Source organism: Plectropomus leopardus, chromosome 3 (assembly GCF_008729295.1).
Source record: "Plectropomus leopardus isolate mb chromosome 3, YSFRI_Pleo_2.0, whole genome shotgun sequence".
Taxonomy (NCBI): domain Eukaryota; kingdom Metazoa; phylum Chordata; class Actinopteri; order Perciformes; family Serranidae; genus Plectropomus; species Plectropomus leopardus.
In genome coordinates this window covers 26579780-26717957 of record NC_056465.1, presented here as the reverse complement: position 1 = coordinate 26717957, position 138178 = coordinate 26579780, and the positions used below count along the sequence as shown (strand labels likewise).

General features: G+C 40.0%; 5 protein-coding genes across 7 annotated transcripts; 3 read left to right on the top strand and 2 right to left on the bottom strand.

The window, feature by feature from the left end:
* Positions 1-14548: 14548 nt before the first annotated feature.
* Positions 14549-23078, bottom strand: sec22bb (SEC22 homolog B, vesicle trafficking protein b). 2 transcript variants are annotated; one of them, XM_042483948.1, is made up of 6 exons: positions 22882-23078; positions 21162-21173; positions 20525-20634; positions 20221-20381; positions 17345-17491; positions 14549-16696 (listed from the first exon to the last, which is right to left on the bottom strand). In XM_042483948.1, exons 1-6 carry the CDS (start codon positions 22954-22956, stop codon positions 16542-16544), a joined length of 660 nt encoding a protein of 219 aa, XP_042339882.1. In that variant the 5' UTR covers positions 22957-23078; the 3' UTR covers positions 14549-16541. The 2 variants fall into 2 exon arrangements, with proteins under 2 accessions (XP_042339882.1, XP_042339883.1); XM_042483949.1 differs by lacking the exon at positions 21162-21173.
* A 5008-nt stretch (positions 23079-28086) lies between these two features.
* On the bottom strand, positions 28087-35032 carry npl (N-acetylneuraminate pyruvate lyase (dihydrodipicolinate synthase)). Its single transcript, XM_042481844.1, has 12 exons — positions 34916-35032; positions 34551-34642; positions 33833-33906; positions 32265-32352; positions 32101-32158; positions 31709-31784; positions 31090-31182; positions 30833-30978; positions 30643-30689; positions 29452-29536; positions 29318-29357; positions 28087-29214 (listed from the first exon to the last, which is right to left on the bottom strand). The coding sequence occupies exons 2-12, from the start codon at positions 34628-34630 to the stop codon at positions 29048-29050; spliced, it is 954 nt and encodes a 317-aa protein (XP_042337778.1). The 5' UTR covers positions 34631-34642; positions 34916-35032; the 3' UTR covers positions 28087-29047.
* A 1734-nt stretch (positions 35033-36766) lies between these two features.
* Positions 36767-54230, top strand: edem3 (ER degradation enhancer, mannosidase alpha-like 3). The gene is made up of 21 exons (XM_042481836.1): positions 36767-38026; positions 38122-38167; positions 39161-39261; positions 39466-39505; positions 39696-39808; positions 39975-40128; positions 41039-41173; positions 42511-42616; positions 42913-43010; positions 43780-43905; positions 43999-44082; positions 44338-44421; positions 44783-44907; positions 46682-46853; positions 46959-47104; positions 47217-47361; positions 48390-48581; positions 48867-49032; positions 50632-50817; positions 51222-51269; positions 52960-54230. The coding sequence occupies exons 1-21, from the start codon at positions 37938-37940 to the stop codon at positions 53331-53333; spliced, it is 2730 nt and encodes a 909-aa protein (XP_042337770.1). The 5' UTR covers positions 36767-37937; the 3' UTR covers positions 53334-54230.
* Positions 54231-55939: 1709 nt separating this feature from the next.
* On the top strand, positions 55940-99483 carry zgc:92140 (uncharacterized protein LOC447854 homolog). Of its 2 annotated transcripts, XM_042483930.1 has the most exons (7): positions 55940-56105; positions 76069-76198; positions 89774-89859; positions 92078-92145; positions 93724-93784; positions 95451-95541; positions 99469-99483. In XM_042483930.1, exons 2-6 carry the CDS (start codon positions 76108-76110, stop codon positions 95493-95495), a joined length of 351 nt encoding a protein of 116 aa, XP_042339864.1. In that variant the 5' UTR covers positions 55940-56105; positions 76069-76107; the 3' UTR covers positions 95496-95541; positions 99469-99483. The 2 variants fall into 2 exon arrangements, with proteins under 2 accessions (XP_042339864.1, XP_042339863.1); XM_042483929.1 differs by lacking the exon at positions 99469-99483 and having other exon boundaries at positions 95451-96943.
* Positions 99484-101599: 2116 nt separating this feature from the next.
* colgalt2b (collagen beta(1-O)galactosyltransferase 2b) lies at positions 101600-137499 on the top strand. Its single transcript, XM_042483995.1, is given in 14 exon segments — positions 101600-101671; positions 107219-107513; positions 125381-125491; positions 125614-125731; positions 127115-127249; positions 127335-127539; positions 129225-129344; positions 129757-129830; positions 130142-130248; positions 130784-130916; positions 131955-132082; positions 132189-132379; positions 132382-132394; positions 136212-137499. Coding segments are annotated over 13 exon segments (1845 nt in total). The 5' UTR covers positions 101600-101671; positions 107219-107277; the 3' UTR covers positions 136486-137499.
* Positions 137500-138178: the final 679 nt, after the last annotated feature.

The window sequence follows — 138178 nt, the reverse complement described above, 5'->3', positions numbered from 1 at the left end:
TTTTTTCGGTTTCATAAGAATCAATGCCAGGCTTTGTGCCAGGGTTCATGTCTAAAGTGTTTTCAGGTAATTTATGGTCAAAAGGTGCGTAAATAATGAATTTTAGTGATCTCCAAAACCAGCCAACTGTACATGTTTGTTGTGGTTGGGGCACCTTACATCATGATTTTGGTGTATTATAAATGAAAGAATGGTTGGACAAAGACAGATGAGTAAATCAAGTTACCCTTGTTCCAGATTTTTAATCAGTGCTGATGCATGTTGATGTTAACCTGCAGGTTTCAGATGAGTCACCACCTTCTCAGGTGCACATCAAGTTCTGCAATAGTTTCAGTGCACAAGTTAAATGTTGCTATTTTGGTGGGGAGATCTTTAAAAGTCGTGTTATTGACACTAAAATCTTAATAATGTCATGATTGTGTGAAAAATGCAGTTTTCAAAGACGAATAATAGCCAAGTCATTTATTTCCAAAAGAAAAGGATTACCATAACTATCATTTTAAATGGGTTGTTTTTTCAGTCATTCTGTTATCATAATAGCAGAAACAATTACTCAATTAACTGATTAATGGATCAGTAGAAAAATAACTGACAACAATTTTGATGATCAGTGAGTCATTTAAGTATTTTTTCCACCAAAACATTGCCAAATGTAAAAATAGGCTGGGTTTTTTTGGGTTGTTGTTGTTGTTTTGTAGTTGTAGATCATTTTTAAGATGTCATGCTGCAGTCAGGGAAAATTTGACCTTATTTGATTAATTGACTGGTTGATCAACAGAAAAAATAATAAACAATTTTGATAATTAATTAGTCATCTAAGTATTTTTTAAGCAAAAATGCCAAATATTCTCAAATGTGAAATGTAGCTGTTTTTTAAAATTTGTTTTTTATGTATTTATTGATCAGTGTAAATTGATTTTAAAGTCGTTATGCTGCGCTCTAGAAAAGGATTACGTTATTTAATTACTTGATTAGTTGATCAACAGAAAAATAACTGACAACAATTTTGATAAATTATACCATCAGTAATTTTTCAAGAAAAAATTCTAAACATTTCTAAATATGGAAATTAGTTTGTTTCTATTTATTTATTTATTTATTTATTTTGGCCATTGTAAATTTATTTTAAAATGTCAAGTTTTACTCAGATAAATTATGACAGGCATCTTTCACAATTTTTTCCTCGATCAGTTGAGAAAATAATCATCTGATTAATCAATAAAGTTACAGCCCCAGTCTTCATACAGGTTAGATTTTTAATGCTGAGGTCTTAAGTAGCTAATTTAATGACACATTTCCTTCATTGCTCACCAGAAGTTAAGTATTTTGCAATGATTTATCATTTTTTAAATCACATTATTATTTTATTTTTCTGGAGACTGAGGTTGTCTTTAATACTAACATGTAAAACACAAAACGGCCCCAAAGCTGCCCTTTAAACTCCCTCACTCATGCACAGACAGACACACTCACACTGGCTTTATAAACTGTTAGTGACCACAGTAATCCCAAACTAATTATCCCTTATCAGCCTGAATGATCCAGGTGTAAATCACAGGCTCATCACAATAACAAGACTACGTCTCATCCCAGTGATTTGTTTGTCTTTACACCCCATTAGAGAAACATTGCTGAGCCTCCTGCTGCTGCGACCGGCCCTCTGTCCTCTATTCAACCCTGCTGAAAGGCCTGGAACCAGGGGGGAGCAAATTGATCTCCTCAGGGGTCCGTACTGACAATGCTTTTGTTGCTGTGGCCAATGTCAAGCTCTTGCTCTCCATGCGTGGTTGGGTGTCAGGTGCTGGCACCACAACAAACGCTGCTCAGGCATTTGGTCAGATGCTGTTTTTGTTGATAAACCATGTCTTATGTTTGCTTTTTCTTCTTATCTTGCACCAAAACATATAAGTCCACCAACACAGATGTGTCACTTTCTGAGTTGTATTTTTTTTTTTTTTTGTCACTAGATTTTACATCTGTAAATAAAATTCAGAACTACACTTTGATGCTTTTCATATTTCACGGTAAAGCCATTGGTCTTGTGAGCCAATAGTAATGTGATATAAATCACATCAGAGGATCACTTTGTCTGTACTGTTTTCCTCATGATGTCACACCAGATGTGGGCCTCTACAGTTTGGGGAAGATGGGGTGAGAAAGGGTGTGGATCTGCCTCGTGAGCAGAAAACGCTGATTAGTTCCTCCTTGCAATTGCGCTGATGAAAGGCTTCTACCACAGAAGTCTGACATGGTTTCAAAGAGTAAAATAAACAAGATGTTGGGAAAACTCAGTCTCACTGATGCTATTAATCCCTTTGAACCACCTTCGTATTAAATGCATCAACAACCCCAACTTCAAATCTCTTGTTTGAGATGAAAAAACACCTCAGCTTTATCAGGTAATAAAAGTAGATTAGATAATTACAGTTTTGTTTGTACTGAACACATTAGCAAACCACATTTAAAAAATATTTCTTGTTAGCAGTAAACTATCAGGAATCAAAGAAATCAATGGGTGGGTCATCAGAACTTTAATTAAGCACATTTTGCATCCACTGCATGAACATTAGTTTTTTTGTATTTCAGGTCATTGGCACCCCCAAGGGTGGGCTGGGGGTGGCCATGTCTCCCCAGTACAGTTGCTGAACCCTTTGCAAAAATATTCACTCACTTTTCAAGACAGCACCTAGTGGTATGTTGTCAAACTAGACATCTTAAGGCATTCATTGGTTTTAACCAACCTTAGCTTGTCAGAGAGGGGGTTAAATAACTTCAAATTTAGTGAAATGGTTTAATGAAATCATGCACACTTAAAAAATCCATTTGTATTATATTTGATAGATGACTTACTGTACCCTTTATGCCATCCACATTATCCGTACTTTCCTAAAACATCTGTTGTATGCATTCTGATACTGTTGGACTATTCATGCACTGAAGACAGTAGTGGTCCTTTGAATACAAGATTTTTTGCACGGAAGTCTTTGCTAATTTTGAAATGGTAAGATTATCCTTCCTTCTGTTATTAATATGCCATTTTTAATATTTACATGATTAAAGCAACTTATGATTACACAATATTTTGTTGCTTATTTTACAGTAAAAGCGATCTGAAAACATATATATGAAAAGTGATACTGCACTTATAGAAACCAGCAGGACCAATGGCGTTCTCAGCCAACGTTACTGTATTAAAGAGGCTTATTATTACAAGCTAGCAAGAAGGCAGTGGTATCTTGTGAAACTAGACACCGCCACATTTGTGCAACCATATTGGCATAGCTTGCCAGAAAGGGAGCTAAATACCATTCCAAATTTGGATTTCAAATTTAGATTAAATTTCCAAATTTTCAACAAGGGTACAACTGGTATGGCCATTTTCAAAGAGGTCCCTTGAACTCTCACCTCAAGATATTTGAATGAAAATGGCTTCTAATAAATTTATCTTCTACCTTCTCAGGGTACCCACAAGCCTCTCCTAAACCTGAGAAGGTTTGTTCCCAGTGAATGTTTTGTTCCTTACAATCAATGTACTCCTTTAAATTAAAGCTGAGTATTTGTATTTTTAATGACTCATGAGTGCATTGTCTCATGAGTCTCTTTTTTTTTTAATGCCAACCAACCTGTTCTAGGAACAACATATATACCTAACATGTGAAGATACATAACACATTAAAACAGGATAGTTTTGGAACTTAAAATCCTATTTGTACTAGTTTTATCCTATACACATCAGATAAACTGTAACTGTACAATAAAAAAACAAAGTATATCAGCCTTAACTCTCATATTGGCATATTTTGCAAATACTTCAACAGTATATTCCAATTCCTGAAATTCAGTTATGGCTTTTGGATTTGGATTTGCCACCCCAAGATTTTCTGTCGCCCCATTTCGGCACCTCTATGAAAATTCTCTGGGGCCGCCCCTGTTTCAAGTAATACTAAAGAGAAGTAATAAAACTTGGCCTGGCTGAGAGCCATCAGCCTCTGCCATGCTGCTGAGAGAGCTGCTTTCATCAACGCTGGGGCTCTTCACACTGATTTGGAGCTCATCAGTCAGGGCGACTCCAGCTGTCAGCCAGCAGATTTATACTGCAGAACATGGCGTTCACAGGGGCAGATAGTAAATGAGTGATTGCACTGGACAGAGTGTGTGTGCGTGATCTCGTGCACTCCCCTTAACCATAAACACATCATCTTCCCCCAACGTGATAGCCATGGGAAACCAAATCAGTGCCTGTAATTCAAGAAGAAGTCACCCGGCCTTTACGTTCCAAGATGGCAGGCAGGAGAGGCAGTATGAAGTGTGTATATGATGCCTTTCTATAATTAGTAGTGGCAGGGACTGATTCACTTTTCCCAGCTGTGGCAACTGATTTGCTTGCATGAACAGTTGCACATAACTGACGCAGGTCTTGTTCTTGGTTCTCGATGCTTTTATGTGCTTCCGAGACACTTAATACTCATTATCAAGCTTTTTGCACCATTTTGCAAACTGTACACCTTTAAAGCAGCTATGCATGCAACACTCAGATCAGGTTTACTTAACACAAGTGTTGACTGGCAGGCATTTTGTGCTGGCTTTGCTGAGATGAGCATGCATGAATCTTGGTGTGAAGTTTTGATGCCCTCTGTGCCCGCGTCAAGACTTTTGCACATGTTGTACCGGAAGCATCGTCTATCTAATGTCGTCTTTACTGTGTAATCAGATCTGGGGGGGACAGGAAGCTAAAGAGGGTATATTTAGGCTTGATTATCACCTCCTTTCTCACTGACCTGTTTTTACTGATGCAGGGGGAAAAAGTCTAAAGACAGCTTCACATTTGTGTTATATGTGCCCCATTATTCTGTAAGATGTGCATGTACTGAGTTAAAGGTTTGAATAAAATCAGCTGGAATGGAAGGCGGAGTTCTGCTCTGTGGCTGTGAAGTCATGTTAACCTGCGTATCATATCAGTTAAGATCCTAACACAAGAATCAGTGGGGACGTTTGGCCACTAGAGCAGAGTAATCAAGATAAGAGGCCACATGGTGTCTAATTTACAGGGAAATCCACAGCTGATTCAAGTGTTCCCAAGCATTTAATCACAGTAAATAATTTTCCTGAGGGAGGTTATAGGAGTGAAATGTAAACATCAGGGCAGATAATGAGCACATAATTTTAAAAAGCACACAAATTGACACTAAGTCAGTGTAATCATTTACTTGGTGTGAAGTACGTGCAATTTTTTTTTTACTGGCCTCAGTTTTATTGTGAAGTGTCAAGATAAAAGGTGTGTGCTTGTGGCTGTAAAATGTAATCGCTCAAACCTGATTTACCATGCTGTCCATTCAGATTACGTTGTGTAATTATTTGATCAATTGTCAGTCTCACTTTGTAAATCCCCAATACTTTGCCAACAGGAGCACAGTGCAAAATGCAAAACAAACACATTTTTAACACCATCTCCAGCAGATATCATTAGTTGTTACAGTGTATGTAATGCATTGGTTATTAAGTTTGGTTCTTTTTCAACAATTTTCCAAGACAAATGTACATAATAACATCAAGGCATTAAGTCAAAAGGAATTCCAAAAACAAACTATGCTTAGGCAGAAGTTGAAGCTTATTAAACCGCATGAGTGACTAATTTACTACCAATTAAAAAAAAAAAAAAGTGTGAGAAACCAAGACAGTGTGTGTGGGTGAATGTGTGCGTCATGGCGTTCCACAGTGGTCAAAGGTGGAAAGTCAGCGAGTGTGAGGGCCCAATGTGACCGGGCGTGATGTGGGCCAAGACCTCAGCCAAGGGGTCTCTGACGAGGAAAGAGGGGGAGCTGGCCGAGAGGTGAGGAAACAGGTGATGAAAAAAAGGTGTGAGGAGGAGGAGGGATATGCGAGGATGTGTGTGTATGAGCACATCCTGTAAGTGACCTGTGTGTGTGGATGGGATCTCTCCTCGAGCGCCCTTGCCTGCCCACCGTCACCCCACACTAGCAGGCTATTTATATTGCACTGTGGGAAAAGAACGGCCCCGGCAGTGTCATCTGGGTTCTGCAAGGTTTATACTCCCCACACACACCCATACACACCCATATACACATATACATAACAGCGCGCTTCCCGACTCGCTCAGTCACAAACAACTTCAAGACAAATGAAATGTAATTGGCACATTAGCCTTATGCATCACTGCTGATGCTCTCAGTTATCCCAGAGACACCCTGAAAACAGGAATCAGATGTTTTAGGATGGCTTAGATTTATGCAGAGGAGTAAGTCACTTAGCTCCAAACACAAAAGGCGACGCAATAATTTAAAATGCCTTTGGGTAAAACTGAGGTAATGACTAGGAAACTGATTTTAAATACATTGACAGGATTTTGAGCACACAAACACACACACACACACACACACACACACACACACACACACACACACACAAAATGTACATGCAGTCATGCATGCAAGATTCTCATCCGAGGAGTGCAAACATCCCTCAGTCCTCTAAACCGTGCTTTGGGATGAATATAGTTTTACTGTCTGCTGCAGGAAGCAAATATGGGGCTACAAATAAGACTAAGGTGTAAATGTCCAAATATCCAAGCACGTAAACACGCAGCAACTTAATGGATATAACACTTTTCCCAATCATAAAAAAATGGTATCTTTCCTTATAAGTGGAATCATGATTTGAGTTATGCAATTTGGTACCTTCTGTACTTTGATTCAGTGAGGAAGTCACAGATATATGATTAACTTAATTTAACGTGGAAATTATGGTCAGATTAAACCCACATCACCATATGACTCTTATGTAACTTAAACCCTGAACTATGTTCCAACAAATGACAGGACAGCAAACAGCCTTGTCATTTGTTACAGATGAAACTGTGACTTTTTAGAATGACTTTCTGAGAAAATACAAATTGTACTGAACACTTGTGGTTAACTGCCTGAGGGTTGAGGGTGGGTGTTAGGGTGGTGGGAGTTGGTGGGACTGATTTAGTAGAGGGAGTTATAGTAGAGGACCTGATGTTAACACCATGACCTCTGCATGTAATCTACTGATAGTGATATTTGGATTTGAGAAAAGGTCTTCAAGAGGGCAAATTCAGTCAACCGCTACTCAAGGTCGTCTCAACATAAATACATTCAGGGAGGCACATTTAAGCGCAGATGTATGTGCACGAGCACCCATGTACATGCATCAACGCCAGAGCATAAACACACAAAAATACTGACACGCACATTTGGACCTATGCCCTGCTCCCTGAGGCCCAAGGGGGGGCAGCAGGTCAAACTAATCTGCCACAGTGCATGATGTTTACCCCTCAAACTGATGAGAACAGCAGAAATGGGACAGAGAGGAGAAACTATACTGTGTAAAGATGTGATAGGGACAAAGTTATTGTTTTGCAAGACAGAAGTGAGTCTCAAGTTTTTGCACCACTCAAGTCCTAAACTTTGAGCTTTGAGTCTTAAACAAGTCATAATGCCATCTTCACCAAATGTAATGCCATTTTAACAACAGAGCAATAACATTTTAAATTAACTAAAATAATTTATGTTTTTTAAAGCTGTATTTATTTGTTAAATCAAGTTCATTGGAAAATGCCATCTGTAATTTTTGACCAACACATTTTGCATACTTAAATTTTTGTTTTGTTGACCACCGTGCAGTTTTTGTATGCAAAGCAAATTATCTTTGGTATCATGTTTTTTTAGCTGCTAATAAGTAAAGTTAGTTCTCCGAGGTTCATTTAATCTGACAGCATTTTTGATTGGATGCTGTCAGATTGCTTTAAAATGGATCCGGGTTATTATGAGTGGCCGGCTGAGAATAAATAGGAGGAAGGTTTTTTCAAGTAAAGACTCAAGTAATGCTACAAGTGTTGGCGGTAAAGTCTAAGTCTAGTTGTCTGTTTTGATTTTGTTAAGTCTAAAGTCATCACATTTGTGACTAAAGTCTGACTTAAGTCCAATGTGACTCGAAACTAAAAGATAAACAGGATTGAAACACAGTAGGTGGGTTGAAGTAATCAAGTGCATGGACGATAATTTTGGTTTAAAGCTGCCACAAAAGAACACCTTTATAACATACTTTTCCAAATATAGACAAACTAGAGATGACGTGTGGAAAAAAACAACATGGACATATGAAACATGAACATGAAAGGGAAAAACCAGAAACAATATGTTCTGAATCTGAAGCGTGACAAAGGATAAACATCTCTACCTGTTTAAGCCTTTTCCAGAACTTTTTTATCATTTTCTCCATGCTCAATTCATAACATGTGTTCAGACCATATTTCTCTGCATGTTTGTGTGTTTAACTCGCATGCTGAAAGTTGTAGAGAGTGTAAAATGAGTGAGCTCGGCATATCTTCCAGGGTTAATTGTATCATAAATTCACAAGCTGTTAAAAGACAGGCACGGCTGGAATTCACACTTGAGCCCTCACTTTCTCACAGGCACAACTCTGCATTGTGTGTGTGCTCATGTGTCAGATATGGCACTATTAATAAACCAACAATGTCGTCTGTTTAAAGACATGGAGGGATAAATGACAAATGCTGGTAAATGACAGATTTGGAGAAAATATTTTACCGTACATTTGACAATTCAGTATTGCAGAGGTGTGTTTTCAATCAGTCATTTACCCATAACTTGATACAAAGTGTCGCCTCCAGTGTGACATACATTCAGGTATTTTAATTTCTTTTGTTCTTCCTCTTTCTCACTTTCTCTCACCCCACTTTATATCCTGTTTTGGGCATATTCTTACATACCTAAAGGGCAATCCTCAGTATGAGTTGTGGGTGTATGTAGCAGGCATCTGCTTTGAAGGGGAGGCAGTAAGAGAAGTTGGTGGGAAGTATAAGAGTTATTGTTTAGGCGTGTACGCTGAACGGTTTTATGTTTTTATCCAATGCTTCTGATAACCAAACTCAGTGCTGTGCCTTTTTATACTCTGGCAGTGATACTCAACCCACCAACAACAGGCCAAATCTGACCCCTCATAGGGTGCCTGGTGGCCCCCCAACCATTTTCTAATTCACAATAAAAATAAAGTGATTCACACTGGGAATTGTTTTTGTGCTGCTAATGTGCATAAGGTGCCACAGTGCATAAAACAGCATCAAAATAGAGCTTGTTTATACAACAAGAAGTGCCAGTGGAGGATACTTCACATCCCCCAACAGAGGTCCCCAATCATGAAAATGTCCTTAAGTCCAGGAAACGTCCTAAAATATGAGAAATGTCCCAAAATACAAGAACTATTCTAAAATACTAGAAACTTCCTAAAATAGGAGAAATGTCCTAAATCACTAGAAACATGTTGAGTATCATTGCTTTAGTGACAATAAACGCTCAAAGTGAGAATTTTTTGGGGCTAAAGATGCCTGTAGTTGGCGTAACTGGGACAGGCCCGGGGGGGCATTGTCCCCCCGTGCCCATGACTAGAACCAGCCTCGATATATTTATTGCTGGGAAAAAGGATCATTTATTACATTAGTTTTATTACAGAGTTAAAGGTTTGCTCTTTTTTAAATAGACCCATGCAGTAATATGACGGCAAGGTGTGAGGGGTCATTGTCGGTCTGTGACAAGGTGATAAACATACAGAGTGCAGAGCAGGTCTAGGCCGGTGGAAAACACTCCCCCCTGTGAGAAGTTCCCGGTTCCCAGGACCCGGTGTGTACGTTTGGGGGTAATAACTCACCAGGTCCCTTGACTTCCTCTTTCGGCCTTCTGCGTTTTATGACCCTCTCCTCTGCCGTACAGCTGCTGTCTCTGCAGCTTCCCTCTGCTCTGATTGGTCCAGCCTGGAGTTGGATGAAAGAAGATGAAGGGGAAGAGACGGGGAAGCAGCTGGGATGAGGTGGGAAGTTGGTTTGATATGGGATGGAGCATATTTAATCATGGTCATTATAGATTGCTAGATGGACACAACTTCCCTTGTTGTGGTCCACCGTTACTGTACCTTCCCACCACTCTACACATGTGCAGTGGGAAACCACTAGCCTGATAATCACACTGAAAAATCATTTTGCTTTCACCCCATTAGACATTTCTATTATATATATATATGTATATACACACACACACACACACATGCACACATACATACATACTTATACGGAACTAATCAGGACAACAACACACAGCTGAGGTAGGTGGACATGGAGAAAGGGACTAGCTAACAAATGAAGGTGTGGCAGGAACACAATGGTGTAGCAAATGAGACTAAAACACAACAGGTGTGAGACTAACAAGGGTCAAATGAGTAATAAAAGACAAGTGAAACCAATCAGAGAAACACACAAAGGCAGGAAGTAAAACCAGACGTGAAAGATGGAGTTATAGTGCAACATAAAACAGGAAACAGAATATGAGTAACAAGAAACAAGGAAAACGCAAACAGAAAACCCCCCAAACAAAGCTGAAAATTTACCTCAAAACCTAAGATCACGACTCTTCTGATCTTCTTACTTTTTGATCTTCTTTGAAGCTGACATTTGTTGTTTTGATTTAAATTTCTCTCAACAACTATTGGAGAGATTGCCAGTAAATATGCTATAGATATTCAAAGTCCCAAGAGGATAACGACTGATGACTTTGGAGATCTTCTGAAATTTTTCACTTGCACCACCCGCAGGTCAAACTTTTCAGAAAATCTGAAATAGTGTATATCTTTTTAAATAGCATGTCACTGTAACGGGGTATGGTAGGACCCAGTCGCAGCACAACAGAGCAGGCAAGTAGTTGGTAATGACCTCTATTTAATCTTTCGGCGGGGTTGAATGGAGCAAAGGTGAGTATAATCAGGTTGCAGGTAAGTAGGGACAGTTATCAATTCAGGGGTGGAGCAGACTTCATGGGTCGAGCAGAGTTCATAGAGGGACTGGGGTGAGCTCATGTTCACAAGTGACTTACAGCAGGGTTGGCATCAGGCAGGCAGGCAGCAGAGCAGACGAATCCAGGAGGAGGAGGCAGCGGGCTCAACCAGGACAGGCAGGGAATCGATCATCATCAGAGCATCATCAGAGCAATAAACTCACACGGAGATGTTGTGCTTGGCGAGAGGCTCTGAAGACTGAAGAATGGCAGTTTCTCTCGATGGAGCTGAAGCAACAGAACACTGCACAGAGACACATGCAGACGAGAATCAGGGAGTGCACAGGCAAAACCCGTGGTCGGAGACAAAAGCCTGTTAGGTTTACCGGGGCAGAGACAAGGATAGGTGGTCAGAGGTGAGGAAACCTTTCCGAAAGTGAGTGTGGTCTGGCATGGAAGTGAAGACAATCTGGAAAAGAGTGAGTGAGGCTGCTAAAAAACTGGCTTAATTGGAGATGAAGAGAAGCTGGGAGCACCAGGTGGAGGTGATGAGGTTGATAAAGGCGAGTGGCTAGGTGGAGAGAGAGGTTGGGGTAGAGTATGTGGAAAAAATCCCTCAGCAGCAGGAAAAAGGCAGAGCAGACTGTGACATGATACTATTTGTTGTTGATTGGTAATAATTTGTGTATCCTTTGCACAACTAAATTTGAATTCATGACATTCCGTTTTTAACACAGTGATTTTTTTTAGCATGCTAATTAAATTTCTTTTTTTGTCACATCCTGTCAGAGATGTCTGTACTCAGAAGGTGGAGTGCAGAGGGACAGACCCCTTACAAATACATCTACAAATAAAGAGATCAGAAGTTTAGTCTACATGAGGCATAATTGAGCACATTGTTTTCATGTTTGTACCAGAAAAAAAGCTAAAAGCTGAATTTGCATGCTAGACTGTTGCACTGACTTTGAGACAAAGTGGCTGAGGGTGAATGTCAAGGTCAAGGTCACATTGTTTTAATGTCCTGTTTCTTTAAGATTACATAAGACTCAAGAGAAGACGAGTGTGGGTGGACGGTCTTGTGGTTCTGTTTCTTTGACAGGAAATTTAATCAAGATAGGGTAATATGAGTTGGCAAGAGTAGCCTATTCAGCACACAAGTTGTTCTTTAAAACTGACAAATAGTTTGAAGAATAAGCTCTCTACTTGTCTTGGTTTGTGAGTTAGTGACTGTGTGTGTTTAAATCAGGCTATGTGTGTTTAGTACATGCGCCGTATTCCTGACCCTTGATCACACAAAGTATTTTAATCCAATCAGCTTCGTTTTCACATGACTGTCACACACTCGCTGCTGCTATGGTAACCTGCAGAGGAAGGGGAGAAAGTGCAGGAGAGAGCGAGAGAGGTATGTTGTCCGCTCTTTAATCACTGACATTTACACACACATATATGTATGTCAAGTTTTTTTTCTCTTCCTTCTTTCTGATTTCAAAAAACACAAACCCTGGTTTTTGAAGGAAGTATAATGCCCTCTGAATGACTGGAGAGTGACGATAGACAACAAGAAATCTATCGGTCATCATATTATTTTAACCCTTTTAAACTTGTGCAAATTGACTTGATACCTTTCAAAAACATGAAAAAAAAGAAATTACCTAAAAATGAGCAAGATATTTGTAAAAAGCAGAGAATTATCTGAAGATTAGTAAAAAACAAAAAATGAATGAAAGAAAGAAAGGAGAAAGAAGAAAGAAAGAAAATGACACGGAAAAAGTGCTTAAAAATATAATAATTGTAGAACATAATTGTAAATATTTAATTATAATAATTTTAAATATAGTTTTTCCCTAGACATGTATTTCTTACTTAATAAATAAAATAAAATCTACTAATTTCTTTCAATTTGTGGAACATTTCATACAAAGCTGGTCAGTGCCTTTTTATCCTTTTTTTATTGCATCAGTATGCTTGAGGTTCAGAGTTTTAAATATTTGTGAAAGGCATCTGAAAGCAGTGCAACAAAACTGATGTGTCTCCAGGTTTCAAAGGGTTCAAATATGTCATCGGAAATTCAAGGGCTGTCAGCTCATTGTGTCTGGAGACTGGAGAGTCAGATTTAAAGGTAAAGATGGCTGAGCAAATGACAGGACAAAAAGACACAAATATGTCACACAGGACAGCACACACTTTACAGAAACGAAATTACAAACAAATCTACAAAAGAGCATCTTAATTAAAAAAAAAAAAGAAAAAAGGGAAAGTTTGCACAAAGCATCTTTCATTTAATAAGAAGTGTTTTGGTGTTAGATTACAAAGAAAGATTACTTTTTGATCATGACTGAGGCCAAACACACAAATACCCACTTCCCTTGAGGGGTGAAAAGGTTAGCTGTGCCCTGTGGTTTGCTTTTGGCACGCTACCCCTCTGCTGCTTCTCATTTTTTCTCTGACATTTCCTGTTCCACCTCAAGCAGAAGAGTCAACCCGCGGCTCTGTGAGCTTACTGTGCAAGTAGCCGCATTTGTTGTGTTCTAGAAACTTACATCTGCAACTTTTTTTTTTTTAACTTGTTCTCTTACCCCAGGAGCTGCAGCCTATACTTTTCCAACTTTAAAGCTAACCTATGATTTTCGAGCTCAGCGAGCAGAAGGCCACTGTCAGCAGCAGAAGTTGCAAATCAGGGAGATTTTAGACCTCATTTTATCAACTGCGTGCAACTATAAGCAAAGTACTCCACCTGCTGGTCAATAGTGGTACAATGAATGAAAGAGCATGAGGGATGCAGTCAAAGTATTTCTGTAAAATAGATGTTTTAAAAGCAAAGTTGTGGAAGCAGTGGTACAATTTCACTAAGTTCATTCAAGTATTGTCCTAAAATATGAATATAAGGTACCTGTACTTGAGTCTTTTCTTTTCATGCCACCACATTTCAGAGGTAAATATTGTAATGTACCGCACTACATTTATCTGAAAACTTGACTTACTAATTACTTCACAAATTATGATTTTTGCATAAAAAAAAAGGAGTTTACAAAATATAATGGTTTTTTAAAAAAATAAATAAGTAAAATAATAATAAAATAAAAATAGATGACATCACATAAGCAAGCCTATAAAAACTGTTTTTAAGAAGTGATTTAAAAGAAGTCACTGATTCTCAAGACTTTTATGTGTAACAGAGTGTTTATACGGTGTGATATCAGTACTTGTTAAGTTAAGAATCTGAATACTTCCGCCATCAATGTGTGAAAATGAAACCCGCAGCGTTTGGTGCCCTTGAAGTGCCCTCTGAGTCACTGAGTTTCCTGCTCAGAAGTTGGGTTAATTTATGTTTTTCCCCCATTTTATACAGAGAAATGTTTTCCTGGCAGTATTTTGCATACTGTTTATTACTCAGACATTAATAGGAAACCTGTCTTTAAAGGTTAAATGTCACGCTGCTTAAATGACAAAGCAAATTGAGAGACTAACTGCTATGTCGAAACAGCAAGTTCCTGTCAGACAACCCTGATCAAATAACCTACTTTTGCATTTCAATAGTCTGAGAACAGGATCATTTGAATTTAAACTGGTGGTAATTCATTGTCCTGTTTGTGTGTTTCTGTATAGATGGCTTAATCGACAGTGAGACAACTTTATAATGCGGGAAGTTCTATAGAAAATTCACTTTAAAAAGATAATCATCTCATGATAATCAACTCGAGTTCCTCTGACAGAAAGGAAGCGCATTTTGTGCAAAGGATTTTATTCATAGACTGCAGACAGAACAGAAAAAGAGAAGGTGTCCTTTCTAGCCATGAGCACCTGCGTCTCTCAGCCTGAATCCACCTTGAAACCGAGTCTGAACGTGTAAACTTTATACAAAATAAAAAGGACCCAACCAGACTTCTATTTTTTTTTAAATGCCTGCTTACAGAAAGGTGCTGGTCCACAGTCACGGTGCAAGAGAGCTAAAGGGAGTATGGATACACTATTGAGGTCAGGTTAGGGACTGTACAAAAATTATTCAGCGTTTTCATACAAAAAAAGCAAAGCCCTCCCCAGGATCATTAATACTTTCTTTGGGCTCTTGCTGTGAATATTCTAGCCAGTCACTACTTTAAGAGTAAAGACATACTAATAAAAGGCTAAACTTGGTTATAATCAGTCCCTCTGGGGTTTCATGGGCTGATTGTTGCAGCTTGAAATGCCTGATTTCACTGCAGCTTTTTGAGAAACGCTCTCCGACCATCAGCTGTTGATACTATTCACCGCAGTTCTTAAGAACCGTCCCCTGTGAGCTGCTCTGCTCCTGCTCTCTCTGCACAGTTTCCATGAGCTAAAACAACACACCGTGATCTCATCCTTACTTGTTACACTTTGCAGCTTTGGCGGAAGTCTCGCAACAGTGGTTAACATCCAACATTTAGCTGCTAATCTCACACTTACAAGGAAACAGCTCGACTTTGTTTTTAAATCTGTTAATAACTGTTGGGTGACGTTAGCATGTGATGCTAAAAGTTTGCCCTGAGAGGGGCTGAGCGAATCAAAACAGTGAGTGCAGCTATACAATGAAGTGAGATTTTACCCGTTTTAAAAAGTCAACTTGTGATGATTTGACAAAATTACAAGATCAAGCAGAACTCACAGGAATCAGCTGAATTTACATTAATTGTTGCAACATCCTGGAGGAACTGTATAATAGGATAACTTGACATTAGCGAAACTTTTTTGTCGTGATGAAGACTAAAGTTAAGGAGGCTGTGAAAGGATTGTTGCCCGCTGCATATGATAAAGCACTTTTACGACCCACTGTGCACACTAAAAACAATGTTTTTTGACTATTTGATCCTTAAAAAAACTATATACATTATCTCATAAGGGCAAATATAAATCTGAGGTTAGTAAAATTAAGTGACCCCCCACTGCTTTCCCAAAATAGACTACCCTCCTTTTCAGCAAAAAGAAAAATACATTACCCTCCTTCTTTTTTTGACTCCCTAATAATTTTTGTACAGTCCCTTAAAGGATCACTGACATCCCATATTGGCAAAGAAAGTTTGCTAAATTAGACACAGTTGAAATAGCATTTTGCAAGGCTTTCATACAGCATTAAAAACAAAAACAGTAATCTTAAATTATTTTTCCTATTTTGTTGCTGAACTGATTTAACTAAAGAAATCAATGCCATGTTTTCTACATATATCTAACTGTGGTGCATATTGTATGTTGTTGTATCACTTCTATAATCATAATGTTAATGAGCACAGATACCCATATAATGTGCACAGGATAAATAAGGTGTTCGTGTTTTCTTTTTGCTCTCTCCTGTATTATTAGACAATATACAAGATTAAATCAGTCCTGTTACAGTACAGTACAGCTTTGGAAACTCTTCATTTTCCCTCCACATTTCAAAAGCAATCACCTACAAAAACAGAGCAATCAACCCACACACACACTCACACACGCATTCACTCAGTTCATCTTAACCTATCTCCAGGGCAACTACTAGCGCATTACTGTCTAATTGTTAATAATAAAACTATGTATTATGACATCATTTATATTCAGATCACACATCCATGGACAGGCGAGAACAAAATGGGCGGTGGTATGTCTGCAAAGTCTTATTAAGAGCAGGGATCCTGTTTTTAGTCAAAGGTGACAGCTTTTCGTCGTGTCTGCAGACTCTGTGCAGCTCGTTTTCCACTTCGGCGCCTCCTTCTTCTCTTTTCTCTCTCAGAGCCACCAGAAGCGTACGTAGACAATGAGCATGATGAAAAAGACACCACCGGCTGCCAGCTTGGCATAGGTGGAGCGGGTATTCAGATACTTGGCGTCGCTCCTGTACTTCTTTGACAGGCTGGACAAGTTGCTGGCCTTGGAGTCCAGCGCTGCAGGCAGGAGACACAGGAGGGAGAGGGAACAGGAGTTCAAAACAAAGGAGGAAGGAGGAGATTTGGATAAAGGAGGAGAGAGAAACACATGAGGAGGACAAAAAGAGAATCACAGTGTGAACACGAGGAGCAGACTTCCACACTTGTATTTAGGGGTCAACAGATTATTGTCCCAGCTGATTATTGGGGCCGATATTTGGCATTTTGCTGATTATCTATATCAGCGTTTAACTTTAATGATTGCTGATAAAATTAAGAAATTAAAATGTGCAAAGAAAGCGTCAGCATGAGGGGAACTTTTACTTTGTAAAACCCCAGGGAGATATTTTTAAATTTTACTTTAAAAAGTTGCTGGGAACTTGCTGGATGAATGTTGAAAGTTTCAGTTTTGATTAAACATTTGTTAAAGAAATTTACACAAAGTTTTCTGTTGGAGTTTGTTAAATTCCAAACACTATATATTGACGGAAATATTTTCCTTTTTATTGTAAACACATATCAGTTTCAATATCAGGTATCGGTCTAGTTAACTATTAATAATTGATATCGGCCTTGAAAAAACAAAATCGGTCAACCCGCACTTTTATTATTAGGCGTAAGAAGGATGCACTGCATCAGTTTGAATTAAAAAGACCTGAAACTTACCAGAGAGCGCCTCTCCTCTCTGCAGCACCTCCTCTATGTTAGCCACCATGATCCTCTGTACATCCTGGAGCTCTGTGTTGATGCTGCCCAGATTCCTCCTCGCTCTGCTGTCAATGTACGACTTCTTGGTTTTTTGGATGTAGGTGTCTGGAGAGGGAGTGGCACAAATAAAACAAGCAGTTAATAGAAGCCTGAGGAGTGTTTTCTCAAACATTTTTAAGGTGCTTAAAAATTAAAACTTTGCAAGTATACTATGCGACCCGGCCTAGGATAAGCGGACGACAATGGATGGATGGATAAACTATGCAGGAATGTTGGTTACTGTTTGTAAACGTAAAAGCGAACCCCAGAATCACCTTTGGTTGCCTTGCTATATTTGCATTTATTTTTCATCGCTATGTCTCCTGGATGCCTGCTGCTTGTGGTCTGGCAGCTGGTGGCTACCTTTTCAGGAAGCTCTGACAAACATCCCAATCACAAAAAATTAGAAGAACATAAGAGGATGCAGAGTTTCTGCAGAAAAATACACCACACACCTCATACCTTTAACTGCAAAATCAGTTGTGCAGAAGACTGCCAGCTTTTTGATCGTGATAAACTACAGAGGTGGCATTTGAATTCACTCAGCAAAACCAGCCCAGAGGATCTGCTGCGATTTGCCAAAAACTGCCAAAGAGGAAGTGGTGCAGTGGTGGGTCAGTGAGTTGTTGCCAACAGCGACGAGCCAGCAGTGATGGAGGCAATGTTGCATGATTTCTCCACTTTCAGTGTGTTTTCTTCATAAAGACCTTTCTTACAGTTTGCAAGAATTTTGAGCCTGAGAACTTGCAAAACAGACAAAACTGGAACAGCTCGTGCAGGGCAGGCTGTGTGTCCAGTATGTATGCATGGCAGTAGTGGGATGAAGGGGAGACGATATGCAAGTTACATCATCAAGGTGAAACCAGGGCAGACAGACCTCAGACATAATGTCAATAAATACAACACTCCCTACTTTCCTCTTCCTTTCCCAAACAAAGAGGTTAATCTCACTCAAGTGTCCCCCTCAGCTCCCTTACAGTCAAAATGTGGACGAAAATAACAAAAAAAGGATTTATTTGTCTCATATCATGTCTAAGTAGAGTGGATTATAACATATCTGGTATATAATTAACCTGAAGATGCTTCGGTTCAAAATTATACCAAATTTTTCTATGGATGTCTGGCTGAATTTGGTAAAATTTGGACCCCATTTATGTCCTACTTCACTAATGTCACTGGAATCAGGTGGAATAAGTCACAGGGAAATATGTATACGGGCATGTCAAGTGGGAGTGTGGAGAAACAAGCATATTTCTTTTTTTGTCTTTCTTTTTATTTTTTTATTTATATCTCTTGAAATTCTTAGAATTTGTTTTCTCTCATTCATATATTTGGTTGTGCATTGCTTGTGTAATCTTGTTTGTTAGCATTGCTATCACTGCTTTATTTTATTTTTGACAATAGTAGCCTGTCAGAAGGGGGGTGAGTAGGGAAAATTAGTGTGTTAGGGAAAAAGTGGGTGGTTTTCTTTCTTTCCACATATGCTGTTTTTGTATATCATTTTGTACAATTATATATTTTAAGAACTCAATACAGAGAGACAAAAAAAAAAAACATTGCTATGGATATCAGTATATGAGCCACAACAAAAGCCAAAATGTGGCCTGTAACAGATGAGGTAGACTAATTTTAAGTCCAGCTGCCAGAAATGTTTTTTGCTTAGTAATTTTGTTGATGACTTGCAGCCCCTCTCAGCCAGTTTAGATCAGTTTAGATAGTTCAGTCAATAACTGTTTTTTTTTTAAATTGTCAATCACCAGAATCTTGAGAGGTCCTTGAGCTTTGTCATAAACAGCGCAGGTGAGTGACTAGTTACATGTAGGAGAGTTATGTTATTAAATTGCAGAATAAATGCAGCTGTAATCACTTAGAGTTGATTAAAAAATATAGAATTAAATTTCATTTACTAATCCAAATGTACAAGATAATATTTATTATGTTGCTTTGCATCTTTTTGCAGTGCAAGAACGCCGTCTTTTGGCATATTTCTGAACGACGCAGGTCAGCATAGCCGTTGATAAAAATGTGAGTGCAACACTTATGAACTTTTAGGATTTTTCAACTTTGATGTCCAGTTCAAAACATCCTTAAGAAAAGTAATCAAACGTAATAAAGTACATTACATTGATAATAAATTGCCAAGTTACTGAAATGGTTGATTATTATTATTATTGATTACTAGTTATCTGAAACCGAATACATTTTTAGAAAGGTATCCTTCCCAAAAATGTGCACAAAAAATAAAAGGCTGATTGGTTCAGTGGTATGCGAGATTCACTGCAGAACACCTTGTGGAGATATCCCTATATCATTTATTTTAAACTTTTTTTAAATAATGAACAGATCTATGACACTGGTGTCCTGATCAAAACTGAACTCATTCAGCATTGATTATAGGCCAGATTTAACCAATCAACTCCGATACTGTTTCTTCTTCAATGCTGTTATATAATAAATGTTTCAGCTACCAGTTTCCTTCATAAAGTCGCGCCCACTTGGTTTTTAGTGTCATCTTTATGAAACTTTACATAAGAATCATTCCAATGAGTTCTACACAATGTAGTAAGCAGATTTTAAATTTGGGAAAAACAAAGTGATGGTATCTGACTGGGAGTCATTACAGCACATTGCCCTAGAAGTGAAGAGAAAAACTGGATGGTTTTTTTTTCCCTAATCTAACGTTTCATCAACATATTTATGGTTACTTACTAATGGATTTGAAATAAACGGCAAGATTTAACTTTCCAGCCAACAGAGTGGTAATTCAGTTGTCCCTGGCTTTCTTTTCTTCTTACCGAATTCGATGAAGGAGTAGGGCCGGGAGACTGTGGGGACCTTCTTTCCATGCTGCTCATGAAACTCTGCCTGCAGGTCTTCAAGGTAAGCAAAGGCCAACTTTTTAGGAAAACTGGCTTCACACAGCACCAGGTAGCACACTCCTTTCTCTATAAAATAGCTGCAAGGTGAACAGGAAAAATGTTAAAATACAAAGAAACCACTGCAGAAATTATTTGTATTCTGGAGGTATTTTAGTGCTTTATGCAACTGTGCATTTAATATGAAAAATTGTGTTTTAATGCGTTTTTCTTGTCGACTTACTGAAATGACATGGAGCCAGCCTCTAAAGTGCAGCGTGAGGGACTCTGATCGTTGAGTTTCCTGAAGAGCTGCTTAGCTTGACTCTGATACTGCTGAAGGTCCCGACCCAACTAAACAGACAAAAAAAATAACATCAGTTACCACGCAACTCACTCACATCTCAACCACAAAATATGGTGTTAAATCAGGACAAGAAATGGACTTTTGTATGCCACATTTGCAAGCAGAGATCACAAGCAAAAATTTAGCCACTGTAGCACCAGAGGAGACATAAATGACAAAAAATATACTCGCAAAAAAAGGCAACCACCTACAGTGCAGATTTCACACTCTTTTCTTTGATTGTGTTAATTTCTTGTCCTGGAAAGTGTGCTGAAAATAAACAGCTGGTACAAAAGACTACAGACAGCAGTGTGATGCTACAACAGAGACTGATCTGATCTGCAATGCTTTTTTTAAAAAAAGAAAAAAGAAATAAGAGCCATTCCCGCTGTTTGTGGTGAATTGTTAATGGTCAGCATTTGGGTGGTGGATGGTGTTTGTTTCCCGAGTGATTACTCGAGTAAATGAAGACGCTGTAGCATCACAGACACACGTACAGTATGATGTCGAAGCACAGAGCAGAAACAAAACAAACCTTTTCACTTCCCTTTTTGAAAGCAAATGAGAGAGTGAAGGAAAGATGTTAGACTCCTGGTCAGTTAAACATAATAAAACAAGCTTCACATGTCACATCCATTTAAACATTTTTCATATGTTATGTTTGTGTGTACCAGTTTTGAGGCAAATATTAAGATTTTTTGCCATTATTACACAGCTGACAGGGCAAAGACATGCTTTAAAAATCTACCAACAGCATATCAGCCAGGACTCTTATTTTTTAACATATATTTTTGATTAGAATCCCCTAAATGTTGTTATTCAAATAATGCAAGCAAGATATCGACTGAAAACATTGTTTTACAGTTTAAAAAAAAGGAACATGTTCGTGCCCTCTGGTGGAGAAATTATGTAACACTGTTTTTATTTTTTTAAAATATCAAATATATCTTAACAATTTCTTGGTACTTATCAACCAACACACACACACACACACACACATATATGTATATATATATATACAGTACGTGTCCAAAATGTTGGTTGGACTAAAGAAGACAATTGATGACATCACTTTAAGTTCTACAATATTGTAACAGATGTTTTTCAGAAACCACCACAGCCCAGTATTGCATTATATTTGCCATATTCGTTTTTTTTTTAAGATATTTATCAACAAAAATACAAATACAAATTTAACTTTTGCTAGCCTACTAAGACAATAAAATAAATTGCATTTCAGTCTAACGGATATAATTTGGTGCAATAAAAATGATTTAAATAAGATGAACAGACTTAAAACTATATCTTAGTAGATAACGCAGATGTGTACAATTTTTCCTTAGGGACATTTTAATTTGCAGTTGAAAAAAAGGTAATAAATAGCAATATATGCTATAGTAATACTCAGCACATTGCAACATGTTTAAAATGGCAATAATTTTGTATCATGACTTAAGTATGATGATAATACTGTATCGCGGGGCCTTGATAAAAAGATAATTTAAAAAAGGTTGGAGGGAACTTGCTGTGTATGATGTTGAAAGTTTCAATTTTGATCACAGATTCGAAAAAGGCATTTAAACAAAGTTTAGTGTTGGAGTTTGCTATATTTCAGATTCGAAATTCGAACAGGAATATTTTCATTTTAATTGTAAATCAACTACTAACTAATAGTAGAGGTTAAGTCAAGACAGCTGCTAGTCGGCTCATTGCAAAACAACTTCAAATTTTGTAGCTCTTCTCTGAGACATAAAAGGAAACTAAATGACCAGCCTCTGAATAATTTGAATCCTACAATCAGATGCCTTTACAAAGTTATGAAATAAGAAAAAAATAATTAATAATCGGTATCGGCCCTGAAAAAAACAATATCTGTCGCACTCTACTTTTTGTTTTTGATACAACATGTAAAAATGTCTTTTAACATGTTTTTAAAAACCTAAATTGGACTGTGTGAAGCCTCACAGAAGTTGTGCAATGCTCAGGTGATATGAAGCAGCCTGTGAATGAGGTCAGGGTTAAAACACAGGGAGCTGTCTGTGAGCTTTCTGAGCAATGACTCAGTTAATTTTAGGTAAATAAAAGACTGTAAACAGACACAACGGCCTGCAGAGGCTGACTGATGCTAGCTAACGTGTCACTGTAGCATTTGAGCTCCCAGGAGGCGTTAACAGCAGCAGCCTGGACTGATAACACACACACACACACACACACACCACACACAGCTAGCCAAAAAAAAAAGCTGATATTTTAACCTGCTCGTCCTCCTGCATCGAAGCGGCTAACGGCAGCCCGTCAGCCAGCCGAGCGATCATCGTTAGCAGCACCATGTCTCCGCGATGTCCCGGTGTTTGTCCTCTGCCCGCTGAAATGTCTCAGGTAACTGGGACCAGTTTGTTTGACAGGCTGTGAACTGACAACACCACAGAGCTGACGCTGAGCTGGCCGGAAACGCAAGAGCTTTGTGTGTCACGACTAAATAATTCCGTCGTGTCTTTACGTGGAAGCACCGTAACCACAAATACAGTTCCGCATCAGTCAGGTTTCACATACACGGAATTCGCATTCTGGTGCATAGACAATAAATATAAATATAAATTTAAAAAAAAAACCCAAAAAAACCAACTAAATTTGCTTTGGTGTTCTGGTGCATATACAATAAATATAAATGTAAAATAGAATAAAATAAAATAACTGTTTAAAATGGCAGTGATAGGCAGGACTGAAATTGCTTTGGTGTTCTGGTGCATTTTCCATAAATATAAATATAAAATAGAATAAAATAAAATAACTGTTTAAAATGACAGCGCTAGGCAGGACTAAATTTGCCTTGGTGTTCTGGTGCATATACAATAAATATAAATGTAAAATAAAATGAAATAAAATTGCTTAGGTCTGCTAACTTATTAATCCTGTAACATGAAAAATTTATATTCATATTTAATATTTATCAACCTATGAGCTTTGAATGATGTATGAACTCTCACAAATGGTTTATTATTGTGCATTTTTATGAATTTATTTTTTCTCTGTCTGTTGTTATTCACGTGTCTATAAATATTACCTTTGCAAATCTTTTTTTGTTATTGGTTTTGTTCATTTAATTTAAAATGCTAAAAAAAAGAATATATCACAACACTTTCACCATTTTCTACAATTACTGAATGTTTGTTGTGTTTATTGTGACAATTCACACTTTATTTCATCTCGTAGTGTTATTGTTATTGTTATTATCATCCTCAAAGATCATGTGTTCTTTTGTATAATTTACACATGATCATCTCAAATTAAACATAAACGAAATACTTTGCTCGATGTGTACATACTACCTCTCTTCAAAAGCTTTAAACCATCTTATTTCATCTCTCCATCCACTGAGGAAGACCATGAGGTGCGACTGAAGGCACCAGGAAATATAAATGGGCCTAGAGTTAAGATTATTTTCAACTGATGATTATTTACACCCAAGAATGTTTTTTTAGGATTAAAAAATAGTTGATAACACTTATCAATATTTAGACTTTTGAGTTTTTAAACAATAAAATGCATATGTCTCCTATATAAACAGTTCAAACATGTGTTCTTATCCTAAAATATTTTACAAAGTGTTTATTTGATAAGGATCTTTTAAGAAAAAAAAAACAAGTCTGTCTGTGCTGACCAATTTGATAACCTGTTTATGAATACGTTAAAGTGCAGTGCTGTATGTAGTTTAAAGAGTGATATCGCAGATGATTTTCAATTTCATTATTTCTGCAAAAGTGTAAATATTTCACAGAAAATGTGGCCAGTTACTTCAAGAGAGTATGATTTGCAAGATGGCCATTAAAAAGCTTTGATATAAGTGAGTAAAGTATGGTGACAGAAGCCCTTGAATGCAGACAGCCGAGGAAACTTTGCCATGTCCGCAAAACGGGACATCCTGCTTGAGTTAAATCATTGCATAAGCCACCTTTATATTTCCATTCGGCTCATTGCACAGGATGATATCACTCTTACACCACTAATCCTTTATTGACCTTTAAACTGTGCAGCAACCAAACATCAAAATGAGTCACTGTATCAATTACATGTAGGTGCAAAACATATACAGCTGAGGGCAGCATCGGTCACTTTTAGGGAAACGCCTCAGCATTCAAACAGAAAGTGAAGTGAAGTGATGAGTATTGAACATATTTCATTCAAACTGCAGTGTTTTGTCATCTTTTGAAGAGAAGAGGCTGGCTCAAGGCATTGCTCAGGATTTGTGACTTAGTTTACCCATGATACTCTGATAGACCTATATATAAAAACAGCTGATTTTGAAATGTTAGATGGAGCTCAGCACCATAAAGCAAATCATTTGAACTCCAGGTACAAAGACTATCAAAAATCCACAAGATTTTGTATGAGATGTCAATATAATGTGGCAGCCCTTGTCCAAACACATGCACACACACATTTTATAATTATCATACAACTAATACACGATCTGCACTCAAATCCAAGCTGTAAGACAACATCAACTAGAAGCTGATACTTTGTAACCACAGTGAGAGTCTCCTCCTCCAAGCCGTGTGCAGAAGAGACGAACAGAGAGCAAAACACTTCACCAGACCTTTCACAACCTCTCACTCTTGTCAGTTGTGAGTGAGCCAGGTGGCGTGTCCGTGGGGAGTTCCTGTCACCAGCTGCAGCCCTGACACAGCAGACCCCCACCAAGTGACCCCCGGCGTCTGCCACACAGCATGTCTGCTGCCTGTCTGACATTTTGTGGAGGTGAGAGCATGAGCTGAGAGAAATGAGCTGAAGAATAGAAGTGTGTATCATTTCACAGGATATTTAATAGAAAACAAACTGAGCAGAGGAGAATGACTGATGGAAAATTACAGACGAAGATGAGAGTGGCACAAGAATGCATGCATAACAAGTTTAATGCACTGAAAGTTTGATTGGCAGGGGAAGGTCCCACCTCACTACTCCACCTCCCACTATGGGAATGGATAAAACAAGTGCTACTCTGTTTTATCCAAAAATAGGGGTGTCAGACTCATTTGAGTTCATGAGCCACATACAGCCCAATTTGATCGCAAATGGGCTGGACCAGTAAAACCACTGCATAGTGAACAACACCTCATTTTTTTCACCTATTTTAAGATTTAAATGCATTCTGTGAAAACATTCATGCATTTACAAAATAGATGATGAACAGCTGATGATGTCTCGAGAAAAATAAGTGCAGTTATAAAATATGTCTGGGTTTTTTTAACATTCAGTCATCTCACTGTCATTACACGTGGGTTTTTTCCATACAATTTGAACCCTGTGGAAGCTATGTTATTTCTATGAAGCAGGTAAAGTTGTCTTTCAGTCTGTTACCGACGCACAGCTATCTCTGCACTACTGTAATATGAAGTGTGAGAAAATTTGTAATGGGCTGGCAGAAGGGGATCTGTCATGTGATTCGACATGATGTAATTACAGTATGCCAAGCCCTGATGTTTTTTTTCTGAACCTAACCACATGCTTTTGTTGCCTAAATTTAATCAGGGACTTTTACTGCTTAAACCTAAGGAAATAAATTGCTGACAAAGCAGCAGAGCTGGGGTAAGAACAGGATGTTTTTTCAGAGAACTGTATTCTGGTTAGTGCAAGAAAGTCGCTGAAGCATCATTTTAACTTGCACTTACAAGTGCATCAATATTGGGTTTTTCAAGTCATCCAGTGGGCAAGATTGGACCTTCTGTTGGCCCATGGGCCATATATTTGACATCCCTGATCTAAACACTGGAATTCATCATTTAGAGTTTAATAGTTTTGACCATATATTTAACAGTTACACCTCAGTTTAGCATCTTTGCATCATTTAATCACATTTTCTCCATTTTGTTGCTCAGTTATTTTATTTTTTCTGCTCCAGCAGCCCTGTGGGTTCATGAGGATTATCAAAAATTTCATCCTTTATCATCTTTCCTCTCTATTTGCTCCATCTGTTAACATGACACCAGTCCTGAACCAATGCAGCTGCAGGTTCATACAAGCATAACAGAGAGCCACACTAAAGCAACAACCATGTGACTCTCATGGAAAACTGTAAAATATTTACACACAGGTGATTACCTTAGTACTAACAGTGATGCCAAAGTGTACTGTAATGTGTTTTTTTTATGTTGCAGAGGTGCTGCTGTGCTAGCTGAGGACAGCCTTGAGGTAAAAGCAAGTTTTATGGGCATGAATGCTTTGCTCTACATGCTTTTTTGAGCTGTGCTCACTGTGATAGTGTCCAGTGGTGCTCATTTTTAACCATTAAATCTACGGGACAGCAGTAGCAAAAGGAGTAGCACTATACTGGCCTTGACATCATGGGCTCACTGTAGTCCACCAACACACAAACAAAGTCCTCACAGAGGGCTAGTGCAGGTCCCAACAAGACATGCCAAGTTTGCAGAATGCGCTCAGATTACTCACTGTTATTCTTTTGAAACCACATGTTATGTAAAATAACGAACTTGTTACAAAACATAGCTGAAGCAAGCTGAGGATGAGTTAACAAAATCACACAGAAGTAAGAGCTGCAGACACCTTTAACTTTGGCATTTTTCAAGCTGTATCCCTATATTCCCATGCTTTTGTGTCTAAGTGATGATGGGAGCATTTAAAAGGAAAAAAGCTGGTCCAGTATCTGCTGTCTGCTGCATCAAAAAAGGCTGCAATGTAATCTCTTGGGGCATTTGTACACCATCAATGTACAGTCACTGGAAGTGTTTGATTTTGCCACTGACAAGCTTAAATTGTTATTCTAACTGTATAGAAAAGATCCCTACATAGATGGACATTTTTCTTAAAGAGAAAGATCCTTTTTCTTTGACCAGAAACAGCTCCCAACATCTGTATTTTTATCATAGTAAAACACGCTTCATTCAGGGTTGACGGAAACAAAATCAAATTCACAAAAGCCAGCTTTGTTAATCATTCCACTGTTTCAACAATCACCATCTCTGGTTTGGTTGAAATAAACCCTTAAGTTACCCAGTTGGATGTGAGAAAATGCTGGCTCTATACACACTAAAATTACTGTTGATTTTAATGGAGTCTGGTGATGCAATTTATGAGCTGTTTCTGGTTTAACAAAAAGACTTATCTCTGTTGGGATCCTCTCCATGATGTTGGCAGACACTTAGAATAACAATCTGAGCCTGTCAGTGGCAAAAATGAGAGAATAGGTTTCGAATTTAGTATAAAACTGGGGGCTACTTTTGGGTAAAGCACACTTTTTATCTAGGTTTTAAGTTAATAACCACTTGATAGAATCCATCTATTGATAAGGTTAATCAATAATAGGCAAAATATTATGTCAATCTGCAAACGTGTGTAGTTTGAGAAGTGCAAACAGGCAATTACTTGCTCTAAGAGGATTTCCTGAAGGTTCCCCAAATTATTTCTCAACAAAATATAACCAGCAAAAAAATATCCACCAGAGATTTTCTTTTCAGTTTTATTGTCAACTAATACAAATAATAGTGCAAGTACAAAAAATCAAAAAACAAGTAACAGACAACATAAAATTCCCAGCCGATTACACGCCACAGGCATGAGACATTCTCACTTTCTCCTCCACGGTTTTTCTCTTACACATAATCAGAACATGTGATTTTAAAATCTTTTCAGCAACAGTACATAAAAAAGAGACATAAATCAGTGTGAACAATTTCAATGCATAATAGTAAAAACATTTTTTAACAATAAAACATAAAGATTCTTCTTTTCATATTATGTTTCCATTTAAAACATCATTAAGAAATTTGTAATCACAGTATTAACAGTATAAAATTTACCTTCAAAAAAAGGCTGAATCCCATTTGCGAGAGTTATATGTTCCCTTTTAACATCTCAGATGTTTTTAAACCTTTTCTCTTTACTGGAGTGTTATTTTTTTATGAAACAGTGTTCATTTCAATAATGCCCCTCTTGTATGTCATCTTAAAGTCCAAAAACAATTCACTGGTGGTAATTATGGCTGAAAGCAAAACATTTGACAACCTGAGCCATAAAAACAATGATTTAGTGAAGTTGTGGCAATTCTAATTCCTATTTTTGATCACTCTGGTCACTTTTAATTTTTTTATGAATGTAATGACTCATGTCTTGAAAACAATGCTTACGTACTTAAACTCCTAAAATGAGATTCAGCTCAAACAGTATAAGATAACTATGCAAATTTGTGAAATTTGTAAAAGTAGTATAGCAAAATTGCCAAAGTCCTCTGAACATTTTGAGTTAGTCATTTTATGAGTTTTGTGAAATTATAAAAACTGATTCGAAAAAAATAAAAATATTAATTAAAAGATTAGATTTTTAAAGTATTACTTATTTAACGGTAAGGTTTGATTTAATGTCTAAACGTCTCAATCAGACTTGCTGTGCTGAGTCACTGAAGGATTTCTACAATCCAGTCTGACCAGGACATTCTTCAGGAAAAACGCTGCGATATTTCTCCACGATGGGCGTAACGTCAGCAGGAGGACACGTCTTCACAGGGAGTCGAGGGGGCCCGAGACTCAAACCCGACAGCTCTATCATCAGCTGCTTGAACATTCCCAGATCAACGCCTATCAAGAACAATAAGGCAGTTTCAAAAAAGACTCAACAGTACCAGAACATTTGTTATTCTATAATTTGGTAGAAAAACATCAGGACAAAAGTGTTGCTCACCACGTTGTATGGCAAAACTGATCAGGTCTTGCACCTTGAACTGCTCATGGAAATTAGACAAAGATGTCAGTAACCAAAATTGATGTCAAATATCAAAGATAAGTTGGGAGCACACGCAGGTAAATGGACAGTACCTGTATTTTCCTGGCTTCCACGAGGTTGCCTTTCCCAAATTCTGATATGAGCTTGTTGACCTGACAGCCCATGTAGTTATATGTGCTGCAGGCAGAGAAACAAAAACCAATTAACATGAAAATAACCGTTATGCAGAGAGAGAATAGCCCCTTTTACACTGCCTGTTCAAGGTGGGAATATGATGCCGTTATGCCGCCTCGCTGTTGTGTTTATAAGATTGCAGAATTGGGGAACAGTGGTCTCGCTTTAAGCCACCACAGGAGGTACAAACAGTGCCACAATGATGTCTGCATAAACAGGACAGCCAGTGTTACAGGACCACGGGCAGGACTACAGCCCAACCGATACACTGATCAGCCGATTTTATTGGATGATATTGGTCCATCAAAGATACAACAGCAAGTTTGTTTTTAACATTACGTAATGCAGAAGATGCTTGAGTAATTCATAATGATGAAATTCCCAATGAAGTTTACAGTTTCAGTGCAGTGATCAAGGTTAATATTAAACTGTAAATCATCCTGCCTCCATAACATGTCTTTGTTGCAAGTGCTTCATATCCACATCTGAGGAATTAACCGCATTGCATATACAGTATTTGTAATATCTGCCAATTTTTCTTAATACTGGAATTTTTTACTCTCCAATATCGGCATCAGCATCAGGCCCCCAAAATCGAGGAAGGGTTGTGCTCTAGGCAGGATGGGTGTGATGTTTCGATGGTGTTTTATGTGTGGGACCCACCACTGGAGATTTAAAAAGCAGCTCATAGCAGTTATGGATAACTCAAAGAAGAACAGCGGCTGTAAATGGCTGCATATGGGGAAAACAATGAGATTCGGGAGCTCCTTACCCTTACAGCAGAGAACGTGATCAGCCGCCATAAAATCGAGAAAAGATAAATGTCATGCCATTGTTAGATTATAAAGCGTTGCCGAAGTATATTTTATATGTCATACAAGAGGTAGAAGATGTTGTGTTGAGCATCATGCCCATCACACCTCTTCTGCGATGCCGACATGCTATCTTAAATCACACACTTGAGCAGAATGATGCCATCATTGTTTGATTCTTTGTAAAAATATAAAGGAGCTATAAAGAAGGGACTTAGAAGCTGCCCTACAGCACGATCTCAGTGTAAAAGGGGCTAAAGGAAGGAGACAAAGAATAACGCAGGTTCACACACTGACCTGCCAACTGCACCATCTGCTCCAAGAGCCAGAGCTGCAAGCAGTTGCTATGGCAAAAATAAAATTAAAAAAAAACAACACATAGGTTTAGGCTCATTCTGGGGTGGAGGTCAGAGTCACAAAATGTCACCCTGCAATATCAGCACAAAACAGGTGGGCCAAAGAAGATGATGAGGGAGAAAAAGCTTACCTCGTCCACACCGTAGAGGAAGGACCAGTCAGAATGACTTTGGCTGACGCATTGGCCAAAATCCATCAGGTCTGTCCCACTGAACTTCACACCTCTGAACGAGGGAATACGCTCCTTAATCCCTACCAACAAATCTCTCACTGGCACTGAAGAAAAGAAAAAAAAAAGACCATCTCATATTCAGTAAAGATGACATTCATTATGCTTTTACAATGGATGCAAAGTCTCTTTATTTCTAAATGGTATGCGGCACTAACCATTAACACCTGTGACAGCTGGAAGGTGGTAATAATAGAAGGGTAGCGTTGGGGCAACTGAAGCCACTTCCTGAAGGTATGACCTCAACACATCTGAAGCAGGATGAGAGAGAAAGAAATTTTACATATTTTGTTTTGGTCGTACTTTCCAAATGAGTCTGATAAGTACTGAGTAATGGCACATGAGAATTGATGTTTGATTATTCAGCTCAACTCAAATTCAGCTTTATTAACCTGTAAGAAATTTAATGTAAAGCAGACATCAAGACACAAAACGTACGTAAAGGACAACACTGGAAATAAATATAGAAATTCCCCAAACAAAGTGAAAACAAAGATACTCCTACCACACTGAACCAAAATTTAAAATAATTTGAAAACAGCACAGTAAATGTGTCGCCAAGTCAAGTGCTGTGCAGTGGCAATAAATAAAATACATAGTAATAATCAATAAATAAAATCTAGAAACTTTTTAATTCAGATACACATAAAAGAAAGCAAGTTAGGTTAACAAATTAACCTTGTCAGTGGCAACAGGGATAAAAAAACTCTGACACACATTGATTATGCATTTGAAAATGTGGAAATAAATGATTTTCTCACTAAAACCATCACATACCTGCATTGCTGGGCTTGTAGTAGGAGGGGGAAATGACCGCAATGGCATCAGCCTTGATTGTTACTGCATGGCGAGCCTGGAGTAAACATGGACATCCAGAGAAAGAACAACGAAAACTACTTACTGCTGTAGTCGATGCTTTATATATTTATACTATGACTGTAGTGCTTTGATCTATGATTTATGTCATAGATCAAATGGTTAAACCCTTACATACTATTTCGGTCAAATTTGACCAGTTTTGTCATTTGAGCAGCTCTAGACTTAATACTTGTTGACATCACAAGTTTGAGACTTTTTGTCTTTGGTGTCTGGCTTTGGGGGGAGAGTGTGTTCTGGTGTTCTCCTTTAATGTTCACATCATTATAGGCAACATAAAATCAGTAACTCACCAGTTCTTGGGAATCTTTCAGACTCATGCAGCCGACATGCACAATCACGTGATCCATTCTGTAGAGACGTGCACACACACATATGCACACAAAAGAAATTTCACAAACTGTCGATTTTTTTTCCTGCTGCATTAGACTTATATTACTGACGTGTGATGACTTACTTGCCCTTGGCTTTCTGACACCACTCCTGAGCCAAGGTCTTCCTCTCCTCCACACTGAGAGACATGCCCTCTCCAGTGGAGCCATTTACTGTAAGAGAGTCAAGTCTTATTCACATTCTGTAACATACTGTTATTTACATACAAATCACAAACATGTTACAGACAAAACGATTAACTGAGGACATAATTAGCAGTTTAATGGATAGTTAATAATCCTTAGTCACAGTATATTTTAATGTCTTCACTCCCCAGTGTTTATACAATACAGACCTGTTTAGAATGACACTGTGATATGGATATCGGACACAATGATGGATTTAAAGCATTATCTAATTCTTTATATGGCTTTGTAAACATTTTAAAAGGGAGGTAATTCATGTATATTGATAAAGATATATCTTATTTTTTGAGAAACATATACCCATAACACCAAAAAGGCACCATTAATTTGGAATATACTAAAATGTAATTAAGATCATTGTTTTTTAAATGACATAATTTCATTAAAATAATTGAACTGAAGGTAGAGTTGTCTTTTAATGTAGGAACAAACACACTAAAATTTAAAAAATAGACATTAAAAATGATAGCAGATCAAAATTTTGTATAAATCATATTTATTTTACATAAACTTTCAAACATCCTTTGAAAATGATGTTTCATCCCAGACACGGAATTAGTGTGTTGATAAATTATAATTTTGAGGTTTTGTTTTGTTGGTAGGACATCATTTTTCCCAGTTCTCATAAATGTGTGATTTTTTTTCAAATAACATCCAATAACATCCCACGTCTCTGTTTTTGCCATTAAGACATGGAAGCTGATGTAGAAATCATCATGTGAATCACACACTATGAAGCAATAGATTTAACGGACAGTTCAACACAGTTGGGTGTTAACTCATTACATTTAATAAGGATTATGTGACTAAAAGTTAATTAGAATTATTTTGAAATAATTGGTAGTTTTGTTACAGTTACAGGTGACAATATTGCATTTTAACGCAGACACAAGTGCATTAAAAATGTAAACTATCATGGCCTTAAATAAAAAGACACTTAAGCTTGCAGTCTTTAGATAAATTCTTCTCTTACTTTTTGATTTTTTTGTGAAATTACCTGACAGATCATTTCACTTTAAATGTAGAATTGCTGTCAGGGTGTAAGTAATTTAAAATTATGATATGTTTTAAACCCCGCCTGACTCCTTTTCAAGGTAAACTGACCCAACCTGTCCCCTTATTTGACCCGAGGGGAGGGCTAGCATGAGGGAAACACACGAACAATTCCACAAACAAACAAGGGGAAACATGCAATATCAGGATTGATTCAGATGGGAACACAGACAAAAGATCCTTTTCATGGCAACATTTAAAGGTGTTTCAGGTGTTTTAACAGCAATAATGATAGCTGTATTATAGCTGTATTACAGCTTACAAGCACACTTAATGGAACTGAGCCATTGTTAACAGTTTGTCCTGTGCTTTTCCTACTGTGACAAGTAAAAATGTCTGCTGTGGCAAAGCTTCATGACAAACAGAAAAAAGAAGAATCCACTTGTAAACTTACCAAAAATGCTCTTTACGCCTTGCTTGTCTTTCAAGTAGTCAATATAAGGTCCAATCACTGACAGGTTGAGTTCGCTGTTTGGGAAAAATAATGGAAAAATTAACCATCAAATTTTGCAAAAAGAATGTCAGACATGCTGTAATGCTTAATCTACAAGAGAGTGACACTATTTAACACTTTAATATGTAAACCTTCTAATCCTGGGCAAATTCGTTTGCTTTCTTCTGAAAACATGGGGGCAAGAAATGTCCAACAAATTGCACAAAATTTTGTAGATTTGAAAATATTTTTTTAAAAAACTAGAATAAAATGTAACAAAAATACCTGTATTTTTTATCATCATAATTCTATATTTAAAATATTTTGCAGATTTTTTGTTATTTTTTAAGCACCCCTTTCCCAGATAATTTACTTGTTTGTTTGCTTTTCTTTTTGGCTTTTTTTTTTTTTTGTCTGTTAGCTTGGGCTTTTTTCTGATTTTGAGGTAATTTCCTTATATTTTGTTTTGACAATTGTTTTGCACATTTTGGGGTAATCTCTTCTTAAGTTGCTCACTGCATGTTTTTAGAAATAAATAAAGCCAATTTTGACACTTTCTCACTCACCAAACACAATACTCAGTGCTTAATTTATGAGGGTAAAACAAAAAACAAAATACAAACAAAAACAAACAAAGAAACAAGCAGACATAGAGAAGTGGTTTCTAAAAGACACTTACCCTTCTGTGGTAAATGGTGCAAACGTTGCTGCAACTAGTCCTGTCAGCTTCTGGTCAGCAGAAGAGGCCGTGGCTGACATAATTAACGCTATCTGACATTCAAACAGACATGTTGGTTAAGTGGGTTGGTGGAAAAAAAAAAACAAATAAAAAAAGAAGGTTCAGCTGAAAAACAGAAAAAAAGATAATAGGAAACAAAGAATAATGTACAAAAGAAAGAGTTAAAAGCCAAATTTACCCAAATACTGCACCATGCACCAAAATTATACACGATGTGTACATTTTACAGCGGTGTTTATAAAGAGGAAATTAAAATATACTGTTGAAAAGTATTAAATTAATGTCAAATATCAGTTTCATCCTACCTGTAAGAGCACTTTGACCTCTGAGCGATGTTAACATCAATTCTATTATGGGAGACACCGGTTACCGGTTTTAACTTGTTTTATAAGGCAGTTGTTGTCGACCCTGTCATGTGAAGCGCTAACGCTGCATCAAGTGACGCCGCAAAGCTTCATGGGAAATGTAGTTATTGAACGAAAAAGTGAAAATTCGACTAGATAAACACGAACTATCACTAATTAAGAGTTTGAATATATACAAAGCTCACATTCAAACACGAACACTGTGTTTATAATCGCTTTAAAGCGTTTTTGGAGGTCTGAATAGTTATTCTTTCACTTACAAAACATTGTTGCTGCCTTCAAGTGTTGTGAGGAAATTTTAGAATTACAGGCTTTCACGCTAATACAAAGTGGTAGACAAGGTTAGCTGAAATCCCCTGTAACTCTACAAAATAAATGTTGTTTTAATGATGAAGTTAAATAGGTTTCTTTTAAAATCTTGCATTAAAAATACACCCCCAAAAAGTCATCTGCAAGATTTAGGCTTGACATTGAGTGTTCTTGTACTCTAGGTGATTTAGAGGTAGAAACAATTTACCATTTGTTTCATAACTATGTGTATACCAGAAGATTTTGGGTGGATGTTCATTATTTTTGTATGATTTTTTTCATTATTTATGTTTTTTTCTTCTCTCTAATTTCTTATCTGTTTACATATACCAGCATGTCCAGTTTGTTGTGTAATGTAAATAATGTAAATCTCAAAATAATGTAGGCCTATGTTTGTCAAAAAGAGTAATCATTTTTCCGAGCCTTTATTATTAGTACTTAAAGGCAACACAATGGGTTCTCCCGTTATACTGACTTTCAGTTTACTCCTCCAGCTACCGATGTAAACCATGTCAAATCCAAAAAACAAAAAGAAATGTGTTTAATCACATTTAATAATCCCATATCCAGAGAAATCCATTTTAAAATATTAAACAGGATATATCCAACCAGTGACTTGTTGCGACACGATTTGGAAATGAAACCAATAATTGTGTATTTTGTGATGGTACTGAAACTAGTGATCATTCATTTTTTCAGCGTATGTATTCTGATGCCCTGATTTTAATTTCCCCAAAGGTTTTTCAATTTGAAAACGTTTCTCAAAAGGACATTGTTTGTGGACAAACGCAAGGATGACTTTCTGGTTAATTACATTTTTGGAAAGTTTTTTCTACACAAATCCATGTATATGAAGATGAAACCTACATTTAGTGTGTCGTGACGTTTCGTTTTTTTCTGTTCGAAAGCCCTTAAATTCATGAAACATAAAAATGCAATGAAACTGTTAAGCATAATAGATTAATATGATTTACAACAAAAAGTGCTTAACAATGCAGCTACATCCATATCTATATGGAGCCAGATCATAGCCAAAACTATTAAACTTAAATACGATCTGAAAGTGAAAAGAAGATTTGAAAGTGGAAAAAAAAAATGAAACAAAAAAAGATATTTAATTGCGAAATAATAAGATCAGAATCTGAAAGCATAAGATCTGCAAATGAAAAAAATGACACCTCAAATAAAACAATATTCATAAGTCAAAATTTAAAAAATAAATAATTAATTCAAAGAATATCAGAATTAAGTCAAAATTAGATTTAAATTGAAACCTTTCCTACATTTTTTTTTAACTTTCAGTTTAAAATTTTATTTTATCATCCAATTAACAAATATTCTGACCTTGATCTGGCTCCATATATCCGGAGCTACGTCTGAAAACCCCAGCGAAGGTGTTTTGTTTCTTTGCCTGTTGCCTGAAAAACCAAACCGAGGGCACAATCCTCCAAAAATCCAGGAAGCGGATGTTGTTGACGTTTTCATCGTAACAGCATCCGGTTTTAAGACAAGCTAGCTTGGCGAAACAGCAGCTCACGGGCGACACTATCCACTTTATAACTCGAAGGCCAAAAAAGACAGCTCGGTCCGGTCCGATCCGTAACGATGGACGCGGTTTTTGTCGACTCGTCGTGTATTGTCGGTGTCTCCTCTGTCGCGAGCTCGGCTAGTTAGCACAGCCGGCTAACTGCCTAATTAAAGCCTGACAAGTGCTCGGCAGCTTGTCTGACTGCTGGACGAAAGAGATCTGCCAAGAAGGGGGAAATTATTAACTTACAGCTTAAAAGGTTTACAGTTGACACAACAGAGAGATATCAGGCGCTGGTATGAACAGGGTTTTTCAAGTGCTTTTGGTTTGACTTCTGTTTTTTGGCTCATAAACACACAAAAAGGACTGGTAATTATCGTTATTTGCTTTGGTTTAGTCTGAAATATGATAATCTGTCATAACTGTGAAGGCGTGGAGTTTTCTTGATTGCTGTTGTGTGAAAACTAAATTGAAAAAAACAAAACAGTATTGTCATTTTCATACTCGGATCGCTGGATTAATGTGAGTGCTTTAGGGCAGAGCTAATTGTGATGATAGTCTTTTGCACGTCAACGTGTCACACCTGTCTGCAGTAGGTCCGGGTGTCAGTTAGGAAAAATAAACACGTGTGATTCACCATCCTGTTCACAGGACTTGGAGAAACTTTGCACTACAATTAATGCCTGGTACATCTCTATCAGTTACATCTCATAACTAATTACTTGAAATAACAACATTCCTGCAAACTTTTGAATTTGCAGCTTTGGCTGAAAATGTGCATATTAAATCGCACATTGCACATAGTCACTCTTTGATTTTTTGTGGTGTTGTGTGGCATGTAAGAGGCTAAGATTTATGTCATGTTTGCCAAGATTCAGCAACGGACAAGCCTATTGTCATGATGCTTTCTGTCCTTTTTGATGATTAAACGGTACATCTTAGGCTTTAACATGATCTCAGAGGTATAACATTAATAGGATGGTGTAGGTTTATGTGTCTTAGATGTTTTGTTAGTTTGAGCTGTTTGGTTAGGGGAGTGGTAATGACTAGGTGTTTGCTCTGTGACTGACCAAGAGCCAAACTGTAGTTGTATGTACATTGCTGCGATCTTGACCATCTACCACAATGCCGGCTGTACTGTTATGCTTGACGTTGCTGGGAGCATTATGCAGCCTCGGACAGGCCATGTCACGGGAGGAGAAGCACAAGTTGAGGTGAGTTGAGGAGAAACACACAGCCTCCTCAGGACAAGAAAAACAGTTTCATGTTACGCATGCTGACTTGTGTCTATGTTTTCCCCTCGCTGAAGGAACCAAGTGATTGAGATGTTTGACCATGCATATCAGAATTATATGGTAAGTATCTATTTTCACTGGATTCATTCAAAGAAATGGGATTTTCTAGTTTAAAACTTTTTACTGCAGCCTTAATGTTTTGGATATGATTCAGGACAGTTGAGCAGCTTCATATGGACAAGTCCTTTTTGCAACCCTGCCCAAACTAGGCCGTACTAGTGTAGAATAATTACTGAATCAGTAAAATTGTATTTATGTTGCACCTTTCAAAGAAATCAAATGCAATTCAAAGTGTTTTGCAGTTTGATTGAAGAAACAACAGACATGAACAAGAACACCATATACCATACCATGTGAAATAAGCAAAAATAGATCTTAAAAAATGGACCTGGAGATTCAATTAAAAAAAAAAAGTATAAACCATAAAATAGTGATATTAGACACTACATAAAAGCCAGACTAAAAAGATGGGTTTTTAGTTTATGTTTAGAAGTATCAATATTTTTTGCTCCTCTCTGGTATCAGGCTGTAGAGTAGTAGATATCGGTTGTTAAATAATATATAAATATGGAAATATAATAACACTTTTTATAATAATGTAATTATGGAAATATAATTACACATTTTTTCATCTTCTTATATTATTTCTTACATTAAAAAAACCCTTAATCCATTTAGTACTGAAACTGCTTCTTGAAATCTGCCTATTTTACTATTTTTATTCCTTTTATTAGCTTTTTTTTCCTGTTGACCATATGTGTTCGCATGTTGTTCTTGTCCTTTTGTTTGACTTCTCTAGACCTTTCTCTGTTTGGCATGTTTGTTTATGTCTATTTTGTAACTCCCTGAGGTCATGCCTTGCTTTGTGTGTCAGAGCACTTTGTAAACATCTGTTTTTAAGGGCGCTATATAGATAAAGTTTTCTTGCAACTTCTTTCTTGTGTGGTAATGTGACATATCATGTGCATTTTAAGAAACTGAGCTGGCCACCTAAGGAAAAAAAAAAACAGTAGAGGGTCAAAGCGTTGTGTTAAAAGTGTCCTTGTTTCTCAGGACCATGCGTACCCAGCAGATGAGCTGATGCCACTAACATGCAGAGGAAGAGTTCGTGGGCTTGAACCAAGTCGAGGTGACGTTGACGACGCTCTGGGAAAGTGAGTAGCATACTGCCTTTGCTCCTTGAGATCTAACACATTAACAGAACAATGATGAGCACTTGCCCGAGGTGGACATTTTACTAATATATGCAAAATAACATGATTATGTTAATACATGTGGAGTAATTATAATAATTGCATTAATTAGTGTGGTGGGCAATAGACAACCTTTGCTAAACCGTTTCTTTCTCCCTCTGGTAGGTTCTCTCTGACCCTCATTGACACTCTGGATACTCTGGTGGTAGGTATTGGTTTTGTGTCTTTTTCAGATTAATTTTTTTGGAGTGTCATTTTTTGGGTAATACAGGGCATAACACAGTGGAGGTTCTGATGAAAAGGATATTCTGAGTCTTTTAATCTTAATTTAAACCATGAAAAAAGTCTATTATTAAGCCTGATTTTTGTAGTCACGTATAATTTGTCATTGCCAGCTTCTGAACAAGACGACAGAGTTTGAGGCTGCAGTGAGGAGAGTGCTGTCAGATGTGCGGCTGGACAACGACATTGTGGTGTCCGTCTTCGAAACCAACATTCGAGTCCTCGGGTGAGATTTGATTAGACTATCAACATACATTAATAGTGAAACATTTTACACAAAGTGTAGCTTTTGACGAGCAGCAAACAGAGCAGCTTTGCAAAAACACATCAGTGATAAGAAATCACTGATTTCTTCTGTTCTTAATTGTGTGTGTGTGTGTGTGTGTGTTCAGAGGTCTGTTGGGAGGACACTCCATGGCTGTGATGCTGAAGGATGGAGGTCAACACATGCAGTGGTACCAGGATGAGCTCCTGCATATGGCCAAAGACCTGGGCCTCCGACTGCTGCCAGCCTTCAACACCAGCAGCGGCCTGCCTTATCCCAGGGTGAGACAGCTGCTCACAGGCAGAACTACATCAAATCAGCTCCATAAAGGAATACCAAACTCCCCAAATGATTACTTATATGTCAATTACTCACCTCTTGTTACAGAATGATTTCTGAAAGAAACACAAAACATCCATTTACAAACTTTAACACAACTTGTGCGGGATAATCAAAGTCTCATTTATCCAGTTGTATGCTCAGTACTTCCCAAACAAATTCATTTTCACTAAAATATCCTATTTAAAACACCTCCAGAAAAACAATGTGCCTTCTTGTGATTGGTAGTCCAATATTATCAAATGTTCAAGTTAAAAAATCAAATAAAATCAAATAAAAATAAAATCAAATAAAATAAAATAATTAATTAATTAATAACAATAATAATAATAAAACATGTCTTCATGTAATTTTGCAATTAAATTAGTTATTAGAGGATATTATTAGAGTATTGTTTCATGAAGACTATGTCTGGAGCGTGATTGGAAAATAATTTCTATTCCTTTACCTGAGATGAGGTGAACCTGTTGAGTTACAGCAGCTGTTTAGTGAGCAGTCAGTAATTTGTGAAGCATCTATTGGAGTCAATTGAAAAAATATATGTTATAAAATAAAATATCTCTTAATTAAAATGCTTTAACAATATCTATATCAAACATACTTGATGGTATAGATACTACAGAAGTATATATTTTACTTTCACACACTTCGGGGGTTGCAATATGTTAAATTGACATTTGTAACCTTTCAGATAATGGCTACATATTTCCATTTTCTGCTTCACTGCTCGCAGCTGTCACAGCCTTTGAACGCAGATATTTTCATGTGTGACTAGCTGTCCTGCATAGGCTGTTGCAAACCAAATGTGACTTCAAAAACAGATTCAATAATTTGTTTTTTTCTGCCTGACAGGTGAATTTGAAGCACGGTGTCAGGGGTCCTGAGACAAGAACAGGCACTGAAACAGACACCTGCACTGCGTGTGCCGGAACCATCATCCTGGAGTTTGCTGCCTTAAGTCGCTTCACCGGGGATCCCGTGTTTGAGGTATCACATTTACATCAGATAATAAGATATGCAGATGACATGTTATAATTTATATATTTGTTCCGCTTTTTACAAAACAGATGTCAAAAATGTTAATTTCTGACTTGAACAGATTGTGACGGAGGAAACCATTTATAATATTAGTCAGCAGTGTGAAGTGATTAATACTTTGGTTCAGTGAAGTATTATAAATAAGGAAGTAATTAATTTTACTCTTCCGTAAACAGAAAAAAATGTTATTTTGAGTATGTTCATCATTTGACTAAAATCTAATTTCTGTATCAGCAAAACAGTTTTAAGACACAAAACTAAATTTGTTGGTCTACCGTGATGTCCCCCGTGCTGATGTATGTTCCTGTCCCCACAACCAAATTAGTTTGACAGAAAATTTGACTGTATGCATGAATTGCATATGTGCATTGTAGCATTACAAATAAGTAAATATTAAGCTTGTCTGAACATTTGTGAGTTATGTAGTGATGTAGTTATCAAAAAAGTAAATAGACTATTTTTTCTATGCAAGGGAACCATACCACAGAAATACAGTATTTCTATGAAACATAAATTTATAGCTGTGCTCATCGCACATCCATCGACAAATTAAATAAACAAGACTGCACAGAATTGATGAAAATTCAAATTCAAAATTCAAATTCAATTTTTTTGTTATTTTTAGCTCATTTTTTTTGGTTCTCATATATAAAAGAGACTTAAAAACAAAGGAGGGGACAATAAGATAATATCTTTTATTCAATATTATTCAGTGTTAAGTGAGCTAAAGTACCTAACCTATCTGCCGACATAATACCATACATAGTCATAATATAATGTACATATACATCTTAATAGTTTGATTTTAAAACTTTTTATTTGCATAATAAACAGCCACTATTTGTATTTAGATGTCAAATATGGTCTGAAAATTCCACCAAGAATTTTGTAAAAGTAAGAATATTTTTGTTATTAAATGTTCAGGGACCCTTACAGCATCTGTCCCCCGCATTCAGTGAGATCCGATTCTCTTTTTGCTCCTTGATCAACCTGCCTCTTGCAGAAAAAAATCAGAATTTAGTCTACTTTATAGAAAGGCTTTGAATCAGATGATGGGGGGCGGGCGCTCTGTAGCTGCAGTGTTATAGTGACATAATTCAGAGTTTGATATTTTACCCTGTGCCAACGATATTAGAGCCCAGGCCTGGTTCACCTCCTGGCAACAGCAGCCTGCTGATCAAGCACAAAGTCAATCACTGTAATCTTTTTAACAGCTTACAGCTACTGCAGATTGATTTTTAACTGTTTTCAATCAATAATGCGCCCTTCCTCACATACGCACACAGGCCCACGCCCGGAGAGCCCTGGACTTTCTGTGGGAGAAGAGACAGAGAAACAGCAATCTGGTGGGAACCACCATCAACATCCACTCTGGAGAGTGGGTCCGCAGGGGTGAGAGGACCTCGGGGGGTTAAAGAGAAGGGCAGGATGACGAGACTGAGTGACGGGGCGGAGGAGGGCTTGAAAGATGAAGAGGGTGAAGTGTTGAGAGGAGTGGGAGTGGAGGAGGCTGTGGCAGATATGACGTGATGAGGAGACAAAAACGAGAAAATGAAGTACAGGGGTGCAATCTTTGTCTGGGCGAGAGGGGACTTGGTTGCACAGACGGTTGACAGGAAAAAATAGAATATTTGTTTTTCATCTGATCTTTTTGTCTCATAAAGTGATTTGCGATTGTGTGTCCCCAGACAGTGGAGTGGGAGCGGGAATTGACTCATACTATGAATATCTGCTAAAGGCTTACATCCTCTTGGGAGATGACCTGTTTCTGCAGCGGTTCAATATCGTGAGGACACAAACACACACACACACACACACACACACACACACACACACACACACACTTGTACAGAGTAATTTGATTCCTCTGTGTCTGCATACTGGCATTTTGTCACTGTGGCATCTCCAACATGAACCAGCATTATACGTTTTTTGAACACTTTACATTTTTTTTACAAAAGTGTTATAAAAGGACAGTGGAGACAAAAATACAGTATAAAAATACAAACACACAAAAAGAAAACAAAAAGATTGTCATTGCCTCACAACAAATTCTGTGGTTTAGTCTTTCATCATGTCGTTGACATGTAAATATTGTCCATTTCTCCCTTTTATCTCGACAACGCTCTTTTTGAGCTCTTATCCTTTGTCTCAACAGTTTCATATCATACACCTCATCCACAGTTGTCATCCATTCATGTTTTGTTGGTGGTTCAGTACTTGTACCACCTCAAGCTGCCAAAAAGATTTTCAGTAGATATTCTTATTTTAACACAGTGCCTCTTGTCTTATCATCAAAATACACAACTATATCATAACCCAGGACTTTGATGATATTCATATAAATATTTATCCGAACCTGTACAATTTCAGGACAAAGCCAGAATACACGGCAAGTAATGATATACTTTTACACTTCTGTTTCACTCTCCAGCACAGAAGTTAAAATAATGCACAGTGCAAGTCCTCAGGCTCCCTTTGGTCTACTTGTGTCTATCACTGAGCACCATAAAACTGTTATTATATCGTCAATCCACTTTGCATATCCCATTTAGCACTATGCATCTATAATGAAGTACATTAGCCAGCCTCCGCTGCTGCTGGATGTCCACATCCACAAACCTCTGCTTCCTGCTCGCACCTGGATGGACTCTCTGCTGGCCTTCTTCCCTGGACTGCAGGTCAGATCAGATCATGTGAATTTAAGATGTCACTCTTCCTGCATTGGCTTGTGGCATTTCAGTAAGATTCTCTTCGTATTATCCGTGTCCCAGGTGTTGAAGGGAGATATCCGTCCTGCCATCGAGACTCATGAGATGTTGTATCAAGTTACAAAGAAACACAACTTCCTCCCAGAGGTAATCTGTCTCTCTGTGTATCCAACTGGAAAAACCACTTCTTAGTCTTTAACAGTGCCACAAAAATTGACACACTGTCATTTGACCGTGGGATCAAGTGACCCCATATGGCTTGTGTTGCCAGCCATAACTGTTTGGAAGTGAACAAGCTTGCATTTCACGCCACTCGGCTGCATTTTAGCTTTGTCTGTCTGTTCTAATTACAATACTCTGGATGGTGCACTGACCCCTTCGTCCTTCTCCGTCCCTCCCCAGGCCTTCACTACTGATTTCAGGGTACACTGGGCCCAACATCCCCTGAGGCCTGAGTTTGCAGAGAGCACCTATTTCCTTTACAAGGTAATTTATCAAAGAAGCCTGACATAACGCAGAAAGTTCTCTTTTTCCAGCCACAGTAAAGAAGTAAATGTCTCTTATCATGCACCAGGTTTTGTTAAATTAAGTTGCAATTACACCAGAGCTAATTTGCAACGTTTTTAGCCACACTATCTCCATTTCTGCATTTATGAAGCAGCCTTCGATACTTTGCCTTTGGCAGTCTTGTAAAAAATGTATAAAGGCACTTAATATGATAAAACACTGTCTCCGGAGTGGAAGTTACATCTTTGTGTCTGACCAGATTTCACTGGAGCCTTCGTTTTTCACAGTGGATGTACTGTCCTCTGTTATGATCGCCTTTATCATCCTCTCATCCTCCCAGGCCACAGGAGACCCTTACTACCTGGAGGCAGGTCGCACTATCCTAGACAACCTCAACCGCTTTGCTCGTGTTCCCTGCGGCTTCGCTGCAATGAAGGACGTGCGCACAGGGAGCCACGAGGACAGGTGAGAGTACAAAGGCTCAGTATCTGTAAGATGATTTGTATGATGTTAGACTACTAAAAGGCAACTGTAGATGCCATTTACAAAGCTTTATATACTGTACCATCAGATTTACAAACCATGAGAAGGTGGTATGTAAAACACAGTATGAGGTACAGCAGGTGACAGGAAGATTGTTAACTAGTGGTGTAGAATATGTATAGAAAATAAGATCTTTGAATGAGGCTAGTATTGATTTAGTAGATTAAAATATGATAGATGCTGTCAGTCAGTCGATAATTTGATTTTTAGTTTAACACGTAAGATAGAGTAGCAGATTTTAACTTTATTTGTAAGGTGACATTAAAGAGAGAGTTCGGATTCGTATGGGGCACTAATCCGTAGTCAGTGTATTACCTACAGTAGATGTCTGTCGGCACAACCTCAGTTTGGAAAAGTAGCAGCAGCATTGATGGAAGCCTGGACACAGCCATGGGGGCGGGGCCACGTTCATTCATATGAGAGCTGCTCATTGGTGCTTAAAGCAAAAAAAGCTCTTTTGTGGGTGCAGAATCATTGTAGAAAACCCGGATCTACAGGCACATAAGGCATGTGCACTAGAGACATACGGTGGCTGATGCTGAAATTAGTCGTTTCACTGAGGTTTTGATGCTCACGTAATAATATTTACTGATTTACATACATCTCTTTCCCGATGTAAGTCAATGGGGAAAAGTCTTTCCGGGCCAATGGGCATCACGTGACCGACCGAGATAGTGTAATTCCACTTTTGGCCACAATTTAAAATTTGCATCAGAGCCTGGCACACTTCCTGGGGGCTTTTGCAGAAGTTCCATCACATAAGCTAAACAACACATTGCTATGGATGGTGTTCAGCAACAAAACATATTTTAGCCACCCCAAAAAAAATCTGTAACAGTTTAAGTTTTGCTGTATAGAGTATTTTCAGCCCTTTCCGTCAGCGGAGCTGTTAACAGCTTCAGTTCCCCATCGTGCTCTTGGCAAAGCTACCGAGAGTCAGTTGAGAAAACCTATAATCTTGTCTCCTGAACACAGGAGTTGGTTGTCTCCTGCTGCCCTGACAGATTAGTTTGTTTGTGTTATTGGATGACATTGGTGGATCCAAAATAACCCTTTTTAACACCAAAGTCCCATGAAAACACAAACAAACTAACCAAGTGAGGCAGCGGTAGACCAGCATCTCCTGTGTTTAGCAATGTTAAATCACTGTTTTTCTCAATGGAGTTTGATTTTGAAGCAAATGCTATAACAGCATCATTTTCCTGTCTGTCTTTAAGGTAAAAGCAGTGAAAATACTCTAAATGTAGCATACACTTAAACTGATATTGATGTCCACAATAGTAGAGTTGCTTAGCTTCCATGTTGGACCCCAGCCTGCTTCTCCAAAGTGGGGGTGGGCTGACGGACATCTACTGCATGTAAAATGCTGACTATTAATAAAAACCTCATGCAACTCTACTGCAAAAGATCCAAACCTTCCCTTCAAAACACACCACATTAATGTTGGTACATGCTGCTCTCTTGTTGGTACATTCATGTGGTACAAGGTACATTACCACATGTCCACCATATGCTGGAAATCTACCAACATATGCTATTTCATATACAGTATCTACAATAAGCTGATAATGTGAGCAAACATTAGCCTTCTGATAAGTCTGGCTCTACTGTCCAACGCCCTTCGTGATAATCTCATAAATAAACCAGCAGTGTTTGCACTGCGCTCCATAATCTTACACCTTTCCTCTGCGGACAGAATGGACTCATTCTTCCTTGCTGAGATGTTCAAATACCTCTTCCTGCTGTTTGCTGATGTGGAGGATTTACCGTTTGACGTGGAGGACTACGTCTTCACAACCGAGGCCCACCTGCTGCCCCTGTCCCTGTCCACAGCGCCTCACTCTTCATCGATTCCTTCAAACAGAACTGTAATTAACATTATGCAATTGTAATTAAAATCTTACAAATTGATCAAAGCATTTGCACATTACAATTCCCTAACCGCAATCTATGATTTACTCATGATACTTTAGTCAGAGGAGGAGCTTGACGACTCTAACTTTGATTGGACCTGCCCCAACACTCGGCTCCTGTTTCCTGACCCCGCCTTCCCTCGTAACCTGAGAGAACCAATTCGTAGTGCTGTGGACAAGAGCTGCCCCCGTCCTGCTCCCTACCGGTGTGTACATGTACAGATGGGACGGGAATATGTGTCTGCACTTATTATCTGTTTTTCCTGACTGCTGTATCTCTTCCATATGTTTTTAACTTCTTTCTCTTCCTCTACTCAGGGAGCCCGGTATGGGCCGTCCTCCCCTCAGGGCTCAGGACTTCATGGCAAACAACCCTGAACATCTGGAGCTGCTGAGGCGAATGGGAGTCAGTCTCATCCACCTGAAAGACGGCAGGGTGCAGCTGGTCCAGCACGCAACTCAGGTAAACAGTTTAACAACAGGGATAAACATCTGCATCTTCTTGTTAGTGGCTGATTTAAAAAGTGCAGAATCCAAGGCTGAAATAATTACGTCTCTTAATTGTATGCGACTCCGAGGCTGTTTTGTCCTAATTACCAGGGGTGGGAATGAAACGGCACAGTTACTTTTCCTGCACGCATATGCAAAAGACTGCAAGACAATCGTCTTTAAGACATATCTTTAAATCTAATGAGCAAAACCTTTTTGGAATGTGAAGGTACAGAAGAAACAGTTACATCTTGTGCATTTGTACTATTATTCAAATGCAAAACAGCAAGAGAACATACTGTAATACTGGTGCCATTGTTTAGTGAAGGATATATTCTTTAACCCTGTAATGCCTGAGCAATGAAATTATAGCCAGAAAATTCTATTTTTTTTTTTTAAAAATTGAGGCATTTATGGGCCTTTTTGATGAAATGCAAATATATATTTTGAAAAAATAATGTGCATGTATTGAAGTCTTTTTGTATGATATTTGATACATATGGCTTTTAAGGAAATTAATTGATTATAAAAATGTCTTTTTTAGAAACAAACAAACATTTTTTATTGCAGTTTGAACACTTCAGCTGGTTTTGTATTTTTTCCCCCAAACAGAAACCTTTTTACTACTTTTTCAGTGCAATGCATTGGGCAAAAAAATCAAGTTTTTTTCCTTATTCAGGCAAAGATGGATTTAACAGTTCCCTCAGAAGACATTTTCGGGAAAGCCATCCACCCTCTTAATGCCCAGGGTCTTTTGTTTTTGATTGTAATGTTTAATGAGGCTGTGATTATCCCAAAAGTTAGTATAGGTTATTTTAAACAATGGGGTCAAGATTTCATACAACATGGTTTTCAGGAAAGTATTGTTAATGTGGATGATTATCAAATATGAGACAAATGGTATTATATGGTTAACACTACAAATTATGGTGTTCTTTTCACCCTAACTATTTTTTTTTTTAAAAAAAAACAACCTCTCCTTTCTTACTCTGGCACGCCCAGGCGGTGAGTGCGGTAGCAGCAGAGGACGGCGTGCGCTTCATGCAGGAGATGATGGAGCTGTCCAGCCAACAGCAGAAAGAGCAGCTGCCTCCCAGAGCCATTCAGATCGTCTCACATCCATTCTTTGGCAGAGTTGTGCTGACCGCCGGCCCAGCGCAGTTTGGCACAGACCTTTCCAAAAGTTCCACAGGGGTGAGTGGGCTTTGTAGCTTTGCCAAGCTGCCAGGTTTCAAACGGGCACTTAACTGTGCTCCTGTTTGTTTTTCCTAAGAGAGCCACTCACTTTTCCTTGCTACTTTTAAGAGGGCACTTTCTTTCGTGGAGTATTTTCCTAATTCAAACAGAAGAAAAGATGAGTGTGTAGTTAAAGCACCAGAAGAGAACATGTGGGTTCAGACTGCGGCACTGTACAATACATCACGAAATCATGAAAACATTTTCCTTTGCAATATATCCTGCCTCTGTCCTCTTGTGCAGGTACGAGGCTTCGTGACCGTGGCTGAACCCTACAGCGGCTGCACCGAGATCACCAACGCCGAGTATGTGCAGGGCCACATCGCTCTCCTTCAGAGGGGTCAGTGCATGTTTGCAGAGAAGGCCCGACACATCCAGAAGGCTGGCGCCATCGGAGGCATAGTCATCGGTGAGTGCGAGCAGCTGATGACACAAGACGGAAGATGACTTCTCAGTGACTAGATTAGGGAGCGATAAATGCATTATCTTGAGGACAGGCAGTCGAAAAGGGTCCTGCACATTACATGATGACTGAATAATAGAGCAGAAGTCAAGTAAGCTCGATAATAATAATCTGCATCTATTTAGGGCCTTTGTCAACTGTTGCTGATTCATTTACAATACATAAACAGTGTATGAGTACTGAAGTACTTACTGAAAAAAGTATGATTTTCTTATTTAGGGACTTCAGTAATTAAAGGGATAGTTTGTATCTTTTGATTTAGGGTTGTATGAGGCAGGGGTCGACTGATACTGGTTTTTCAGGGCCGATACCAATAGCAATTATTATTAATTATTATTAAAACAAATATTAATTTAGAATTTATTATTTAACAAATCCCAATGCAAAACTTTATTTAAATGCTTTTAGCAAATGTTTAATCAAAAGTGAAACATTCAATATCATATACAGCCAGTTCCCTGCAATGTTTTTTTTTATAAAGTTCAGTGAAATTTTAAATTAAAAAATTAAATAAAAAAATGAATAAGTGAAATAGCTCCCTGAGGTTTTACAACGTAAAACTTCCTGTCATGCTGACATTTTCTTTGCATATATTGTAGACTGCCTTCCCTGTTATTTGTTGAGTGTAATGTGCACACTTTTTCAAAAATGTAATTTGATTAGTGCTCATTTAAATAAAAAGCCGATACGGAAAATCTGCAAAATGCAAAATATCGGCCCCAGTCATCAGCCAGGCTCATAATCTGTCGGACCCCTAGTATGAGGCACTTATAATCCAGTGTCAGTGTATCACGTACAGTAATATCTATCGGCACGACCCCAGTTCGGAGGAACAGGCTGGAGTCTGACGAGGAAGCAAACAAATGTGCTGCTGTGGAGGGATCAGCAACAACACTTATTTTAGCCATTTGACAGAAGTTCTACCTTAAAAAAAATCAGTTTATATGTACACTATATTTAGCATATTTTCAGTGCTTTACCTTGCCAGACTTCATCGAGAAGAAAAACAGTGATTTAACCTCACTGAACACAGGAGCTGCTAATCTACCGCTGCCTCGCTTGGTTAGTTAGTTAGTGATATTGTGTGATTTTGGCATTTAAAAGGGTTAGTTTGGATACACCAAAGTCACTTAATTACACAAACAAACCAATCATGGCAATGGTAGACCAGCAAATCCTGTGTTCAGTGAGTAAAAATGACTGTTTTTGTCAATGGAGTCAAGTGTTTTTGTCAAAATGTACCGTCTGTGAGAAAGATAAAGCGATGCAAATATTCTAAAACTGGCATAAATTTAAACTGCTATAGATTTTTTTGAGTTGGATTTTTTTATGTGGCTAATACATATGTTGCTGCTGCCTCCACAGCAGTACACCATCATATTGGCACATCTGCACTTCTCCGAAACTGTGAGCTTTCCTGTGAGAGCGACCCTTCTTCAAAAAATCTGAATTTCGCTTCAACATCTTGCCAGATTTGTTTCATTTTCTGTCAACTGGAAAATCAATAAACTGTTTCAGCTCTCATTTACCTCCTTTTCTTTCCAGACGACAACGAGGGCAGCAGCAGTGACACGGCTCCCCTGTTTCAGATGGCAGGGGACGGCCGCAGCACGGATGACATCACCATGCCTCTCCTCTTCCTCTTCCACAAGGAGGGCAACATCCTGTTGGAGGCGCTGAAGGAGTACAGGGAGGTGGAGGTGCTGCTGAGCGACAAAGCCAGAGACCGAGGTGTGACATTACTCCTTCACACTGTATGCCTCCTGAAATGTTAGAAGTCTTTGTTCCACTTATCGCTCCCGATAAGATTGATCACGTAGATGTACTTATCTCTCTCCACTGACTGAGCCTCATTATGTGCCTGGCTTCATGAAATAAAGATGAGATGTAGGGATTCAGGCATTATTTGAAGTCTCCGAGATCGTGACTCACTCCAAAGCCACCCACAGGCTGTGGTTATAATAGTGGATGGCGGAGTTTTACGCCCTTATCAATATTGCATCCTCATTCTTTTCCTCTTCTTCCTCATTTGCCAAATCCATCTATTCCCTGTGGTGGACTGTAACGGTGCCTTTCCTCTCCTCTCTTTCTTGGTTTCTCTTTTTTCCATAATTCTCTCTCCTTTGGATGAGCAGCAGCCATATTTAAAGGTAAAGCTCTTCCTGGCAGCCTGATTGAGGGCAGTAAGTATTCTGTTTTCTTCTCTTTTTGTCTGTTATCCTCATTCAGCATCCTTTGCCTCGCCTTTTTCCCCCTTACAGTCATGCTTTCATCTCTCCGTCCCTTCCTCTCACTCTGCCCTTTAACTGCAGGATTTTGTGTGTTTGATAGAAAAGCTTAGTGCAGTCACAGTGTTGTCATTTCTGATTTTCCCCTTCAGAGCTTAAGACATGACAGCTCTTTATGTCTGTTTTGTCACTGGAGCAAACCATTAGTTACACATGGAGAGGCTAGACAGTGTCGCAGGGTGTGACCCAGACTCAAGCAATGTAATGCGGTATTTACATTGTTTCTGGAAGTATCTCATAATTTGTCTTTGATCAGCTTTTCTCGATCTTATCTGTGTTTACTTTTATATGTTCAGCTGTGCAGACAGGCTTTAATATGGCAGATAACTAATATGCTAAGGAGTTAGGGATCTGCAGGGTTCATATAAGGTGCATGTGGTGCTTGAAGTACTTGAATTTGACACTCAGAACTTTAAGTACAGGAATACCTTAAAAATCAGATATTTCATCTTGGTCCTAAAAAAATACTAAATATATAATATTAAGAATATAACTGAGAGGAGAACAGAATGATCAATTATTTTATGAAGCGCATTAGATAAATATTTTAAACTTGGAAGCCAAGAATGGCCGTGCTTGCGATTAGTTTCTTTGAGCTCAAAGCGCCAATGTGTTGGTAAAAAAACAGTAAATATTTGGTGGCATGTTTTTCAAGTTTCAAAGCAGTCACACCAGAGCAGCGTCAGCAGTTACCACAAGTTTTGAGCTGTAATTTGGCAGCAATTATGCAGCCGTGTGTGTGTGACTGCTGATAGTGGAGCTGTTGAATAGATTTTTGGAGTTTGTTGGCTGCACGTGGGGCTTCTGCGCCATGCTCTCTGCTCGTTTCCTGCTTTTTTTACCTTTGCCAACAACATGCCTGAATAATAATAACCAGTAAATTAATAATACATTCATTTTAGGTCTAGGTAGCATGTTCACTCCATTCACAAATTTCTTTCGTGAATGAATTTCTTTTTGCAACAGATGGTTGTGGAGAATTTCATGCTTGAAAATAGAAAATGTGTGCTTGAAAGTCCTTGAATTTGACTGTCTGTACAAATTCTGGATGATTGTGCGCTTCAGCAGAGGAGATACTTACCAAAACACCTGACCAAGAATCCTTTGGATTATGAAAAGTCCCCACAAGGACAAAGACAACAGGACACAATAATAACCAGATACCCTGTGTCTATCTGTACTTTAATTATACAGCCTTGAAGTTACAGTCATTGCCCTCCTTGCAGTATTCCCTTGGCTGTATAATAGAAAGCACAGACTTGTTTCTCAACATATACGAGTTAAAGAAGCGTCTACATTTTTAGAAACAGGTCAAATACACTTTTTTTCTGACTAAAGTGGCAGTATAACTTTTTTTCTCAGTTGCTTCTCAGTTTGGTTGTGCAGCGATGTGAGAAAGGTTTTATCCTGTGGGAAACATGACTCACCATCAGCATCATGCTGTTATAGTTGACAGCCTCGCGATGAAAACGGTTCTATTTTTTGACTCCGAATGGCTACCGGGGGGCATGTTGTATAGATTAGCGGCTGAGGAGGAGGAGGATAAGAGGTTTTTGTGTGTCTCACGCCCCTGCTTTCTTTTCAGGTGTGGACGTGCATGAAGCGGAGGAAGACTGCTTAACCGAGGCAACAACTCCCACCTCGTTCGAACCTATTAGCCAATCACAAATGAGCACGTTAGAGCAGGAAGAACTGCCTCCTGAGGAGGCTACTCCATCACAGGAGGAAGTCAGTCCTGTGGAACAAGACACTAGTCCTGCAGAGGAGGTTGGACCCCCGGAAGAGGAAGCTAGTCCTGCAGGGGCCGATTTGACGCAGCCCAAAGAGGACAGAGACTCTGAGAAGACAGAGGAGCCCGAGGGCGACACAGACTCAAGCAGCCAGTCAATGGATGAGCTGCTGGCTGATTGGCGGGAAGACTTGGAGGCGTTTCAGCAGATGGAAATGGATGAGCTCTGACAGTCGTCGGGCGTGTCGTGCCCTGTGACTGCGGTTTGATCCCACTCTGGGGAGAAACCTGGAGGGGACGCTTCTTCACTAGTCTCAATAGTGACCACAGAGGAAGCTGGGGAGATGTCTTTCAATGAGTGTTTGTTCTCTTGCTCTCTGTGGATGGTTTTCATGTGCCAAGGCTGCCCACATACTGTATCTCTGGACCATTAGGGAGTCCTGTTTAGCCTTGTAGTTCATGGCTCAGAGACCAGGGTTCTTACCTCACGTCCTCATACAGTTTCTGTTTATCTGTCATAACAAAAGCCTAATGAATGACATGGACCAGACTGTATGTAACAGCGTTGCCACTCCAATTCACACTGTTCTCTCTATGCATTTCTGACTCCTTTTTGCTCCAACGAATGCTGGTCCAACAACTACTAATTAAACCATCGACCAATTAATTTTTATTTTTTATTTGTGAACATACATTAATTGTCTTTGTGGTCCTGGGCCTGAATCATCAGGACTTGATTCATGTGGGGATCACTGACGTTGAATAAGCTGCAGGATCTTTTTATGGCTTTAGGGTAGGCAAACTCAACACCAAACTTGATCTCTCTGGAGGATATATGAAGTCATCTGTCAGTGTAAATATGTATTTGTGGAGATATGTGTTGACTGAAACAAATATAGTGCTGCTTTGCTCAGGTTCTGGCTTCACCCCACAAACGACAACCTCTGGACCACATCGGGTGGAGCAGACACACCCTCAGCAGCGGGATGGATTACACACTTATAAGTCGCCACAGGAGGGCGCTATGAGATCTGTCTGTCAGGTTTTAGCTGCTGACTGATTGGAAGGAGTAGAAATAAACCAATAAATTAACATGATGAAATTGAATAAAAATTAAGAGGGAAACTGGGAAGACTGGCTTGGTTCTTTTGGTGTATGCTATTAAAACACTAGCTGATGGCTTTAGGTGTTGCAGTTCATAAAAAATAATGTAGAGAAGATTCTTATTTGACTGTAAACCTCAAGTGTTATACCACTTTATTATGATGTAAAGGCTGCTCTAATAGAATATTTAGCACGTCATGTCTGTATTTTCAGAGGAAATTTAAAAAGAAAAAAAGGTAAGTGGAATATTTGAATGAAAGGTGACAAATCCTTTTCCAGGAGACATGTTTCTATAAACAGTGGGCAGACACCCACATAAAATCAGCTTGAGTCTACATGACATAGATCTCTGACTGGAAAATTCTCAGCATACACATTAGCTTTACCGTAAAGGCTATTACAGCGTTAGTGGAAGGAAGTGCTCAAATCTTTTACCAATTTTCTATTTTAGTTATCATTGGTATTTCAATTTAATTCAATTATTTTATCTTATTTTTTCTAAGTTTGAAGTTTTTAAAATGTATTTTTAAAATTATTTTTAAGTGCTTGTACCTTTTTAAGAACACATGGCAATACTCAGTCACAAGTAAATTCCTGTATCAAAATTGTACATAAATGTTTAAAAGTATTAACAGAAAGAATGTGCTTAGAGTTTCAAAAGTACATGCATTTGTCAGGGAGAAATGCTATTTCCAGAGGATGTTATTGTAAATCATATTATTGGAATATTATTAGGGACTGTTCATTATAAGAGGGCACAGGTGGCAAATTAGGAGAGGCACTTCAGATAATTTCTAAGCACTACGGAGGGAGATATGTTCCTTTACATTTTTACGAAGGGGAGGGAAATGCACCTTTAAATGGTTGTATTTTGTATTTATTTGAAATACCCCAAGAACTCTGAAAGCATGTGTGTTTTTTTGTTTTGTTTTTTTTAAATCGTCAAAAGTACACCTTTTACAACCCCCCCCAACCTACGCCACTACTCTGATAAGTAAAGTACAGTCCCTTACCACTAATACACCTTTAAAGACAGAGTTTACAAGGTGCTTTCACAAACAAAGCAAAAGCAGAAATGGGATACATAGAAGGTAACAGAAAACAATACAGTCCTACTGAACACAGGCGAGACAAAACGAGTTAGGATAAAATTAAAACAAGAGGACAAATAATGCAAGATGCAGGGTACAAAATGTCAGTATAAAACAATATGAACAAATAGACCAAAATCAAGCTTATATTAGCTTTAAAATGAAATATCGGAATCAGCCAACATGCTGACTTCTGCTGATATCAAAAACTGATATTTATTTATTTAACGACAAAATGAACAAACACAAAACGTCAACCTTAAGTTTTAGTTTTGGGGGGTTGTTTGAAAAATGAGTGAATATTACATATATTTTTAAAGCACTGCATTTCATGTCTCCATCTGCAACAAAAATAAAACAGGTAAAATAAATAAAATAAATAAAAACGAGTAAATGGACTTAGTGACAAGTGACACAAAACATGAGCGATTTTTAAAAAAAATTTTTTTTGGAAAAAAGATTCGGAAAAACACATTTTTATACTTTTGTTAATTGATTTCATTCAGATTTTCCACTGTATTAAAATACTAAAGAGCTCGTGCTGGATCACTTTCATTACTGGGACCAAAATAAGCCAGTAGCTCGGGTCCAGCAGTGATTGGTGAGTTGGTGGGGCACTCCTCAGCAAGATGGCTGCATTGCTGCGCGCAACAGTGGCATCCTGGTGAAATGACGCAAGCCACAGTTTACGTTCAGTCCTCGAGGCTCTGAGCTCTCCGCTCTCCATAGCGCAGATCCCGCCCGACTCACAGCCCGGAAGACCGACCGGCTATCCTCCAGTGGACCGAGCGGAACCGGTTCATCTGAGTAAGTACCAGCGTCTCATACTTGTTAATCGTCTCCCGGAGGTGTCGTGTGTCCTCCGGTGAAATCCACGCTCCTGCTTGTGGCTTTCTTTCTCTTTACTCCTCTCTTTTGTTGTTGTTTCCTGAGTGTGTGTGCACCGTGATTACCCGGCGCTTTCCCTTCCTGCACACTGGGCTTCGCATCTGTCGATGTTTTGTTGTCGCTGCAGCGCTAACGCAGCTTTATTTCATCGTTTCGATAAAAGACAGGGGCTTCAGGCAAGTGAGGTGCATTTCTTCGGTGTGTGTGTGTGTGTGTGTGTGTGTGTGTGTGAATTGGACCAGCGTTGGCTCAGCGCATTTGAAATTTTCCACACATCCTGGTGTGCTGTGCCACCCTGTCCCGCTGCTCTCTCCCTGCCCGCCGCCGCTGTAAGGCCGTCTGCACAGGAGGACAGTCTCCATAGAGGGAACCTGGGGCCGGAGGAGGTGATACAGGCCGTTAACCTTTGTGGAAACGAAACTGTACACACACGGCGACCGTTTGCACTCCCTCTGCCCACAACTCTGCCTCCCCCTGTAGGGAACAAAGCGCCCAGTGTCTCCTTGTAAGCGCAGCTGGACACAGCTGTTGAACCGAGCGAGCCCCGGGACAGGACAGAGCTCTGTGGCCGGGTTCAGGGGCCACTGCTGCCGCTGCTGCTACAGCCGCACAGCCGGTGTGCCTCCTTGGAGATACAGTGGCGTGTCTAGACTTTTTTCTTCTTTTTTTGCCTGGGATGGCCAAAATGGGGCACTGACACAAACCTGGTATTAGGGGTCGACCGATATTGTTTTTTCAGGGCCGATACTGATACCAATTATTAGCAGTTAATGAGATCGATAACCTATATTTGGAACCGATATGCATTGACAATGAAAATGAAAATATTTCTGCCCAAATTTAGAATTTATTGTATAACAAATGCCGATACGAAACGTTGTTTAAATGCCTTTAGTAATCAAAACTGAGGTGGTCAACATCATAGACAGGAAGTTATTGGCAACTTTTTTTTAGAAAGTCAAGTGAAAATTTAAATAAAAGTGAATAGCTAAAAATAGTTCCCTGAGGATTTACAAAGTAAAAGTTCCATCCATGCTGACACTATCTTTGCTCTTTTTAATGAATACATTTTATCAGTAATCATTAAAATAAAACAATGATACAGATAATTGGCAAAATGATAAATGTCAGCCCCAATAATCGGCCGGGCTGATAATCTGTCACACCCTGTCTGGTATACACTGTGTGATTTTGGGCTCAGTGTTGCCAGATTAGAAATGTTAAACTATCGTACCAGAGGCTCAAAATGACCATGTTTTGAGAAAAAATTATCGTACGCAAGTCACAATCATGAAAATGAATCGGTTAAAGGTATAACTTTAGTAAACAAGTTTTTAAACAAATTTTTGGCACATCTACAAATCTACCCATACCCACTGCCTTAGAGAGAAACTATTTCTCAGTCTACATGGCTCAGCCCACAGCTGATGTCAGGTTTTGTTTACGAAAACAAACGACAGCGGTGCATGCTCGACGAACATGACCTAAGCGTGGCCTAAATGCAACTGGCTGTAAGATCATATGAGAAGTGGTGCGTAAACAGAGACGTAGGAACCAAGAAATTAGTTAAAATGAGACATGTTAACTAATCTAAATGGTCATTGTTAGTGTCACAATGGTAAAATTATCTTTACGGCAAATTTGGTATTAGTGATGGTACATTGATCAGAGGGCAAAATTATCGCACAAATACGATGACTATTGTACATCTGGCAACACTGTTTGGGCTGATGAAAGATGACCAGCGTGAAGGAATCGTGGCTCTAAAACGTTGATGTTAGTGACCTGGGATAAAATTCTGACCGTGTCAGAAAGTGGGATGACCATCTCACTGTGTGACTGCTGTTACCTACGTCTACTGACCAACCAATAGAAATGCAGCAAAAATGACACACTGATCTGCGCCACACTGCTAAATGTTAGTAGATGCTCATAAATACTTCGAGCTCTCGTTGCAAAATTGACACGCCAAGTTTGCCTTTTGTCCCCTTATCCAGATTTTTTTTGACACATATAAATGCCACTATAGAAAGGACTCAGTTTGTTTGTTTACCTTTTTCTCTTATCACTATAGTGGCATTGATGGATGATGCACGCAGAGGACATTTTGTTTTTGCGTATTAACATAGATGGATGTAGGTCGCAGCCTGCGATTCAGTAGGTGTTATCATTGTATAGTCTGCATACGTCAAACTTGATGTTGTTTATTAGATCCATGTAACAGAGTGTAGCTTGCACTAAACGTATAAGATTGCTAAAATCTCAGTTTGTACCCTTTATGCAGGGGTGGCATAAACTACCAGAGCTGTTGCAGGCACACACGTCGGCATGGCTTTAATTTACCATTTTTGTCTCCATTACGTACTTTAATCACTAACGTTGCGTGTCTTACATTCTTGTTTATAGTTGAGTTTAAAAGATAAATAGACCTACTAATCACAACACAAAAGCATGACACCACACAATGTAAATTAAAGCTTCCATTCTTTAATAAAGACGTTGTTCCTCCAAAAGTAAATCGTACAATAGCAAATATAAAGTGTCAACAAAATTAAAAGGAATAAGCCTGTGTGAACTTTTTAACAGTTGTACCAATTTATATAAAATTAGTCAGAAGAAGATAAGAAGAAAAAACAAAAATCTGCACACTAGATAATGCTCCCATGAATATTTAATATAATTACCACCGAGGTGACGTTTTGAGCCACGTTCTCTTCATCAGATGTGATGAAGAGCATGTTGGCTCTTCATTTTTTTTTCTTCTTTTGTATTATCTTTGGTCCAGCACTTAGCCTTTTGTTGTCTGGATGTAAGTGCTTTAGTGAACTTTTTCAAGACTGATTTGTGCCTATAAATGAAAATTCAGTTCACTCCTCAAACAGTTCAAACTGACTGGGCAGATGGCCAATCATAATGTGTGGGCACCTGGGATGGCCAATCAGATTTCAGGGGTGGCCCGTGCCACCCCAGGCCACTCGCTATATACACCCCTGTGGAAATATCCTCTTCTGTTGACCACCTCACATGACCTATAGGCTTTGTGGCATTTTTAGAAAGTCCTGAGGGCATGCTCATTACTGTTGCAACGTGTCCACCTCAGAGGTAAGACAAGAGCTGCTGGATAATAATAAGAAAGGTTTGAGGTTACTTAAGTTGTACCACATCATCGCTATCTGCAGACATTGGTTTTAAAATGAAAGATCAGAATCAGCCAACAAGCTGATTTCTGCTGATGTCACAAACTGATATTTATTCATTTAATGACAAAGTGGATATATTGGTGTCGTTATGGGCCATATATCGGTACACTGGATTATCGGCAAAAAAAATCCAATACCGTGCATCCCTATAAATGCGTGCAAATGTTTATATGATTTGTTTAAATGAACTATTGCAGCTGAAACAAAACTACTCCTGTAGTCTTTGTTTTGCTCCTTAGGGCTGTAAACCTTCATCCAGAGCACAGAAGCTGAATTTCCCCATGCAAAGCGTGCGAGTCATCATCAAAGTCACAGCAGCCTGAATTAGATTTGATATACAGACTCATTTGCAGCTCATTAACTAAAACTCAGCCCGCTGCAAATGCATCCTTCCCCACTTCCTCAGACACGATTACACACATCACCAAAGGGACTCGATAACTGCCTTCCTGCGTTTAAATGTGACATACGGCCATTAGCCACTGTTGATTTCCCCACCAGACCGCCACATCCACTCTGTGGCCGTGCAGCACCCTGGTGTGAAAGTAGGTTGTTGTGGCCAGTATTACAGATCATAGCATCCCAGCTTACACTGGGGTTATATAGGTTACGATCAAGTAGCAGCAATCCTGTGAGTGGATGCTGCGAGTCGGCCCCTCCCCTTGCTTGATTTATCTGTCTGTCTTCATCCATCTGCCGCTCTCATCACAGTGTGGTGGTGTGTGTTGCTCACATATGGCTTTTGGTTCCGGTGGCTAGCAAAAGAAACCTCCTCCTCGCTCTTCCTCTCCGTCTCCGAGGCAGGAGGATCTATTCTTAGTCCTCGTCCCCTCCATCACCGTCATCTGCCCATCCGGCCTGTCCACCTGTGGCCTCCTCCACCTTGATTAACCGCAGGTCAGGTGATTGCTCGGCCCCCGTGTTTGGGTCATGATGCAATACCCGTGATGTCACCGTGTGAGGAGGTGGAGGGTTTCCATGGTAACCAGGATGTCTTCTCAGTCTGTGTGTGGGTGTGGGAGGGAGTTCCCATGACTCTTAACATCCAGTTTGTGTTTGCTTTGCGTGTTCTCTGAGCGGCAGTGCTTAGTGCTGTCAGGTGTGATGAGGTAGTCTATATTGCAGTGCAGAAAGCACAAGGCCAGCACAACATGATCCTCCGGGTTCTGTTTATCTGTCAGTTTGACTGAGGGGCTCACCGGGCGATCAGTTCGTCTACCTGACTCAAAGCTCAAGCAGCAAAATGTTGCAGCAGGAAACCTAAAAACTGCACTTGTGTTGTTGTTGTTATCTGCTTTTCTGGTTTATGTGTGTCTGCATTGCAGTCGACGTGCAGATCAGTGCATGTGGGCTATTTCTGCCATTGGTCTGTCTTCTGCCTGCTCGCCTGCAGCCTGCATGCGTACTTCATGTGTTTGTGTCCCTCCCATGATAAATCAGTGTCTCTCCCTGACTGTATTTACAGTGTAGTTTGTGTTCAGAGTCCAGTTGGGTTGGGACACGGAGACAAGGTCCAGGGCTAATTTAGCTCGCCTTTTTTTTTCTTCTTCTTTCCTTATCATTTTATTCTCACTCCTATATGCAGTCTTAAGTGTTGTGTGAATCTCTGCACAGTGTTTTCCCATCAGAGAGAATGCATCTGTTTCCCATCTCCACCGTGGATAAAATGGTTTCTGATAGGATCTCTGCAGGCCCGCTTCTTGTTAATGACAACTCCACCCTCTGTTGGACTGATGTGAGAAAAGAAATGGAGCGTCCAGCCTTCAGTTAAAGCCCTATTTAATTTAAAGAAAAGTGTACTGGAAAATAGAAAAACAACAAACAAACTTGAGTAGGGTATTTGGGTATACGTCGATTCGCCTTCCAACAAATGAATGGTTAGCATTTTATTCTTCTGATTACTATATACTTAGACGTGACATTTAATGTGTCATTTTAGAGGCTTTTTTACGCAAGATGAGCCTTTTACATCAGTCAAAAGCATGACATGCCATTGCAGGAACTATGGCATGTCGATTCAAAGTGCTACATTGTAAGAAAACGGACTATGGTGGCTATGATGCTGATCAATGTTGTTTTAAAACATTCAGCACTACAGATGTTTAGGGCAGGACTTCAGTGCTGTTTACTGACTTCCAGCTGAACCATATCATAAAATCAGCATGTAAATTTAAGTGCAACATCTAACTACTATTTATTGTTAATAATTGCTTTACTATCTATTAATCTGCTGATGAATGTCTTGATTATTTGTTTTGTGTGTGTAAAATGGCAGAAGATAGTGAAATAGTGGCCCAGTTCCCACATCCAAAATGGACATATTTAGATGTCCTGCTCTGTTCAAAACCCAAAGATCTTCAGTTTATTGTGTAAAAAAATGGTGAAAGTTTGGCTTGAAAAATGATCTTAACATTTATCAAAATAATAATCTGCAAACAGATTCTGCATATGGGACACGATTTTGGTATAGAAAGAGTTCTTGTTTCTATTTGTAGTCTGAGTAGTGTTGACCTATGATGTTTCAACGGCAGGTAAACAGCGCATGTGGAGAGGTGGAACGGATTTGCTGAAATGCAATCTCACTGATGATGATTTCGCTTTATATCAGCTTTTTAAACATGTATTCGTTAATATTGATTTGCTGAATTGACCAGCACATAGAGGAGGTCCGCTGATGTCCGCTGCCTATATCATATTTTCCAAAATATTGGCCCTAGAGGCTCATGGTCATTAGACCGATACCTGATGGATTGCAATATTGTAAATGTATAGGTACAGAATCATTTTTAGTCAATTGACTAATCGACTCAAATTCAACTGTCTTCAATGACTATCATATAAATCACAAAAGAGCATCATATTGGGACTAAGATTGGCAAATGTTTTGGCATTTATTGCTTGAAAAATGACTGAAATGATTAATTCATAAAAATAATTTCCGATTAATTGTCTGTTAATCAACTGATTGTTTCAGCTCAAAATTTCTGTTGTGCCAAATTAATACTGATTTTAACAACCAACCAAATGAGTGTTTGTATTCCACATATGAAGAGTTTGGCCTTGATGCATAACAGATGTGTTTTTCCTCATGTAAACCTTGTTATGTATACAAGGTACATGTCAACATCCTGATTTCAGCTACATCTCTCAGTTCAGCTGCTGTCGGCAGATCGTTAACAATAATAACCTCATGTAAGGTGTCATTAGTCTCTTGTACAGTTGATTAAAAACTGTTGAAGAGTCTATTGAACAAAAGGTTCCCAGGCTGCGTTGTGTATGTCGCCGTTCGGGACAATAGACAAAGAAAAGCACTGGTTTGCATGTGAAAGCACAATGTTGTGGATGTATCACGCCAGCCGTGGTGAGACATGAAACACGGGCTCATCCGCAGCTCGCTGGTGAAGAGCTCGAGCAGGCAAACATCTCAATGTGTTTCATTGACGCACACACAGAATGACATCCGAAACGGCTTTGCCAATTATCCTGCAGCATGCTCGCCAATTACGCAGAGATTGATATTTATTTTCTTCAGCTGTGGTAATTTCTAATTAATATTAATGCTGGCATTCTTTTCTTTTGCCGGTTGTGGGTTGGTTTGTTAGCAATTGAGATGGATTTGGATGAGGAAACATAAGCATGATTGACCTTGCGTTGCTGCCGTGTTGGAGTAGGTGCTGCTCTATCAGCCATGTGCAGCTGCCTGATGGTAAATGTGATGAAGAAGCACTCATACTAAACTTGAGTACATAAAAGCAATGATAGTAAAAACATAAACCACAACGATGAACCCTTTTTATAGGGCAACCATCTGCTATTAGAAGCTATCCTTTTACTATGGAGGAGCTGCAGCCACGACAGAGTATATGCTTTTTCTACAGAGCAGAGAGACCAAGAATACAACTGTTAAATACATCTTAAGTGAGAACAAGATCTTAAATCAAAGGTTAGGCAGAATCTTGCAAAGAGCGTGCTTGAAGAGTCAAATTTGGACAAAATTTTCAGCCTGAAAGCTGCCTTTAATGACCCACCTGATGGTGCTGCTGTGTTCTCTTTCTAACTTGGGTGTTTCATGTCGGCGCAGGAGGAAGCCACAATATCACTAAAGCATTTCTTCAGTCACTTTTCCACCCTTTTTGATCCCACTCTTCACCCACCAACCACCTCAGGCTCTGACCTGGTTTTACCTCCGTACCAAGTGGAAGCAGCAGAACAGAGTAGTATCGGCGGGAATAAAACGGGCACGACTACTTGCTTTTTGCTCTCTCAGGGAATCTGTCTCGCTCTTAAGAAGCCACTCATACAAACAGCAGCCAGTAACAGGCCTCAGAGGAGACATTTTATCCCCTAGCCTGGCTTGTATGAGGTGGAACAATCTGTTTTTGTACGGTTTGGTTCTACCTGGACCACCTTCTGCTTTCACTCCTTTGTTTGGTCCTTCACTATTTCTGTCTCTCTGTAAGCTACAGCAGTGAAAGGAAATGTTAAGAGCTATGCAGACCTCTCAATTTCAGCTTTTTATGGGCCTGGAGTAAAAAACATAGGCCTGGTGCCAATGTATATGTAACAACTTATCTAAAACCTGCTCTTATTTCTTCACCAGCACATGCCTTAGCTGTGCACAATGTGTCTCTCATTGTCCGTCACACGGCCAGACTACAGTTTCACCCAGTAAAACAGAGGAGCTCCTGTATCTACCTCCTTCTCCCCCCTTCTGTTTCTACGCCCACCCCTCCCTCTCTGACCACTTGTCACCCTCATTACAACAGTGAGAAAGAGGAGAGAGCCGCTGCTCGCACAGCAGCAGACAGCGGGAGAGAGAGAATGGAGATGTACACTTAAAGCAGCAGCGCACCACTCTGAAGAAAACCTTTACTGTCCACCAGCCTGCGTGTGTGTGTGTTGGCACGGCTTCCCAGGCTTGTCAGACTGATGGAGTGCTTAAACTGGGACAAGAGAAGAGGTGCAGCATTTGCTGCCTGGCTAGAGTAAATATTATGGCGCGTTGGCTCAGGAGTTGCACTGAAACTCTGCTCTGTCACAGAGCAAGGCGAAGACACACCGGACACACTGCAGCACACGGCAGTGAGTCTCCAGCATAGTATCGTGAAGCAACTTCAGGCACGACTTGCAGGTTTTACTGTAAAAGTAAACCTGATGTTAAATTTGTTAGGTTGGTCATTAGGGGGAAGTATATGCTGTTGCAAAAAGATTGGGCAACACGTGCAGACACTTTTAGACATGTTGAAGTAGGAAAAGTGCAGGTGGAAATAATAAAATGAATCATGGCCAAATTCCATTTAGCTGCTTCAGTTTCAGGGTCCTGGTATTGTGCATGCTGGCTCACGGTCACACTGGCATGACTCAAGGCCCAGAAACTACAAACCAACATCAAAGGGATAAGTGGTGACAAGGGTGAACTCCTATGTTGCCTAACGTAGCCTTTGTCTCCAGAAAGGAGTTGCACTTGAATACACCACAAAGACGACAGCCAAAGACCAACTAGCCTTTTTATTCTGCGCCTACGTGGGAGGAAATAACTCTCCCAGCAGGAAGTGGTAGTCTTAGTTATTAAAAACAAAAAAGAAACCAGAAGAATGACTGGACAGATTGAAGACGCCATGACAGCCCAATGTTAAAGAACAAATTATATTTTATGTGCTACCAAACAAAACACAATCACGTAAAACCTGTTTGTGCCAAAAAGCTCTATGGTTAAAAAAATCATCTTACATTATATAACAAATTAGTTTCTATCACTCTCTCGTTCATCGTCTGGCTCCGACACTGATTCAACAAGCTGAATCGGCCAGAAAAAGGGTCTGCTAGTGCCAACAGTGTGGGACACACCACGAAAACGAGGGTGACAGACGCTCATCGACAGCCCGACATTGACCAACGGCTGATGTCAGCTTGATGTTTCAGGGCCTTTATTGGTAAACTTGAATAGAAAAAAGCTGTCATTAATGTTACTAGTAACACTCCTACCATGACAAGTCATAATGTCTGCTGTAAAAAAAATACTATCGTGGGTTGCAAATCAATGAGCAGAACTGTTTGATGGCAATTTTTAATTTTTTGCATCAGTGAGAACCTCAGTTTTTTGGGTATTTAATTTACTGTATTCTGTCTGGTTATTTTATTTGTACACGGTTTACAGTACACAATTTAAGAAAACATAATATATATATATCATGATCATGACCTAAGATAGCACAAACCTTAATATCCCATGACCAAGGATTTTATCTGTATTGTCCACCCCTACAAATACAGCCAAACAAATCAATATAAGCACTTTTATCTTGATGACTGCGTCTTGATTGACTTTTATCATCCAGACAGGATTTTATATGGCAACATTTATATATAGTGTGATATGGGAAAGGTCAACAAAACATAAAGATGAAAATCATCAGATGGTGTTTGTTTTTGTTTTTTTGTCAAACCCAGTGATGAAACCTGGAAGAGGTAGTCCATCACATTGAAAAAACAAATTGTAAACATCCTGTAAATCAAACATTGCCATAAAGCAGTCCTGCTCATTGATTTGCACTTTTAATATTGCCAGCAGTCGCTTAATACACCCAAAGACATTAAAGTGGTTTGTACCTCTGTATTATCGACATGGATCGTATTTCCGCAGTGTTTAATACCCGAGGCGTGCCACCTCTCCTGAAAGAAAAGACAGCCTGCACTAACATCATTAAAACTTTACACATTTTTATGAGATAAAACATTAACCTCAAGGGAGGGATACCAGAGGCACTATTTCACATTTCACTATCTCATTTAATGACTGCCAAGTAAACTGATCGTGAGATGAGATGCGTCATGATATCTGTGTCGTGACTTGCTTACCAATAGGGCTAAACGTGTCTCTGGGGGAAACCCTGCAGCACAAGCATATTGTAATGCACTGACCAGCTAACACAGAGCGGTGCAGACCAGCAGAGCGTGGCTCAGGAGTTGCAGCATCATGATGAAGCAGAGGATGAATCTCTGCCCTGTCACAGGTGGATACACTGAGAGATCTGCCCTACAGTCTCCCTGTGGCTCCGACCGCGGCTGAAGTCATCACTTCCCCCTCGCAGGCTTTTAAATCCTACAGGAAGCTGAATCACAGTCAGGCACTCCTTTCACAGACGCACTAAGATGGGAACTGATAAGGAAATCAAAATCCATAAAAAACTAATAACCTGTTACACACCTTCCGAAGCGATCCTCTCTTCTCTCTTTTGCCTTTGCTCAGCCAGTTTTTCAGGCTCTGTGGTTGCACGCTCTGCCTCTGGCACAACCCCGTGTTTGAGAAACCTTCACGCTGCACACTGCTCAGCCTGTGTGCACAGTTTGTGTTTATGTAAGCATGTACGCTCACATCTTCCTCCACAGTCCTTTTGAGTTCCTCCTTTGACAAACTGACTTGTAAAGAAGGCTTATTCACACGACTGAGAGTAGGTCAACTCTCACCTCCAGGTATGCAGGCATGGGCAAGTCCATGTGTTTGCCAAATCTTATTCATTTTCCAGGCCTGGTCATCTGCCATGTGTTAAGGATTCCTTTTGGCCCTTAGCATTCAAGAGATTTTGAATCCTTTTTGCGTCTCTGCTGCCTATTTTATTGTTTTGGTGTATTTATGATTGCTCACGGGTGAAACATTGAGGTCTCTGCCAAATCTGGTGTAAGTTCAGCTGAAATGACGCAAGACCTGCATGCTGAGATCATGACATTATTTATATCTCTAAATTAGGCTACTACTTTGCTTTGGCGAGTGTGCCATGATGAATGTTGAGCATCTGGAGAGAGTCGCGTGGATCCTGAGGTGGTTGTGTGCCAGTTGGTATTAAGAAGTCTTATCCCCCTCAGACGATGTGATGTTTATCAGATCATGTTGGCTCAGCTTGTGCGTGTGCGATAGCAGGAGCGAGAGATAGTTGGTTGGTGCGAGGGTCTTAGCTGACTCGCCAGACTAAGCTTGCCCCATTGACACACTTCAGCGTCTACAGGAGAAGCTTGAGAGCAGCATAGCCGCAGCTGTCCTGTGGGTTAAATCAACACTGTGCAACGCCCCGCTGTGGTCTTGCATGTGGCACTGAGCTGCTGGGTAGAGCTCAGCACAAACTCAGGCTGATTCCAGCTGCAGTCGCCAACGCTAGAAGTGATCTCATTGTACAGTGAAACACATGCAAAAGAGTTAGAGGATGCAAAAGAGTCCTCAGTATTTGCACACTAGAATATTCATGAACCCTTTGTCTTCTTTCATTGCAGTGGGTCCCAGCCTTTTTTTATGCCTCTGATCTCTTGATAAAAAGCTCTGTGTATTTGGTGCGTGTCTGTGAGTTGTGAGGAGTTCAGTCAAAAAACTAATTTTCCCCTCTCCGACTGTCTCATTTGAAGAATTCTGAGAAGCTTGGAGATGTAAAACCAGACGCTGTTTGACAATAAAACAAGTCTAAGTCCTACAAACATCAGAAAAATAGACATAATTTTTTGTGGCAGGAGTTTATTTTTCCTCATTTTCTACTTTTGTCACCTTTGAGGATGCCTTAGGGCTGCTTTAGGACAAAATAATTGCATTTGAAACAGCAATATCAAAACAATATCAACATTTTTTTTGGAAAACGAATAGATGGACTTTCTTTCTTTTTTATGAAATAGCCTGTAGCAGTAAAATCAATAGTATGTCTTTCATCAAGCTAAGCACCCCCCCACAAAAAAGTCAATGGAGGATTTTGAAGAAGTTTTCAACAGGAGTGTATAAAGACGATGGCTGACCCAAATGCTCAGGAGCTTCAGTCGTTGCCATGGTAATCAACATCCAGCTCAGTATTCGAATGTTTCTTTTTTTTTCACCACTGAACTGGTGAAGGAAATTGAAAGGAGGTGGCAAGTGTCAGACGCGAATGAGGCCGGTGTCCTGCGCAGTCATCGACCCTTGCTTCAAGCATTAAATTGGATGTGTGAAGGAAAAGGAAAAGTTGAGATAAAATGTGGACTGTTATCCGAGGCTGACAACTCTAGCAAAGCTTTGCATCTAGTGATGAGGCTAGACCTGCTTCGAGTTATTAATAACTTACAGAAACATTGTGTGCAATAGTCCACCTTCCCTCCTACCACCTTCTCTGCCCCCTGTTTATAGCTGTCTCTCTCAAACACACACAGTGGAACTAGGTTCTACTAAAGTTGTGTTGGGTTCAGGTGGTTTATTAGCGTATGTGAATATGAGTGATTACAACAATCCCCAGCCCGGTGTCGTAGTGTCCAGTCAAAGCTTCAAGTATTCAATCGGTAATTATCACTGGATCTTCAAAGCCCCAAAAATGGTTTCTTAAGGCCATGAGTAACTAAAAGGGCACTTTCATGTAACCTGTGTTTTATATATCTACATTTTTACATTATTATTAACAGAAAAAAGAGGAATATAAACTAGGAAAAAATAAATATTAAGAAAGTAACTGTAAGCCCTGTAAACCCTTGTTGGTTGTCAAATCCCCTGTTCATCTCTGTACCTTGTAAAAATCATGTTTGTAAATGTTATTTTAAACTGGTTTTTGTTTGGACTTTTTTAGCTCCGCATTGAAACTTTTCCATAGTTTCACTCCACAGATTGATAAACAAAACTTTTTCTTCTTTCTTTCTTTTCTTTCTTTTTCTTACATTCACACATTGGTGGTCGAGGCTAGCATACACGGTGCCGCATGCTGCTCAGTTTAGACATTCACTTGGGTTCACATGCCAATGGAAAAGCCATTATTTGGGGGTTTAGTATTGTCCATACAACTTGCCCCTTTAACATGTGGACTGGAGGAGCTGGGGATCAAACTGCCAATCCTCTGATTCTTGGACAACCCGCTCTACATCCTGAGCCACAGTAATCATCACTGAAGCTTTGAAGCCACAAAAATAGTACTCAGGACAGCCCAAACAAAGACCATCAGGAACTAAAAGGGCACTCGGAGAGCTCAGACCTGCTGATGTCAAATGCACTGCAATGTTAACCAAAGTGAAAAATAATTTTGTCCATCTGCTCCTGCTTTTGGATCCACACCAAAATTTAAGGTTTTTCCTTGGCCTATGTTACCCCCCTACACCAAGTTTTATGAAAATTGGGCCTGTAGATTTTGCATAATCCTTCTGAGAAACAGACAAACCAACAAAAAAGCCAAACTAAAAACATAATCTTCTTGGTGGAGGTAATAAAAGAAGCTGCTTGAGCATCTTGCAAAACACAGCAGTTTTGACTTGTAGACTTCTTGAATTTCAACACATAAATGATTTTTGTGTCATTGAAGTGCCTTTATTACAGGCCTGCCTGTTATTTATTTATAGCTGTATTTGGCTTTGTAATAGTCAGCCTACTAGCTGTAGCTTATATGTATAACCCAAGTAATAGCAGCTTGGCTTACAGATTCACACAGCCTAGCATTATCCCTGAACACAACAATGGCTCTGGGACTGCGAGGTCTATTTTTAGTCTGCTCCTACTCACAATTTGATGTTTCAATACACACAAATCAAAGCCCTTCAAACAGATGCTGCCCACACACTGGAGATCCTTTGAGACTTGAAAAATCTATCAAGGCTGCTCACATTTCTCAACGCACTTCCTTCAGTGGTTTCAGAAGGGAGTCTCCGTGCTGAGCTAATCTAATATTCACTTCAGTTCTACACTAATAGCCCAGAGTTAAGAGAAAGTCGACTGCTCCCTCTCCGTCTCCTCTCTCGCTCTGCTTTTTTCCCGTCCTTTTCTGTCTCTGTAGCCCTCTCTGGCTTTCACTTCTCTGCTTCGCTGTGCTGTGATTCTCTGTCGGGTAACAAGAGCCCCTGCGGCAGTGTTTCCGGGTGCACACCTCGTCCTCCTCAGCGCAAAATCCTCATTTAAGCGAGTCTGTCAAGAGACAGATTATGGCAGATGAGATTATTATTGAAACTTTGCCGCCAGTGTCTCTTTGCGAGGACGTGCAGGAGACTGCATTAAAACCTCCCAGCTGTGCATGTCTGCATGGGTTTATAAGTGTGTGTGTTTGTGTGTGTGTGAGAGCGAGAGAGAGCCATAATTGAGTTGTTCCAGAGTGGTAGTTGTAGTAAGAGGTGTCCCACGCTGCCTGGAACAGGCTGATAAGCTGCTCTCTAGACCAGAGCACACGCTTGGGCCACAGGTGACACCACACACACACAATCGCACACATCCAAAGCTTGTGTGTGTATGACTGTAAGTGTGTGTGTGTCTGATTCTCTCTCCCTAGGTGCAGACTCCTCTCACCTGCAGGCCTTTTGAGAAATTCATGTGTAAGCTCTGCTCAGGCTCCAGAGATTAATGTCATTTTACTGGGAGAGCTGAGAGAGATTCAAACACAAATCCCTCATCCTCTGGTGTCACTCCCAGGGCGTTAAAAAGACTGCTAGGGCAGGGGCCCGCAGGCTCAGATACCGATGTACAATGCGTCCTTTAGCGTCTGTATAAACACCAGGCTTTTAACCAACTCGAATGTACATCCGACGACGTCATATTGGACGTTAAGAGCAATGGATGTAGTGTACAGAGCGAGATGATCGACAGGCTGGGCAGGAGGTGAGGTGGAGGGATCAAACAAGCACAGGGCTTTCACCCAGGAGACAGCTGTCTGTGTGAAACTTAAAGTCAACGTTGAGTCCTTTTGTCATGTCAGTTGATAGTAAGCTCACTTGACTAACAACACGCACTTTTGCTCCTGAGATACACCTTATGTGGTGCGATGCCACGCACAGGACGGACAAAAAACGAGTCGCTGACACGGCAGACAGTACGCTGCGCAGCTGTGACCAGTGGAATTGTCCCCTCCAGTCAAGATGGCAGCAGAATAACAAAATAGGAGCTAATTCATCTCGTAATGTGTCTAACTTTAGCAGATCACAACATATCAGGCATGGAATTAATCAGCAGATGCTTCAGTTCAAACTAAGACCAAACTTTGAGCAAAAACAGCCAAAATGTGGCCTTCAACAGACGGTACAGGCCCCTTGTTTTTAAAACAAGTCAGCAGTCAGTGACGGTATAAAACAGTCAACTAAACAGTTTTTTAAATGATTGTTAATAACTGCAACCACAAGTGGTCATTGGATATACAGTCATACATGTGCACACAAAATATTAGGCTGGTTGGTCTAGTAGTTTGTGAGATTAGCTGTGGACAGACAGAAACACATACACATACACACACACACAGACACACACGCACTCACGACTAAATGCATGATCCCTGGCTCACGCCTGGCAGAAGTAAAAACTAAATTAAAGGAATCCTTATCAAATGGGAGTTTTTCTGTGTACATAATTAAGAAAAATGAGGGTGCAATTACAAATATTTTTTGCTCTAATACAAGAGAGAACCTGTTGCACTCTTTCACTGAGATTTATGAATTTGGCCACATCATCATAGATTGCTTATTAAATTCTTTGCAAATGTTTGAATGGTATTTTTGAGGGCCAGATAAAAAGTAACAGCCTTAAATCACCAGGGATCACTGTGACAGCGCTATAGTGAAGTCTGACAGGGAAAGAAATGTTAATCAGAAAGGTTGTAAACAAGCCAACAGATTCAATATCAAAACCAGTTTAGGAAGAGATAAAACTGGAAGTGACCGACCTGAATTTTAAGCGATTCCACATTGTAACTCAGGGGGTTTCCTTATACTTGTACAATCGACTAACTGACTTGTATCTTTTAAGCCTTGTCAACACATTCTCAGCAATACTTTGTGAGTGCCATTAGGATAAGAATAGAAAATCAAAATTTTGTCAAACTGGACCTTCTTCTTCTTTTTAACTATACAGCTACAACATCACACAGCCCTCCCTGCAGTTAACTCACAGTCACCACTCCCTGCTCCCTGTACACCTGGCGCTTTGTGTCATGTCCAGAGAGATGGAGGCTGGTCGGCCGCAGCCTAAACACAGGAGTAAACACTGGCCTCCTGTCAACTTCAAACGCAGTGAGGATCACTGAAGGAGGGAGGAGGGGCCGGCAGCGCTCTTTTGATGCCCTGTCTTTCTCTCTGGCCTCTTTCTATCCCACCTATTTTCCATCCTTTTCCTCACCTCTCTCCCCCTTCGTCTCAACCCTCCTACTTCTTATTCCCTGTCTTTTCCTTTTCTGCCACTCCAGAAAACAGCCTCTCCAGCCCCCTCAGCTCTCCTCCTCCTCCTCCTCCTCCTCCTCCTCTCAGTACCGGAGCTGCAGATTTCATTTTGGTGATGATGGGTAATCATTGGCTGCCTCCATATGTGTGTATGTGTGTGTATGTGTGTGCATGTGTGTGTGCAACTGGCAGCAGTCAGATGGGCTCTGTCAATGACAGCATATGGCATGTGTGAGTGACATGGAGACTATCTATAGTGTAACGTGTCTGACAGTGTGTGATTGACTGACGGAGACGTTCACAGCTTTGTGTCTGCTGTCCTGCTGGGTGGGAGGGCTCTGCTCTCCTCTTCACCGAATAATAATAAAGTGTTGAGAGTATTTTATTCCCACCGTCATGTTAAGAGTGAGCTGTTTAGTTTAGGGACTCCTCAACAGACCAAAATTTCAAAATAATGTTATTATTAGTAGACTTATTAAATCAACAACAGTTTCAGTAATTTGATAAACAGGAATGAAATCCAGACTCTCCAAAAGTGTGAAAAAATAATGAGGATTTACATTACAAAAGCCAACATGTTTTGACTACCGGTCTTCAGGTTTTTTTGGGGTTTTTTTTCAGGGTTTTCTAAAGCCCTGACACAGAACAGCAGTGGTCAAAACATGTTGGCTTTTTTAATGATTTAACCACTATAATAAAGGCCTTTTAATGTAAATCCTCATTATTTTTTCATGTTTTTCACACCTTTGGGGTGCCTGGATTTCCTTCCTGTTTATCCCGTTGGTTCCCGTTTTCCATGAGCACCCGATACAAGTTTTTGACCTATATTTGATCATAGTTACAGAGCAACCAGTCATGGGGTAGGCAGAAATCTGGAAAAGGCACAAAAAAACAGCAGAAATATACTCTCTCTTCCTGCAGCTCCCCCCCTCTGCCTCTCTATCCTAAGCCCCTCCAACCAGACAGCCACAGACATATGCACGCACTTCATACAGTAACCCATTGTTTCCTATACATTGATTTATTTAATCTTATTTAATTGCACAGTTGTATTCAGGACATTCGCTCAGCCCTCCTAATCCCTTTCCCCGTCGCTGTTCATCAGACTACAGATGAGACAACAATTAGCTAGCCACTCCAGGGTCTCTCCGCCGTGCTCTCGCTCCTGTGAACTGCTTCCAGGGTTGAAAATTAGCACCAGCCACCAGCCAAATGCTGGTAAAATATGTAAGTGGCTGCCAGATTTGCTGAAATCACCAGCCACAAAAACAATGATAATCTAATGAGCGTCTGGTAAATTTTTGCATCAAAAAACTTAATTTCCAACGCTGACTGCTTCCTCGGTAGGAGAGTCAGCAGCAGCTCAGGAGGGAGACCTTTAGTCGGCAGCTGTAGCGGCTCGAGTTCTGCCAGTTGCAGGTGTCACAGCAAGCTGGTGGCCAGTGGCAGTGCTGGTTCTCAGTTGTGCAATGGCAGCAACAGAAAGTTTTCTCATGTGGCAGGGAGTCTGGGCTCTGGGTTCACACTGGATGGATTCAGGTTGCTGTGGCCGCTGACTTGGAGTCAGTGTTGGGAGCTGCTGCCTGCTCTCCTCCTGGTGAGGTGGGCTATAGTGGCAGGATTTGAAGGTCTTGCCAGCATTAGCTACAAAAACGTGGACTTAAAGCTGCAAATATAAGTGTTTCGCTCCAATGAGCAGAGGGTTTAGCTATCAGCAATATTCTCTCTCTATCTCTGAGTCCGTCATCATTTTTTTGGGTTGCTTTGCAGTGTTGGAACTTGCCAGTGCTGGAAAAGCAACTTTATCTGCAGGATTTACTGCCATTGAATCAGGCTTTCACCTGTGCAGGTGCATCTGCAGCCAATAGGAGTGCCCACTCAGACCCCTCAAATTACAATATGCTCAAAGTTTTTTATGGGATTTTTGCACAATGAAGCCAAAATTATATGGCCTACCCGAGCTTAAAGCTGCACTGATCAATATTTTTATATTAACAATGGATCAAATGACTCATTATAATGGGAGAGGTGCTGCTTGTAGTGATGAACCCACATGGAATTACCGCCCGACTCTGCAGTTTTCCTCAGCTATACGAAGAATTTTAGTACTTAGTATTAGCTAGTTGCTTTTGTTTTCTGGCCCGCAACTTTACTGTTATGGTTCATTCTCATCACCCTCATCTGCACCCACAGAAGGCATCTGTTTTTACACCAAACAAGCTCTGAGAAACCCTCTGTACCCTCCCTGCGCAGTGCCAAACAGCAGGCAGACAATGATAGAAACTAGCTGGTGAACATTGTGGAGCATTAAGCAGCTGAAGAGCCAGATATTTCCCTCAGGAGTTGGTGGAGATTAAAACAGAGCTATGAGGAGAATGAATATTGGACTTGCAGAAACATAATTACAGGTGAATGCCGACGTTGCTCTGTGACTGCTGGCTGTGTAAACAGTCAACTCTTTGCTGCAAATTTTCCATGTGATATGTTGTATTTACTTAATTAATGTGGGTAAAACAAACAGAAATAGTTTCAGCTATTGTAGCCGATAGACAATAGATAAGTAAGATTATATGTCAGTGCAGATGTTCTCTTTGTTTTTGGATCCTCATCACAATTGTACATCTTTATATTTAAATGTTATATTTTGTTTAGGATTTTTGTGAAAGATAATATGCCATGATAATATGTCAATGTTGTGTTAACAGCTTATTCCATTTCATCAGAGTATGCAAAAAATCAGATAATCTGTAGCTTTTGGTGATTTTGTATTGTGCAGTTAAATCCCCTCTTTTTTCAGACATATTTAAACAGTTCTGTTTGTTTTGTTGATCTTGTGTTAGAGAACAATTAATTTATACATTTAAAAAATAATCAGTAGCATCATACAATAAAATATATCAGTCTAATATGGATCTAATCAAAATGCTAATTTACTTACAGACTTTTAAACCAGGCCATCAGATTTATTTACTCACTCCACATATAAAGGCTATGGTTTAGCCCAAAAGAGACACTCACGAGGTTCAAGTAATGATGTGCAACATTTTCTCGTAATTGCTTACTTCACTTTCTGCTGTTGTTTTATGACTCACCCCACATTTGGTACTCTGAACACCAGGTGCGAAATATACACTTGTGTAAACTGGAAGGAAATAATGTGTCTGAGGTTTCCTGACTCGAGGTCACATACAGGATGCCCAGAATGCAGATAAATGTATTTTTCTAAACAAATATGCATCAAACACCCTGCTCTGAGGGGTTTGCCACTGTTTTGCAACCACAGCGCTGAATAGATTTGCAGATCTGAGTGTGTTCTTTGAAGGTGAAGCAGATCTCAAAAGCTGCTGCGATGCTGGAAAGAAAAAAAAACTGCATGAAGTGTTTTTTTTATCGATTGGCCCAGTTTGTTTGGAATAAAGAATAAAAAGAGGCGAGTTAGCATGAGTGACAGCCACCTTCATTGAACAAACAGTGCAGCGCTTTTGAGAAGTGATGTCTATAAAGTGCATCATAAAAACAATCAACAAACAAATCATTTTATAGTGTTTGTCTCTGTCCTTGTGCAGGTGAGAGTGAGATGAGGAGAGGTTTCAGAGTGTGAGGCCATGGGCTGCACCTCGGCCAAGCAGGTGTCGGCCGTGCCCAACGATGAGGAGGGACGCGGCAAGGCCTACAGCAACGGAGACCTCTTCACTGGTCAGTATATGCACACACACACACACACACACACACACACACACACAGAGATGTCAATAAAAGCTTCACAGCTCCATTTCACTGAGTTAATTGCTCAGCGTAGACCCATTGCCCCTTCTGCCCTCACAATATATTCTCTTCATTATAGCTCATAGTCCTCTGGCAGAGTGTTAAGTTCTCCATTTCAGACAATAACTGTCAACACCGCAGTTTTATTGGAGTCATTCATGTTGACAGTTCGTGTAAGAGGGAGGAAGTAACCAGTTAGTGGGGCTGCAGTGTGAACTGTGCGCTCGCTCAGGTGTTGAGTATCCTTGAACGTTTAGATAGACGGAGAGGAGAGGTGAGACTGGAGTACCCCTTTTAAGAGCGTCTATTAGGGATGAAACGATTCATCGATTCATCGATTCATCAATTCATCGATTCATCGATTTGTCTAGTCGTTTCTAATTTAGGGGCAGAGAGAGGCCTGAGGTAAATCTGAGGACGGCAAACCGTCAGATTTATTTTAGGAGCAGAAGGAAAAACATAAATTCATTTTTAATACCTTTTTAATACCTTTTCTCTTTTATTGTGAATAGTTTTACCTCTTCAAGTTTCTAGAAACTATTCAAATTCAAAAGGGAACATCTGTAGCCTCTGGCAAGGGATCACAAGCTTTGCTGTGAATGGTCACAAGCCAAAAAGGTTGGGAAACACTGGATTATTCACTGGATTATATGGAAAGACAATTAATCATGCATAATTTAAATAATTGATTGACATCACTTCTCAAACAGAAAATGCCAAACGCTCTCTGGTTCCTCCTTTATTCCTGCAGAGCTTTACTGTTTTTCTGTTTTACAACATTTTAAACAGGATTTATTATGATTTCTGACTTTTGCTCTGATTCTGGGAACCAGACAAATCCGAGAGCTCATGTTTCACTTGCTCTGGCAGATGGTCCCCCTTCCGGTCAGACAGATTTCCAGCAGAACCGGCCCGCGCTGGGCCAATCACAACCGTTTTACTAATATGGGATGTGTTTGATGCAATGATTGACAGAGGAGTGACGCAGGTCCAGATTGTCATGCGTCACACATTTCACTGCTCTGATTGATTGTAATTGTGTCAAGTCTGCTCCATCCTGCTCAACACAAAACTCATATTAAACTGTCTAACGAGGAAGAACTGATCAAATATCATTCTGTTACGGTGTTGCTTATTTCCGCCTCTTTTTTTTTTTTCCCGGAAATGCATTTTTGTGTATAGTTTAGCTGTAATTTAAGAAGGTTTGTGACCAGGCTGTCATTTTTTACCTACTTGAAAACGGACTAAACACTTCCCTAATTTATATCACACATTTCGCTATTTTGATTGGTTTTTAGTCCATCCAGTTGCATCTAGAGACAGTTTTGTCTGCGCCTGCTGATAACGCCCCCTGTAAATCAAAAATGAGCTGAGGTGACACCGGGCTATTTTGGTCTTACGAAATGTTGAACTTCCTAGAAATTATGGTAATTTTTTTTTTACAAATTCTGACAATTTATATGGCTGTAACACAGGTCGTAAAGCAGGTCATCCATTAATTGTAGTGTAGGCTTAGTGGTTCGATTGTTCTTGGACAAGACACTGAATCCCCCTACTGCTCCCTTTATGTGGGGAATAAAATTGTTTTGAACAAAACAATATGTTCAACATTATGTCATTTTTAGTATATTGGCAAATATCTGGTGATAAGATGCATATCATGATACAGAGTTATGATTAAATATATTGCAATATGTTGTGATAGTGTTTTAAGAGAACTGTCAGTGTTAGCGGAGTGTACTTTCTGACTGTTTCTTAGGCCTCTGTTCTTCGTGTTTATGTTAGCGATTTGCTAACATAAACACAAATGACTGAAGATAGATAGCAAGGCAGGGGTTAAAACACAACACAACATGAGCCACCGCCACAAATCTTTGCACATACTGTAAAGCTTTAATTAATAGCCCAGGCTATTATTTGCTTAAATCACTGAAATCAACAGGCTTTTTTTTGGAACAGGCGTTTATGTGGGATGGTCTTTTAATTCCTTTCACACAAAAACTGTTGCTCAGCAAATATAGAAATACAATCAAATTTTTTATTTAACCTTTTGAGACCTTGGCAAATTGGCTTTATTTTATTTTAAAACATGGGAAGAGGGTAGTTAGCAACAAAGAAGACATGACCCAGAGGTTAGCAAGAAATCTGTGAAAAGTACAAGAAAATTAGGCTACCTGCAAATGTTGAGAAAAAAAATACAAAGCAAGAAATGACTTGTCAACAAAACTTGAAAAATTGTAATCATTTTGTAAAATAATTTTAGATTTATAATTATGAATGAATATAGCTCGCTGGACATTTTTCCCTAGCTTTTATAGAAATGGTCTTTTACATCTTTTAATTACTCTGCCATTAATACGGTTGTCTTTGGTTCTCAAAGTTTCACTAAAATTAACTGAATAATTGAATTGTAGGAAAATCTTAACAAGCTAAAGATGTGTGTAGCATGTCCATATTGACAAAAGTTTAAACATATACTGTAAATCTAAGCAGCTAACTGACATTAACTCCAGCAGGTAGCCAACAACCCGGTTTTATACATATCAGGCAAATGCCGCGCTTTTAATTGAGAAACGCCTTTATTTGTTAAAATGTGTCTCCACATTGCACTAGTTAAAGGGGCTGGCCGTTTAATTGGCACTTGGCTTATATTTGAAGTTTTACTGTAAATTATTAATAAATAATCGATGCAATGTTTTAGAGAATCGATACAAAATGTAATACTGTCATACTTTTTTTTTTTTTTTTACACCTTTTAGTAATTTTATAGTATGGTTTGATTTAAAACCAATCAACAGTTTAATCTGTAATGAATATAATTGTCGGCTGCAGCAGCTCTATTAATAGCTAGCAGGCTGTTGGGAAATGAGGGACAGAAATGAAAGTGGAAGCCAGAGACAGAGAGAGATGATGGGTGGTGGAGGGATTAACAGCGATTAAGAATTAGGAGCAACACTCTGGTCTAACTGCACGCCGGCGGATGAATGTGGCAGATGACGATCCACAGGAGGTCCTCTCTCTCTCTCTCTCTCTCTCTCTCTCTCCGTCATCCGTCTCCCCTCCTCTTCTTCACCCGTCTTCCTGCGACCTCTCTTTGACTTGCTGCTCCCTCTCGTCCCTTCCATTCTCTCTCCGACACATTCCCCTCGTCGCCCTCCTGTGATCTCTCAGCTCTCACGTCTCGTTTCCCTCCTCTTCTTTTAAGGAGCAGCAAAACGAAGCAGGAGACGAGTGAGGGAGAGATGGGAGGAGTGCAGCGTTTTCCTTGAGAGAGGAAGAGAGTATGACGTGTGTTGACGCTGCTTCTCTTCTCTTCTCTCTCTCTTCAACTTTTCGTCTCGGTCAGATCTTTTCCCTTCCCCTGCTCAAGGCCTCGTTCTTCCCTTCCTCTTTCTCTCTGTCTCTCTATTTTGGGTCTCTGCACACCCCTCCCTCTCTTCCTGCCGTCATCCCCCCAGTGTTTCTTCCCCGGAGCTTTTTTCCTCTCTCCTTTGGCACAACATTAGGTCAGAACCTTTTGTCCTTTCACCTCCTCTCTTCCTCCCATCCTGTCCCCCAGTCTCTCTGTCAGTAAAGGGGAATCCAGAGTGGCGGTGGCGATGCCTGAGCCAGACTACTGTTTGAGCTTGTCTCCGAGTGTCTGTACGTGGACGTGGAAGACACAAATGACCTGAATAGTGTGGATTAGAGCAGTGGTTCCCAACTGGTGGGTTGTGGTCCAAAAGTGGGTCGTTGGTCCACTCTCTGAATGGACAAGTGACTCATGAACATACCAAGTCTATTAAAAAAAACACTTAATTTTGAAGTTCAGTGAATTTCCAGGACAGAGCTTTTATTTTGAAGGGCTGTTTCTGTTAATTCTTGCAATATTTCATTGTGTTCTGAGCGCACGTGTTGTTTACATTTTGTGAAAGCAAACTGAATATGTGGTCATTTATAATGTGTGGACTAGGGGTCAATCCATATATGTTTATCAGGGCAGATACCGATACCAAATATTAGTACTTAATGAGACCGATAACTGATATTTGGAACCAATATACATTTACAATAAAAATGAAAATATTTCTGGGGGTGCCTGATGGCTCGGTGGATAGAGCAGCACCCCATATACATAGGTTTGGCCTCGGCCCTTTGCTGCATGTCGCCCCTTCTCTCTCTCTCTCCCCCCTTCACGCTCACACTTACTTGTCAAATAAAGGCAATAAAAGCCTGGAAAAAAAACAATGCAAATATTTCTGCATATTTCTAAAATTTGTAATTTAACATTAATGAGGCTTTACAAAGTAAAAGCTCCTCCCATGCTGACACTTTCTTTGCATGTATTTCCTTGTGTTGGTGAGTGTATTACGCACACTTTTTTATTAATTAATTTCATCTGCGATCATTAAAATAAAACGCAGATACAGATAATCAGCAAAATGCCAAATATCAGCCAGGCTGATAATCTGTCGACCTCTAGTGTACGGTACGATAACTGTCTTATAAAATATTGTAGTTTCACGGTATTATATAATTATTATTATTATCAGTCAGAATGACCCTTAAAGGAATTAAAACAGAAGGGTTAGTTTTGGTTGAACAAGTGTTTTATCATTTATAATTAAGACTTGAAACCATTTTTTAAAAATTGAAGTATGTGTGAAAGATCTCCCTTTCGAAAATAACTCAAATAAAGGGGAGATTCTCTCTGTAGTTGCATTTTTTTTTTTTCAATATCGTTGCTCAGAAAATGTACATGGTATGGTAATCGTCAACTTTTACATCACTGTTTACCTGAAAACTGTTATACTGCTGCAGCCCTACTTGGGACCTTGAACTGATGACTGGGGAGAAATCTGGACCCCGTGACTGGACCAGTTGGGAACCACTGGATTAGAGTTATCTAATACTTCACTCCCCTTTTTCTTCATCTCATCTTTATCCAGTTATCTTTATTTCCTCTTCACTTCCCGCTCTCTAACTCCTCTTTTTCTGCAGTATTTCTGTCATTGTCACAAACTGCGTAGTCATTTTCTCCCACTTAACTCGCTGCCCTTTCTCAACCCCAGTCCAACTGCTTCACTGCATCCGGTGTATTTCTCATGATCGAGGCGGAAAAGATTGGTCGCTCTGGTCAGTCAGCGCCTACGCACACCCCCTGTAGACATGTGTGTCTGTGTGTTTGCGTTCATACATGTTTGCGTGTTGCATTTAGAGAGACAGCGAGCCCTCGTCTTACTCACGCTGATCTGCCTCCGACAGATTGTCTGCCAGTCAGTCTGTCCTTGTGTGTATTTGTGCATGCATGAGTGTGTGTGTGTCCCAGATATTCTGGCTGCCCGCTCTGTCAGACTCCGGCCACTAACCCCCCCCCCACGCCACCCCACCGCCACCACCGCCACCACCCCTCTCTCGCACAATAACCGGAAAAAGGCTGAGCTCCATTACACAAACACTGAAGGACGAAGAGGGAAAATAGCAACACTCTCCACAACATTGTGCTATTGATGTCTGCAATAATCACAGTCGGAGGAGAGATTAGAGTGGAGATAGCGCATGTTGGACTGCATGTGTTTGATTGCGTACATGGCATCCCGACATAGATACACAACATGTTGGCGTGCAGATTTCACTGTTTCTTTAAGAGTTTGTGTTGTTTTGAGGCGGTGGAGCAGCTGAGCGGTTTGGGGGACTGTCCTGTAGAATCTGATGCTACTGTCTGTCTGAAATGTCTGTGTCAGATGAAGGGGAAATAATGTGAAGAGAAAGCAGGTTTTGTTGTCGGATTGCTGATTTTTCACCAATTTAGCCCGGGACGCCTGCAAAAGGATCAATGGCTTGTTTTAGAGGAGATGTCTCGAAGCTAATTGTTTTATTAGTGCCTCAGAGAAATGCTGGCACTTCAGTCTTGCTGAGCTTTCTTTCATCAGACCGCTAAGTGAGCACCCAGTCCTTGGAAATATTATCTCATACACAAAAATTCAAGAGAGCAGCTACATCCTTGAATGAACTTTTTGCGCTGACACATTTCAGAGAATACTCTCTTCTTCCTCTTCAGACAACGCAAGCTCACAACAAATACTGTGCACAGTGTGTGGACAGCAAAACATTTCCTCTGCAGGGCAGTACACAGAAATAGAGTAGCATGTCGGTGACCTGAAGGTCACTGGTTCAATCCCCGGGCTGGCAGGATAGATATGGCAGCATAAGGTGAAAGAGCATCACTTGCACGTACCTCATTATCACTGCAGAAATGCCCTCTAACAAGGCTGCTCGGCTGCTGCGGTGGAGCTGCTCAGCGATTAACTGAGGTTAACTGTGGTTGTACTGGGAAGCTTCCAGGTGTGATTGTGGAGCAGGGCGTTCCTGGAAAATTACATTCATGCTCAGTGAATTAACCAATGTTATATAAAGGTTAGATACATGCACTAGATAAAAATATGCACCAGATTTAGTGAAAGGAGATGACTGAGCATAATTTTAGACCATATTACCAATATATACTTACTATATACTGCTGCTACTGTACAATCCCATGGTCATGAACCTCAATCTCATTTCCAGGCCTGAAAAAGTCATGGAATTTGTAAAAAAAAAAAATCGTTTTGGAAAAGTCATGGAATTTTCTGGTTTAAAATAAAATTGTTAGAGTAATCTCCAGTGAATAACCTTCCATGTAATGTAACATAAGAGCAAGTTTATTTTTTGTAAATCTAATGTAGCTGTAATATGTGCCGATGTGTGAGGTTTTGTTTACATCACTTTTTTTTTCATTTTCTCCTCATGTTTTGTCTCTCTTTTTATTCATACCAGCTAGCTGACATTATTTGTAAAGAAACTTTGAAAAATGCTGGGCAAGTGGGGCACGACTATAAGTCTATAATTTGTATAATTTGTCCTTGAAAAGTCATGGGAAAGTTTTGAAATGTTATCCATGAAAATGTGTGGGAACCCTGTACACTCCTCTACATATGCAAATATGCAAACATACTAAAGGTGGGCACACACATCTATATATGCTGTGTGTGTGTGTGTGTGTGTGTGTGTGTGTGTGTGTGTGTGTGTGTGTGTGTGTGTGTGTGTGTGTGTGTGTGTTCCCTAACTTGACTACACATCTGTGTACTGGCCTTATAGAACTTGTCCATCAGGTGAAACTGTTTGTCTGATCCATCTGCAGAATATTTGTTGTGAGTTTGGTTTGTGATTATTTGCGTGCCCAAAACACCTGACATCTGTAGCTTGTTGAGGTCCACACATCCAATCAAAAGTGAGAAAATCCATGCTAATATCCTCTAACCATAGCTTTGTCATTATTACACTGCAGACATCAGTCTTCATAATGTCTGCAGGATGTGTCTCTGTCTTTGATAATTTAGCAGGCTTTAAATATCTGCACAATGCAGTCATTCTTCAGTAATTAAATTTGACCAATTCCAGACTTGACAATAAGTGTTTGGCTCAGTCAGATTGCCGTCAGCTCTTAGACCATCATCATGTGACATTATCAGCCTGATATATAGAACAACTGTCTAACCCAACCCACGGAAAGCAGTGGGCCCTGAAGCCAATTTGAATTAGTGGCCAAATATAAAATTACAACCTTCAGGTCCATCAAACGATGCTTTCAAGCCCAAAAAGACTTTTTTTTCTATAGACTCAGATTGGCAAAGAGACATTTGTAAATCAGTGTATAAATTTTTTATGAGCGTCACAGTGCCTGAGGAATGACTTGTTATGCTTTCAGAATTTCATCCATTCGGTCCAATAATATTTCAAAAGTCTGAGACAGATAACTGATACTTAGAATGAGTGTGGATTGGAATATAACAACCTCTCACACAAATATGTATTTAAATGCCTTTAATCAAAACTGAAACATTCAACATCATATACAAGTTCCCAGCAACTTTTTTTATGAAGTCAGGTGAAAATTCTAATAAAAAATGAATAATAAAAATATCTCCCTTAAGGTAAAAGTTCCTACCATGCTAAACACTTTATTTGCACTTTTTGATTAATTAATTTTTGTCGGCGATCATCAGAATAAAATGCCAATACAGATAATCAGCAAAATGCCAAATATTGGCCCCAGTAATCAGCCAGGCTGATAATCTGTTGTTCCCTAGTGCGCCTGCTTTATGGGCCCCATGATATAAGAAGATTTAGGTAATTTCATATCACGGGAATGTAGTTTTTTGGTTTTGTAATGGGAATGAATGACAACTTGCCTCCAAAGCTAAATCCACTTCTCTTTATGCATGCATGGTCTAACTGTAGTCTACCGCTTTACACTGTAAAACTGTAATTCACTGATTTCAGCAACATAAAGCTAATGAGTAACTGCTGCTGCTCAACCAACAGAGCCTGAAGTTTGTTCAAGAGGGATGTAAATTACGGTACCATCTAGCTTCGCTATATTGAGTCTTCAGACAACAATACAATATTTGTTAACTTTTATGAGGCAACTTTTCTGACACCTCCTGCTTAAAACCCCAAAAGCCAGAAGGAAAGAGGTTGGCTTATGTGGAAATGGTGACACATGTATAAAATAAATGTCAAAATAAAGAATATATCAATGTTTTCATTTTGCATCACTGAATTGATATATTAATCTACTAGATCAATGTGTTGTTCCGCCCCTAATGTATCATTTTTAATATTATTGGTCTCCAAAAGGAGTCTGGTGGTGACAGATTTGTTAATATTCTGCCAGCAGGAACCAGATGTCACACTCTCATTTAATCAGATTATTTATTGTATATGACATGTTTTAGGATCATGAGGTCATCCTCTGAGGTCATCAGTGGCTTATCGCGGAGCTCATTACCGTCACAAACAAGTTAATTTGAGTGTTTTCCTATTTGCTTACATTCAGCATTACAGTCACGGATCAGAAAAGACATTTCGAAATGCTCTGCCTGTTTCTGCGTTTTATTATTTCATCCCAGCCAGCAAAAGCCGTGACATTTATTTCTCTGGAGAATATTATGCACCGTATTTCTGTATTTCTCTGTAAACTGATTCCCCCTTGATTGGTATGATCGTGTGTGTGTGTGTGTGTGTGTGTGTGTGTGTGTGTGTGTGTGTGTGTGTGTGTGTGTGTGTGTGTGTGTGTGTGTGTGTGTGTGTTGGAGATGAGACTTCGTGTTCAGGTGTAAATGTCATGGCCAGGCTGGTGATGGCCTGGAGCCAGAGTGGCCGAGAGGGAGGACACACAGCAGGAAGGACAGAGTGACATAGCCACAGGACAGGCAGGCCAGCTAGAGCTGTTAAAGCACACAAACACAGACACACACACACACACACACACACACGTACACATGCACATACACACACACACACAAAGATGGCTATTTAAATGACTCACACCAACACAAATGCCACACTTGCATAAAATGACAAACGGGCTGATTCAAAGATACAGCGTTATCAGAAATAAAACATGCTCATGCACACATACACTAGTGCACATGCGCAGTGACTGTTTGTACCTTAAGGTCAGCGCCGAGCTTCGGTTTTTAATCACGGATGAGAAAGATGTCCACATCACAAAATCATGGCTTCTCAAAATAGTCTTTCCCTTTCATCTTCCCCTCTCCAGCAGTTCCCCTCCCCTCCCTCTCCTAAAGCGAGCCCGGCCTCGGCGTGACGAAACACCCTTGTCATTTCTTGTGACAATGACTGCCGTGCACACACATACTACTCACACGGCATGACCAGCTTTGGCTCCTATCTAAACTGAAGCAAAGTCTGTGATGTGATGAGTCTTGATTGGTGTAAGCTGGGTCACTTTGATCTATCTATACCCGTCACATTAAGCTCAGTAACTATCCTGTAAGAGGAGCAGAAAATTCAGCCGGTTTAACCCGTCAGGCTTTAGTGAGCCCAAATTATAAAAACACATTTTCCTCAAATGCTGCTTGAAAATGTCCATTTATATTGCAGCTTTTTTTTTTTTTTTCAATTCATATGTATCCACCTTAGGATGCGAATTTTATAGCTTAAAATTGACGTGGCTCGCTCCTTTAACGAGCTGGAGAGCCGAGGAAATGGATCTTAGTTCTATTTCCTTCTGCTGCACCATATGTATTGCATGTTTACAGAGCAAATCTTAGTTCGGTGAGCCTGTGTAGTGTTATAAAACCGTTTGTCTGTGTCGGCATGTTCAGACAGGAGCCGCTTTGCTCCAACTCGTTTACATTCCTGAAACAAACAGAACAGCAGAAAAGAAGCCTGCATTTGTTTCTCTCACATCTTTCCTTCTCCTTCTCTTAAATCTTCCTGCTCCTTTCTCTCTCTCTCGCTCTCTTTGAAATTACTTTACATCAGCAGCGTTTATCTGACAAACGCAGGCTGCTTTTGGCTCCACAGTGACGCACATGCAAAAAGCACACACTCAAACACACATTCAAACACACAGGTGATCCAGGTGCTTTGTGAGCAACAGAGCAGAGGAGGGAGGGTTGAACCTCTCAGCTGGGTACAAAGTGGCACAGACAGACACGTGGATAAACAGACAGACGGACTGCTGATAGAGGGAGGGCAAAATACAAAGTGTGCAACAGATAAGGGCCAGAAGTGTGTGTGTGTGTGTGTGTGTGTGTGTTTGTGTGTGGGTGTGTGTATCAGCGTCTTGGCTGCTTTATCAGTAAAATGTCCAACAAGCAGGTAGTCAGCAGAAATGCCTGTGTGCTTGTATTGTTCTGCTCAAGGTTAGGCTGGGCTTGGTCGAAGGTAAAGGCGCTGTATGTGGAGTTTCTATATGTCATATCATCTCACACATCACTGTTTGATTTAGTGTGATATTTTTGTTTGGTGTGTGGGCGTTCTTCCTGTTTTGGGTCTTCTTTGAGCCTTACTGTGCAGTTACAGTTAACTATTTTTCCTTCACATCACTTGAACATGTACATAAATCATTATCTTCATGTAATAATTTTAATTGAATGCTTAAACTGAAGTGTATATTATAGAGGTCAACGGATATTGTTTTTTCAGGGCCGATATTATACCGATTATCAGTAGTTAATGAGACCGATAAGCGATATTTGGAGCCATTATGTCATTACAACAAAAATGAAAATCTTTTTGTCAATATTTAGAATTTAGGGTATAACAAACTCCAACACAAAATGTTGTTTAAATGCCTATAGCAAATGTTTATTTAAAAATGAAACTTTCAACATGATATACAGCAAGCTCCCTGCAATGTTTTTTGTAAAGTTACGTGAAAATTCAAATAAAAAAATAAATAAATAAAAATAGTTCCCTGAAGTTTTACAAAATAAAAGTCCCTCCCATGCTGACACTGTCTTTGCACTTTTTAATTAATTAATTAATTTTATCAGCGCTCATTAAAATACAACGCCAATACAGATAATCATCAAAATGCCAATTATCACCCCCGACAATTGTCCAGGTCGATAAACTGTCGACCCCTATTATATAATGTGGGAAGTAGTGAACGTGTGAACAAGTGAGTGTTTTTTTTTAAAACAGCGATATTTGATCAGTCAAATAGTAGACAGAGAGCAACTATATTATTTACATTAATAATTGATCTGCGGATCATTTTCTGACTTGATCGATTAAACATTTGGTCTGTAAGATATCAAAAAATTGTGAGTTACCTACCACAGTTCCCTAAACCCTAAGGTGTCGTGTTCAAATCACTTGTTTTCTCTCATCAGCAGTCCAAAATTCAGACTTATTCAGTTCACAATCAGAGAAAACAAAGAGAAGCAGCAAATCCTCGCAGCTGAGAAGCTGGAATAAGGGAATGTTTGGTATTTTTGCCTGAGAGTGAATCATTGATTATGGGGCTCGTGGAACTTGTGGTGGACAATTTTCACCATTTTCTGGCATTTTATACACCAAATGATTCATAGGTTAATTGTAAGTTAAAAAAAACAATGGATAGTGGACATCGTTGTTAGTTGCAACCCTAAAACATAGAACTGCAAATATCCCTCCAGTTTCCACCTCAAGACACGCTGCAAAATGCATGTTGAGGTCAGCAGCCGAAGCTCCAAAATCATATTAAAACTTGAGCAGTGGCCCTTCAAAACCTGTTCAGACAGGGCCAAACGTCCGGTATCACTGCTTTCAGTTTCCTCAAGAAGCACACATCCAAATAACTTCAGACTCAATAATAATAATAATAATAATAATGATAATAATAATAATAGATAGGACTTATATAGCGCTTTTCTAGGTACTCAAAGATGCTCAGACGCCTTACTATACACTGCACTTCTTTTGGAGTATATGCTTATACATTTGGGACCAGGCAATTTTCCAGAAAAAAAAAAGGTCCAAAATGTATCGCTGATGCTTCAAATGTTTGACTTTGCTATAATGTAACATCTCCAGTCTCTGCTCTTGAATATAATATAATATAATAAGCAACAGAACAGTCTGTACGCAGCCCAGCGTTTGGCAGTGTAAATAGGGGTCCCCTGTCAGTGAACTAAACAGTCTGTTCATAACACTACTAATAAATATATTCTGTAGGTCACAAGAGATCGCACCTGACACCGCACCTCCTTTGGTCGTCAAAAATACACCCAGCGAGTGTAAAGTTGATCGAATGAGTGGTTGTCGAAGGAAAGGAAAGGAAAAGAAAAAGGACATAAATACAAAGACTCCTTCTATTTAGTTAGACATCTCAACATGTACGTGGTAATGATTGATTGATGTTAAAATTCTGCTGTGCGCTTGTATTTCCAGGTAGGCTGGACAATATGGACTAAAATCTGTATCATAATCATTTTTCACATTCATTTTAATAGCTGTAAATGTCCTGATTAATATAATATAAACAGTCAGAGATCCTCGACTATGCAGAATATTTTGTGAAACTTACGGTTGTTGCATCTGTTTGAATGAAATGGGATGCAAACAGTGTATTGAATATTGCAATATGAATAACCTTGGGTTAGTGAGAGATGCATATTTTCAACACATTTGGGTTTATTGCCCTTAGTTCTACCTCTAGCAGTGATTTAAGGAGGCACATAGCCGTGCAGTTTTTGAGGAAGTGTTACTACTCTCGCCACTGAGCTCGTCTTAACTGTCTTAACTGTCTAAGCTGTCCGTGTACCGTAGAAGCTGTTCGACTGATCTTTAATCCCCTCCAGCTTTCTCCTTCTTATCTGTTCCCTGTTTTCTTTTTTCCTCCCTCTTGTCTCTTCCGTCGCCTCTCTTACTTCACACACACACACACACACACACACACACACACACACACGTATTCCCTCTCGCTGTTGCTCTGTTTTTGCTTTCCCCGGATGTAGCTGAGATGGAAAGGAGATGACCAGTGTTGTCCTACTTATACCTCCGCTGCCATGTCCACTTTCTGAAACACTGTATCAGGATGTAGTTATCAGATTACTATGAGCAAATTATATGTAAAATCAATGTTGCAGTCATTTGTGATGTCAACATAATGCTGTGAGTGTACAGTGAAGCCTCTCTCTCCCTCCTTTAATCATGCCCCTCTCTCTCTCCAAACCTCTCCCTCCTCAGATGAATACAAGATGAAGGGAGTGGAGGAGGTGAAGTACATGAGAGGGGATGAAAACCGGGTGAATGCACGCAACCAGGAGAACCTGGTGAGAGACACACACACACACACACACCACAACCCACAACCCGTCCGCTGACAGCCCGTCATCCACACACACAGACTCAGACCTTTTCCTGACAGTTTATCAGCTCAAGCGAACAAGCCTCGTGTTTGTGTCCGACGGCAGCTCCCGTCAGTCTCAGACAGCCGACACATACACACTTATTGTCTCTTGCACATGTGCAAAAACTCACAAAGGTGCCTCACACGCAGGTAGAGACAACATGCCAGCGTGTGTGGAATGTGGGGGCTGATCGCTTGGTTGGTTTGCCTCCCTTCTTGCAAAAACAGTGGTCTTAAACAGTGGAAAGAAATGTTATATCATATCCGAAGAAGTCATTTTAACTAGTTAAACCTGATTTTCTTTCATATTTAACCTCCAAAGCTTGTTCACATACTTATCAACGCACTGAAGGACTGAAAAGTGTGGTAGAGTGAAGTGAGAGGTCATTTGCTTGTTCAGTAAAGCGGGTCAGTCTGCCTGGCGTCCTGACAAGTAGTGAAACAATAACCAGTGCTGCTATAAATCCTGATTAAAAAACAGAAGTAGTGTCACACTGCCACTAATTTATGTTACTGCAGCTCAAAAACCGGCCTCATCAAAGGAGCAGGTCAAAGCAGAAGTGGAGGCACACTGTTTTCAGAATATCTCCTGATACAACAAACACACACGGCTTGACTTATTTTACTGCAAAGGAAACAGATTTTATGAGCTGCATAAATGCAGTTGTCGTTTAAGTGGTTGTTGTCTGGTACGACGGCGTAAAAGGGCCATTGTAGGAAACAAAAATGGGGCTGGGGGAGGGGGGTATATTCTGAGAATAGACTCAATTTCTGGGTACCCCAGTCATTTTTGTTGTGGGTTCGATTCCAGCCTAAGGCCTTTGATGCATGTCATCCCTTCTCTCTCCCCTGCCTGTCCGCTCTCCAGCTTTCCCTATCATATAAAATACCCTCCCCCCAAAAAAATAAAATAAAAACAAATTTAAAAAGAAATACATTTCTACAGCTAAAATCTAACATTTCTGAGAAGAAGTTTGCATATTCTCTGAGATTAAATTGGTAAATTAACTAGAAATAACTTAGAAATTTACGATAAAAAAAGAATATATTTTCTGAGATTATAGAGTCATAAATTGAATTTTGATTTAAATCATAAACTCTGAAATTCATTAAGATGAAAGACAAAAATCCACGAGAAAATTTTTTTGAGAAATCGTGGGTGGTTTCCTTTCAAGGAACCACATCACTTCACTTCGCAAGGTTGGATCAATCTCATAACACCACGGACGCCACCAGTAAAAAGTGAATTCCAGCAAACAGTGAGATGTTGAATTGCTGAGAAAGTCCATTCAAGAAGTCCCGTTATGGTTCAAGTTTATTTCCAAAATGAAATTTTTGCCAACATTACCTGGCCATCAGCGGGACATCTTGTCTGGGCATCTTCAAAATATGACACAAAAATGAACGGGTCTATTCGGCTGTTCTGCCGAACTTAATGTGTGCAGTGTGCATTCAGCAGCCTCATACATCCTAAGTCAACTAAGTCTAAGAAGGATACAAATCAAATTTTGTAAATTTCTGAATTTAATCTCAAAGAATTTCTGTTTTTTTCTCTCATATTTCTGACTTGATGTTAGAGAATCTTCCATTTTTTCTCATGAATTTGTGAGTTATTTTCTTTGTTAATTTACTCAGAAATTCAAATATTTTTGACTTTGACATGCGATTTTTTTATTGGCCCTAATACACTGTCATAGTCTTGTTTAAAAATAGGAGGTATGGTTATGTCATTTAGTTGGAGTAGTGGAAGACACAAACCACATTTTTACACCAGCCAGGTAACCTCCACTGCAGCCAAAACATGTGGTTAAACCAGTATTTGTTTCCGACCACTTGTCATTACTGTTGGTGTTTCCCCTCAAAGAGGAATTCACACACAGCGGGTGGTGAAAGATGCAGGTCACAGTAGAACAACATGAATCAGAGTTGATACAACAGTTATATTAGCGGTACATAGATTAGTCCTGATGTCCTATGGTACGTAATTTAATAATGCAGGTCTGACGTGAGCTTTCAGTGGTGTGGCTGTTTGCTGATTAATATGTTTGTTTTTTTTCCCTGTTTTATCAGCTGATAATAAAAACTAATGGTGTGTGTGTGTGTGTGTGTGTGCGTGTGTGTGTGCGCATGTGCCTGTTCAGGAGAAGAGTAATGTGCAGTACAGGGGCAAACAGCAGAAAGAGGTCTCTTCAACAAACATCAAGTCAAAGTAAGTAACCAGCACCACTCTGAAATAAATCTGGTCTGGTAGATGTTGTATACATATATATAATCTACGTATTATGGACAGCTCAAATAACTTGAACAGTTGATCACAAATATTATTTAAGGGTTAGTTCAGCCAGGTTTCAAGAAAACACACCCTTTTTCTCACTTGACTCTCACTATATCCCTACAGAAAGTCCTATTTAAATGTTTTATCAGCAACATGTCTTTCTAGAAAAGAGGTACATATACATGCAAACTAATATTCCACTATTATTGCAAATCTGACAATATTCTGAATTTGATACAGGTCAGTATCATTCAGGTTGCAGGAGCAATTTTTGGGCATGTATACAGTGCATTTAGGATATGCATCTTAATTGGGGTTTTTACCTTAGTGTGCGACACACTGCCTCTTGCCTGTCGATGGTAAGCTCTGTGTGTTGTCATGGATACGTTGTGCAGAAACCAACTCGCCAAGAGTTTGCAAGGCTGTGGTGTAGAGACGCATGCCCAAAAGGAAAAGCCCACATTTCTGGGTGGAAGAAGAGACACACCTACTTTAAACATTATGAGTATCAACAGGTTTTTGGATATGTGTAAATATCGCAATGCCGACCTTTTCAAGAAGAGAATAAAAGAGGAAATCTGAGTTCACATGGTCCAACAAGCCTGCCAACATTAAGAAAACTTTGAAAGACTCCTGGCACAGCAGTTCCACTTTTTCGTATTTGTTGTAACTAACGATATGTTAGGGCACGTTAATTGGAGTGGGCACAGCTGCATGTAAACAGGATTATTAGTGGAATATTCAGCTTCATTAGCCACACTAAAGGCTTAGTAGGAATTTGTCTTTTTGGAAAAAGGGCAAAAAAATTGAATATTTTCTGCATGAAAATGTAGTCAGTGTCTCCTCTGTTAAGGATGATTGTGTGATATAATGGAAAGCTCTAGATCAGCTACTAATAGACATTGTGGTGAGATTGTTTTGCCAGCTTACTTTGGACCTTTTTCGTAGAGAGTGTTAGACAGAAAGGAGCTCTCATTAAAACTGAAACTTGATTGTAACTGTAATGTGTTGTCATTTGGCTAAACTGACCCTTTAATAAATTGTTATGTCCCAACATCCATTAAGATGCGAGTTAGAATCAGTATGTTAATATTATGATGTGTGAAGTTAGAGATATTTTGAGTCTGGTTTTTGTAACGCTGCCTCGTGGACAACCTCAGTGTGTGTTTGTATATGTAAACATATTGGTTGTTGGTGGCTGCAGAGTATTTAGCCTTTAGATGACAGACTGGGTTAATACTTTATAAAATAATTATTTAAATTCCTCCACAGCGTTTCTTACACTGCAGTGAGGATTGTGTATTTTTGTGCTTTGTGTGTGTGTGTGTGTGTGTGTGTGTGTGTGTGCGCGCGCGTGCGTGCGCGTGTGTGTGCGCACGCTGTGTGGGGGGTGTAATGGAAAATTCTCATGATGTATTTGTTGCCTCCCTTCTCCTCCTCGTCTCCATCCTCCAACTTCCTCTCCCCCTCCTTCTTGCTTTTCCATTTTTCTTCTCTCTCCTTCTCTCCCAGTATTCACACGTCAGAGAGCCAGCAGGAATTTTTCAGGATGCTGGATGAGAAGATTGAGAAGGTGAGGGAGGGGGGCTGTGTGTACAGGTGTGTGGGGGGGGGGGGTTGTTTTTTTTGGGGGGGGCACAAAGGGGGTCTCTGGGCATTTAAAGAAACAGCTGGGTCTTACCATTTAAAGAGACAGGCTGCGCAACAACAACATCCATTAGTCCACATTGTCACTGTGCTTACGAGCTCAGCACTCCGCTGTGTGAGGGGGAGGAGCAGCAGGTCACCGCTGCAGTGATGATAAGCACTCACTACTCTTAGTCTGCCACTTGAATCACGTTGGTTGTTTCTGACTGTAGATGAGGTTGCAAAGTGAAATGACGGCTGGATTCAGCTTTGGCGTGATGCATTTCATTTTTCAACTCTGCCTCGAAACAAGTCATTGTGGTTTCTGCATTAGTGGGAGACAAAGCTGTAGTCACAAAATTTTACAGGCGTGTAGTTGAGATAATTATAAAGGCTAAGTTCAAAGATGGGTGCAGCCTGAGCAAGGACACCTGAAGGAGTAGGAAGTAAGGCAGAGGCCTTTGGTCCCCCGACAGTCTTTGCCCACATTCCTTTTAAGTCATGGATTGCTGTATAGTAGCTGGTGGATCTTAGTCACAGGCCACTTAAGAAAAAAGCTTTGATAAATCCACCATACATGACCTGCTCAGCATTAAACCACAGACAGAAAAAGTTAGCAACACAGTGGAGCATTTAGAGACCCTATATTTGTGTGTGTGTGTGTGTATATATATATTAACATATATATATTAAATGCTTGCTGCTACTAATGACCAGTTTTTATTCTACATTGATCTGCCAATTATTTTTGAAATAATTGATTCTTTGGTACACAAAATATCAAAAATGGTGAGAAAAGTTTCCCAAACACAATCTCTTAAAGCCCACAATGATGTCTTCAAAGTTGCTTGTTTTGTCTAACAAATAGTCAAAAATGATTTTCAATTAAAGGCAGTGAAAAGCATCAAACACTTGCAGTTGTAAAATGTCATTTTGCATCAAAAACAATTAATTAACCATTCACAAATCAAACACTTGCAGATTAATTACTTGACAATTGGTCCACCTAATCTAAGACTAATTCTTTCAGCTCTAATTAGCAAAGTAACACCTAACTAAATGTATTGGAGAGTGAAAATTTAAAAAATAATGTTTGGTAATTATTTTCATTTTAAATGTGGTGAATTAAATGTGTAAAGTAGCATTAAATTAAAAAACAGCAGTTAAGTACCTCACAGTAGTACCGCACTTTTTTAAATTCACTTTGTTACTTTCCACCACTGATTTGCAGTGTGACTGTGAGACAGCCTGTGCTTTATATTCTTATTTAAACCCTGACAGCGTGCAGAGTTAGACGAGCTGTAAGGCAAACTCTGGAGAGGAAATGAAGGCAGTTGAGTTAACTCCTCATCATGATGGAAGAAACAAAAACAACATAACTGCCCACCTGTCAGCACTTAACAGCCTCTCACAGTCTTTTCTATGCCAGTACCTGCAAATAGACGAAGGTTTGTTTAAATATGACTGGAGTAACAGGTGCATCGGGGGGTTGCTGCATGCAGACAGTTCAGAAAGAGTCATTTGAAATCCATTACTGAGTATACATAACTAGAGGAGAAAAAAACATGAAAATTATGCACATCTCATTTTCTCTCTAATCCCTTTCTTTGCAGGGGCGAGACTACTGTTCGGAGGAGGAGGAGGAAGATGGGACATAGCACAGAGGCCCCCAAGATTCAGCCCCGCAGAGAGCCTCACAGTGTGTGTGTATGTGTGTGTGAGAATGCGTACATGTGTGCTTATGTGTGCCTGAGAGAGAGAGATTTGAATCAGTGTTTTACCAGTGGGGCGTTCATGTGACGGGACACTGTACGCGTTGGTATGAGCATGTGTGTGATTTTGAACGTATGGCAAAGATAATATTTTAATCGAAAGTGAAAGAGTAAGGGAGAGAATGGGATAAAGAAGACTTTCTTTAGAGCCCTCCACTCTTAGCACCTCACCCCTTCGGGCCCCTGAGCAGACAGATGGAGGTGGCGGAGCGATGAGGGGACAGACGGATGAAAGGAGGGAGAGATGGAGGAGGACGTGACGAAAAAGGACACAGTCAGTCAAACAGAGTAATTTCCCCAAGAAGGACAGCAGCAGCTCCTCAATCTGTCCCTCCGTATATGTCCGTCTGCACGTCAGTGGTCCGATCCTGAATATTTAACCCCTGCAATTGGACAAAGGAACTCCAAAACATGGAGGCCCAGTCAGGACAAACGTTTTGGTGGGTGTGTGGAGGACTGAGAAGAAGAAAGGAAACCTGAGGAGGAAGAGATGGTGAAGGCAGAGGAGTTGTATAACACAACCAGGATCCACGCTAAACTTTTGGGCCTGCCTACCTACAGCCAGGCTGGCCTGGGCCATGAGGGACTGAGAGAACGGGTGAGGGTGGGTGATGGAAGAAAGTATGAAATTTGTGATATTTTAATAAGAAAGATTAGGGAGCGAGCCGGTGATTTAGAAACTCTAAACTCCTGCCTTCTGAAGTCAAGGACATTTTTTTTAATTTGTTTTCACAGACACTCGTTCAGTTAATTTTTCCCCTTCTTCAGTTTGTTTTACTCTTGGCTTCCTTCGTAGTGTATCATCATCTTCGCCAATGTCTTTATCATCCTCCTCACCACAGCAGGCAGACTGAAGCTGTGTTAATTCAGAGCATCTGTGTCTCAACCCGATACATCCTCCTTCATATACCATAACACTGCAGATCCTATCTGACACACACATACATGGAGTCTTTTATTGTACATATCGTAGCACACACTCATTCCAACACTCCCCAGCGTGTACATAAACCACACACACACAAACACACACATTGTATCCCTTTCATTTCACCAGCAGACTGTCATGTGCATCAATCAGAGGTATTCTGTAAAGCTCTGTTTCTGCTTTGATTCAGTGTTCCCACACACACACACTCACACACACACACACATTCATACACACTCTGGCACTGAAGCAGAAAACCCGGGGCTGGGCTCGAGAGGAGGATGCGTGGTTGCCGTGCAGACACAGACCTGATCACATTTTTTGTTGTCATCTTTACCGGATACTTCCTGTTGTATTATTTTGAATACTTTTTTTCTATTAAAAATAAAAACGAAGAAGCTCTTAATGTGCTTGCATCTTTTGAGTGCATTAAGAGTGTGTGTGTGTGTGTGTGTGTGTGTTGCTATAAGCTGAGTAATAGAGCGCCATCACGCTGCCAGTGCACTGTGGAGTGTGATGTAAGTCTATCTTCCTGTGGTCATGCTGCCTAAAGCTGTGCAGTCAGAGCAGATTCACCCAGAGCACCAGAACTGCGTTATGCCACCTGCAGGCTGAATATCAGCACTGCAGTCTGGAAGGCAATATGTTCATCGTCAACACTGTCCCTCTTTAAACTACAAAAATGTTGCTCTAACCAGTATTTCTATATCAAAGTTGAAATGTTTGCTTTAGCTCTTATTATGAGGTAAATGTTGATTGCACAGTATAATGGCTTTAGAAAAATGACACCACCTGCATTTAGATTTGCATAAACCTCGCTTTCACTATGCAATTCTGTCCACCATCGAGTAGATTTCCTGTGAACATGGAAACTCAATTTAAAGCACAAAGGAAGTACTTCAACCATTGTACAAAACAAGAAGACAATAGTGCTTTTGTTTTCCCAGGTAGCTATCGATATCTATCCCCAGTGACCAAAGAGTTTTGTGTGAAAGTTCTTTGCAGAAATGGTGGAACAATCAAAGTAACTGCTCACACTATAGTAGCTGTGAGGCTCTGAGGAAAACAAAGTGTTTCACTTGTCTTTGCAACAGCGGCTCCAACGATAACGCTGTGTTTCATTTTCCTTGAAAGTCAAAGGTTGGAGCTGGGAATTGCATCACATCAGAGTTTATTGCCTTACAGTACAACAGTATGGAGGACAATAGGTTGTTAGCAAGCCAGGCTAGCCAGTGTTAGCAATACGAGTTGATAATAACAAATTATGCTGTATTTTGCGCATACAAACATCATGACGACGTGTCCACAAATAGAGCTTGGACAGGATAAGGCAAAAGTGCTGATAAATGATATATTATTACAGCATTTAGTTCTGCTGATGTGCAGAGGAGCCATATTAGATTTTGAGCTCATTCTGACATTCTCGAGTTGGAAACCAGACTTCCAGTTAAAATTTCAACTTCCCAGTGCAAATGGAAAGCACCATAATACGGCTTGGATACAATAGGAGGGGAAAGTTGTCTTTCGCATTTCAACAATGGATCTAAATACTGATTGTACTGTAAGAGGGGTCGCTCGTAGTGGAGAACTCAGAATTACCACCAATTTTGCAGGTCCTAACAGACCTATAAAGCAAGTTTTAGCTCACTGGTTTGATTTTTTGGCCCACAGCTTTACTGTTTGGGGTTTTTACTCTTAGAGCTCTCATCAGAGTGGTTTCTGGCCGCTTCAGTGAATAAAAGGCCCCGATAAACCCCCAGCACCAAACAGCAAGTTAGCCAATACCTGGTAAACTTAGCAAACAGGAAAAGAGACCATTATTCCCCATAGGAGTTGGTGGAGACCAAAACAGAGCTGAAAGAGAGAATTCTTTACCTACATTTGTCAAGTGAACACAAATCGTCTCAAAATGAACGCTAACTGATTACTTGCTTGCTGTTATTTTCAACTTTTATAAGGTAATAATCAAGCCTCCAAGTGGCTAAAAAATAATTTATTGCAGGCTTAAAGAAATGGTGGAGAAATACAAACAAAACAAAACATGTAATACAGTAACTGTGTAGGTTATTGTTAGTAATAATTTAGCATTTAATGGCCCTTTATGGGAGTGCATGCAGGGAAATAATGATAAGATATCAAAAGAAATCATAAATAGCTTCCTAAATGAGTTCAGTATCTAACTGGCAATATCTAATCAAATGTGGAAGCAAAACTCATTAAATAATAGCTGTAATCTATCATAATAAATAATGGCACTGATCATTTATCCTCACGATTACTAATTCAGTGATAATACTGCCAACAACTGAGCAACTTCTCCACAACTGACTGCACGATGTGTTAAAACATAGTATATAAAACCCAACAGCGCTGAATCGATATCTGTCCCAAGGCCTCGGCCTAAAGTGCACCCTGTGGGACTGGACGCTATGATGCTGTGAGTGTGTGTCAGCGGTTAACTTGATTACCACATCATGAAAGAAACATTCACAAGTCTGGCTGGTTCTTTAATAGCTGCACCCAACTGTCTCTCTCCAACACATAACGCACACACAAAAACTCCTTCTTTACCTCGCATGACTCACTTGCAGGGGCACATAAGGTTACAATCAGCAGCCACTGTGCACATCAGCAGCGTGAAAGGATCCCTGTGGGCCAGTGCTCGCAGCGAGGCTCCCCACACACACTGACAAATAAATGTGTGTTGGGAGGCAGACACAGAGAGGGGGAGAGCGAGGTGGGCGAGGTAAGAGCGAGAAATTAAGAGGAGGGAGTTGGGAGAGTGAGAATGTGGGAGGGAGAGAGCGAGGAAGAGACGGATGTTGCCCGTTAACCTCAGACAGGAATATAGGCAAGAAAATGTTCTTTCCACCCTGACGTAAGTACCAATAAAGACCCCACTCCTCCCTTCTTTGTGTGTGTGTTTAACTTTGTGTGTGTGTGTGTGTGTGTGTGTGTGTGTGAGAGAGAGAGAGAGAGAGAGAGAGAGAGAGAGAGAGAGAGAAATAGTGCCCACAGTGTGAGTCCTTATTAGGGTACAACATGTTCTTGGTTTTTAGTGTGACTCAAGTCCAAACCCTTAAATAAATCTGATCCAAATTCACATTCATAACAGAAAATTGGTCTTAATGATGAAAAACCTGCAGTTTGTTTGGTGTGAAAAAGAATGTCTGTGTAGTGTTTGCAGCTTTAGCAGCTTCTGAAACAAGAATAACTCGGATTAAGTTGCTGCCTGGTGTTAAAGCAAGTATTAACAGACCTGCCAATCAATGTGAAAGTGTTAGCAGGTTCCTGTGTTTTGGATTTGGTTACTGGAATGGCCCTTATGTTTTTATTTGGATTACAGATTGGACCTTTCTGGAATAATCATTACAGCTTGCATGAGGTATGTAGTTTCACACCTCAAAACCTTAAAGTGAAAATGAGAGGAAAGTGTTTGAATTTTACTTTTAGGATGAATATTCCCCATGTTTTTATTGTTTCTTTCTCATTTTATGTGTCCCCATCAGTATTTAGACCATGTGCATTTGTCCCCAGCAATAGAAACATTTAGGTAGCAGAGGACTTTTATTTTGACAAAATTAAAGACATTATCAGCATAAATTGTTGCAAAAAGGCAACAATTGGTGCAAATAAATAAATAAATAGACAAATAAATAAATAACTTAACAGATTGCTGGAGATAACCGGTTTCACTATAATACATCCATGAAGATAACATGTTTGATGCTGAAAATTATTGCACTAGGATAGATCTCCTAAAGGGCTCTGCTGAAAATTTTAGGGCAGAGGCCAATCATCATATGCTGCCGTCATGACGTCACCTACGGTCATCGCGACCGTGCGCGAGGTCACAGGTCGTCGGGGAGGCGGGTCAATCATGGCTACAGCGGAAGCGCTGTGTGTGATGCTAACGGTCTTGTCGTCGGGAAAGAAAAACAAAAAAGAAATAAGGTCTGTGGAACCGTCGCTGTGTGTCACGAAGAGGAGAGTGTGCGCTGTTTATCCTTCAAAATTGAACTTGAGGTAAGAATGTGATAACGTGAAGAAAATTAGCCCAATTAGCCATTATGTATGCTAGCTATGCTAGCTTCGCTGTATGTAAACAACACAGCTCAACAAACATTTGCTCGATTTCACTGCTCAGTCTCAGCTCAGCGCAACAGCGGCACTAAACGCAAAAAAAGACTAAAATAAAAAATAAAAATCTGACATGCCAGTGCCAAAAAAACGGATCGCTGTCCGCAGTAGCGCGTGCAGCCTGTTAAAGATGTATGGCCCGGTTTACACACGTCTACAGCTGCTTTTACATGGACCAAACACTCATAATGTGTAAATACAATCAACTTTATGTCCGTGGTAAGATCAAAGGTATGTCTTTGAGAAACTTAATTGAAACCCTATAATCACAACTGTGGCCAAAGGCATTTTTGCGATTTATAGTTTGATCAGGCAGGACATTTTTTAAACAATAATATTTTTGCCGATGTTTGTGTGTGTTTACTATGTCTAAAATCATTTTTTATGTTTGGAAAGTAGACTGTAATTAACATGATTTATGGATGGGTGATATAAAAATTTAAAAAAAGATCTATACATATGACCCTGCATTACTTTATCAGCGCTGTGCCCCATAGATAATATATAACCACTTCAGTCATTTCTTACCTCATTTTACCTGTTGAAATATCCTTAAAGATCCAATACAACACATAAAATGCACTTTTTCAACCTGTCAAAAAATGATTCCTGTTCATATCTTGTTGCAGCTCCTATAAAGCTGAGTATTAACAAGTTATGACTGATCCATGTAAGCAGCTGTGGACCTGTGTGAACTGGACGATTCAGGTTTAACAGGCTGCACGCTTTGCCGTGGACAGCGATCAGTTCTTGGCAGGTGACGCAATTGAGTCAAAATCTGGCTGAATTCGTGTAGCGTGTAGCGGCCTCAAGTAAAAGTAGTAGTGTGAAGGCCGCTCTGCTAGGTTCCTCTGCTGCTGCTGATTGTTTTCTGATTGCAGGGCAGCAGACATGATGAGCCCAACACCTGGGCACACCTGGTGTGCCTTATGAACGCAGGAGGAGCAGCAGCCGTTGGTCTTTGGCTGGCAGGCCTCCTCATCACACCTTTGCTGTGAGTCACTTGTTTCCTTTTTTGCAGCACAACACCCCTGAAGCACATTTCCACTCATCCACTCCCTAAACTACTGACTTCACAGATTTTGACTACTGATCTGTAAAGATTGTTTTACTTAGTAATGACTTTTAGTTAAAAATAAGGTTATTTATTAATTTTACCTGTGTGTCCTCCTCTGGGAGTTGAACCCGGAACCTCTTGCAAGATGAAAATGTGCCAGTAAAGTAGTGAAAGGAAGAAATGTAAGAGGAAAAAAGGCTTGGAGACAGAAAAACTACATCATGCATGCAAGTTTTGAGCAAAAACTGGTAAATGAATATGTTTGAGTGTGAATGTGGGAGCTGTAAAAAGTTAACTGGCTGCTTGGTGGAACAGCTGAATTAACAAAATTGTGGCTATCTAATGCTAAAAACACTTAGTTTGGGGAGATTTCAATTTCATTAATCAAAAAGGTTTGTTTTACTTCTTGTAAATTGGCAGGTTTATATAACATCGGAAAGATTCATTCCCTTTCACGTCAGTTTTAAATTGCCTGTGTGTGTGTGTTGACATGCAAGCGTTGCCCACGTAGGGAGTATGAGTCAACTCTGAGAGGCAAAGGGATGGATCCCTGCCTTGATGCCCAGCAGGCCTGTGCTCAGTGTGTTAACTCTCTCCAGCAGTTCCTTGCTGCCTAATACCCACTTTGGAGCAATCCACCTCCAGTAGCTCTAAACACATTCATTTAGAAACGTGGCAGCGCCAACCTCGTAACCATCCTGCTCTCATTCATTGCGGAGAAGTATACATTTTCCATCAATTAGTGCACCGAATACAATATGTTCCTGTGTCTCTTAAGTCAGCAGCTTCTCTTTCTCTGCTTCCCATCCATTTGTATGTAAAGCCTCTCCATGCAGATCCATACTCTGGATTACCTTGGCAAAGACGCAACTCACATGTGGGGGAGGCCAAGGCTTTAGCAAGGTAGAATTTGATGCATTTGCATTCATGCCGCACATCCACAAGAAGTGACCTACTTAAATCCCAGGAAGCTAATTGTTCAGTGTACACACACCATATTTTATCTATGAACAATTATGCAACCGTCTGCTGAACGCATGTACTTAACGTCAGGAGCATAGTTAAAATATTCGAATTCCCTACATCACTAAAGTGACCTGCAGGGTATTGAAATGGATCACCAGAGAGTCTGAGTGCTTTATGGTTGTGCACTTGTATTGTATTTTACTGCAGTCTGCCAAATTCACATTAGCTGAGCAAGCAGCAGTCAGTGCCCGGAGCGAGCCTGGTGACTTGAGCCCAGTGGTGCTGAGGAGACTGTGCAGCGGTGTCAGGAGTTATTTAGTGACACAACTGTCTCAATCATCTGACCAGGATGAGTGTTTCTCTCCACACTGTCTGGACACAAGTTCCCAAAACACAAGACTGTGTGTGCATTCATGAATGTGTGAGTGTGAGAGGTCTTCAAGGATAAAGCAAGAGCACCATCTGCTGGTTTGGGCCTTTTTGAGATGCCAACACTTATTATGTGCCTGCGCAGGGCTCCTTCAGAGAGCTCTCTGCATGATCAAGCACTATCTATTAGAGCAGTACATCAACCTGACAGCCCTGAAGGAGGCATGAAGTCCTAAACCACCCACCCAGGCACACACACACTTAGACACACTCACACACATAAATCAGCTTAGTGGAATTACAACGAGAGTGCAGGCCTTTACTCTTCTGAAATCACTTGTTTCCACTGAGCCTCACCAGACTGAGGAGTAAAACTACAATTTGATGTGCTGTGGCTTTAATATCTCATGTTGAGGCTCATAGTTAATGTTCATTGCATTTCCATCATGTGTTATTTCAGAGCAGAAAACAGCTTCTTTTTAAGTTGACCTCATGAAGAAGTGCCACAGTCCTTTAGTTATCTACATTTTTTCATACTTTTACAAAAGCGTGGTGCATTTTTATCCCAGAGTTTTCTGTATGACATATTTTTCAATTTATTGGACGTAGTTATGAAGGATTTACCCTGCTATTTAAAGCGCATAGCTACGCTTTCCCAGCAACCACGGTTTAACGACCCAAAAGCTGGGCAGTCTTTAATTTATTCCCTAAAAAAACGATACAGTTCTGCTCTATCTGTCATCCGAAGTTCAGTTACAGAGAGACAAATGGCTGCATGTCAAGTACGCGACCAAAATTACAAAGCAGATGTTTTGCTATGACAGAAGAGTGAGTGCACGAGTCGTTTGAGTAGTGAAAATGTATCGTGGACTGCCCTGGTGTTGAAGTCTGACACCAGGCCAACAGGGTGAGGTTGTTTTTTTGAGACGTGAGCAGAAAGTGCAGAGTGACTAATACAAGAGGTAGTTTAGTGACTTATTTATATGCATTTTTCTTTTATTTTAGCTTGAAAGCTAAACATCACAGTCCAGTTTGACCAGAATTCGTATCCAAAAATTAGTTTTTATGTGCCTCTGAGCAAATCTCAACACAGGCAGACTTTCCCCGTCAGCTTGACTGTTGATTCTCATCTCTGACCTTTGTTTCCAACAGCTGTGTGCAGACATAAAAGCTAAACTGTGTGTTTAAAGGGTCAGAAACCTTCCCCGAGCAAATATTTTGTGTGTGTGTGTGTGTGTGTGTGTGTGTGTGTGTGTGTGTGTGTGTGTGAATTTTCAGTGATGTCTGGAGGTACAAGTTTGGGCAAGTGTATGTGTGTGATTTTGAGGTGGCCTACTTTTTTTTAGACCCTTTGAAACCTGGATCGACATCAGTCTTTTTTTCTGCTGCGTTCAGATGCCTTTTGTAAGCTGCCTGACCCTTTCGAGCAAATTGCTTCGATGTCTTTCAAAATCACAAGGGAAAAGCAGTGAGCAACTTGACAATTTGACCGACAAATTGCAAGAAATTAGTAAACGGTGACAAGAAAAAGACCTGAGAATAATTATGTTTTTTTAACAGGGGAATTTTTTTTAATTTTGATTTATTTATTTTTTTCCCCAGCACTTTTTTGTAGGCCATTTTGTTTGTTTGTTTGTTTTTTTAAAAACATTTCTTCTTCGTCTTGTTTTTTCTTTGTTTGTTTCTTTTTTCAGGTCATTTTCTTGTAACTTTTTTACTATTTTCTGGCTAACTTTGGGGTCATGTCTTATTAAGTTGCTCATTGCCTTTTCCTGGTGTTTTTGCAAGAAATCAAACCAATTTGCTCAGGTTTCAAAGGGTTAAACACATATCAACTGTCTTTATGAAAGCACTAGATGGAGCTAATGGATTACCAGCGCAGGTTTAACTCTCTCTCTTTCTCTCTCTTTCTCTCTCTTTCTCTCTCTTTCTCTCTCTATCTCTCCTCTGCAATGACTAAGAGCATCCAACAACAGAGAACATGGCAGCGCACTCTCATTACCTCAACTGGGAGGGAAAACATTACCAAGTGGTAGAGATCCTAGCTTAAATAAACACCGTTGAGTCGAGACAGGGACAGGAGTAAGCTGGCTTTGCCCGTCTGTCTGTGTTGTGACTGCACTATCATTAAAAAAGGTTACCTAAGGGTTACTGTAATCATATAAGATCATATAAATACACACAGTATAATATTATAATTGCATTGGGGGCATACATGCCAACTTTTGGAGCTGGAGGTATATATTAGTGGACAGTTTTCTATAGACTTCACATAGCAGTACTACATATTTACAGCAGACTTCTGTTTTTCTGTGGCATGTTTGGAAAACTCCTGAAATGTTTTGGTGCAGTTTTAGTTAAATGTTTGTATCGTGGTGTCGTATGGGTTTGGCACATGTTCTTCTGTCATGCACTATTTGGATGATTTGTTTAGGTGCCGTGATTGTTTCGTGCTTAATGCCACTGTCCTCAGGAAAGTTTTTTGAAACAGATACTGTTGACGTTATCAGTAAATATGCACGTTTAGGACGGACATTTAAATTTTATTTTCCTTCTTCATGAGGACAAAGAATGCTTTCTTTTTTAAATGTCTTGACTGGTAGTATTTCTCCTTAATTTAGTTCATGATGGCTTTTTTTTTGCTGTGAACTCAAATAACAGAGTGGATATATCTCAGTTAAATAAAAAAATACCAAAAACTATTCCCGTGATGAAGGAATATCATATTGTCACTGTGCTGTGGAAACAGCAAAACGTTGCATTGGCTCAGAAAAACATCCTTGTTTACAGCTTTGTGACAATGTATTTACTCCTCTTTGGCAAACACCTTATTGCAGACTTACTTAACTTGCTTTGCTGGGGGCCAATTTTGCAAAATGACAGAAGGCCATTGGGCAATTATGACAGCTCGGCATAGGTGAGATGTACACAAGGGCATTTTTTAGGATTTGAGAACATTTGGAACATTTTTTTTTGAAAGCATGCTATATTTTTGATGTTTTTGTTTTTTTTTATTGCACTCTGGCACCTTATTTACATTAATAGTACAAAAAAAGAAATATTAGTGCTAATCAATTATGTCCAGAGGCCCTCAGAGTTTTCGTTTAGGACTATCTAGCAAATATTTTAAAGTTAATAGAGTAATCTGTCTTCTTTTGTTGTGTGTTTGTTTGTTTGTTGTCTGTTTCTTACAGTAGTGTTTACATACTGTTAAGTTTATGTCCCACAGTTTTGAGTGTTCATTTCACATTTTTTAAAACTGTTTTGTCCTCCTGGTGTTTCCCATTACATACCTGCTCCAGAGCTTCACCTTGTAAGCTTTTTTTTTCATTAAACCATTTTGCTGCTGCCTCATTCACTGCGTCTGTGTTTGGGTCCAAACCAGTTTATCGTTACATTCTGACACTGTATTATTGTAACTCATCCCAATCTAGTTTTTATAAGTATAAATAACACTACATTATTAAACACTTAAAATATCCTTAAACTCATTATAACTGCATTATAATGTGTTATAAAGACGAATTGCTTATAAATGATAAACAGGGTATTTAGAGTAAAATTGTACACCTTTATGTAATAAATAGTTTTGCTGCTGCACCCATTTATAATTTTACTGGAACATAAGCTTCTATAAAAACACAAAAAAAGGGGCAGCAGTCTGGCTGAAGGTTGATGTCAGAGCTGATGACTTCATGCTCTCCAACTCTGCAGCATCCAAGAGGCTGTCAAGGACGAAGGCATGGAAGAAGGACAGAAACATGCAGGAAGTTGGAGAATTAAGGAGGAGGAACAGACATGAACCAACCGACTAACAGGTTGCAGACAGGCATCTAATTACTTGGAACATGGTGTCCTCTTAGCACATTTTGTTGACAAATGGAGACAGAGAAACCCATTTACCACTCAGTACGAAAATCGGATAGTGGTTGATGTACCCATTTTTGTTTTAATAATGTTTGCACAATTTATTACTAGGTGGAGGAAGCTCCAACAGCCATAGGCACGGGTGTAGGAGGGGTAAAAAGGGTAGAAAGCCCTCCACCCAGCCTATCCCACCTTCCTTCCTCTCTCCCCCTCCCACCGTAGCTCACTCCCTTCCCCTCACACACACACATACACACTTACTCTCGTTTCTCTCTCGTTCAGTCTCAGGACTCCAGGACCAGGGTCGGTCGGACGGCTCACAGCGGACTCTAGAAGCGAAGATGCGGGCGGTCCGGGCCGTGGGAGTCGGTGTGCTGTGGGCGCTGCTGGCCGCTGTGGTGCCCGGCGGCGTGTCGGAGCTGGTGACGCTGGTGCAGGAGCCGATCAGGTCCGAGTCCTCCCTGCTGAAGCCAAAGGTTATGATCGCCATTGTGGCTCGCAACGCAGCGCACAGCCTGCCACATTACCTGGGCTGCATCGAGAGGCTGGAGTACCCGAAGGAGCGCATCGCGATCTGGTGAGACATGCATGCTGGGAAGTTTGTGACTGACATAACTTTTGTAATAACTTTGATGATATTTTAACGGTTAGTTTGTACAATCCTATGCACAGTTTGTGCATTTTCAGTGTGCAAATGATGCGCAACGGAGCGTGCAGTCATGGAAAGCAGCGTGTGTTAATTATAATAACATATTGTCAGTATCAACTCGCAGACCTGTTGCTGCGTTTTACGATGTAGTTACCTCGCGTGTCTGCCGGCATCCAAATTGCACGCTGTGGGAGAAGATGAAAGAGCGGCTGTGCATGTTGGGTTAGGCTTAACCCTCAATCACGGTTCCCTCCGTCTGATTCAGCGCAAACCTGCGGAAACGGTGGCTTTAAAACAGCAGGTATGAAAGAGGGGCCCTCACCTCAGGTAGGGTCCTGCAGCAGCAGCAGCCTGAGATAAAGTTATCAAAGAGGGACCCTGCAGGTAAGGGGATGAAAGGAGACATTGAGTGGATCTGACAGCAGGGTTGGGGAGGTGCGTGAGCGCTGGGAAGCCATGCGTAAAATGTGTGGTGTGTGCGTCTTTGAGGGGTCTGTACAGCAAAATCATCAGATTTTTGACAAGCTGCAGGTTTATTATCAAAGAGCAGATGCAAAGATTGTGAGAATGAAGACATAACAGTCACAGGCAGCTCTGTTGGTGGATGTTTTTGTTGCGATGCTTTCCCTCCTCAGACTGTCTCCAAGAGACCCTGATGCACCCTGGCTGGCATTTTTTGTGCGCCCCCCCGCTGAATGTCTTGCTGTTGTTTGCAGAGTGACTGTCTGTTCCTAATTCAGAGACCCTCACCCACTGGAGAAACTTTATACAGAAAGGGGGCCCTTCTCTGGAGCAAAGTGGAAGAGCTAACATGGCTTTGTGAGTGGTTTAACTAACAGAGGAAGGGCCCCATCAGTTATGAGTGGCATCTCTCCACCCTGCAGTCAGCGCAGTAAGGAATGAAAAGTCACAGTGTTTAAGTGAAGCAGGTCAGTTCAAGAGTGTTTGCTGTAACAGATGAGTGAAATTTATCATAAGTGAACATAAGTGTAGATTTTGAGAGTGGGACAGGTTACATTTACCACTCAATACTTAGGAAATGGGTATATTTTCAAATCCTGAAATAAGTCTGAGCCCAATTCACATCTGTTACAGAAAAGTGGTCATTTGCAGCTTTAGAAGCTTCAGAAACACAAATAATTTGGATTTAGATGTTGCCTGGTGTAAGTGCATGTATTATAATACGTGCTAATCAATTTGGAAGTGATAGCAGTTTCTTGTGTTTTGGAATTTGTTTGAATAGTTTATGTTTATAACTGGATCACAGATCGGGCCTGTCAGCTATGATCCTTGCATCTTGCATAAGGCAACGAGTGCTACACCTCAAAACCATGAAGTAAAGATAAGAGAAAGAGACAAATTGGTGCACAAAATTCACCAGAATGCAGAAAATTAACTGTTTGATGCTCACAATTTTCTGGCAGAGGACCCCCAAACTCCCACTTCATATGTGTCACCCCCTCCCAATGTTGAAACAAAAACTGCATCTTTGTTAGAGAACAATAAGGACACATAAACACACAAAAACTCCTACTCATCACCTTCTAACACAGGACTCTTTATTCAGCCATTTAATTTTATTTGAGCAGCCACAGCTTAGCACATAATCTTTCCACTTCTGTGGCCCAACTGTCATAAAACATGTTTATGTGAAAGTTTATAATGCATTATGCTTTAAATCCAGTAAGATTATTAGTGAACGCATTTAGCACATAGAGAAGTTTGTGTGTGCATTATGAGGGTCGTCCAAGTCGCCTTTAACTGATGGAAATAAGAACTACTGAATAATTAAGTTTATTTTATTGATATGGATATATAGCAATATACATTTATGCACAAGAACCAGATGCAGTGTGTTTATTGTGTTTGTAGCAAAATGCTAATTTGCAGCACCTGCACGCGGGAGGCTTTTTAAAAGTCAAAATAGTAAAAAGAAAAGACACGCAGAAGTACACACACAAAAATACATACAAAAAAACACACACAAAATATGTCCATATACAGAAATACATCCACACAAAATACTTGTGAGTCATCTGTGCTATTGAGTGTAAGAACAATGTTGTTTCTCTTTTAGCCATGATTTTTATACCTCTATAAAAACATCAAAATTGTGTTGCAGTCAGTTGGTTGACAGTTCCATATGTAATGCCGCAATGTGTGCTGCTAATTTGTTTCTGTGGCATTTGAAGAAAAGAAGTAGTAATAGGAAACAGTTGAAATACTTAAAAACATCTTAAGTATTGGTAGAATGAGGATTTTTCTCATTATAACAAACTTAATTGCTTTTTGTGGCTAAATCGGTTAAGAAAAGGACACATTTTACTCCACATGGCTCACGCAGCTCTGTGCCTCTTTGTTTCTCTTTGCCATTACTCTTTGCCATCATTACTGCCCAGCATGTGGTAGCCAAACCACCCAATGAATGCCAGATTGCAATGTAACTCTCACTAAAACCTTAATTCCACATTGTTGCAGTTTACAGTGTGTTACTGAACTCTAAGTGACAATCAGGACAACTACAGTGTAAAAATGCTACACGAGTAAAACAAATCACATCATATTTGACTTAGTACTTCAAGAAAAAATTATTTTATGGCATTTTTGTCTTTATTTGACTGTGCATAAGCTGGAGGAAATAAAGAGAGGGTGATGACGTGAGATGAGGGTTTCCAGCTGGACTCTAGCCAAAATTCTGCGGTTACATGATACATCTTTACCCGTAAAGCAGCCAGGTTTCTCCACTTTCCTGCCATCAACAGCCTGTCTGTGTACAGCATAGGCAGACTGATGGAAGCTACTGGGGAAACTATCAAGACAAAACAGATAAAACCAACAGCGCCTGGCTGTGAAGCTCCACGCTTTTGCGCCGGTACACAATGTTCCTCCTTATAGCTCCTTTGTGGAGCTTCAGGCTGGAGCAGAGCGGATTGTTTTTCCTCCCCACCATTCATTTCAAACATGCAATCCAAGGGAGACAGAGCAAGGAGGAGTAGAGCAGAAGGATGTAGATGATTAAACATAATGATCAGGGTGGTGATAAAAGAGGAGAGACTTAATTGTGTAGCAGCAGCAGGACCCCAGTCCCCCATTTAACCTCTAGATTGTCCTCCAGTGGGACCAGGCAAGTTTTTGTGGTTTTGCCTCATCTCTGAAAATGTGCATGCGTTTCTGTTGAAACAGAAAGTTTATGGTGATGAACAGCTGGAGGATGTTCGAGAAAATTAAGAAAAGTTAACTAAGTTCTCGCTCTGATCTTGAGCAAATGCAGTACACAATGCACCGCAGGACCTGATTTGTCTTTTTCCATTGAGCCAGGACATTGCAGCTTTTCAGTTCATTGCTTTACAGTAGAAAAGCTTCTGTTTGCATTGCAGTACCAGCATGACACAGACTTTTTTTTAGATTTATTTCACTCAAGGGTGCAGGTTTTGTTTTAACATTTTAGGGAAATTAGCACCCTCATCCTAACTCCTCAAATTAAGCTGCTTTGTCAGTTGATCTTTAAGTCTACATATAATGGCTAAGGTACCCTCCTAAATCTGTTTTGGATGTTGTGGGATGGTGTGTCAATTCAGCCTTGTTATATGCATTGTGTTTTTTTAAAATAACGTACAACATTTTATTTTTATTTTTTATTATTGAGGGAAATAAATGCACATATATTTTATATTGGGGGCAATCTGTCCCCTGCATTCACCCTAAAATCTATCATTTCACTTAATTTGTGATTTCCCAGCTAGTTGAGATGATCCGGACAGTCATTTGTTATCATTTTCATAGAGGATTTGCAATGAGAAAAACAGCATTCTTCTATAAAATAATGAAGTGGAAAGTCTGTGTGTGTGTGTGCAAGTGTTGTTGAAACGACATGACGACAAGTCTGGAGGAGTCTTAAACTGCTTAACAACCCAACCAGATGATAAAATCATGCGTGCTTCCAAAAATTTAGACAAGCTTTGGCCAGTCTGAGGATGTCAGGAGGACCAAAGTTTCCAGTTTGGACCTGTTCACACATCTTAACTGATCACCCAGGTCAGGTCTCCTCACCCTGTTACTTAAGCCCCCTGACTCAAGTTGACAGTCGGATGGTCAGAAGAATCTGCCCTCAGAAGTTTCCCGTCGGCAAGCAGGTGCAGGTCTGAGAGAGAGGTGGCAGAGCGGTGAGAAAGACTCACAGTGCTGCTAAAGAATGAAAGAATGCAGGGAATTAGAGAAAGAGGGGGGATGGTCGGGCGGAGAGAAGGTGGTCAACAATGTGGGGAAATTACCCAGAGGGCATTTAGCAGGTTGGTTAATCCACATTCCCACAGTAGCTTGACCATGAGTGCTCTCCTCTCTCCTTTTGTTCTGTTATTCTGTCCGTTTCTGTCCTACAAGACAGTTGTGAACTGTAAGGTACTACAAACTATTCATGTTGGTCTCAAAACTCTAATAATCTGTCCAGTAAAAGCTCAAGAAACTCCGTCTTCCAGCCAAATGACGGTCAGTGCTTCTGGACTTTGCAAAAGGCCCTAAAAGATTTACGAGTCAGGAAAATTTCAATGTTGTCGCCTCTCCAGGTTGTATAAGGTTTTGGCTTCTACCAGGTTATCTTAGCTTAGCATAAAGACTGGAAACAGCTACTCTGACTCTCTCTGAATGTATAACAATCTGCTTATGAGAACCTCTAGGGATCAAATTCAAGTTTATTGTCATATGCTACATTAAAAAATATAATGGACCTTTTTCACAGTAGAAATTTTGACTTGTAAGAGGGAAAAAACCAAGGTGAAATTGATAACATTAACAATGGCTCAGTTCTGCCATTAAGCTATTCCAGTGAGGCAGCATGCACGATACCAGGGCCCCCTCTAAGTGGAATGCAGCCATCATTGATGTTATTGAAGATACCTGTGCTTTTCATACAATGACGTAGGGCTGGGCGATATGGCCTCAAATCAATATCACGATATATTGAGCAGTTCACCTCGATAACTTTAAATGGACGATAACCCTGCGCCCCCTGTGCAAAAAAAAAGTTTGGCCATAGATGGGGCTGTGGCAGTTACATTCATAGTATGACTCCCCTGGACCTATTTATTGCAATTATTTTGCCACTTTAAAGGACTGTAAAACCACACTGTCTGAAAATAAATGAAGAAAATACAAATTAAGTGCTTTTAGCTGTTAAGATTTATTGAACAGCTGATAAGCACAGATTACTTGAAATGTAAACGATAACTTAAATTTCCTGCAAACACAAAGTATTAAAAATACAATCTCTAATAAACAAATTCTAAATATGGATATTACAAAGAGCTTACTCCAAAATGGCCACATTCAAGTTGTCAAGTAATCAGGTTCTCTATAATGAGAGAAACAAGTTGCATCCCTTGTAAACTAAAAGCAAATGCTTTGGTTATAGGCTGCTGCCTGGTGGTGGAAGCACTTGTTGCTGGTCCTGATCGCTTCTCGCTTTTTTTATGTCTTCGAATTGAATAACGTGGTTGTACTGCAGGTGGTGGAAGAGGTTGGATGTGTTACTGTGACTTGTCGCCACAGTATTTTGGCACAGTTTACATTTCACATTTTTTTGGTCGACATCGTCCTTGCTGAACCCAAAATACTGCCAAACGATTGATGAAGCATTTCTTTTTGGAACAAGCTGCTCACCTTCTCCCTCGACCACATCAACTTCGTCTACTTCAGCCGCCACAGCAGCCGCTGCAACTTTCAAACCGTCCTCCATCTCCTCACCTCTCTTTCCCTGTTTGTTACAGACTGGGTGGGGCGGAGTCACGTCTCCGACGTAGTACAGCGTCTTAAAGGGACATGAGAACATAGCCTACCTACACGTAACCAAAACCAATTTTCATTTTCTTTTTTTTAAACACCGAATATACCGACATGGGCAAAATGACGTCGGTTATCGTCGTAAATTTCGGTATCGATAAATTTTCGGTTTATTGCCCAGGCCTACAATGACGTGTCAAAATGTTTCTAAATGTGCCTGCCAAACTGCAAACCACTTTTTAGGACAACCAAACAACAAAACCGGTTGTGATTTAGTGAATCATTGCTGTGTTTCCAGCTTGTTTTTTAGGCACCAAACGTGGGTGTTTTGTAGTGACCCATTGCTGTTTTTCCTGTTGGGATAGTGAACAAAAGCTATTGTTTTTTTACCAAGACATTGGTGTGTTTCGTGCTGGGATAGCGGCAGGAAAAGTGGTTGTTTTTAACTAAGACTTTGCTACATTTTCAGCGTGGATTGTGGCCCCAAAACTGGGTAATCAAAAAAAATTTCGCATTGCGTTACCCACGCATATATGGTTTCTTATTTATTTTTGGAGCAGTTTGCAACTCATGAAAATTCGCCCCCAGCATCTGTGGTTGTGCTTACATTAGATAGGAGAGGCAGCTAACGGCTAACGTGGTCTGCAGTGAAACAGAAGAGCAAGCTGGATGTAAACATAGACTTCATGCCCTGAATCCATCCATCGCACTGCGTCCATCGCACCTATTGCACCACCCGGCTCTAATTCACATCTTTGCATTTAAGCCCCTAAACTATATATAGATGAGAAAAAAATAAAAGATGGTAAGAATAAGAAGAAATCTGACAACACTGTGAGTTATTTAAAGTGCTTGCTGTTCAATAATTGAACCACCTGGAGTCAGAAACTCATTAAAGTCACTCGCTTGTTTATTTAATCCATCAAAATAACCCAAAGGGTAAAACTATCATGTTGTGGTTTTACAAGTAGTTGAGGTTGCCAGGCAACCAGGGGAGACTCCTGTCTTTGTTCTTTACCATCAAAAAGTCAGAAATGAGAGGAATATTGACCTTTTAATTGAATCTAATGAAATGTTTTTCCCAAAATGTCCCCAATTTTTCACATAAAGAACAAAAACAAACACATGAAGTGAATAACAGTGGAGATGGACTGAAAATATGGAGAAAGGGACATGATGTGTGTGACATGCAGCCCAGGCTATAGAGTTCCTCACGGTCCCTAACAGGCCTCCCAGTGAGTAAGAGGTTAAGTTGAGAATTCAGCAGCTTTTATCTTTTGCCAGCAAACATTTGAGTTTTGCGTGGTGCTCTGAGGAGTTACTGTTTTTAGTAAGCAGCTTCAAAGGAAATCATAGAGGATTTCATAAGCGTGAACTTCATGTTTGTCTTAACGTGTTCACACTGCCTGCTGCTGGTCGCCTGCTGTTTGCTGCCCGCCGGCTGTGTTCACGTGGGAAGTGCTTTCCCAGGTGCTGTGCTGGTTGTCGAGAGGATGATTTGTGGACTGGTCAGAGAAGACCGAGCCATAAAGAGGATGTCAGGGCGCTGACATCATCCACCTTCCCTGCAGGACTGTATGTCATAATGGCATTTTGTGTATATACTCATTTATCAAATTACCACTTATTCCATATTTATGACTTATCATTGAGCTTTATAATGATACACAATGCTGAGATGGGGATAGAGCTGTGGTATAAATTTTCCTCTTGTTAAATTTTAACAACCAATGCGTCTGTTATTATACCACCACCACTATAAATCCCAAAGGTATGATGTGACTCTATATGTGAAGAATTTTCCACAGTTGCCCAAATACATACACACTGAATGCCTCGGTGACAGATGTGCTGTATATACTGTAGCTCCTGTCAGACCCAGAGAGAAGTTTTATGTAATTATATCCTGTATCTACATGTCAGGAGGAGACTGATGTGGAATTATGAAATACTCTGAGCCATTCCCAGATTCACTCAAGCATTTGATAGAAGGATTTGCCCCCATGTGATATGACGTAACATGACATTACTAATATTTAAGTTATTTTGACAAGTGCACTGAGTTACGCAGCAGTAAACAGACCATGTCAAATCGAACTTGAATGCTGAGTAAAGGTCTGTGTGACTTTGATTTATGCTGACTGCAGTGTTTCGCTGTGTAATGGCCTGTTCTTGCCCCCAAGTGCCAAATTTTTCTTTTTAAAAACCCCATTTTGAAGCAGGATATGTCTGTGCCCTAGTGCGACACTTAAATGTTTTATGTTTGTTCTTTTGACCTGTGTTCCCCTCTATTTAACTGCTGGGACGGCTGGCCAGAGTGAAAAATTTTTTTTTTTACCTATTTAAATAATCTCTGATGAAGATAAAACGTTCTGTCCTTTGCTTATGAATGCATTATTTTGTGCAATATTTATTCACAGTATTTGGTTTAACTATGGAAATTGTGGTAGATTTAAGGGATAAATATCACCTCAGCGGAAAGTTTATGAGTTTCTTCACTGGCCATCAAAAAAATAATAGTGCAGGGAATAAATAGCTCATATTCACTTTAAATAGTCTGATACATCTAAAAAAAAACGACAGTATTGAAAAAAGAGACACAGCATCCAAGATGACAAGGTTGCATGTTATCTGTGCATCCCCAGATAGAATTATGCTGAATTTATGCAGCTTTTTTATGCTACCTGGTGGCTTTTAATCTGTAAACTCAGAGATCTCTTATTTTGTTGAAAATAAATCTCATCTAGTCTCATTTGCACAGAGCAGCAACTACACTGATATTGACTTGTGGAGATTTTTGTCTTTTCAGTTTTGCAGTTTTGAGTGAGTGCAGCAGCTGTTACAGGTTTAATGTTTTTCTCTCCTGCTATAATATATTTTGAATCAAAGCATTCATTTCATTTTGAATTTAAGAATATTTATGCACACGTGTACCAAGTATGAGGAATGTGAATAGCCTTTTGGCAGTTAGACTCCATTGTGATGTCATGTATGTAAACATGATTGTGAAGCCATAGTAGAATAGTAAACTCCTCCATGGAGTCTATATGCTGCTGGTGGTAACGAGGTAAAGAGGATGCTGAGGATCTGTATGTGAAGAGGAGCTTTTGATGAGCTCATCCTGGGCTCTGGAGCTGATGACTAGAGGTGAAAGACGAGGTCGGAATGATTTTGCCTAAAATGACAGCTGACAGCAGGAGAGAGGAGAGTAGATTTAATGTTTGACAGTAGAAACGTGATTAACTGATAGAGATCGTGACAAAATTTGAATGGTTAACTGGAAGAGCTAATGGCCATAATGAGGTGGTTGGAAGCGCCGAAGGAACGAGAGAGAAAGAGAGTCAAGAAAGTCTTGAACTTGGACTGAGCTTAATTTACATGCAACTCTTAGAATTAACTATAGAAAATATACATCTGTCTGTCATGTGTCTATTCAAAACATTAATAGACGTGCGCACGTAAGTTTGAGCACGCAAAAGAATTTCCCTTTTTTATGGGCTGTGCCTCGCAGACTGTCTGTGGACGCCGTCGATGGCTTGATCAGTTTTTATTACTGAGCAAGTCTATTGTTCCATATTTTCATTCCCCCTGACTGACAGATATGAAAGCTGAAAAAATGCAAAGAATCAAAGAGGCTTATGAGGTTATCATTTTTGTGATGTTGGATCGTCAGAGTTTCCTCATGCCAGGTGTGTTACCTCAGGCTCCATTCCTCTGTGGGAACACACCAGCGAAGCACAGATTGTTCCCGGTTTTGTCGTGCAGAGAGTTTGGCCATTTAAGGGAGCCGTTTATCCAACTGTATGGAATATATTATCTGAATGGGATAGGCTATTGTGTGTTATCTGATTCTGGCAATATGGGCATTTGTGAGCCATTACCAACATATGCTTTTGATGTGTGTCAATACGAATTAGATCACTACTGGCACTCTGCAGTAAAATGAGTGTGTTTGATTATCTTCATTGTTCTGGTGTAGGTATGGATATGCATGTGCAAGCATGTATGTCCCTTTGCACATATGCCTGAGTGTGTTTGGATGCTATAACACACATAATCGGTGTGTGTTTCTGCTCTGATCTTCTGGCTCAGCCCCCGTTTTTCCATTCAGTTTCCCAGTTACCTCACAAGGCCTGCAGTGAGCCAGAACCTCCACATGTAGACTAACAGGCTGCAGTCATCCCCGACCTCCCAATATCACCTGAGGAGTCTGCAGTCTCATCTAATCCATGGGAAACTAAAAAAGTCTTTTAACATCTGCGCAGGTATTTGGCACCACCTCCAGAACCGCAAGCTGATATTTCCTAGATAAGCAGCTCGTAGTGACACAAAATGCACTCAAGCAGAAGAGGATGCTCGTCTCTTCTTTGTGCACTGGAGCACAATATGCTTTGAAAAACAGATGTCATACAGACCTTATGCAAACTTAGAAATCCACCCATATCCTCACCATTTTGGAACATTTTACAAAACATGTGACATCAAAGCCAAGTCAAAACATCTTAACTAAGTCTACATACCCTTTGTGACTTCATCTTTCTGCTGTGGGGACTTCTTTCCTATTACCATGACTTCCTCTGGCGATGAATAATGCCCCCGGCCAGTACCACTCTAATATGTAGCCATATTTGCTTTGCAACAACACCCAATCTGTTTTCCACCACCTGGGCCGCCGTATTCTCGTGTGTTACTCTCAATAACAGCTCCACCTTATTGCTGGTCTGAGCAAAGAAATCTGGTTTCTGTAAAAAATGAAAGCAGAGTAGACAGTTTGCTTCTTGTTCACATCCCCAGTGTTTGTGAACGGTCATGTGACATGCGTTTTCAGGCGTTAGGATGGACATTATTACTAAAGTGGTGCTAAATCGCTCGTGTGTATGGAGATTATTTAATCTTAAATTAAATAAAAAAGTGTGGATGTGGTCTCTGGTGTCTTCAGATAAAACAGTAAGAACACATCTGGCAGCACCTCTCAGCCGTGAGAAAGTCAGCCATCGTTTTTCCTGAATGATGCAACTACATCTGGAGTATGTTCCATCCATATGGAGCATACTAGTGTCACTTTGGACAGTAAAATTTCTCTACTGAAACCTAAGAATGCCAACTTTTAACTGTTTTTCAAAATGAGGTAAATAACTACAATGAAATAAGGAACAAATGGGTCGACAGATTATCGGCCTGGCCAGTTACTGGGGCCGATATTTGGCATAAAATTAATAAATTAAAAAGTGCAAAGAAAGTGTCAGCGTGGGAGGAACTTTGACTTCGTAAAACCGCAGGGAGCTATTTTTATTTATTCATTTTTTAATTTTCACTTGACTTTATAAAAAAAGTTGCCGGGAACTTGCTGTATATGATGTTAAAGGTTTCAGTTTTGATTAAAAATTTGCATAAGGCATTTAAACACAGTTTTGTGTTGGAGTTAGTTATATTCCAAATTTTAAATATTGACAGAAAGATTTTTATTGTAAATGCATATCAGTTTCAAATAATCGGCCCTGAAAAAACAACGTTGGTCGACCCCTAATATTTACAGGAGCAGGGTAGTATATATGTGATTGGCCCAGATAAATTAGCTGTATCCATGGCAATGAAGTAACATTATATTTTTATACTGCTCTGATGTGAAGAAAACATTAAACACATGGCCTATGTGGTTGGTGACTTATCACTTGAAATTAGGCGTTCAGCCTGACTCAGGATGTATTAAGTCACGTCCTCTGCTATACTGCCCATATAGCTGCAGGGTATCAGTGGAAATAAAGACATTTCACACAAAATAATGAGGTGTTATTAGCAGAAATTACAAAGTGGCCCAATATCCATTTTCCAAACACAGTGACTTCAGAACCTAATCTTTGCCAGGCCTTCACTGAGCCTAAACCCACAACCTCTCTGTAAAGCTGACAGGCTGCAGCTGACGATGTACCTGCCAAAAGTCCAACGCGATCCTCTCTGCCCTGTAGCAAGAAGGTATTCATGGGAATGTTTTCTCTGTGGACCAGACATATCTGTTCAATTTAGTGTCAGTACACAAAGAGAATTGACTTTCAAATCCCTGAGTCTTTTTTTCAAGCTCTCTTTCTCTCTCTTCTAGTGAAAATCATCACTCCTGGCTCTGGACACTGAATTCTTGCTAAGATGCCCGCATGTGTTCCAGCACATTTCCAGCAGTATTGTCAGAGCCTGGCAGCACAGCAGAGATAGAGCTGGCAAACACTGAAACACAGTGGCATGTTGTTATGAGCGATCTCATCTTGGGATAAGAGGCCTAGCTATGGGAGAAGATAAGGTGAAGTAAGGAGAGTGAGAGAAAGAGGAAGAAACATGTCCTGTGTACATCATTCAGGTAGACCCACTTTAGAGCAGTGTTTTTCTGAACAGTAGAGTATTCATCAGAAAAAACGGATGTTCTCATAGAGGAAAATGTAATTTTAGCACCATCCATCTGTCTGTGTGTGTGTCATCTATTTCACTATGTTCCCTCTTCTAACCTGTCTCCCTCCTTCCTTATTTCCTCTCTCTTTCCCGACATGCCTCTGTTTCTCCATCACCTCTTCCATCTGTTCCTTTGCATTTTCATTTGCCTTCTCTCTATTCCCTTTACTCTCTTTTTGTTCTCTTTCACAACCAGAGTTTCAAATAATGAGTTGCCGTGATGGCTTGTCTGCTTTTGTTTACATTGTGTAAATAGAAGCTTTTGTACTTTAGAGACCAAACAAAAGTATTAGTGCAGTTTAATACCCATTTGAGTGAAGATCTAAGGAACAATAGTCTTGATAGAGCAAATATTCAAGGTTATGGTGCCAAAAAATGACGTTATTCCTCTAATCTGTGAAAATAACGTTGTATGGAAATTAGATAGCTGAAGCATGCTGTTATGATTATTGAGCCTCTATCCAGAAAGTTTAAATTTGTCCGGAACTGCCCTGAAGGAGACTGCTATATTAGGTACATACAATAGTCGATCATCAACATATGTTCACTTTTTAGTCCTGAAACCAAATTGCTAAAAGTTGCAGGGCTAGTGGGACATTTCCTGATGACATGTGAAGATATGAAGCAAATTTGCTCAGGTTCCATAGGGTAAAATATGATGAATATCTTTTCCCAGTCTTGAATATGAATACTGACTATCACACTTCAGTGCAAGCCTACCAGCCTTGCCTACTTCTGTTGACCCTGAGAGTCATGAGGAATTTCCCGTTCCCCTCCATCTCTCTGCCGATCTACCCCCTCCTCCTTCTCCTTTGCCCAGCTAGGCCATCAAGAGACGTGCAGCCACGTCAGCCTCCACAGGAGACACTATACTGCAAAGTCAACACACACACGCTGGCATAGTTATTATGTTTTAAAGGCTCACTCTGGTCTGAAAGAGGCATTCTTACTTCTTAATTACATGCAGCACCCAGCCATTATTGGCAGCGATATTAGATCGTTTATTTAATCAACAGTCAGCTGACACTGGCCTGCTGGGTCCTTTCAGACCTGTGTTTACCTAAAAGGGCCAGTCTCAGAGACATGCCTCTGTGTTTAAGGCCAGATGTCAGCCTTCTCCTTCTTGACACACTCCCCTGTTATCTGACACACTCCTGCAGTGGATAACCTCACACAGTGGGAGGGAGCAAGCCAGAGAGAGTGATGAAGTAGGCTGACAATAACGTTAGGTGATGGAGATGTGACCAACAAATTCAATTAGCAAGTTTTACTGCATGATTATTGAGGATATTTTTGGTCATAATTCAAATTAAAAGTACAAATAGAAAATTAAAAGAGATCAAATTAAAAAGTTTATTAATTTGTCACACTACTAGGTATAAATCGGGCCATAATTAAAATTAAAAAGAAAAAGGAATTCGAAAAAGCAAATTTAAAATGTGAAATGATAATTTGAAAATGTAAAGTGACAATAAAAAATTAAAGTTTAAAATGCAAAAGCTTGATCAAAAATGTCCTCAATGCATGATTGCTGCAGTGCAGTCTGACTAAACCAAGTAGCTTTTAGCGAATATACAAATAAGTGATAAAATGATAAATATTACGCTTATTACTTTCTAAAAAATGTGATGCAAGAATGTGGGTTTTTAATAGGATATTATACTTTACAAACCAGTATTAAAACCAGCTAAATAACAGATCATTTTCAATTTTCTTATCTACAAACTATGTTTTGTCTTCCTATGTCCCCTATTATGTGTCAGGAGTAACATGGGGATGTTTTGAGGTGTGGACACTTTGACAGACAAGAGAGGACAGAGGGACTGATGGATGTAAGTAGGTGAAAGGACAAATGGTCCATTGCGTTGGGATAAGATAACAAGGGAAGAATAAACGGACCTCTATGAAGAGATAGAGGGAAGGAGGGAACGGTGGGGAGCGTAGGTGAGGCCTGGGGAAGCATGTGGTGTCCAGATGCTGATCATAAAGACAAAACAGGGGAGATGAGGCCCAACCTCAAAGCTGCAGGCAGCAGAATAATGAGGCTGCAATTTACTGTAAACTTCAAAACTAGAACAAGGAGACTTAGCACGAGGCAAGACCATGGTAAATGAAGAGGTGCGGAGGGAGCCCAAATTATTGCGCAGATGTACTACCTTATTTTTAAATTTGAATATTGAGGTATTGCTAGTTATGTACAGCTGTATCCCCAGATTCAGATAATATATTTATGGTCAGCTTTCGCACAGCAGAAGGATTTCTGTGAAGACTCTTTGGCACTGAGGTCACAATACAGCACAGTTCAGCTGCAGCGGGTTATCTTGCCTGAAGGTAGAGGAAATTGAGGAGCATATATCTGCCTTCTGCCTTCTGAAGACGGACATATGCGCTTAAAATGAGATGAGATGTAGGTGAGGATGCTCTATTGAAGTTATGGAAAGCACAAAATGAGGCACATCTAAAGGCGAATTTACTTGACGTCTTATCAAACACGTTGCGAAGCATTTCTTTGTTTATCTTTCGTTGCTTCATATATACACACTGTGTGCATATGCTCAATGTTGATATGTTCAAACAACCATAAGTTTCATATATCCAGAAATCCTAAGGCATACTAGATTGAAGTGCAGGTAAATTTTATAAAAGTGACCTCAGAGTCCGTAGTGCTCAAAAGGGGCGGGGCAGTGGGAACGCAGTGGGAAACCTAGTACTTAAAGAAGTTATGCATTATCCTCAGTAAATGCTTTTTGTTCTTTTATCATCCTGCAGAGGTTCAAATATGTATGAAGTTTGTATTTCTTTATGTCCTTGCGCCATGTCCAAGCTTCACAGCACAGGTAGGGTAATGCTTTTATATGCTTTTATTTTATTGGGAAAATCTGCTTATTTATTGAAGTAATTGTTTCCACATTTCTTTTTTGCTCTTTTGTAGAAACCTTCAACCTTTGCTGACTGATTACCAGAACACAGGAAGCATATGTTTGGCCAAGAAAAGCCAGTGAAAATTCAAAAATGACTCTTCTGAGATTTATATTCGTTCTGATTTTGTGAACTGAAGACAAAAGCATGATTAGCGTTTTAATGTGAATTGTGTTAGATCATTTAAAGGTTTGGAAGGGTTTTAATGGGCTTTTGAGGATCTCAACAAATGTGGATTGTGTATCGATGACATTTTGGAGCAATTCTGCACATTTTTAATTTAAGTTTAGCAGTAAAATAGAGTGACGCAAAACTCTCTTTCACGTTCTTTAGCCTCTGTGCATCACTTCTCTTTCTCTTATTCTGCATTCGAATGTTCACAACATGAGAAGTCATGAACACAAAGTTGTTAATTCAGAGCTCTCAGAAAAATTCAACTTACAAGATGGTGAATGCCACAAGAGGGGGTCGTTCATATGGACTCTTCTTGTAAAAACTGTACACAAGACCCCATTTGAGCACAGCAGTATCCCTACAAACATACACATACTCACATACTCCTATATGTACTGCACACTCCCACATACTGTACCATGCATTGTTCTTTACTTCCAAGAAGTTCCCTCCTTTTAAATCCCTGCCTGGAGCTGAGTCTGTCATTGGAAGATGACATGTAGAAACACATTTATTCCCCCCAGTGATGTGTAGTTTAGCGGTTGAAAAAACATGTAAATGTCTGTGCACATGTGCTCATTACCAGCCAGTCAGGTGTTTCCAGCCCACGATAAAAAACACAACAGCCTGTCATCAAGGTGCACCGTCCACCTTTATGACTCTCATGAGCAGTTATGCACTAAAACACACATGCACGTGCTTGCATACACACATTTTTACCTTTTATATCATGCTCACAACCTTTTACACACTCAAACAAACAGGACGACCCCGATGAAGGCCACAAGCTGAAACACATCGGTCTAATAAAGTTGTTCCTCAAACTAGTGCTGCTGGAGCTCTTTGACCTCTTGTAGACACTCAAACAGATACATTTAAAATGCTAAACTACCACTTGTGCAACAGATAAATCACCAGCTACACTGCTGTAAAAACAGCATTCCCAGGACACAAAAATGAATGTCCTTATGTTTTGTCACACATATTCAAGTGTAGGCATGTGCACGTGCACACACACACAAACACACACATACTATTAAAATTATTGACTGCTGTGTCTCCTTCAGGCTCAAGGCCCCTCTCCAGCTGCTGGTTATGTGTGATGAGATATTTAACTGTCTGACTGAAGATTATTGAAATTCTAATCTAAGAGTGCCTCTTTCTGACTAATCCATGTATGCAGTGCAAGACTGTGCGTGTTGATGTGTGATTTGTGCACGTGTGTAGTTTGTGCAGTGATACGAGCATCTGTGTGCATGTCTGTGTGAAAAACAGGTGCTTCTGTACTTGTGGTAAGCGTGTGTAAATGATGAGTGTCAACATTTTTATTGGTGCAGCAGACGGTGCAAAATTGTGTGTGTGTGTGTGTGTGTTTCTATCTCTGTCCAGCCAGTCTAAAATTGGGTGCAATTTTGGAGAGAGTACAGCAAGGAATATTACAGCAAGCAGTGGAAAACTCCATCTTACACGTTTGTGTGTGTGTGTGTGTGTGTGTGTGTGTGTGTGTGTGTGTTTACAAGCACACATTCGAGTACAAACTTCTGCCTCACATTCTGTTGACCTTTCCTCTTTAAAGGGCAATTTAAATGCAAAGACAGCTGATATTTGCTCTTCTGGAAAGTGATAGGGAGCTGCACAGTGATACGGTTTCAGTTTTAATTTCTCTTGCGCAAATTTATATACGCACACACTCTCACCGGCACATACAGTAGTCGCAGTGTCTTCTCTGAGTCAGCTCTGGGAGCCGAAGTGGAAATCTCTGTGAAGACGCAGAGTGCAAACCACAGGAGTGAGAAATAAGCAGCTGCAACCGTGCTAAGTTTTACACTGACATCATTTGCTTACAGGTACAAGTGTGTGTGTTGTTCTGTCTGTCTGTGTCAACTTGTTGACACATAGTGCAAATTTCACACACAGATTAAGGGGAGTAAACCTTCAGGTTAAATTATTTTTGGTGGACGTCCTTGTGGTAGTTGTGCTAGCACGTGCTGGTAAACCTGTCTTGGCTATTTTTTACTTGCCTCAGAGCAACCTCTGTCTGCACTGTGGCTCCCCAGACTTTGTCCATGTTCCAGCAGTGCAGTTAATTAGGCAGTGAGGACACTTTGCAACATTGAGGCTGCCTTTCGTAACATCAGACAGTAATTGGACAAATCTGGAACCCTCAACGTCTTCTTCCATAACATGTTCCCTGAATGTCACAGCTCAGCGTGTCACAACCTCTTCCCTGTTCCCTCAAGATAATGATAGTTTGCAGCTTTCTGCATCATGTTTGACTCGGCTTCACATCCTCTTATTTTTCCAGAGGGTCTCATCCCTGGAAACAGTTCTGACACGCCAAGAGGCTTGTTTCTGTGCAGGGACAGCTGTTTACATCTCAAGTGCTTAGCAGATGCACTTCAACAGGGATTTAAACTGTCTGTGGCAGTTGTGTGATTGCGATGCCTCATTTGAATGACAACATGTGTTGTCTACATTGATGTTTTCAGGGCAGCAACAGACCATAATGTGGACAACACCACTGCCATGTTGAGAGAATGGCTGAAGAAAGCCCAGCATCTCTACCACTATGTGGAGTGGAGACCGATGGAGGAGCCGAGGTGACTCAATGTTTCTACAGGAATCCTTTATAAGCACCAATTCAGAGTACTTCAGACTTGGATTCTGTGCTTGATTTGTTCTGGTTTTTGATGACAAACTATCTTTTTTGTCTGTGTATCAGGTCCTACACAGATGAGTGGGGTCCGAAACACTGGCCTCCTTCAAGGTTCAACCATGTGATGAAGCTGAGACAGGCGGCGCTGAAGGCTGCCAGGGAGCGATGGGCCGACTACATACTAGTAAGACTTATATACTATTTTGATCTTGTGATAAATACACAATAAGTCACTCAGAGACACATTTATATGATAAATAAAGGATTGAATTCATGTGTTGCTTTTCTGGTCTTAGTGACTACTCAAAAGTGCTTTAAAACATAAGTCAGCATTAACATACAGATTCATAAACTAGTGGAACAGGCAGCATGCAAGGTGCCACAGCCACCTGCTCATCAGGAGCCATTCACATGCAAACTTAAACATGTAGACTGCAGAGGCCAAGGATCAAATCACCGACTTTCTGATTCATGGACGACTGCGCTACCTTCTGAGTCACAGCTGCAAGTGGTTACTGTATGATTTGGTAGAAAAGGTTCAGCTCTGCTAGGAAGCTCTAAAACATTCAAAAGATCCATCTTAATAAACACATAAACAGTAAATTGTAGTTATAATTGGCTGGCTGACTTATACGGGACACACAATTTAGGGTATGTGTCGGCCTAGTGATCTATGCACGCACTTTTCCCGATCCACAGTCCATTCCAGTTATCCTGATTATCTTTGCATCTTTTAAAGACAGATTATATAAATTTGGCAGTCACACAGCCTCGCTTTAAAACAAGCATCCAAAATTTGTTATCTTCTTATTGAAAATTGCAAATGAGCTAGAGGTGCATACGCATGCAACTGGACTGAAGTGTGGATCAAGAGATTATATTGGCATGATGTTAGGTTCTTGTTTGTATACTTTTTACTGTTTTATTTTGGTCACTCACCTTTGTCTAATTTCAGATCCATTTTCCATCAAGTTTCTGACCTGTGTGATAGTCTGTCCTGCTCTGATGTGCTGCACCTGTGTCTCACTTTCTGCACTCTCGTAGTGTGTTTAGTCTGTGTCTCTCCTTCCTTCTGGGCCAGATCTTCTTGTGTGAGAGCTCCAGCATTTTGTAATGATATTCCTAGTGTGTCCTTTGCTCCTCTTCATTACTTACCCTTTGCCTGCTGATTTGGATACCTTCTCTTGTTGGACTGATTATCTATGTGCCAACCTGTGCTTGATTAGAAGCCCTGAACTGTTTTTCTGTCCTGAGTCTGCTTTGTTGGTCCATCTTCAGTTTGTTTAAGTCACACAGACCAAAGCGGCCCCTTGTGGCAAATATGAGACTAAATAGTGATAAGTGGTATAAAAGTGAGGCTGTACATCTGCATCAGTGTGACAGGATGTTACTCATCAGCTGACAGCCACGCAGCTGGTTCCAGTGATTGCAAGGCATGAATGAAACATCTATTGCCAATTTAATTAGATATCAGGGACATATTTGTTACAGACGAACCACACGGCTCTCACTAATACTGTATGATATGATGAGTGACCTGTACACTCAGATGTTCTGCCTTCTTTAGTTTGTAGACAGTGACAACCTGTTAACGAACCCTCGTGTGCTGAACCTGCTGATGGCTGAAAACTTGACCCTGGTTGCTCCCATGTTAGAGTCTCGCTCACTTTACTCCAACTTCTGGTGTGGCATCACCCCGCAGGTACGCTTTGGATGTAAATTCATATATCTGTCCATCCTCTTAGCTTGATTTATCACCTGAAACAGTGTTCTTCATCTCCTCTCAGGGTTACTACAAGCGAACAGCAGACTACCAGCCGATCAGGGAATGGAAGCGGCTTGGCTGTTTCCCTGTTCCCATGGTGCACAGCACCTTTTTGTTAGACTTGCGTCGCGAATCCAGCAGGGACCTGGCCTTCTACCCTCCTCACCCAGACTACAGCTGGTCGTTTGATGACATCATGGTGTTTGCTTTCTCGGCACGTCAAGCAGGTCCGTGTCAGTGTACTCACAAAATACTACCACATTTGTGTCAGAGCTGCAAAAACCACATAAAGCTTTACTTAGACGAACTGAGGAATTTCAGGAACTCCATCAGTTCATTAGCAGTCGATTGCAAGCTGCTTTTTATTCCGTATTTATGCACTGCTGAGGGCTTTTCATTGGTTTTATGCACATGTCTCAAATTAAGGCAGATGAGCGAAAGCAGAGACAAATGGATCCATGTGTTTGTCTTTACTGCGCTTGTGTCTGTGTTTAAGTGTGCAACAATACCAGTGTTTGTTGATTTGCGTGTTCGACATGAGTAATCATCCATAGGGAACAAACAGCGTCAATAAGCTTTCCATTACATAGACAACAAGAGTGTGTGGCATCTGCATGCCAGCCAAAAGTAAACACATAAAAGCATTCACACAAACAGAAACAGATATGCAAACAAAAGGACCCTCACAGAAACTCAAAAAGAATGGTTTCTTCTTTCCCACAAAATAGTTTCAGTACATACAGCAATGCATATAATGCATGTAAATATACAGCACTAAGGCCAAAGAAACGGTACAAAGCTTTTCATACAATCAGCAATATAAATTTGGAAACAGGTCCACCATTATCATGGTGTTGTGACAAGACGTCTGTTACGCACACCATGAATGATGCCTTTATTCACGGTATGAAAAACCGAAAAATTGACCTCACCTTCACTTTTCGCTGCATAATATGTGCACTCAGTGCAAAAGTACTCATGACAAAAGGCACCGTATATCAATATAAAACATGTCAGCATAGAAAATATATTGACATGCAAATTAATTGCTGCAAAGAAAAGAAAACGTACCCAGCATGTTAAGGCTTAAGGTTTAAGAGAGAATATTTAACTTTGAAGAAGATTGAAAGAGATAACACATTCTTCTCTTTACCAACAACATGTTGAATGCACAGGCAATTAATTACTTTCGTTAAATTCAACATAATCAGGAGTTTTATGCTAAAGCCTTGCTTGATCTTGTATGACACACAGCTCCTGGTTGCTAATGTTAACTTATGCCAGCAAATGCTAAATTAACTTAGTAATTTTGAGAAATTACTAAGTCAATTTCTCATGAATTTTCTTTGCTTTTGCCCCTGTTAGACTTAATGCTAAAAGAAAGCAGAAAACAAAAAAGTATTAATATTTGATTGAAAAATGAAATTTGAATAAATTGAATGTGTGGAAACACGATGAAAGTAATTAAATATGGAACAGAACCCACTTTAAATGCAACATAAAAATATAGATATAGAATTTTATAAATACAGCATATTCACCAGCTGACACCTGTCACATGAACACACATGTTGTTCGTGCTATAAAAAATGTGACCGTTTTGACTGATAACACGTTTCTCGTGTGAAGCCTGTATTCTGATGTCGAGGCCGAGGGAAGTCGATGTCCTCACTATATCCCTCGTTCATTTTATTGGATAAGCTTTTTGCAGAACAATAACACCTAATCAAGAAGTTTATTCTCAGTGGGAGCGTTTATTAGCTTTTGTGTAACGTGAAGACTCTAGTGGGATGCTTGTGCGTGTGGGACGAGGTATGAGATCGTGCTGCAGTCTTATTTGCATGTTAATTCGAAATGTTTAGGTCAAGAGGTTTAATTTTCAGAATTGTGTGTGTACTTGTGTGTGTTCCAGGTGTGCAGATGTACGTGTGTAACAGAGAACACTACGGCCTCCTGCCCGTTCCTCTCAAAGCGCAGCAGAGCGTGGAGGATGAAAGCGAGAGTTTTATACACACCATCACAGAGGCTTTGAGTGAGTATCAACACACACACACACACACACACACACACACACACACACACACACATTTTCCAGCTGTTGTGGCTTTACTATCAGTCACTCGTTGATTACTTCACCTCTCAGGTTTGTTTCTTCTCCTCTGGACCTGGCGACCTCGGTGACCCTCCGTGATTACATCCTGTCAACACTCTATGCATTAATCCCCCTCCTCCGTACCGTCTCTCTGTCTCCTCCTCCCTCTCCATGTTTATTCAACCCCCACCTCCCTCTCACTTTTTCTCTCCCTTCTGCCCTCCCTCATGGCTCAGATTTTAAATAAAGCAAATTAAACAAACCACCACAATCCAGGGGAAGTTCGCTTATTTTCCTAATCCTGTTTTTGCTGTGTTAACCTTTCGCCTCACTGCTTTCTCTTTGTCAACAGTTGACCACGACATTGAGCCCTCTGAGCACCTGTACTCCCCACCGCCACCGCAGGACACCATGGGCTTTGATAAAGTGAGTTATGAGTGTGTTGGTGCTGCCTGGAAGAACAGGAGCTCTTCGTCTTCTTTTCTGTGTATATTTACTGTTAATCAGCAACTCCCACTTCCTGTTTTTGTAGCTGTGTCTCTCCTTTTCTTGTGTCTCCAAGTTATTCTTCCCTTGCCCTTGCCTTCACCTCATACCTCTCTGCTGCTAACTTGCGTTTTATCTGTCATCTACAAAGAAAAACTGCTACAAAAACATCATGAATACAGAATAAAGTTTCAGAGTAAAAGAGAATCTGCTGAATTAACATATCTCCTTTTTTTCTGTTTGAATGTTAGATTTTCTTGATCAACCTGAAACGTCGGCTGGACAGAAGAACCAGGATGTTGAAAACAATGTCCTCGCTTGGTCTACATGCCACATTGATAGACGCAGTGGACGGCAAGTAGGTTACACACAGCTCTGCATGCACACAATGAACTGACCTTAAGGCTGATTTAATCCCCGTTCAAAAAATTCAATCTTTTGAAGTTTATTCTGCACCACAAAAAAGTCTGATTTTTCCACCTTAAACATCTGATGCACTTAAACTGTGCTCTGTGAACATCAGCTGAGATAATGCCCAGCCTTCTGTCTCCCATCTGTCGCTACTTTTTCTGACATCTATATCCAAACATCCGGTCTAAACACAGCTTTGGCGTTTGTAGCACTAGGCTTGACTTACTTTCCCTCCTTGGCGCTTTCTTTAATCCACTGTTGAGAATGTCCTAATCCTCCTTCCAGCCTTTGTTTGTCTGGCAAAATGTATTACTTGTTGCAGCTTGTTGAATTTGACTTTGTACATTGTTGTGTTTTCAGTGAAGTTGTTTTCACTGATGACAGACTCAGCTGCATAATGACAAGTGTAACTCTAAAAATTACCTTTCATTTCCCACAACTACTCCTACATCCCCTTTTTTCATCCTCTCCCTTTCTCTCAGGGCTCTAAACACGTCCCAGCTGCAGGCGCTGGGAATAGAGATGATGCCTGGCTACAAGGACCCTTACTCTGGTCGAGTCCTGACCAGAGGAGAGATCGGCTGCTTCCTCAGCCATCACTCTATATGGACACAGGTGAGAGCAGGGGAGAGTTACACACTTATGTGGGGAAGAAGGCTTGTGTAAGGGACAGTGAGGGTTGGAAGATCTTAACAGCACGGAGCCAATCTGCTGAAATCTCCTTCAGCTGAGACCCAAATGTCCCCAAGGTTGCCTAAATATAAAAAGGCACGTAAAGGAAGAAAATTTGTTGGGACATCTTGTGCTTGTAATCATGTTGTCTTACCAGAAAAAGCCCAATTTGCTCTTAATTGATATGTACAGTCTCAGCATCTCTGCACCACGTTGTAGCCGGGGAGAGAGAGAGCGGCAGTTGTGCCTGGAGCAGATGATTAATATAAAAGGGATCTGTCATAAGTTGACATCAGGCTGTTGCAAAAATAAAAAAAAGGTTGGACACCAATTATTTAGAACGGTCTGAAGCCTAAAGCTTTTTCTCTCAGATATTTATTTATTTTATTTTATTTTATTTTATTTAAAAGGAACCATATACAGTTTAAAACATAAAATGTTACCATTTGATGCACCGTACCAGATTATAGCTTAAAGCTTATTCGCATCTGCAGTCCCTCGGCAGGTCGGAACAAAAATACACAGTAAAATGATATGACAATACAAAGTTGTACAAGAAGAGGAGAAAAGAAAAGACACATACAAGAAAAATAGTACACATATGATATAAAATAATACAAAGAAGACACCAGACAGACGATGCAACATAAAAATAAACAAAAAGCACATCACATAAAAAAAGTTTACATCATTATTTCAAACTTCAGTCACATTTAACATAAACGTGCTACATTGTAACGCTAAAATTCTGACAGAAAAATACGGAAAAGCATAATAGGTCCCCTTTAATAACCCGCACCATCGTACTAAGAAGTTGAAATAAAAAATGGATTGCCCACACAAGTCAGGCAGATAAGATAAAGGAAGCACAGCACCATCATCACCAGAATATTGCAAAAGAAACGGACAGTCTGGGCAGCTGGAAAAAACAGCTGTTTTTCTTGTATTTGAACTTGAGCATTTGTATTTTCTGACCATCAGGTGCTGGAGCAGGGCCTTCAGAAGGTTCTTCTTTTGGAGGACGACGTGAGGTTTGAGCCCAGGTTTAAACGACGGATCACGGCCATAATGGATGACATAGACAAAACCCAGCTGGACTGGGACCTCATGTAAGAACTCATTATTACACACTCACTTTTATTTTCCTTCAAATGAACTTGTTCCCACCCATTCACATGAAGTCTCATCAACACAGTCCTTTCTTCTCTGCTCTAGCTATGTGGGCCGTAAGCGCATGCAGGTGCAGCAGCCGGAGCAGTCTGTAGACGGCGTGAACAACCTGGTCAAGGCTGACTATTCCTACTGGACACTCGGCTATGCGCTGTCACAGCAAGGAGCCAGAAAGTTACTGGCTGCAGAACCCTTCTCGAGGATGCTGCCTGTCGACGAGTTCCTGCCCGTCATGTTCACAAACACCCAAAGTCAGTCTTTACTCCACTTTTCTTTGATTTTAAATCACAGTGCTGCATGAATGCATTTAGAATAACAGGAATAACATGCACATGCGATACAAAAAGCATTGAGCTTTATTTGAGGCGTGTAATGAAGAAAACCACAATGTTCGCAGTCAGAAAGACCCTTTTAGATGCTCCGGTTTCTGAACAGGCAAATATTTACTGAAGACCACAAATAGATGATTGCAGGTGCACTCTATATCAGGTAATCCACTCTCAGAATAAACACGAAGATGCAAAAGTAATAGTTATATTTAAAAGAACACAGTCAGGCATGTGTGGATCCTGTGCATGCACAAAAACAGACACAAGGGCAATAAACCAGCGCAGAAATACTAAAGGACCTACTGTACAGCAATTATCTATACATAGACACAAACATGCATTCTCGTCGGCAACGCTTTAAACATTGGCATAGTGTGTAGTTTCCTAGTTCTCGTGTGGTAGACCACAACCTCTGTCGAGTTCGATTCCAAGATATGTTCCCTATATGTCTCCAATTCTACCCTTTTTCCTTCCCGCCTTCCCCCTGATTATGCCCCTCGCTCTGTCTTTTTTTCCATCAACAACCCCTTCTTCTTCTGTGCTCCCTCACACACAGGGCATGGATTGTTCTTGGGGTTCAGTGGGTACGAAGCTTTGCACAGGACACACAATGCCTGCTTTTCTCTTTCTTCTCTCCTTGGGGATTCCTGCAGTGCCCTGCTCCCCTACACCTCCTTTCTCCTTCCCCCTTTCTTTACCATGTTATCCTTTAATCCTTTGAAACCTTAGCAGACTGGCTTGATTTCTGTCAAAAACATCAAGGCAGGAGGGCAATGAGCAACACAACAGAAATAACTGCCCAAAAAAGCAAGGAATTAGTAAAACATTAAGGTAAAAAAAACCCTGAAATTTGCACCAAAAAAATTTTTAAAAGAAAATTAAACATATTTTATGTAACATATAAATATATCATTTTAATAATCATAAATACAGTTTCTGGACTTTTTTTGATAATTTAATCTTTCTGTGTCTCTCCTTTATTTAAACATTAATTTTCAGTTTGTTTTCTTGGCACCTTTTACCAATTTCTTGCAATTTGCTCATCATTGATTCCCATGTAACTGGAGAGAGGTAAACAGAACAGTAAATAGTTGTGAAAGGCGTCAGCAGTGAAGCACTAGAAAAACTGATGTCCTGTCCCGGCTCTCCTCTCATTCTTCATTTATTTTTTACCTTTTTAACATTTTCTTACTCCCCTCTATAGACCCTTACATTTCTGCACACCTCCTCCTTACCCATGTCACCCTCCCTCCCCCTTCCTTCCTTCTCTCTCTTTGAGGAATGTGGGCCAGCGCAGCTCTTCCTGCTGGTTGGAGAAGGGGACAGGATTCCCATTGATAGAGGACTGGGCGTGGGGGTGGGGTAGGGATGGACACTGTGTGAGTGTGAGCGTGTTACTATATAAATACATGTAGATGTGTGTCCAGTGTGCAGTGTATAGATTACTAGGTAAACATGCTGTGTGTATATTCAACAGTTAGAGAAGGTGAGTTTGTTCAGAAGTGAAAGAAATAGGAAATATGGACAGAAATGTGGAAAGGTGGCATGGAAATTATGTAAAATGTGTTGTGTATTACATAAGTGAACAGCAGGGGATTATGTGCTCTGTTTAAATTGAGGATATTATGTTACATATATGCTGTTTTTGGTGGTGACACTGCCGCCTTCCTGAAGTCTTTGCTCCAAATCGTACATAAACAGAAGAAAGAAAAATACATGACAGTGAAACCGATGAAAAAAGGCCTCATTGCCTGTTTGTTTGGAGTCTGATAAAGGTGTAGAGTTTCACTGTCTTCATGCTGCGCTAACAGGCTTTAAACATGCAACTGGACAGCAGGGAGTTGACCTCTGGGGTGACCTCTGTCTGCACGAGCCACCAGGCTGACGTCGACAGCTCGTATTCGTCGCTCTTGCCCTCCTGCAGACTGACGATGACAGGCTAATGGCACAGTTTTGTGCTGTTGATTGTGTGACAATATGATGGTAGTTCATATGACAAAATGAAGATGCAGTTTTGATCCGATGGGATTCAGTTTTTTTCAGATTTTATCTACTATATCCATAGTATAGTGTGTTGTAAAGTAGGAGTACATGTACTCAACTGCAGTACCTAAAGTAAAAATATTTACATTTTTTTATTTAAACAAATGTCTGCTAAGTCACTGTCTATACACTAGTAACCTTTTAATGTCATATTTGACCTATAAAAATATGATCAGTAAATAAAAAGAATATATATGAATATAAAGTAAATGTGATTCTGAAATATGAGGCATAGTTATAAATAAGTTTAATCAGCTCCACCTGAACTAATTTCAACTTTATGGAAAGGTTTAGTGTGTCGTATTTAGAGAGGTTGCAGAACTGAAACTTCTTCCATGTGCCAAGCATGTAGGTACAGTGGCTGAAGCAAAAATGCAAAAACACAAAAGGCCCCATCTAGAGCCAGTTCGGTAGTTAGTTTATTATGAAGCATGTGATTTTGTGCATGAAAAACATTCCTGTTGTGACTAAATTGTGCTACAGTTGAGAAACAGAATCCTGTTCCCCTTTTTGATATCCTGTAAATTTGCTGTCTGTGGTGAAATTAAATTCCGGTACTCTGAGTATATGGACACCAGAAGTTTAAGTTAACAGAATATGATGAGTCAGAGTAGCGAAATAAGAAAAAGTCATAATAGTCCTTCCTCTTCACTTTGGTAAACAGTCAGAGACGGGGTGAACAGGCAATAATATCTATCAAATTATTATTACTAAATGTCAACATTTTGTTAATATACAGATGCTGAAGTGTGTGAAGCTTCCTGTTGATTTCTTCCTTGTTATCCAACACTATTATTAACCTAAAAACAAGTGGCTGATTCATTGATAAATCAATTGAAAAGTAACTGACGTAGTTTGATAATTGATTGAAGCACCGCTTCAGTTCAGGCACTCAATTTATCTTTCTTTACAGCCATGGATGGATTTCTGAAGCGGCCTATCACACGCAAGCTCAGGGATCCCTCTGCCTTCACCCGTAAAATGTCACTCAAATTAACCTGTACAGAAACAGACTTTATAATGACAACAGTAGACACAAAAAGACCTCAAAGAGACACAAAAAGACCACAAAGAGACACAAAAAGACACAAAAAGACCACAAAGGTACACAAAATGACCAAAAAGAAACTACACAGAGACTACAGAGACACAAAAAGACCACAAAGAGACACAAAAAGACCACAAAGGTACACAAAATGACCAAAAAGAAACTACACAGAGACTACAGAGACACAAAAAGACCACAAAGAGACACAAAAAAATCACAAAGAGACTACAGAGAGACACTAAAAGACGACAAAGAGACACAAAATGTTTAACAATGACACAAAACAATGACAAGAAGACACAAAATGACCACACACACACACACAATTGCCACAAGAAGATACAAAAATTACTAAAAGATGCATAATGACTACAGAGTCTGTGTTTCTTTCTCTTGCATAGGCTGGGCACAGTGGCCCATTGTCTCTCTTGTCTTCTCATGTTTGCAGGTTCACAAGACATTATTTGGGCTCTAGGAAATTGTTATAGCCATTTTTTAATGTTTTTTGGCTGAAATCAAATAGTAAAGAGGTTATCTGATGATCAAAAGTAGTCGCTATCATAATCACTATCAATTTTCTTTCAGTGTCACTAACATCTCTTTTACTTCATTGTCTCTCTCTGTCCATCTGTCCCACTTCCTCCTCAGCACTGAGTACATGTCTCATTTTGAGCCGCGGGACCTGAAGGCCTTCTCCGTGGAGCCGCTGCTCATCTATCCCACCCACTACACCGGAGAGCCAGGTTACATCAGCGACACGGAGACCTCCACCATCTGGGACGACGACGCCATAGCCACAGACTGGGACAGGCAGCACGCCCGCAAGACGGCCCAACAGGGCAGCATCCGCGCAGTGGCACAGAACAGCGTCACTGGAGACTCACCGCCTCCTGCGGCTCGAGCCTCTCGGGACGAACTCTGATAACAGAGAGCTGAGACTCGGAGAGAAAGACTCGTGTTTACTGTGCCGTGTACACACAGAGACTGTCATGTGTACACACACTTGAAAAGACACTTGAACTGATATACTGTACATTCATTTACACACACACACTGGTGTCCAAATGGATAAAAGCAGTTAAGATGTCAATCTACTCCGCTGCCTGATGAGGGGACACTGAGGAGAGGAGGAAGAGGAGAGTCCGGGACGACGGCCAGCAGGCCTTTGACAAAAGCTTTATTTATTCCCCATGTGCCTCCTCCGGGCATGTGGAGACAGTTATAGCCTGAGAAAACTTCAGCAACATATGGAAGACAGCTAACATCATTTTGCAGGACTTGAAAGAAAAAAAACATCCTCACAAATCGATTTTAATGTTTAAGAAGGTTATTGTTATTTAAAAAATAACAGAGAATAAAAGAACCTTAAAGCTGTTTGAAAACAAATCTCACGTGTGCGTGTGAAACTGCTGTGTGTGTGTGTGTGTGTGTGTGTGTGTGTGTGTGAGCGCACACACATAGACATATGCATGTACTTATAGGGATGAATGTGTGTGGGAGGAGGGAGGCTGACAGACAATACCCAAGAGTGTCACTATTTCAGATGATGTTGCACGCATACACACGCATGCGTACACACACACACACACACACACACACACACACACACTCACTGAGAGCACAGCCCTTTTTTGCTGAGCAGCAGGGCAGTAATGGATGTTATTAGGCTCAGTGTCTCTGTTGTTGCAGATATGTCACTTGCACAGCGGGCTGGTCCTGCTAGTTAGCATTTCAGAGCATCCGTCACACACATTACACGTAGCCTGCAGGATGTATTAAATGCAATTTTGTCCACTTCAGACTCCTGCTTTCAGAACTGGTATGTGTGGAATATTTTTGGATAAAGTGGATTATTGAATTATTCATGTCCTTTAACACGGGCTGTTCTTCATTCAGATGTGGTGCCGGGCTGAACCAATAAAACAACTTCCCTGTTTCTGTGTTTTCAATCACTCTGCAGCATAATCTGACACAGAGATGTTCTTCTTACAGTGGTTGGGATTATTATTGGATTAGAGGCGTATCAGAGAGAAAGAAGAGATTCATGTAAACAAAACAACAAAGAACTGCTCTCTATCTCTGTCAGCGGGATAGAATAAAGCGTTCATTAAATATTGTATATTATTGTTTCGGTTGAATAGCAAGCATGACCTTGCTGCAAGTGTTCACATGCCCCTCTGATATCTCCTAGAATGAACAACAGACTTTCACTTTGTTAAAATAAGCCGCGTGGCATTTCACCATTTGGTGGTAAAACATGAAAGGAGCTGCAACCTCCCAATAAATCCGAAGATGGAGCAGTGATCACGTAAAGGACACTCAGCGGGTGTGTTGGCTCCCGCTGTTCACTGGCTCAGTGAAATTCTGCTCACTGTTTTATAGTTCCTGTCTGCTGTGGGATCTGACAGAGAGGAGGATGAGAGGGGGGAGCGGGAGCTGAGGGACGGGCTGTGGTGGAGGTTATAGGTGATGTGGTGATTTGCACGAGAGTGAGAAAGAGAGTGGAGATTTTGAAGAAGATTGATTTTAAATATTGATATCCTGCAGCTGGGTTGAGATGTGAAAAAAAGTATTATTGTGATCATTATTTAGAGCTGGTAGCCGGCTACCAGCTC

Excerpts from the sequence above, each read along its gene's own strand:
- zgc:92140 (XM_042483930.1), top strand. The coding sequence starts at position 76,108 with ATGGGCTGCACCTCGGCCAAGCAGGTGTCGGCCGTGCCCAACGATGAG. Across the intron at positions 76,199-89,773 it reads CAACGGAGACCTCTTCACTG|ATGAATACAAGATGAAGGGA; the intron begins GTCAGTATATGC and ends CTCCCTCCTCAG. Across the intron at positions 89,860-92,077 it reads CACGCAACCAGGAGAACCTG|GAGAAGAGTAATGTGCAGTA; the intron begins GTGAGAGACACA and ends GTGCCTGTTCAG.
- edem3 (XM_042481836.1), top strand. The coding sequence starts at position 37,938 with ATGCCGGCTGTACTGTTATGCTTGACGTTGCTGGGAGCATTATGCAGC. Across the intron at positions 42,617-42,912 it reads TGGAGAGTGGGTCCGCAGGG|ACAGTGGAGTGGGAGCGGGA; the intron begins GTGAGAGGACCT and ends GTGTGTCCCCAG. Across the intron at positions 43,011-43,779 it reads TTCTGCAGCGGTTCAATATC|CACTATGCATCTATAATGAA; the intron begins GTGAGGACACAA and ends TATCCCATTTAG.
- sec22bb (XM_042483948.1), bottom strand. The coding sequence starts at position 22,956 with ATGGTGCTGCTAACGATGATCGCTCGGCTGGCTGACGGGCTGCCGTTA. Across the intron at positions 17,492-20,220 it reads CTACTCCTTCATCGAATTCG|ACACCTACATCCAAAAAACC; the intron begins GTAAGAAGAAAA and ends CTCCCTCTCCAG. Across the intron at positions 16,697-17,344 it reads GAGAGGAGAGGCGCTCTCTG|CGCTGGACTCCAAGGCCAGC; the intron begins GTAAGTTTCAGG and ends TCCTGCCTGCAG.
- npl (XM_042481844.1), bottom strand. The coding sequence starts at position 34,630 with ATGTCAGCCACGGCCTCTTCTGCTGACCAGAAGCTGACAGGACTAGTT. Across the intron at positions 31,183-31,708 it reads CTACAAGCCCAGCAATGCAG|ATGTGTTGAGGTCATACCTT; the intron begins GTATGTGATGGT and ends ATCCTGCTTCAG. Across the intron at positions 29,537-30,642 it reads GCAGATGGTGCAGTTGGCAG|CACATATAACTACATGGGCT; the intron begins GTCAGTGTGTGA and ends CTCTGCCTGCAG.